Below are 122,933 nucleotides of genomic sequence, written 5' to 3'. Positions count from 1 at the left end.
AGCACACTGAAAGTGTTTGATAGTCACCACCAGTTCATCAGTTAACATCTAATTCTGAGAAATCTCCAGTGCGTTTTCTCACCTCTTTGAATTCTTTATCAGCTGATAGCATTTGGGTCAGAAAAGTTAGAGTTTGATGTCGTTAGCTGGTAAGCTGAAATGTTGTCCTTGCAAAAGGAACCTTTTTCCTTCTAGCGAGTCATCCTGAGATGTCTGTGAGATGAGTGCTGGAGTTCCACCTTTGTGAACACAGGAGTTTCAGTGAGTGGTGGCCACTCAGAATTGAGAGCAGCTCCTGCGGTTGTGTTAAAGTTAATTTGTAACGGCTAAATTGGCTCTTTTGCCCTCCAATTAGCGCTGCAGCGTACAATGCTGTGGTATCAAACTGCACCCTGTTGTAGCTGAAAAGGTTTATGCAAAAACCATCTGCTTTACTGTGTATCCCCAAAACCACTTATATTTGTGCCTTCTGCAGATTTTCATGACAGCACAGCCTTCATGCCTGTTCCATGTCAAAATTAGCTTTGCTAATCTCACAGGTTTAGCATAGTATTCTTCAGTGCATGCTTATTTTATCATTCCATTCTGATGTTGGGCTGCTGTAGGTTAAAATCAGTCCTTTTGTTTTCACAGCGGTGCTGTGTCTCTTGGAGCCAGAGTAGCGGTATAGCTGCAGCAGAAAGCTATAGCTATTGTTTCAAGGAGAATATGTTTAGGAGCTGACTCATGATCCTTGTCTGGCAGCAAGTGGACTGAAGTATTAAGGAGAGGTGGGGGTGGAAGTGCCAGCTGCAAGTTGATCTTTAGTCTCCTCACAATTGCCTCTAGAGGCAGCTGCCCATTTGTCTTCCAGTCTCCAAGTGCCGTACTGGTGGCCCGCCGTGGATGGGGGAGGGGGAAGAAATGGCAGGGGGAGAAGGAGATTTCTGTTGTGAGTGATGTACCAATCTGAAACTTCGTGAAACCTGGTACCACCTAGAGTGTGTTTATGGGGTTTTTATGTTCTTTCCGCCCCCCTGAAAAAAAGCATCCCGCAAACCTCAGTGCTGAAAGACATAAATCTTCCATCTAAATGCAGCCGTTTGAGGTGGATGCTACTTGCCTTAAAACGTAGCATTGCTTTTTGTCTCTTAGCTTGCGCCCCCTTCTTTCTTGTCGATTGTGGGGTGGACAAACAGGCTCCTCCACCTCTGTCCTCGTGTGGTGTACAGGCAGCTTTGTTCTTATGCAGAAAGTTTTGTCTGGCAGATCCGGCTGCATCGGGCTTGTCATTTTGTGCTGTTCCCATTGACATGGCATGCCTTATCTAGCTTGATCTTGCCAGCAAGTTTATGGGCAGGATGGTAATTGACACTTTCTGCACATACATGTTGCTGTGCGTTGTCATCAGACGTGTCGACGTGTATCACATTCACTCGAGAACTAGTGTCATTTAATAGCGAGGCGCTTATGTGCTCATCCAACAGAAGCAGCAGAGGACACTTGGTTCGGATTCAATTGCCTGAGTTGGAACATGGCCACAAAGCAAAGTCCAAAACTCCCACTGTGAAGCGAGCTGCAGGCCCCTGAATGACTGCTAAGAAGAGCTGGACTCTGCTTGCATTATCCAAAAGGCTGCACTCCAGTGCTCAGTGGTTCAGCACTGACTTATCGGGAGCGTTGCCACCTGCTGCAGGTGTTAGCAGTGTTGGCTTCCCACGGCACTTGAGACGTTAAGACCTTCTCAGAATATCGTTAGCTTGACGGATTCATTTTGAGATGCCAAAAATAAAGCTTATGGATAGCGTATGTAGATGCCCTCAAATGCAACGTGAGGCTAGCTGTGTACTGAAGTTAACCCTTCGTCACATTGGACTGTTGTACAGAATTTTACCTGATAATGAAATTGGCATGTAGAAGGCTTTAATAGACTCCAGGACCACTGCACTTGGGCTGAACAGTAAAAGCAGTCTTTGTAGGATGCAAGGGAGTGTTAGCTCAATGCATGTAAGATGGATCGATCGGCCTTGGCCTGACCGCTTACATCTAGGTGCACCTTTTGTGTCAGTTCTGCACCTCTGCATAATTATCTTTTAAATTTCAGAGCAGTTGAAAATACAGGATAGTTGCAAAATACACTTGACTAATTTATAAATGCATATGGCATCTAATAATTGCATAGCACCTGCTAGGAGTGTGTTCTACAAAAGAAGAGAAGTTTTTCATAATCTGGCCTCTATGCTAAAGAGCACAGCCACTAAAGGCAGCAAGCAGCCTGGTCTCCTCCTCTGGGTGAACCTGGAGCATGAAAGGAGTTGGGGAGAAACAACACATTCAAATTCAGATGGCTAAAAACAAGGTGAAGAGGAGCTGGAAGAAAATATAAAGCAAGAGCTCAGGAGGAGCTCTGAGTAGGGGAAACAGGAAGGTGAAGCAGGACTCAGAGTGTAGGCAGCTGGGATAGCTTTAGGAAGAGCAGGTGGTGGAGAAAGTGGGATACGAGCGTGAGGAGCAGGGGCATTTGGAGAGAAGAGAAAGCCTGGGATGGATTACAGGCGCACACGCTGTGCCCACTGGCTGCTTTTCTCCAAAATCTGGAACTGAGCCTCAGAGCCCCAAGTCCCTGTGTTACTATACTGTAGAGAAAATGTGTCAAACCCATTGGGCGAGTGTAAGTTGCATGCGTCGCAACAGCCTGCTATTGCTATTGATTGTTTTTGGTAGAGAGCTGGACTGCAGGCATAAGGGTTTAAATGCGGCTGCTAGTGTGGGTTTTAGCACTGATACAAGTGCAGATGTTAGAAGACCTTTTCTAAAAATTATTTTTAAATAAGGAGATACATTATAAATCCAGACTGTAGGTATAAAATCAAATCCTCAAAAACTAGCTCCACTGCTGTGATTTGGAACTGCAGCTTCAGTCCTGTCATGCATCTGCAATGTGACAGTCGTTACTTACATATCATCCTGTCTTCACCCGCTCCTTGCCTCATGCCCTGTGTAGATTTATTCTTCGAATCAGGGTAGCGCAGTGTAACACTTCTCTGCAGGGCCCCTGCTTCATGTAGCTGAGGAGAAAGGATGGCCTTATGTGGAAAGTCGGGAGCAGACACAGTGGAGTAGGATGCTTTCCTGGCTTGAAGCGGCTGGCCATGCTGGCTTTTTTGCAGGAGGTCACTTGTGCATTTCTGTCTTTTGGTGCCCAGCCTGACTGGGACGTGCAGAAATGCTAATTGCACCGGGATGTTGCTTAAGCATTTAGGAGCTTTGCTTGCTTGAAATACACTCAGGGCTCTGCGACACCAGGGGTCAGGTGCATGTGCTGAGCACCCAGAACTGGTGGAGCTCTTGTTTTCATCATGTCAGCCTGTTCTTAAACATGTAATATACGTTGTTATCCATGCGTTACAGCAAGGCTGTGGAGATCAGCTCTGTTTGAAATGCCATGCTCCTATTTGTAGTTTGTCAGCGATATCTGAGAAGGACTCAGCCATTATAGGTATCACACACATCTCAAAAGCATAGTGGAATGCTCACTGTCTTACATCTGGATTCACTACATGGTCAATGAAGAAAAGTGTGTTCCTAGTTTAGGGGCTCTGAATCTTCTTCTGCAAATTTTTGTCAGGACTGTACTCACCTAATGTTAGAGCACGTATCTGCAGAGGTGCCTAATGCTATGCTCCATAGAGGATTGTGTGCCTTAGATAAGGTGTGGGACTGCTTGTGGAATGTGGAAGGGCAAAAAAATAGATTGAACTAAAAGAGACTATGGTCCTGTGGAAAACAAAATAATGAGACTGTGAAACTAAAGACTAATTTGAAGGAGTCAGATTAAGGTGGTATAGATATTTTTGAATATTTGCCTAAGCAGACTTAATGATCTTTCTGGCATGGTTTTCCACGTGCTTAATGATCTTTTTGGCATAGTTTTGTATGTTGAGAGTATGTACCCATGTGCGCAATAAACTGAACAGAGGCATCAAAATGAAGCTGACCCTCTCAGGCTCTATGCCCTAAGGTTCTCTGCTGGGCTTCCACCTGTGTCCTCACCATTTGTGTGACCAAAATGGCGTTTGCTGCTGGCCTGCTACACCTCTGCTAATGCTGGCAGTTCAGCTGGTGTGGCTGCTCCTTGCTCATTAGGGCTGGTCTGTTGGGGGTTTTATTAGTATACATGCATGCACAGTCGTGTGCTGCAAGCATTTGCATGGTTGGTGCCAGGTCTAGCAAGCAAATCCCCTTGGAATAGAAGTAGGTTTCCCACTGGGATTGTTGTCATTGTGTGAGCCTTGCCTCCCATATTTAAAGCAATGAAGTTATTAAATGGGGATAGAGGGGCAGCAGAAGGGCAGTTTCAGCTCAGCTCAGCAGCCTTGTCGGTGTCTTTGTCTCTGCTTTTCCAATGAAATGTGTCTCGATTGTTTTTAAATCTTTAAGTGATAAAACACTTGGTGTTTGTTTCTCTCAGACAGCAAAGAACTGCAGTGAGGGCAGCTCACTGAAGCCAGGTGTGGTTTTCAAGACAGCCTTAATCTTATATATGGCAGGAAGTATTGTCTCGCCTGAGCTGGTCTTCAGAAGTCATTACACAAGGGGAGAAAAGCAAGTTCTTTGGATCAGACCTTAATCTGTTGACTGGCCTTCAGCTGCTCAGGGGGATGCCTGGTAGGAAAAGGGGTTGTCCAGCATACCTCAGGTACTTGTGGCCTTCTGCCGTAACACAGAGAGCACTGCAAACCTTGCTGTAGTACAAGCCCCAGAGACCAGTGTGGTGTTCAGTTCCATCCTAATGAGCCATGCTGTGTCAGAGCTGGCCTGGCTCTGCAGAGGTGTAAGCTTTTTGGATGTGTATGTTGGGGAGAACAAGCCCTCTCATCCCACCTCAACCACTTTTGGTGGCATTGTTACAGCACCTTGTGCCTCTTTGGGGGGAATTCATCTGTGACGGAGTCCAGCTCTAGCAGTAAAAGAAACAGACAAATTGGCTTCTCCAGTGCTAGTCCTGGTGATGTTTCTAATTGTTAACTGCAGCCTGTTCGTATAAATATGCAAAAGAACATGCTGATCAGGATCTGCCCTGTTGCTCAGGATAGCAAGAAGTCTTGGCCACAGTGGCACACAGAAAGGGAGGTCAGTCCTGCTGCTTCTGCCACGCAACTTCATCGCAGCGTGCTTTTCCTAAGTCAGTGGACTGCTCTGTGGTCAGAGGAGCAGGCTGATGTATGGTGGGAGGTGCAGAAGTCACCTGCGCGGTCATGGCAGAGCTGGCTCTGTCTAGTGTCTATTCTAGTGTCCCCTTAGGCTGTCACTCAGGTCTGCCAAGCTGTGATATTGACTGAACTGTAATTTTTGCTGTGGCTTCAGCTGGTTTTTCAGGTCTTTTTCAGTTAGGGAAAAGAAGGGTGTGAGGAGACTGCATGGAAAGAACAAATGAATGCTGGCAGCTGTGTGCGGACACTCCAGGAGCAGTTGGACTGCTGATTTTCTCACTCCTTTACGCTCACCAGTCCAAGGAGTTTACAGAAGATGAGGCAACAAGTTTTGGTGGATCTCTTCCTAAGGCACTTCAGCTCCTCGCAGCAGCCTTGGGAAAGAGTCTGGGAGCAGCTTCCACAGGAGTTCAGAGCAGAGTGGAAGGTATCTAACAGGCCCTTTCAAAAATGCAAAGGCTGCCTCAGGGTCCGTAAGGCCTTTTCTGATCACGTTTTGGCTTTTAAACTACAGGGAGCCTTAGCACAAATACAAAATCGTGGCTGTTTTGGAAACAAATAGAAAGCAGACATGAAGTGTCACACACACACACATGCACACCCCTTCAAACCCTCCCTTTCCTTTCCCTCCTCAGCCCCAAATCTCATCAAACATTTTATCCCAATCTCAGCAACTTGGACCTGAAACCTGTTTGCACAGGAATTCTACTACCAGAAAGGGCTGGTGATTTTTTTTTTTCCACAGCTGTGTTATTTTACTGAGTGCAGGGACTGTGTTTTCATTAGGAGCACTAAAGCCTTTTGTCACTTAGTTAATGCTGAAGCGAGTTAAGAATCAACATGCAGCTGGCAACGGGTGTTTTGCAGCTGTTAGGACTATTGCAGGTTACTCCACTTTCTCTTGGACTGAGCTGCCTCCTTTTGACAATGGCAAAATGAGCAGTTGTATGGCTGCTTTGTGCTCTTAAGGGTACAATTTTCCCTCCTTTTCCATTTTGAAGGGGTGTCCTCTCCCTTTCTATCTTTGTCCACCTAGATGAAGGCTGTTCTGGCAACTTTCCTCCTCCTTTGGCCGGGGAGGAGGAAGCAGGGTGGAAAGGGAGGAACAAACAGCTGTCCTTTAGGTTTCAAATCAATGCAGCTCCTTAGCAGGCTGGCAGTGTGAGCTCGGTTATTAGGAAAGCTGCTCTTTCATTCAGGAGGCGGCCTGAGCCAAATCTCCCCCAGTCCAGGACCAAAGAGGTAGGGAGTTTGGTCCTTTCCAGCTTGTAGGACCATTGCAGCTGGCACAGGCTCCTATTCCGAGCGTTTCATTCATGCGGCGCACTGGAGGCCCGTGTTGGCACTTTGGAGGTTAGCCTGTCTCAGGAAAGTACCGAAATGCTGCAGTGTGCGTGTTTGAATTCCCATCTCTTCTGAAAGCCACCTTCCCCTGGGACTGGGAGTGGATGTAGGAAGGAGATTTGGATTTTCCAGATGAGCTGTGCTGGGGTTAAACCTCTGAGTTGAGCAGGTCTTAAGAAAATGAGACGGATGGGGTCAGTCCCTCAGGTGCTGTTAGTTCTGTAGTTCCCCTTGGCCTGCATGGGCAGTGCTGTGTAGCCGCCGGGGGTCCTGCATGCAGGGATAGTGAATACCCGAAGCTCCGAGTGATTTCTGCAGGACTTGCAGACCTTACCTCAGTCCTGGCAAGAAAGATGGCGTTTGCCTTCACCTTCCAAAAAGTGTGCTGCTCCCCTTGCAGCTTTTCCCTGTAAGCTGCATGTGGATCCTGGCTCTGCTAAGCTGGTGTGTTGCATGTTGGGTTGTTTTGTGTCATTTATACATGCTGGAAAATATGCTGAACCCCCAGAAAAAAGCAGTCAGTCCAGAGCTGGGCTGATGCACGCTTAGACTAGACCCTAACCAGCACCGGTGAGGCTTAGTGCTGCGCAGGCCAGCCTAATGGCACCGCAGCGTTAGGGGAGGTGGTTCAGGACTTGCTGTCAACCTGTTTCTGAGCGTTCCAGTCTCTGAAGTGTGTTTTGATCTCAGAGGTGTGAGTGAGGAGGATCGCGGCTCAAATCTCATTAGCGGATAATAGGCCTTGTGTGCAGAAAGCTGCCTCACTGATATCTTGATCTTATTCCGCCACTTCTGATCAGCAGGGTTGAAAATTCATTCTGTTTTTCAAGTGTGAACGCAATGTCACTGCCCTGGTTTACAAGTGACGGTGGAAAGAGCCATGGTGTGCAGTGGCAAGCGGGGTTTTAGCATGTTTACAGGAGGAATTTTACAGATTTCCCAGTGTTGCTGCTAGAAAAGTTCATTTCTGAGGGATACAGAAAGTGCTGTCTACAGCTATGGGATCTGAAAGATAAATATGCCTCTAATAAGGCAGCAGATCTCCTTTAGCTGCAGAAAGGGTCGTTAGTTGAAAAAATTACTTCTTTCTCAGGTGCCCTGTTTTTTTCTTTGTGAATTTGGGTGTATAATACCTTTCTGCCACCTGGCACACTGCTAAGTGGTCCCTAAATCAGTAATGGTCCTCAAATCTGAGAGCTTGCAGGGTGATGACATCACTACTGGCAACAGATGAAGAATGAAGTAATGCAACGCTATACTGTGCTGCCTCAAATTAAATATTTCCACCTTCAAAAGAATAGCCCTACTTTCCAATTTTTAGAGAAGCCTTCAAGACGCTGTTGTGCCGCGGGCAGGGACATACTTGCGGTGTGCTCAAACAGCATGAGGCGTGCAAGGATCTCTAGACCGTACCTTAGCACACGTGTCCCCAGCTTCACGCAGGAGGGGAACCTGCACGGCCATGGGGTTGCATCACATCATGTACGTGTGCATGATTTTCTGGCCCTGCAAGCTTCCTGGTCCTCCATGTTTGAGAAAGTCACGCTGCTGGAAGATGAATATCAATAAGTGGCGTTAGGTCCAGGTGGGTTTTCCTTGAATTTGCAGGGTTGTAATGAAAGTGGACTCTGCAGACGCTGGGATCAGCAGGGTGGTTCTGATTGCAAGGAATTCCTGTCAGCAGCTCTCTGGAAGTTTTTTTTTAAAAAAAAAAAAACTTTAAAACTTCTTTGAAAACAAAAAAGGACCCCAAAAAAAGGAAAAGGGGGGAGGAGGGGAAAGCCTGATTTTTCCTTTGTAAGGGCTGAGCAGGTTCAGCAGTGGCAAGGGTGTGACAGGCAGAATACAGCAAAGATGCGCTAAGGGTTTCTCTCAGCCTGCTTCCCTGCAGCGAGCCTAGCACGGACTTCTTGGAGCAGAAGCATTAGGGTAAAGCTAAAGCACTGGGAGGCGGGGGAAGACTTTGATTTATGTGCTAGTAGGGTCTGTTCAATCTTTGGTCTGCCTTATTCTCGTATTTTCTGTCTGCATTGCTTATTTTTGTTTCCCTGGGTACTTCTCCCCAGAATTCTTAGCTCATTTGTGTTTAATCTTCCCGATTTGTCTACAGCCTGGGTTGCTCTAATCTCTGCAGGTCACTGTGCAGTTTGCATGTTTGTTACTCCTTGGCTGTTTGCTGCGATCAGCACATTTGATCGTGGTTGAATTTATATCAAAGAAACACCTGACAAAGAAGCAGGCCTGATAATAGGCTCTAGTTTCTTCTCAGCAATCCAAACAGGTAGAGGCGGACGAGGGAACGCTGGCGGGATCACAAGGGAGTTCATGCTCTACTTTCAACGTGGCATGCTTTGCTCTCCTGCCTGACAGAGCACTGCAGACCCCGCTGCTGCTGTACATTCCCCAAAAATAGAGCCACCACTGGAAAAGAGGAAAACAAGACAGAGGTAGGCCTCGCTCTTCTCCTGCAAAACAAACCAACACCTGGAGAGGTGGGAGGAAAAGGCTCTCCTGCAGTTGCCGTTGTAGCTGCAGAAATGCAGCTCGCAAATTACAGGTGCCCTTTCCCTGCAAGGAGAGTTGGCTCCAATGCCAGGGTCGAGAGAGATGCTACAGTCACTGTGTGGTTGTTTCCCGCTTCTTCAGAGTCGGTCAGAGAAGAGGCTGGTAAATTCAAGACTGCCTTCTCTAGCAAAACACTTCAACTTAAGTGTCTATATAGGGATTCTTCATTTGCTTTTGTCTGTATAATTGATGCTGCCCAGACCATTTTCCCTGTGTAGAGTTTACTATTAGGAGCGGATTTTATATCATAATGGTACATAGTTACATATGGTTATACACGCACCATGATGGACACAGAGGTGTGTGTGACATCTGGCGCAGCTGGGATCACGCCGTGCGGTACTGGATGCTGTTTGGGTCGGTGTCAGGGTCCAGTACGGAGGCGTCTCACGAGTGCACTGCTCAGGGTTTTGCAGCACACGGGAGATCTTCATCTTCAGCGCTGCAGTGGTGTTTGGGGTGCTTACAGAAGCTCAGGCCTTTGTCCCCTGCTGAAAGGAGAACCAGTGGCACCATGTCACGTCTCCTGTAGGTTTCATCTGCTGGTGTTCAGCAGCTGCTACAGTCAGGGCCTGCCGTCCTCCAGGAAAGGAGCCTCTAGGCCCTGATGGGGCCTGGGGGGTTGTGTGTGCTCGCCCTGGTCTGGGAGATCTCTGACGAGGGGAAAGCTTAGCTTCTAAAATGCTGTGGGCGGAGATTTGGAGCAGGGGGATGTCTTTATTCCTTCAGGACAGCACACAGCAGCAGCTTCAGGATAGGAGGTGTGAAACGAGGAGCAAGTGCAAGCCTGTCTGGAGGGGCTGAGATGTGCATGCTGGGAGCTCCTCGCAGCTTGTCTCTCCTCCTGGGACATGGCCAAGGACCGCAGAGGTGCTGGTGTGCAGGAACCCCAACTCTCTGTTCCCTGCTGCACGGAACCAAGCCTTTTTATTCTGTCATTTAACCCAGGCTAGCAAACCGCTGTGTGAAACCTGGGTGTTCTGCGGGGGGCTGTAAACTGGAGGAGGGAAGGGGCATGAGATGAGGTAGCTGGAGGTATCTGGTGCTTCCACTCTTGAGTGCGCAGGGATAAAGGCAACGTCCCCCATGGAGGGATTTCCAGCTCCTTTCGTTCGGAGCAGGATCGGAGACAGCTGGTTTCTCCCTGGTGTGAGCGCTGCTTCCCGGGAGGGCTGAGGACGGATGAGCAGGCCAGCCCTTTGCACCTCGTCTGATGGACCAGAGGTGCCGTGCTGCCCCGTTGCTTGCCTCCAGCCCCGCTGTGCTCCTGCTATGCTGACAGCCAGCCGTTCAGGACTGAAGGTGCTGTTTAAAAAAAACCCCAAAAAATAATAAATCAAACCTGCCTGTGGTGTTATGTAGGGACTCTGTATTCAGATGAACTCATGATAAATGGACGTACCGGCTCATTAAATACTGCTTTGGAGTTTGCCCTTGGGAAGGGTACGGTTTCACAGCGTAGTTGCGATTTGAGATGGTCCAAGTTCTGCTCTGCTTTTTTCTTTCCAAGGATTTCCCTGGGTTCAAAGCCGTGTTCGGTTGTGAGCTGTTAAAACAATTTCCTGCAAACTGTCGCTGCCTATCCTTGTGTGTTTATGAAATACGAAAACTACTTTTATTTTGTTTTCTACTGTTTTAAAACCAGGCTTGGGTGTGACATTTGGAATATCTGCTCTTTGCTTTCTACCGTTTCTGCTGAGGAGTGTGGTGGGATGTCTGGAAGCTGTGAATTACAAAGGCAGGCTGTGCTAAAGCCCAGCTTAATTTAAAAATAAAACGGCTAGAAAAACGCATCGCCTCGCTCCCACCTCTTCCCTGGCACGTGAAGCAGTCGTTTTCTGAATGAAAACGTGGCTAAATCTGGATAAATCCCATCTATTTCTCTGGGCCCCCGTGAAGGGCCAGCCTGCATCCCCAGTCGAGGCATCAGAGCCATCGAGCGGTCTGCATTAAACTCCCGGCAAAAGGCAAAAGACAGGAGGGAGGTGAGGCCATCCCGCTTTCTGGAAGCTCACGTGGATGGATGCCTTTTCTTCCTCTGTATCCCAGGGATTTAACTCCTCGCTGCCCTGGGTCTCTGCGTACGCCTGCTGCATGGGTGGGTGCAACTGCAGAGCGCGAATAAGCAGAGACTTCACGTGAAACAAATGGGGAAATGAAATGACAATCTCACTGTGGCGTGGCCCTTAAAGCCTGGAATTGCATTAGTCTGAGTGGAAAATCAGAAACCTGCATCCCGAGATTAAAATAACACCGCCTTTATGAGAGCAGCGAGAATGCCTGCTAATTGTTGGTTTACAGGAGAAAAGCAGAAACACACTGAAAAATGGGCTCACAATAGCAGTTGCTGTATCATAATCTCCTGGTTCCTTTCTTGCCCTGCTAATAAGAAGTAAGACTAATTTAATTTTTACAACGTCCCAAATCTGTGGCTATACGATTCAGAGACTTAATAAGATTCTCCTGCCGAGCCAAGAAAAGCTTAGTGGTTTTTAGCTTGCTTTCTTCTTCTGGGTTTCAGTTTCGGGACATTCGTGCAGTGGCTGAGACTTTTTTTTAAAGCCTGTATTTCATCAGGATTATTAATGTCTCTGTTTCAGCTGTTGTAAGTGTAAATTGGTTGGGTTGGAGCTGGGTAAAATCATGAGCAAAACAGGCAGATTTTGGCAAAATGAGAACATTTTATGAGTTGTTTTGATTTGCCAAACTTTTTTTCTGGAGAGAAGAGAAAAAAACTACTTTGTTTCAGCATTTTCCCAGTGAAAGGCTTTGAGATTTTTCTCTTTGAAGCAGCTTTTCATTTTGAATGATCTTCAGCTCTAGCTTTTGTAAAGGGCTGAAGAGTCAAAGCGAAACGTTTGTTTCAGTCGACCCCAAATGAATTTTTTTTGCTTTTACACTTTTTTTCAGGATTGCCAGCGAACCGAAAAATCAGTTATTCACCCAGCTTTATATACCATATACTGATAGAAACTTCAGAGCACCCCAGTGACTGTTTATGTAGTGCAGCTGCCGCTAAGCCCTCCATTTATACGTTGGTAAATTATTATGCTTCTCAGGGTTGTGTGAGATAGTAAACCGTCAGCGAGCGCCTGGTTTTTCTCCCTTGGGTTAAGAGGGAGGCAGTGTTTCACAAAATACATTTCTGACTTTATTCTTGTTGCGCGGCAGGCGTCAACTTTGCTGGCCCATGTAGAGTTGCAGGACCTGTTCTATGCAGAAGGCGCACGTTAACCTCGTCGGAGACCGGGCTGTGTTAGGAGAAGGCGTCGTGCTAGGAGCAGTTTTAAGGCAGCAGAGTTGAGCTTGGCTTCGGGGGTAGCTTACTTGAAAAGATGAGTGCAATAATCAAGAAAAGAGCAAATCCCCAGTTTCAGGGTTAACCACAGCCAAAACCCACAGTTAAAATGTGCTTTTCCTATGGTTAGTCTGGGTGATAGATGATGTATAACATGGAGCTATTTATTTATGACAGGTTCTTTGAATCCTTTTCAGCAGGGCACGTTTTCCCTGTATAAAGAGTTGCTTGCAGATGGCACAGAGCGTTCTGGGAGGGACAGATTGCCTCTTTTACTGAAGCTGGTAGAAAAAAGTTTAGATAAATTCCTGCACAACAGACACTGTAACCAGAAATTGTCGCTCCTGCTTGCCTGGTACGGAATGCAGGTCTGCTGGACAGAAAGGAGTTGGGCTGGATAAATTCGTTCCTGCCATTTGCCTTAAGTCTTAATTTAAGCTTAAATCTCGATGCCTCTCGGGTGAAGGCCTTTAGCATTCAGAACAGCACAAGAAAACAGGCTGGGTGTGTGAAGTGCTGCTGAGGCTGCGGTTTTTCCCTGGTGCCTCTGTCCCACCGAGAGCTTACTGGCCAGCCGGGGTGCATCTCAGCGCCCAGCCGTAACGCACGAAGCCGGGTTCGCTTGGGTGCGGGCGCTGGGCAGGCTGGAGCCACCATGCCTGCTCTGAACCTGGAGAGCAAGGCCGGGAGGACACCAGCTAGGCTGGGATTAACTGGAGAAGGGTATTGTTTTTTCTTTTTTTTTTTTTCATCCCCGCCTCTGGAGAGCGCTGATGCTGGCTCAGGTCAAGGCGTGAAACTCAGTTAGTGGGAGCCAAGCAGATCCGCTGCCCCCCAGGAGCAGCCCGTGGGCTGTGAAAGGTCAGTTTTTCCTCCCACACCTCCCAAGGACACTTCACTTCAGCAAGTCCCGATCCCTTGAAGGCCCCTTTCCCTTCCCAGGCCTCGTTCTCTTTGTCCCCCGCGCCTCCATTCCCCGCGGGGACCAGTTTTCTGGGCTCCGGTGTGGTCTCCGGGTGCCAGCTCCTGCCCGGAGGGAGGAAGGCCGCGGCAGGAGCACAGGGCATGGGAGCGGAGGCAGGAAGAGGAGTTTCGGGCAGGAGGAGGGAGCAAGCTGGGGCTCGCCACCTTTCCGAGCTCATCCCCAGGGCCGCGTCGGAGAGCCGTCCCTCTGGCCCGGCACGTTTCTCTCCCTGTCTCCCCCGCTCCTTTGCCTGGGATTACCCAGTCCCGGGGTGTCTTTGCTTTCGGGTGTGGGACTTCAAACTGGTTGAACCAATTCGCAGCAGGTGATTCACTGGGGGTGCACTTCGGCCCTCGCTTTGTTCCCGCAGCGTCTGTCAGCAGCTTGCGGTTTTTGCGGACGTGCTAGCTGCCGTGCTGCATCGCTGCCGTCCCAGGAGCCCCTGCCACACGCCAACCCTGTCACGCAGCGGGGATGTGCAAATGTAATCATACTCCTTTCTGCAAGTAATTCTGGGTGTCCTGGTGATCCCTGACCCATTAAGTCGAGGCTTTTCAATAACCCAATTTGAGTGGCAGAGGTGATTAGGTGATTTTTTTTTTTTTTTTTGGTTGCATTAAGGTTATTCACTTAGATTGGACGAATGTAACCATCCAGAATTAGGTTTGTAGCAACAAGCAGTGAGACTGGCGAGGCCACGCGGTGTTTGGGGAGCAGTCTGCAGCGCTGGAGGGATGGAGGTGGTGTTCTGAACTCTGCTTAGAGCTGCGTCCGCTCTGCATTTGAGGCTGTTGCCAAGTGGTGGTGGTGGGGTCATCTAAACAGGGCTGGCCTCGCTGCCAGCGTCGCTTCTGCCAGAGCTGCTGCCTGCGTCCGAGATGTCGAAAGGAGCAAACGGCAAGGTCAGGTCTTCCCTGGCTCCACTGCCCTGTTGCTTTCCTAAACCCTTTTCCTTTGCAAGGTGGGAGCAACCTGGCTCCCAGAGCAGAAAAATCCAGTTTTCCCTCCCTGGCTAAGGCAGCTGTGAGTCAGCGTGCTCGCAGGGTTCGTCAGCAGGAGGAACTGGTCTGGGGAACTGTGGTGATGCTGTTGGAGCACTGCCAGCTTGGGTCTGTGCTGATGGAGTGAGTACCCTGGGCTTTGCTTTCTCCCCGTTGGACAGCGTTGGAAGGCGGGAGACAGAGCAGCTGCTGCTTGCGGAGGCCACTAGGACCCACAGGTAACCCTCGAAGGCTTTTTGAGATCCTGGAGTTGGGCTGCTCCTGTCCTGACCTCCAAGCTCCTCAGATGAAAGCTCCACAGCTGGGATCAAGTTTTGCTGCTGAAGCTGGATTCTCTCTGGGCGGCACTGGCCAGCCCCTGTGTGGTTTTTGGGTGTCGCTGCTGCCTCCATTTGTACGTTTCCTCCTGAAGGGTATGATCTGGGCCCAGACCCCGCTCTTGCTTTCATCCAGTGAAAGCTGAGGTCGGGCAGCTCAGCTCGCCAGACCTGCACCAAAGCCTGGTGTAGCTTCAAGCTGTGTCCTCGCAGCTGGATTCACAGAGGTCCATGCCTGTAGCCTGGAAGGAAGTTATGATGTTCTGGTGGTCTGCTGCTTTAGAAATGGAGATGCATACAGGACGTGGTCCTGTTTTGAGGATAGGTGCTTGTCAGCCCTGAAATTAGAAGCATTAACTTGTCTGTCTTCGCTAGCTGGGGCAGCTGCCAGTGGCTGGAGCGACCCTTGCTCCCACTCAGGGCGGCGGCAGCAGCTTCTTCACGTTTGCCAGAGGCGAGAGGTGTGAAAGCAGAGGGCTGTGCTTAAAAGTGGCTGCCTCGAAATGCGCAGCCCCCCGCGTTCGTGTTCTGAGCCGGCTGCCCGGCCTTGCTCGAAAATACTGCTGTCTGCTGGAACTGTCGGGCTCGAAGCCCCCCTCAGCCACAGCCCCTGGGTTCCTGGCTCCAAATGCTGAAGTGCCCCTCCGGATTTTTGCCAGTGGAGTCTCCTGCTTTCCCCTCCCCTTAATTTAAGGCTGTATTAGGCAGACCTGCTTCACCAAGCTCTCCCACCACAGAGGGCAGGGGAAGAGGCGCAGACCACTCAGTGGGACAGCGCGGAAGGATTTAGGGGGAGACTTTTGATTGAAGTAAGGTGCCACCTTGGCTGCAGCGATATTCACCCCTGGCAGGCCTGAGGCAGGAAAAAGGCAGTGGTAGGCAATGACGTTGGAGTGGAGGGAAGGGAGTTCTGTCCCTCGGTGCCTCCCACCCCGGCGTAGACCCCGCCGGCAGGCAGGAGCAGGCAGCAGGAGCCAGCTGACCACATTGGCTCTGCGGAGGGGTTGCGAGCAATGCAGTAAACTCCATCTGGAGCAGCCCGAATCATCCCTTCCCCGTGCGAGCTGTAAGGCAGCGTGCAGGGAAAGCAAGACTGATGTTACCCTGCCCAAGTATTGTCTGCCAGCGAACTTCCAGAGTTCCGTGGCTTTTTTTTTTTTTTTTCTTCTCTTCCTCTCTCTAATAAATGCAGAGCTTGGCACGAGCACAAACTCCTTGTCATCCCCGCTCGCACCAGGAAGGGAGACGTGAAGGCAGCAAGCAATGAAGGCTGTAGGCCAAACTGCACCAGGGAGAGAAAGCAAGGGGAGGAACAGGGGGGAGGGGGAGGAAGCCCAATGAATAGGGGGGAAAAGGAGAGGACATGGGAGAGGAAACCGTTGGGGGAAGAGTAGCATGAGGTGGGTAAGGCAGGGCCAGAAGAATGGAAGGAAATGCTTGCAGAAACGGGCAATCTGATACCTGTTCCTTCTGTGCCCTGTGATGTGCCTTCCCCTGGCAGATGCTCTAGATCTGGAGATGTTTGGGGAGGAATCGGCTGGCTTTTGTGGGGCCGTGTCAGCTGGAAATGGGAGAGGGAAGGAGGACTAGAAAGAAACCTCCCTCCCCACACCCTCGGAGCATCGGTCCCAGAGGCTGAGGCGTGGAAGTCGGTAGGTGCGCCCAGCCCGCGGCCACACGCAGGGCTCCCGCGGCCGCAGCACACGAGGCCTTACAGCTCCTTCCCCCTCCCTGGCCATCTCATTCTTCGGAGGAGGGGGGGGGGGGGGGGGGGGGAGGAAAAACCCATGATCTTGCTGGCCTGCTGCCAGTTGCTAAGGCAGTGTCTTCAAAAGGGAGAGGAGCTGTGGAAGGAGGGAGCTGCCTGGAGAGGAGGCAGATGATGCACGCAGGGAGCGGGCGGAGAGAGGAGCCCGCAGCCACCAGTGATGGAGGCCAGAGGGGACCGCAGGCTCAGCGGGAGCGGAGGTGAAGGAGCCCAGAGGAAAGGGGTAGGGGGAGGGCAGGGAGAAACAGCTCCTTCCACAGCTCCGCCACAGAGCCAGCGTCCCTATGGACCCGTCTCAGCTCATCAGTTAGCTGTGGTTCAGAGCAGCTCTACAAAGCATTGCCTGTGGCTGGGGGGGGGGGCTGTTCCCCAATGGCTTCTCCCCTCTGTGGTTTCACTCTGGTGAGTAAGAGGTGCGTGTGGTCCAGGGAAGCTGTTCTGCTGCGTGGGTTAGAGGCAGGAGCATTATCCCTCCTGGGAGAGGGCATTGGGAGTGTAGTGGGACAAGGGTGCCTTTTCCTGACCCGTCCTTGCCTCGGCGCTGCGTTTGAGAGTGTTTCTGCATGCATGGCACGTACTGGAGCAAGGTTTGTGGAAGCTGGTGCCTGCCTGGCCGCGATACCCCGCTCTTCCAATTCTCTGGGCCCAGAGGGGAGCTGGGTGGCTGCTGTCAGCTGTGGAGTTGCTGCGTTAGCTTGTGGTGATGCCGAGCAGCAGCAGGGCTGAATGCAGAGCTGGGCCAGCTCCAGGCCACCACCGCTCATGGTCTCAACGCCTGCGAGGAGCTGCTGCTTGGCACAGTGGTGGCTCTTCTGCCAGGTAACCGAACTCCTGGGGCACGTTGGCAGATGCATCTCGGAGAGGGAGGGGCTGCCCTTCCGTCCTGAGGCCACCCCAGGCTCCCGTCACCCCCAAGAGACAAGGTAAGCGCTGTTCTCCTCCGGTGCGGTGTCACTGTGAGATGCCTCAAACCTGGACCTCGTCTGCCGCAGGTCAGTGCTGGTGCTGAGCTTTCCCCTGCTCCCCGTGCAGGCGAGCTCCGAGCAGGGGCCGGCCACGCAGGGTCGCCTGGCAGCTGCCGGGGAGCCCTCCCGCCGAGGGCAGGCGCTGGAGGGAGCTGCGGCTCCCCGCACGGGTACCCCGTTTTAGAATCCCAGAGCAATGCTTTGCTCTTGCTGAGCCGGAAAGCTGAAAGGTCTGGGTTGGGTGGCAAGCCACCGGCTTAGGGAAGGGGTGAGTCGGGCTCTGCGTGTAGCCTTGGTGTTTTGGGCTGGAGGCATCTCTTAACGAACGAGTCACGGGTGAGAAAATGAGCTCTGAAATGGAAGGCGGCAACAAAAGCAGAGCAGCTTTGGGAACGCAGCAGCGGCACCTCCACGTGTCCCGCACCAGGTCGATGCGTACTGACGGCTGGAAGCGTCTGCACGGGAGCCGGCAGCGCGTCGGTTCAGGGCGAGCACTGCTGTACCCCCGGCAGGGAGCGGAGCCGCCGCAGAAGCGTCCGCACCGTGCTCTCGGGTGCGTTTCACCCCTCCGCGCGTGGTGCTTGCTGAGCAGACAGAAACTCAATCCCCGGGCTGGCTTCAGTTCTCCCACTTCTCCTTTCTTTGTGCTTGCCGTGTCCCCGCAGCCATTTGTCCCCGAGCGGCAGCTGGTGCGCAGGGCCCGGTGCCCCGCTGCTGGCTGCCGCGCCGGTAACACGAGCCAGCTCGCTGCAGCTGGGATGCTATGTGCGGCATGTCGGGACGCGGAAAACTTGCCGCTTTTCCGTCTGGTTTTCGGTTTGCTGTTCAATCCAAAATGGAGCAGTCGTGTTTCTGCGGGCGTGGGCGGCCGGGCGAAGCGTGTGCCGGAGGGGGTTGGGGGGGGTGGGGGGTGACTCATCTGCTGCGCCCCGCAGCAGCCGGGGCCAGCCCAAACCCGCTGCTCCCCGGTTGCCACAAAAGGCTTGAGCCAGGGGCAGGGGCGAGCTCTCCCTCCCGGCTGGCCCTGAAAGCAAACACCGGTCACCTGAGGGGGGGGAGAGGGCACTGAGCAACGAAGCGGTGGATTAAGGTATGAGATGTTTCCTGCTGGGATTTAATGCCCTGAAGGACAGCGCATTATATGTATTAAAACGGGACAGATTCTGCTCTTGGCTAGCCTAGAGCACCCAGCCCAGCTCGGAGCAGAGCATCCCCTGGCTCTCGTAGTCCAACAATGGCCACAGAAGGACGCGGCCGCCAAGGGCACCTCCCTGTGCCAGGGAGAAGCCCTCACGCCAGGAACGGGCCTCGCCCAAGGCGACGTCGCTCTCGTCCCGTGAGGTGGAGCGGGGTGAGACCCAGCTGTCCCTCACTTGGCCCCCGCCACCTCCCGCGGGCGAGACCCTCGCCTGCTGCTGGCCGGTGGGGTCTCTCTCCCCCTGAACCGTCCTCTTTTGCGGAGGGAAAGAACGAAGCCAGAGCTTATTTTTAATTGTTTATTGTATAATATAAAACTACAAAAGTAAGACTGCTCATTTCCATGTACATTTGTCCAATTGGTTTTTTGATTACAGCCCATACCTACATGTGAATACAGTAATCTGGTTTCAGATGTATATGTCTGTAATATTGCATAGAAAAGGCACAGCTCTAAGGTCTGTGGGAGGGGAAGGGGAAATACAGCCTTTTTTCTTTTTTTTTAATTTTTTTTTTGACAATAACAAGCCCTGTTCAAACAACCATGCACTGAACATGTCACACTATTTACACCTTTTCCAGAATCTTGGCCTTTACAGGCGCTAGTATGGATTACGCTCAGAAATAGATGGGAGTCGAGGTTGGGATTTTATATTATTTGTGTTTTTAAAGAGGTTCCAGAACTTGCATTAGGCTTATTTTCAGAAAAAGTGCTTAAAAAAGATTTTTTTCAATTTCTTTAAAAATGTTCAGTCTCGTTAATCAATAGAAGCACTGAAAGCAACTTGCACAGAAGCAGGATCATGAAACCTGATGGGGGGAGGGGGCAAAAGAAACCCTGCAACCAGAACAAGAAGTTCGCAATAAGCCGGAGTGAATGAAACCGTTTGTCAGACAGGACCCATTACGATTTACTCGATTTAATGGTGATGAAAGTGTAAACTTTGGATTCAAAACATTGGTTTTATTGAGGAAAACCCAAATTACCTTTCCCAAGGTCCAAATTCATTCTTACAGCGATTGCTTCAGAGGGTGCCTTTACTGTCTTGCTGTGCTGGCTGGAAGGTGCCAGACTGGTGCATTTATACGCGACACTGCTCAACGACCTTCTCCTGAAGAGGGACGTTCCCCTTCCCTGGCATGGAGGGCTGTGGGGTCCCATCGGGCTCTGGAGGGGACCTGGGGTGGCCAAGGACTGGCCAGTCGGACGCACAGAGCGACGCGGGTAGCCTGGACTCCAGCAAGCAAACCCCGTGCCGCACGGGCAAAGCGCGGTTGGGACTTCTCGTCTGGCCTCACCTTCTGGCAATGAGGTGGTGTCGGCTCGGTTGTGGCTTCTGGGGCTGGAGGTAACACCCTGCAACCTTATTCAGCCGTCCAGCCCCAGGGACTTCAGCTGGGCTTCCCGTGTGTGGTTGTAGAGAGGGAAAAAAAAAAAAAAAAAAAAAATCACCTTTTTCAAACATTTCCCAGGCCAGCAGGATGGAGGTGATTGCGTTTGCTCCTGGCTCCGGCTGCAGATTCCAGCAGAGGGCTGGGGGAGGCCCGTCTCGAGAAGCTGACGAGGTAGGAGCCTGACTAGGACTGATTCTGAACATAAAACTGTCCCTCATCCACACCTTTTTTTTTTTTTTTTTTTGCATATTTCAAACAACCAGACCCATATTAGACAAAGAGGGCGGGGGGGGAGGTCATGTGAACCATGCATATCCTGACTGGAACTCAATTCATTTTGCTCTGAATCTGGCTCCCATACCCTTTTTCATACAGATTTACATTCCTACAAGAGAATACATTCCTACCATACATTCTGTACATGTTACAATCCAGATGTTGTTAGCTTCACAATAAAATAAATATATTTACAGAAAGAAAAAAAAAGAATAAATAATTTATGAAAAACAAAAACAAAAAATCACTTCAAATCCAAAGCTCTTTTATTCTGCTCCCATCTTGTCACTTCATTGCACATTAATGTCAATCTCCATCCCTGGTGCAGGTCCTGGAGACGTTCCACGCGTGGCTGCTGGTAGGACCGCAGCAAAGGCCATGCTGGAGACCGCATGGGGAGAAGGCCGCAGCGGAGCCCTTCGCTCCCCAGCCTCGACGCCCTCTCGCCTAGTCCCATACCGAGTCAGGTGTGCTTATGGCCTCTGGGTCTCTGCAGGGACTCTGCCCCAGCACCAAGGGTACACAGACATTGTCCTCCCAGAGCCAAAGGGGACTTAGAGCTCGTCTCCTGTTCTGTGGATACACAAGCTTCGGCTAACCCCACTGCCCAGCCACAGCTCTCCAAAAATGGCAGCGACGTGAACTTTTGCCTAGCATATGGTATTTGTTTAAATGCAGAATACAAAAAAAAAAAAGGGGGGGGCAGCTCCAGCATACCGTAAATCTGTTTTTGACCACGGTAAGGCAAGTGCTTACCAAGTTACTGTGCGAAACTGTCGGTGCTACGGCGTGCCTGCATGTTTGTGCAGACAGAGGCACAACCCTCGCGTGGCTTCATCTTTCCCAGTTATTCCAGTTACAAGAGGTGCAGAATCTGGCAGGGCTGTTTTGTGTTCCCTACGGGGGCCGAGGACCGTGGCTGAGCACGGTCCGGTTGCTGCCGGGTGGGCGATGGAGCCGTGCCCCCTCCTTCCCCCCCCCTTCACTCCCCATGGTCCCTAAAGCTACGCTTGGTCAACGGTTTTCTGTTTGAAGCAAGAACTTCACCTTTCTGTTGTTGTTGTTTTAGGCCGTGTAAGGAAACAACTGCAACTCCATCAGCATCCCGCTGCTTCACTGAGTTCGGCTTGGAAAAAAAGAAGGAAGCAAACCCAGGCCCTCAGCCAGCCCACCCTCTCCCCCAGCCCTGCATCTCCCCCTGGCAGATGAATGAGGAGCCAGAAGCACGTTCTGTAATTGTACGTGACGCGTTTCATTTCGATTAGGAGTTCCTTCATTGCAAAACGTATCTGCTTTTACACTGTGTCTGTGTGCATATCTATTACATCTATCTATCTATATACTAATAAATATATATGGCCTGGTTTAAAGTGCCAATTTATAAAAAGCCGCCTCCTTAAAAGGCAGACAAGACCCAATTTCATCCATGACAAGAAGGGAGCAGAACTGACTGAATATTGCCAAATGACGTAAAACATAATTTAAAATTTCTTAAATAAATAAAAAAGTTATTCCTAAAGAAGCCATAGGCATGTCAACAATATAGGTTGTAACCGGCGCTCAACAGCTAAAGTACCATTGAAAAACTAAAATGCCATAGCAACTTCAGCAATAGGCAGGATACATTGCAAACGTGTTGGGTTTTTTTTGTTTTTCTTTTTTAAATTAAATGTACACCACAATGAACTTTAAAAAATCGCTGTTGGTGCAGTAATGAGAAGACTTCTGGGGTGTCACGGGGAACGGGACCATGCATAGAAAGCTGTGTCTGTATATTCGTTGCAAAATGGGTCTATAAAGTGTAAAGCAGGTAACACAGTTGATACAAGAACCCAACCCTATACGAGATGCCGAGTGATGTAACGCGACTGGCTCCAGTTTCAACAGCAATGGATATTAAAGCAAGTCCATCCAGTGCAGGTAAGAGATGAGCTTCACTGCAGTAATACTGAAGTTGCCTTTTTCAGCACTTAGCACAGTGAGGTGGGGAGAGGGAAGGAGAAATGCTCCAAGAAAGGGCGAGTGGATGCTGCCAACGCCAGTCTTCTGCCCGCTCCGCACGTGCGCCCGTCGGCCAGGAGGGCTGCCGCCAGAGGTTGGCTCGCGGGGAGCAACGGCCCCGTTCCCCCTCAAAACCACTCCCTGGAGCTTCGGGTGAGGAAGTGCTGATCTGCCGCCGTCCCGCGGGACGGACGCCCCGGCACAGGGACGCGGGAGGGCCGGGGGGCACTAGCCCGGGGCCGGGAGGCTGCAGCCGCGGTGGTGCCCAGGACGTCTTAGGGTGAAGTTCCACAACTGTTTCCTGCCAACTGCTTCACATACGTGTTGGAAAAGGACATGGCTCTGAGTTTCAGGAATCACAGTAGTGCGCAGTGGGTACAGCAGGGAGCAAACACTTGTGAAACTCCTACAGAAGCAGCTCCCAGCCCTTTCTTAAAGCACTTTTTTGTTTGCATTCAGAGAAACCAACTGCAGGCTTATTTGATCCAATTTTCTCTTTGCACCATACACATATAAAACATTACAACTCTGTATAAAAGTACAAGTGGTTCTTGTACATCTGAATTATGCAGGAACTATGTGAGCAAATCCTATCAAAATAGCTATTTTTTTGTGTGTATAAACAGCATTTGTTTTTAGAAAAAACAATATCATAAACTGCAGAATCTGTACAAAAATATAAAATAAATTTGGGCAGCAGTTTCTAAACAGCCATGTAAATGCAACACTTAAAGAGGAGCAGGTTAATGCCTCCAAAAGGCTGAATTGCTAAGTCAACCTATACAGGGCTAAAATGGTATTGAGATTATCTAAATAATAAAATTTTTTACCTCTTGCAATAAAACTTATAGAAAAAATAGACAAATATGCACATGCAATTTACAGCTTTCCCCAACATAATCCTTGTGCTTAGCTTTTACAATTTTTTTTCTTTTTTTTTTTCCCTCTTTTTTTTGTAATAACATAACATTGTCTACAATACATATTCTTTCCTATACCAGGATATTCGGTCTTCCTTGAGGAACCACTTTAAAAAAAATACATTAGAAGTGGTCATACATGGATGAAGGCACTCCAACTCTGCTTGAAGCAAAAACTAGTGTGATCCTTTTCTTTTCAAAAAAGGCAAGCAAGGACGCATGCACAGTGCTGTGAATCGGGGGTGGGAGGGACTATGGAAATACTACCAAGTGTATATACTAGTACTTAAAATTGAAAAAAAAAAAACCCAAAAAAACAACAAAAAAAAGTTGCTGTATTTCTAGATTTTTAAGACCCAACAAGCACCTCCATGATGTGATCCAGTTCTGTGAGGTCCATTTTGAAAGGCTGATTTGGAGTTACTGGTTGACTGCTGTACGGAGCGAGAGTTTTTAGGAGCTCATCTGCCGAGACAGGGGCCATTTTTGAGGCAGCCCCCGTAGCAGACGTGCAGGGGTCAAAATCATACATGGACGTATCAATGTCAGCAAACAGAATATCATCCAGGGTCAAGTCTGTGAGGAAACCTGTGGAAGTCGTTATCTCAAAGTTGCCAGGCAGCGAGTCCATGAGTTTCGATTCGGCCGTTCTGCTCTCCGGGAGGCCCTCGGGCTTCTGAATGCTGGACTCGCTGGGGTGGTCTTTTGAGTCGTCGGCTGCTGTTTCGGCTGCTACTGCCTCTGCAGAGGTAGGTGCTGGACAAAGCTCCTCGATTTCGTCCAAGGCTGAGGAGAAGCTGTCCTTTACTGGTTGGAGAGCAGGAGGTGGTGGTTTCGTTGGACCGTCGTGCTGGACAGTCGGGGAAGTGCAAAAAGTGTCGTCCTCGAGCAAAGAGGCTGGGGTGAGGCAGGACTCCAGGGGCGTAGTGCTTACGAAGTCGGTGGGGAGCAGGGGCGGGGAGGCAAGATGGCTGAACGCCGGCTGCGCCTCGCGGAAGTTGTCGCCGAGGGGGTCGGCGGGCTGCGAAGCGGCCACGAACACGGGCCTCAAGCTGCCCTCTTGCTTGAGTTCTTCCTGGATCCGCCTCAACATGTTGTTAATTAAAACTGTCTTTTGCAAGCTCGGCTCGGTTAATGGCCTGTGGTTATAAAGTTTCATAAGGGAAATGTTGAAGATAGTCTGACGCTGTAAGGTGTAAGACACCTTAGAGGGACCGTCAGTAGGAGACACCACTTTGCCTTCCAACCCATCTTCATGCTCGTCAAACTTCCGCTTTCCTCCTTTCCCCAACATATATCTGAAAGGAAAGCGCAGAGGCCGATGAAGCCAGCACAGCTCGGAGCCCGTTCTTCCCACCCGAATCGCCACCCCCAGCCCACGCTCTCCCTCGCACGCGTGGTGTGGACGGACTGGCCGCTCCGTCCCCTCCGCGCTTACCCCAACAGTCACAAGCGGAAATCTGCCCGCACAAGTGACTGGCGCTTGGCCCACAGCAGCGTGATGAGGAGGCAGCAGCCACCTTAGCACAGTGCTCTGGTCCATCGTATCTAAGCACAGCCATGCTGGTAAATTCCAAGCAGGAATCCAAACAGCAGCTATAAAACTCAAGCCCTTGAGCGCCTGGCAGCAAATTTCCCAATTTTGCACGTTAAGCCTATGGTCCCCAAATACCTGTACCCGGGTGCACAAGCTACAGATACGACACGAACGTTCCTTAAAATTTCCTGCTTGATGCAGTACTATGCCTGGGAATACAAATGTAACACGCCGAGGTTCTAACAGTGACTTTCCCTTTTTATTCAAAAGTGCGTTCATGGGGAGAAGGGGACCCAGGCTCCAGCAATCGTACGCCGAGAGAAACCTTGCCGGTGAAGCGGGGAGATTCAGCCCTTTGGCACCGCGGGATATACACACATCTGACCCCGTGGGTTTATTTAACCGATCACGTAAGGACTGAACTACCAGGGCGGGAAATGCAGTTATTACACTCAGAACTAAAGCACACACAGATGAAGATGACGATCCATCAGGTCACTTGGTCTGATCCCCAAGACCGTTCTCTGCACTACGCTCTGCTGCTGCAGCCCAGGCCTTCAATCCTGACAGTGCCTGGGTCCCAGTCTGAGGACAGGGCCATTTGCCTGGGAAAGCCCCAAAGGAGTCTGGTGTCTCCCAGAGTGTGAGCACCCCCAGTCCAGGATCCGGGCCGCGGAGCACCCCCTGTCCCACACTCTGGGAGCACGGGCCCTGCCCGCCCCTTGCACTGGGGGGATGCGCTGTGTGCCCCCCCACGCACAAAGCAATGGCAGGTCTGACGGAGGGCTGGGGTCGGCTGCGCTCTCACCCCCTGCTCTCCTGAGTACGGGGAGCCCTTTCACACAGAGGTGTTTGAAATCCTTCCCGCAGCTCCCGCCTGGCTAAGGCGACGCTTTCAGACTTTCAGGAGCTTGCTAGCCACAGACAGAACAGCTTTTACTGCAGAGCAAGGATGCGTTGCTCCAGATGCAGCATTTATCTTCGCTTCTCCCCCATCAAAGCATGTGCCTCACTCAGGGCTGCATCCCTGTCAGGTTTCGTCTCGGAATAAAAGACTGCCGTAGGGCTTTCTGAAGAACAAAAATCGGCATATACACACGTGCTTTTCTCCTGGTCAGATGGCAGATTTTGAAGAAGGAAACAAAGGGAGTTTTACCAAACTTGCCCTGCATCATAAATCATTTCTGAGCTCAGCGTAAGTAGGGCAGTTCAGTCCCCGGTGCTGTCTCTTCCAGGATGTTTCGGAGCACCTGAAAACGCTCCTCTGCACAGCCCAGTCCCAGCCTCATTTTGTCCCCCATTATTTTTGTGACATGAAGATCCCCCCCAAATGCAAAGGAAAGAAGGAACTGCTATGCTGTGATCAAGGCAGGACCTGACGTTACGCCTCTGAACAGGGAGGGTTTTCAGGTCAGCAACCCTCTGCCCCACACCACCACCCATCTTCGGTGAGGAGCCATGGTTCGGTTTCTTGAGATACCTGCCATTACGTGGGTGAAGCAGCACGGTCCCTGTGACAGGCACTCCTTTCAGTGCTTGGGAGATGGCAGGTTCCCCGACTCTCTCCCTCACCACCTGCATGAACCAAGTGTTTTATAACGTTTAAATCTAAACTAGAAGGAGCAGAGGCTGTTTACTATTCTTCACTTGCCTGTCCCATGGGCTGCATCAAACCAGCTGAGGAGAAGTCCTGTGGAGATGGCGGTGGGATCGCAGGTGTTACAGAGCAGCACCCCGCGCCCGGCCCGCTTCCAGTCTTAGGGCAAGCGTTTGGCTTTGCTCTCTCTTTTTCCCAGGCAGAGTGGTGAGGTACTGGAGCACTAGCCCAGTTGCCCTTTCAGTAGGATCACAGACAGCCCCCTGTTCACCCTTCATCCATTTAAGAAATGCTAACAAAATAGCATAAAGATTTCTGCCTAATTTTTTTTTAAAAAAAAGCAGATGATGTTTTCCAGCCCCAGCTACCCAGAGAAAAGTTGCAACAGGCTTATAAATAGATTTTTAACCCCAAATCTGACTCCTCTCGTAAGAGCTTTATTATGCAGCTATCACCTAGCTATCGTCTAGGAGACAAAACTTGCCTTCCTTATTTGAGTACCATTCCCAGTTTCCCCAGCGGGATCCACGCCTGTGAAATCACTGCACCAGGCAGGTCTAACACCAATCTGATCGTTACGCGCTGGTCCCGCAGTAGCTAAAGACTTGCAAACTTCCCCGAGAACGGCTGACAAACATTTCAAAGCACAGAGCCCTTGCAAAGTGGGAGAGGGGGCAAAAGAAGTCGGGGTTTCAAAGCAAAAAGAAAAGAGCTTCAGAAAGCATTTGCTGGACGTTAAATCCAAAATCAGATTGGGTGAAGTGAGCCTCTTCTGGTTAAAAATAAGTCCCAAATCCAGATCATTTTCTAGCATATTATGCAATTAGAAAAGAAAGGCGGGGGGGAGGGAGCAAGCTGAGCAGAGCTGAGGAACTGGTAGGCTGCCATCCAAGCTCCTTGGCCGGCTACCAGCGATCCCCGCGCCTGGAATCTCGGGTGAAAAAAAACCTCTGAAATTCAGCACTACTGCCGAAGTCTGGTTTTTCTCTGCTCCCTAGTGTCACTTCCATGGACTACTCCAGACCTGTGCACGTGGGCTTGGGGTGTGAGGAGGGGCTTTGCTGTTACCAATGTTCACGAGCTACATGCTTCCTTCCACTTTGGACAGACAGGGCAAGAAAAGGAGGACCAGGCTAGCAAAAATCGAAAGCCCTGCCCAAGCCCAGCACGTTTTCAAAGCAGCAGTGGCTTAGGAGGAGAGAGAGCAGCTTTCTGTCCCTTCCTACTATCTCCTCCCCCCCGAAAAAAGGCAGGCTCTATCCTAAAGACATACCAAAGGAGAGTTTTGAAGTTTGTCAGGCTCTGGGAGGAATGTATAAAAATATTCACTGCACAAAGCAAACCTTTTTCTCCGCAATACAGAAAACAAGACCATTCGGGTGGCCACGCTCCGTTCCCTGCGCTTGATTATTAATTATCATTGTCAGGGGACGGCAGCAGGCATTTCGAATTAACCCAGTTGAGCCCATTTGCATCCAAGATCGAGGTGCTGGTAGGTAAAACATTTTTTAAGCTGATTGGCAAGACCTATGGGATCATCATTTAGTAAACACAACAATAACCTCACTACGTCATTTTCCAGGAAGCTTAGAAATGATTCAAGGTTTCCTGTATGTATGACTGTCAGGCTTTCACATCTCACTTGATCTTCACGCAGCTTGGTTCAGAGCTTGTCCTTTCAAAAGATGAAATAGATCAGGCAACTCCCTATTTCACCTACTAGCTTCTCCGCGCAGGTTTCAGTTTCCTTTTCCCCAGAAACGCTCTCTGAACTGGGTTTAACCATAAAGCAGCAAAGCAGGATGCCAGCCTAAGCGAGGGGGTTTTATTTCCCCAAGTAGCGGGGCTCGCATAAGCACGGCTAGACTCTCAGCTTTATAGAGTTCTATTTTATCCCCTTCTCTTCTGCCATGCAAACGGGAATTGTAAAAACATTTGCCTCCAGTTTCCATAAATCACTTCCTTCATGCTAAGCAAAGCAAGGAGACGGTATCTTTTTAGACCAACTGATAGAGCTGGTACAAACAGACATGCTTACAGGATTGCAAGCCTTTCTCTGGATCTCCATGAAGGAATTTTATGGGTTCTGACCACCACAGCTTAAGACAACGGTGCCTGTTTGTTATTTACAGTTCAAACCATCTCTTCCCTCCTTCAACCGACAGCTTCATGTCTACATTAGAGAAGGATTTTTTACGTCTTGAGATACCACACAACATTAAAAAGAAAAGAGGCAAGCTGTACAATGCCAACACTTGATCTAGTTCAGTTCTGCTCTTCTCAAAAACTTTGCTCCTAGCCTTTCCAGCCAAAGCTCCTGCTGGGAAAATGGAAACACCAAACTTACAGATTGGGCTGGCCAAAAATCAGTACAAAATGAGATACACCCGCACCCTCCCGAGCATAAGAACACAGAGTTGGCCTACCAAGTCATGACTGTAACGGGGACAGCCAGACAACATCAACCCACCAAAAAACGCATGACTGGACAGGCAGTGACAAGGGGTCACGTCCACAGAGGGTCTTTCGCGCATCTATTTTGGCTGAGCAGCAATCCCAGCCAGAAGTATGTCTGCTGTGTTTCCTCCGTCTGCCAGCAAATGTCATTTTGGGGCCAAGCATTAAGAGTTGAGATGGGATGTCGCTTTGTTGTTGTTTGTCGTTTTAATAAAGGATGTTGCAGGGTTTTGGTATGCAAGTTAATTTTCAGTGTTACTTAGGTATGTGGAACCAGAAAGCTGAAGAAAGGCAATGGAAAAACAGTATTTATCCAGGGACTGGGGCAGGGGACCTTACTTGGAGATCTTCCCCAATATCATCCACCAGTTGGCTCCAGCTCTGGAAGACCCAGACCCAAAAGCTGAACCATTGTAGCCGAGAAAGATTCAACTTGCTTTTTTGCCCATTTAGGGCGATTGCACGCGCCTCAGAGACAGAGAAGCCCTAGCATTGTTTGGGAGTTGGCTTTTCTTAATTGAAAAACAAAAGTAATATGTATTTTTTTCATTTGCATGTCATTTAGCTCCCTTTTATTGGCTCTGCATGCTCTTCAGACACAGCTGGAAGAAAATGCAGTTGGGGTTCAGCAGAAGAGATAATCAGCCTGGAGCGGGTGGTTCTCCGGAGTCAGCCTTCATCGATTAAACACAGAAAAGCTTGTGCAATGCCTGGCTATGTCTCCAAGCCCACTTAGCGACGAATCCTTCGCTCTCCAGAGGACAGAGGTACATGCATATCGTGAGAGAGTATTGTATTTATCGATCGTACTTAGGACATTATACCTTGTCACTGCTGGACTATTTCTGAAGTCTTTAATAACTGGAAGTCTGGCATAGGGAAGCACTAGATACGTAAAAACAGAGGGGAAAAGTGATTTGGTTATCTCACCAATAATAAAAATACCATTTAATGTTAATTCTCAAAGGCTTTTAACAGTTTAGTTTAAAATGTCTCTCAAGAGCGAGGGCTTTTCTTGGAAATCAGTTCTACAACCCACTAGTCCCTCCCCACTCATCAAGGCAGATGGGAAGGAAAAAAAAAAAAGAGGAACTGAACAGCACGAGGGACAGCAGAAACGGATTTTTAAGAAGTTACATTTCCACTCGCATATTTATGCCACCCTATCAGTCGGTCTAGAGGATGAACGGCTTAATACAGCGAGGTTTACTTTCAGAACAAACATCACGTTGCTCAAAAAGATAAGAGCAGCAAACCCCAGAGTCCACAGGCAACCATTCCTCTCCACACAGCTGAAAGCTGAAGGAGAGGTGTGAGCAGCAGGGGCTTGTGCAAAAAGTGGAGTTTAAAGTAGGAATGGTTACCTCCTGAAATCTTGGGTAACTAAAAAACACAGGAGGAAAAAAAAAGAGAGAAAGAAAAAGGCAACTTGGGGAAATTAAAATAGAACTCTACTTCACACACACACACGTGTGCAGAAAAATAACATAAAAGCCCCCGAAACCGCAAAGAGAGTACTGAATTCGCACATTTCCTTCCCAAATCAAAGTTTCCCAAACCTCAGGTGTAAATCAACCTCACCGGGGCTTCCCGGAGACTCTATCCAGTAAGTTACGCAAGCACTTTCTGTGTCACTTCTGGCACATAAAATATGATTTTCCTCTCCTCCATCCCTCACTCCTCATCCTTGAGGGCTGCATTGGCTGTCTCCTGGCCCAACGGTAGTCAATGAGTGTTTTGTTACTGACTTCAGCAGGATCAGGATTTGGCATAGATAGCTGCAGGACCAAAATAAAAAGGCCTTTTGTGCCAACTGGGTTCCACTGGTAAGACGAGGGCTAGATCCTGTGAGCTAGCAGAGGCAGGCTGGGCTGCCGCAGGGCATTTCAGTGCTGCTGGATCCAGCCTGAGGGACTACCTGAACTTGTAACCAGCCCCCACCACTTCAAAGCATCTGCCCCCTACAGCTAGGGAGGCAAACAGGTAAACCTCTCTCTCCCTGTCCCTGCTTCCACATCGCCAAGGCCACAGCAGAGAGAGGGAGAGCAGCCACGTCCTGGGAAGACCCCCTCAGGACAGGGCCGTGGGCTCACCCAGTACAGAACGATGCTCCTTGGACTGGAGGATCCCGGCAAAGAGAGTGAACCTGCCCCGGCAGCTGGGAGCCGACCCTCCCTCCGAGAGCACAGGCACCCTCCTCCTATTCAATGCTGGAAAGGCAGGGAAAACAGTCAAGGGGAACGCCAGTATAAATCTGGCACCCTCTCCCAGCCTCGCTAAAAACAAGGAACAAAGCTGAACAGCCCAGGTGTCAAAGTCTAACTCCAGGACTGGAGCAAATAAGCAACATTAAAGATTTCATCCGTTGACATCGAGGTCTTTAAATCCTGGCATGAAAGTATCCCTGGGAGCTAGTACAGCATGTGCCACGCAGTAACGCACGGCTACGTTCAATATGCTGCAGCTGGCTCCCAATTTGTACACTGACGGGTTCTGTGCAGTTTTTTGTTGGTTTGGTTTTGTTTAGGTTTTTTTCCAAGGCTGCTTCTCAGGATCTGATGCAGGTATTACTTGTCCCAGTGTAATGAGCCCGTGGTGCCTGGCTAGAGAGGACTCCTGACAACCACTGCCCGTTAAGAACTGGGTCTCATGTCACACGTCAGTTAGAAAACAAAACCCCCAACCCTAGACAAGAGGTACAGGGAACAGAGCTGTGCTGGGGTTTCTGTCCTTTCCAGACCCAGTGCTCAGACATTCTGTATTTACAATGTTTGTTTTCCCCGACACTTACATTTTACATTAATTCTGGCTGCCCTTTTTTTTTTTTTTTTTTTAACTGAGTGAGGTCTAATAAGCACTTACAAAACTCTCCTTTTGAGCTATATCAAAAAATTGGCCTCCTGGGTAGCTCTGTGCTTCCAGAGAGTACAGGGAATTGTTTTTATGTTTGCAAGCCTTCACTGCAAGGCTGTCTGTGCCAGCAGTAACTGCAAGGGGCAGGTATTTCTCAAAGATTTCTTACACGGACCTAACTCTTCCCGCCTCCTGTGGTGGATGGGTGACCCCTGGCTCTTCCAGAAGCAGCAGAAGCAAGCAAAGCTGCTCGGCACCCCACTCCTGCATTTAGCAAGAACGGCAGTTATCCTCTCCCTGCAGAAACACAGACTTAGCCCCCAGCTTTAGGCACCCACAAGTGACGATCGGGGAGAGCATTTAGCAAGCAGAGGGACAGGGGTCTTTCCTAGTCTCAAGTTAAAATCGAAATAAGAAGGGAAACCATAGCGGGTGACTTTCGGAGGCTAATCGAAGCAGGAATTAGCTAGGGACCGCACAAGGAAGCCTCCCCGCAAACAGGAGACAAGACATCAGAGGAAGCTCAGGCTCTCATCTGAGGAGCATCTGAAGTCATGCAGCTCTCATGGGGCTTGACTTGGGTACTCAGAGCCTGGAGTCCCCAGGTCCCCGAAGGAGCATCCATGTTAATCAGAAAGTAAGGTGAAGCCTTCCCTAGCAAATAAGCAACGCAATTATAAAGCCAGTCAATAGTGTAACGCCAGCCAACGTGTTCCAGCGATATTTTGAAACTGTAATCTGATCCTACTGTTTCCATCCTCGTGCCTTGCCTGCTCTCCCTTGTTGCATACTGTACTATTTGAGGCCCAGAGGGCAAAGCAAGCTCTTGCTGTTTGTTAATGATCAGAAACTGCATTTCAAGCGAGAGCTCTACATGTGCCGCCCACACTACTTTCTTGATAGTTTCTGAAACTTGCAACCCGCTGAAGCCCTGCTAGAAGGCTCTCTGAAAAACAAAAGCGAGCAAAACAACCAAAAACACTACTACAAACTCCACTTCTGCCTTCAGTTTCCAGCTCCTTTTTACCACACTAAAAAAAAGACAAAGCCGCAGTCTAAGGCAATCTCCGACTCTGCAGTGTGTTAAGTCTTGCAGGAAGCATATGCTTCTATTAAATTGGAAACAGTTTCTAATGCTGTCAGTTTGCTAAATGTAACCTGTTCCCTCCGAAGAAGTGGAGCAGTTTTAATGTTTTTGACTAACTGCACACCCCAAACAGAGCATGTCTGATAAAGCTGGAACGGGCTCCAATAAATATAGCTTAGAATAAATTACTGCCTCATTAAGTAATTGTTTGGAAAAAGGAGAGCAGGTTTTCTAGATTATAGCTGTGTTATTAAGGGTGTTTATAATATTAGGAATTCTATCAGGGTAGCAGAACATAGTGCAAGTTTAAATCAGACAAGCACTTGTTAGCTTGTTAAACCATTAAAGATTACCCTGGCAGAATCAGAAGGTGAACAAGACCGCACAGGTTCTGTGCGTGGAACGCTAGCTGGGCGTATTTCAAACCGGCTGCGAGGCTGAAGTCAAGAGCAAAAGCTCTGAGCAACTCTGACAACTTTTCTTCAGTACAAAGCAAGAAGATAGAGACAGCTTTGTAACACACCAAGGCTACAAAATATTTATTCAAAATAAGTGTTACTCACATACAGGAAGGCAGTTGCCTTTACTGGAAAAAAGAATAGGTTTGGATTGCCCAGCAGAAGTAATTTCTACCTCAAAGGTCTCGTACAGCCAAAATGTCAATTCTCAGACGTTCTGCTTCAGACAGGACTTCCCATCAGCACCCCTACAACAGCGCCCGGCAGATGCAAACAAGTCCCCAGCCTGCCCTTTTTTGGTCTTGTCCTTAACTGGAAGTTTCATGAAACAAGCTTTCTGCGATGGCTAATGCCACCTCAGCCCCTCACCGGCCTGCTGCAGATGCAGCCCCGCTGACCACCAACCCCAGCAGCACCTGCTTTGAGCCAGACCGGGGCAGAGGATTCCCCCCCTCTCACTACTGGGAGCTGTTTAGTTAGGGTTAGTCACTGGGGGAGGAGAGATTTTCAGCACGATGGCAAAGCTGCCCGCTCCTCGGGTCATCTCTGCGCCGAATCCTCTTTACATCCCTCCCCAGGATGGCTGCAAGTGCCATCTACTCACAACAGCGTCTGTGCCACCACGCAGGAGCCTCCACGCTGGGGATCAGCTTGGCGGAGACCCTGTGCTTCAGAGAGCCACCCGAAAGAGCCGGGCCGAAGCGATTCTGCAATTCGGGTTCTCCATGTGGCAGCGTTGAGCAAGCAGCCAGGCCTGCCAAGCATGAATCAAATTATACCGTGCTGTGTACACACGGGCTGAGCAACTCTGCTGCCGACAGCAAAAGCTCAAGGACCAGGAGCTGCATTACACACCTGGGCATCAGCAGTAGGAGACCAGAGCTGCAGTAAATAAAGCCAGGCGCAGCACTAGGCCAGATCCTCTGACTCTACTACATGATTAGCCGATTATTCAGCAGACTCTGCTTGTTGTCACCCCAAAAATATGCGAGGGCTTCTACGCAAAAGCCTCCGCTGGATCAGCCAGGAAGCTCCCCCTGCTCCGCATCACAGCTTCTCTTCACAAGTCTGGCACCGTGGGCCTCCTTCCACGGGTGCAGGAGATGCCGGTCCCACAAGCAGGACCACAGCACGATGAAATCTCCCAGCCAGCGGGCAAGGAGCCACGGCAGAGCCGGCACACGCAGCTCCGTGCCAGGAGAACCAGGGCCATAATCTCTTCAAGCAGTGGAGCAGCGGCAATTAAGACGGCTGCGTACCGCTTCAGGGCCCAGCTCAGCCAAGGGCTGACTGCCTTCCACTTCTTCCCACTGCAGAGCCGGCAGGCGTCGGCACAGCGAAAGCACCGGCTAAAAAGAGACACCTTACTTGTAAATTAAATTCAAAACAATCTGAAAGAGCTAGAGCAGCCACCAGAAAGTGACACAGGCCAGCAAACACACACTCCCTTTTCACTGCTAAAATTACACGCCTGCAATGACAAGATGCTACTGGTCAGACTCTAAGGGAGAATGATGAAATAGCAAGAGCGGCGACACATCCCTCCTCCCCTGCAACGTCGCTCTGAACAGCAGATTACGGCAACGTTGTGTTATATTGTACAAGACATCTCTGTTGACAAGCGCATGTCACGGTCTAGCTGGTATTTTTAGTGTACGTAGGGACTGAGTATTGTAGACCCATCTTCACTGGATGCATCTAATTCCTACAAAGGTTAATGAGAACTGTGCATGGATCCAAGAGAGACAAGACCCCTTTGTGTACAGTAAGAGAGAGTTTTTCTCGCATACATATAATTACTTTGATAGAGTCCTTGCTTTCAAGCATATCATAGCATCTTTTCCCCAAAGATACCTTGTTTTTCCCCCTTGTCGCAGAAATAAACACATGGGGGGAAAAATAGCCATGCTACTGTGGAAAGAACTGAACGGTTTGCCAAAAAGTAGGTTATTGCTCTGAAAACAGTGTTGAATAAATTATCACAGTCAAACTGAAAAGCAGCAAATGGCGGGAGGGAAAAAGAGGAGAGAAAAAAAAAAACCAAAAAAAACTCTCAGGAAACGTATACTGCAAAATGCACCATACATCCCAGCAATGACAAGTCATTTTAGTTTCTGGCCTGCAGGTTTTATTTGCTAACCAGTTTCTCGCTACTGAAAGTTAAAAGAGGAGAAAAGAAAGAAGGTGTTTCCCTGGCATTTTTAAAAGCAGCTATATGGCATGACTGTTTTTCAACATTTTTGCTGAAACAAAATAACACAGCCCTGCAAGCAAGTATATTCTGTGAAAAAGCACCCACCCACCCCCAAGTTTCTCCTAAAGAGGTGGAAAAGCTGTTGGACATTACCACCAGTGAAAACAAACAAACAACAAAGGTAGTTAAAGTTTGACACACAAGTTTGCTAAGACAGTGTTAAGTGGTGTTAGACAAGACGATAACTGTTGGCCTTTCAGTCCAGCGTACTAAGGCTTTTGCGTTTGTTGAAATACAGCATGCATTTTCACGTCCAAGCAAGGAGCCTTCTGAAAACTGATCAAGGGAACTTTGGCCAGCCTTGAACTATTCTCAACCTGTAAGAGCTACGAGTTACAGACGTAAGAGATCCCGTTTTTCACAGCACCTACTTGATTTCACAATAAAAACTCCTACACCAAAGTGATATCCTTTAAAATAGCCACCATGGGATCCACGTAACTTTTATGTGCAGTAGTTTAAACACTCTCAAATAAATCATTTAAACGCATATGGGGACACCCTTTTAATAGCATGTTTTAACAACTTATGTATTAAACCCATATTTCGAAGCAGGCTTACTACAGGTCAGTCAACATGGAACAAACTTAACCACAAACTAAGCCTTTGGAAATTGGAAGTGGAAAATACAGAAGGAGAAGAGATCAGGAAACCGAAACTAAATGTCCTAAACTCCAGTTCATATTCAGTCAGGCACAACCCATTCACCTCACCCAAGATACTATTACACTGATTTTCCCACAATTAAAAAAACACCCAACGCATCAGAGCACCTATGTATCACATATGTTCCACTGCCAGCCAGGAGACACACAGCAGCAACAGGAAGCTTTACATTGTACATTACACACACAGAAAATATTCTCTCTCTTCTACTCATTCCCAAGTTATTTGTGGAACACTTTACTTAGGGGAGGAGAGGGGAAGGGTTGTTTAGAAGAGCCAATTTCACCAAACAGATGGAGTAGGAGGGTAAGGGAGACCGTGAGCTAGATCACAGGAGAGTAACCTAAGCAGGTTATTGTACCCCTGGGACAACCAGCATGAAAGTAGCCCTGGCAAAATCCCTCCGACCGCAGCACAGCCTAATTAAGTGTAAGTCCCTCCTCCTACATGGAGACAGGCAAAGGCACAAGAACCCACCAGCAACAAACATGGCTACACCAAAAAAATGCTTGGAGTGGCTTCCCTCTCACATGCGCACACACACAGAGGTACAGAATGAGAAGAAAGCAAAATGTTACCACTGTTCAAAAAAAACACTGTGGTTTGTGCATGAACGCCAGTCTCCTATCTTGATGAAATGTATATTTTTTAAATATGCAAATGATATGCATGCACGTGTACATGTATCTATTGCACACTTCTTCCAAGGGTGAAAGAGTGACTGTAAAAACACATGAAAAGTAAAAGAGTTTGTGGAGGCACCGGAAGATGATGATGTATCTCTGAATTAGGTTTTAAAACTTGATTTTGCAGCTACCTGAAGTTAAGACAAAGCTGCCTTTAGGCACCTCAAACTAGTCAGACCTGCTGTAGCAGTTGCACAGTCTGCTTCAAATATGCCCTGAACACTCCTTTCAACCTCCACCCCAACATATATCCGCATAGTTTACCTCCAATCATGGGCGGTTCTTTCTATAGCACAGTTCACTCAACCTTATTGCCTGCCTGGCACGACAGGACTTTTTCTAAAGACTAATGTTATGGGCTACTGTAAGAAACTGTAAAAAAAGTAGCCGATAATTGTCACATTTCCATCAAAAGTGAGCGTGGCTCAAACAGCACTAGGGTTCCCCAGGGGGCGGAAAATCTGGGATCAAGAAAAGTTTTGTTTGTTACAGATCATCTGAGCAAGTTCTAGGGCAAGTTTAGCTCTTTCCACCAACTCATGGTTCCTTCGAAAAGGGAACTTCTTTCTTCTGCTACTTCCATATACCACCCAGTTTTAAAAATAACATTAAAAGAAAACAATCCACATTTGCACTATTCTTTTTGTATTCTACTATATTGAGAATACAAATTTTATTCTAACTTTGCTGGAAGCAGAAGCTGTCAGATGAAATCCAATACATCTTACTGATGTGAACGCAAAGTAACCAGGCTTTGGCTCCTAATAATTACACAGACTGAGACTCCTGCCATTCAGCGCCACCGAAAACTCAATTCCAGAGCGATATTAATGAGCGACAACTCTTTAAGCCCACCGCTCCTCAAAACGCTGACCACGTTACCTAGGCTGGGAACTCTGGATGTTACATGGCAACACCTACGGTTTTACGTACCAAGCAGAGCACCGAACCCCGCCCCTGATTTGGAAGAATAATGGTTTGAACTTGCCTACTGCAGGACTCAGTATGGTTTCAGTATCACTGCAGCAGCCTGAATCCAGTCACTCTGATGTGGTGGTGGCTGCTGTCTCACTCGAGCTAGCTGTGCCTCTACCCTCAAAGAAGGATCACGTGAAAACCAAAAACTCACTCTCTGGTGACTTGACAGCTTCTTCGGTCCTTTCAAGCCACCACGACTTAAAGCCATTTCTGAAGACCAATGAGGCTGTACCACCAGCTGCCCAGTGCCCCTGGAGACCGGCCCCACTCTGCCTTGGAAATGCCCCTCAAATCAGCTCTTCCCCACCCAGGAATTCCCCTTTGCACCAGAGGAATCTCCCAGCTGCAGGTCTAGCGCATCTTCACAGCTCCTTCTGGCCACTTTGCAACGACACCAAGCATCTGACACGTCCATCGAGAGCCATCAGCGAAGCCAATGTCACCGTGCAGTTTCTATTCCGCACGACGGCACACCGTTCAATACTCCATACAGCTGTTAAGATGGAGGGTAGGGACCCTGCTGAGATCAGTGCTGTACAGCCGCAGGACGTGCAGGCCTATCTCTTCCACAAAACCTCTGCTGTTTCCCAGCCACGCATTTGCTTTGGACTCTGTTTTGCTCAACTTCAGCGCACCCAACGGCAAAGGCAGCACTGCATTTACAGGGCTTTCTTTCCCCACTTGTGTTGAACAGGCAGAATTGTTATTTTTTGTTATAGTGTTTGCACTGGTAATACTAAACAAACCTGAAGCCTTCACGACAGCAAACACAAAAACTGACTTTGTTTTATAAAAGAACTAAAGAACTGACACATGTTGAGGGTCTCACCCCATTTACAGAAAACAGGCACGTCTTCGCGATGGCAGTTTCTCTGACTGATGGAAGTTTAGAAATACAACAAGTGGCAGACAACATGCACTTATATCCCCCTGAAGAAAATGAGTGCTGTTCTCGGACTGGCAAATTCCGTTTCCTACAAACTATTAATTAGCAAAAGATTCATCTACACTAAAGATCTGTGCTTACTGCCAACCTGCTCACATTTAAGCTGGACCTTGCTCTCTCGTTTGGAACACTCCTGATCTTTGGACTTGGCAAATGAAAGCTCCCATTTCTGGCACTGATCTGTGTGCGTGTTAAGGAACCGTTGCAACTGGAGCTGTCTCCTCCTGAGCCAGTTACACACACAAAGCTGAGTTAAAAGAAGGTGTCTCTCTCGATACCCAGCCCTTATAAAAAGTAGATCACCAGAAGACTACTTACACTTTCAAAGTACCGCATTCTCCTTGCTTGACAGATTACACTTTAAGATGTTACATAAAAGCAAAAATAGTCACAAGTATTTTGGATCACCTGTCTAGCGTTAGCACTGCCGGAGACGAACTGTGCCAGGAGTGTTTTACATCAGCGAAAAAAGTCAGAGTTCCAAAAAAAAAAAAAAAATTTCCCTATGAATTATTTATTGGAAAAATAAAAGCAGCTTGTGTAAATGATAGCAAAATCCTTCAAACTAGATATTGCCTAAGATCTGTTGCACTTCATGGAAGCTAAAAAAAATCTGGAATATGAAATCTGAGGATTTCCTTGATATTAGTACATTATCTCAAACTCCTTGATGCCTCTCATGCAGACGATTTGAGTGCTTGGACTACTTACGTTATTATTCCCACCAAAACACAGAGAAACTGTCATTATTTCATCTTTCCCATTAAAAATAGCAGGTGTATAAAGGAATACAATTACAATTCTTAATAAACCACCACCTACGGACATATTTAATGCTCTTTAAGACTGCTTCATCTACAGACAAAACCTGAAGTACCTATGGCTAGCAAGTTTCTTTTTGTTTGTTTTTAATCAGCTTCAGAGAGAAAGAAATCATCTTGACACAAAAATCAAAGCAGTGTTTTAATATGCACAAAGTCTAGCTTCACTCGTTAGCAGTCCAATCCAGTTCCTGTAGAAAAGGAGTGGGTGGTTTCTGCCACCAACTTAAATGGAAGTCGGATCAGTCACGAAAGGAGGAAGATCTACAGCTGTTACGTTAGATGCTGCAATACTTGCCTGGACAATGGAAGCATTCCCTAGGACAGCCTCCGAGATACCTGTCTGGCAGCAGAAACTGCCAACCCTCCACCTATCTCTACTACCACCACCAGCTCATTATGTTAAATCAGATTCCAAAGATACCATCTTATTATGTAAAAATGTATGCATTTTAACTTCAAGCAGAAAAGGCTACTCTCAATTTACCCTGCTTAATTTCTACAGCAACGTAAGTACAAGCAGCAGCAACTTCTAAGAAAATACAACTCATTTCTACATGTGAAAGCTTCCCTCGCATGTAGATGGAAACTGAGGTGCCTCTGTCAGTTTTGTACCCTGTCAGAAGCCTGTAAGACACAGGCACCTTCATTTGCGCAGGTCAATCCCTACGAAAAAATAAAAAGAAAATCAGAATAAAGAGCTAGGAAGTGTCATTTCCACTCACACAAACAGAAACGGTTCACTCCATCCGAGAGGCACAAGCACAAACCCGGTGCGAGGGGCCAGCCAAGCCCTCTCCCACCATTGTCTGAGCCACAGCACGTCCCACGGTGGCCAAACCCGGCACCCGCTGACGGCAGGTAGAGCCATCCTACCCTGCTGACTTCACCGGGCTGGAAAAGCCTGGACTTCCCTGGTCCTGAGAGCTCTGGACTTGTCTGAACACAGACTGCCACACGCAGCAGCTCAGGCGCGCTGCGCTGGAGTTTGGGTAAAGGGGCTGACAGACCCCCCCCACCTCCCCAGATGGGGACGAAATGGGCAGATTCGCTTCATTTTACGCCGGCAGCTGACCCGTAGCTGTAAATCAGCCACCGAGGGTCCCAGGGGACGGCACGCAAACCCCTCCGCAGAATTTTCAACAGAAGTGGCCCTGGGTCTTCCAGCTGTGCTTCACAAAACGCAAGAAATGACAGCAGGTAACAGCACTTCTGTTTTCACGCCTGAGGAGAACTTGTATTTCCAGACCCTGACACGCCGGCACGAACAAGGCAGCAAACGCTGTAAAGGAAGAGCGGCACCGCAGAAGGGTATTTTCTCTAAAGGAAATCCCAAACAGTTTTGTCGCCATCGCTTCCACCAAAAGCCGAACCACCCCGCTGACAAAAGCCCCCCCTCCTCCCCGGCCCGTTTCTCGGCGCCGGCGGTGCTCCCAGGCAGGGGAGAAGCCCCGCCAACCCCGCCGCCCCAGCCCCTGGGAAGGGTCCTGCCCGGCCATATGTCAGCTCTGCTCCAGCGGCGTCAACGTCGTGTGTCCCCCCCCCCGCCCCGGGCCCTTCCAGCTGGCTGGGAAAAGGGCGCAAGGCTGCGGCCCCCCCGCTCAGGGAGCTCCCTCACCACTCACCGGGGCGAAGCCGGTTTCGAACCCGGTGTCTCCCAGTCCGGTGCCGCACGGGCTCTCGACAGCGCGACCGCCCGCACTATCGACAGGGGCCGGCACGGCAGCCCCGATAAAAAGTAGATTCCAACTACGCGCACGCACCTGCTTCGGGCCGGGACCCCCGCGCGTCGGCGGGGTTGGCGGGGGGGGGTGGTATCTTAAGGGCAACTCCGCCGCTCCCCCCCTCTGCTCATCTCAGCACGATCCCCCCCGGAGCAGAGCGGGAGGACGCCCGCCCCGAGCTCCTCTGCCCCGACACAAATCTGAAGGCAGAGGTAAGACAAGCCCCGCTGACTCGCCAAGCACGCACCCCCCCCTCGGTGGGTGGGTGTCGCGGCCCCCGCTCCCTCCGAGCTGCACGCCGCTGCTCCGCACCCCCCGGCCCCACTCACCACATGCAGCTCCACCTGAGAACTAACGCATGGAGCGGGGGGGGGGGGGGGGGGAAAGGTCGCAAACTCTCGCCCTAGAGCAGCTCCATATGTCGCTCCCTCGCCGCGCCGGGGAGGGGCCGGGTGGGATGCGGAGGCGGAGGAGGAGGAGGCGGCGGCAGGCGCAGGCGGCGTGAGGATTTAAGCCTCCGCTCTGCCCCGGCGGCTGCGATCACGCAGCATTATACAATGGAGGAGGAGGAGGAGGAGGAGGAGGAGAGGGCGGGAGGGAGGAGGCAGCGGCAGCCCCGGCTCCCAGCACTTGCCGCCAGCGCTGACGACAGGGGCGGCTCCGCGGAGCTCCTCGCCCTCCGGCCCGCGTCAAGGCTCCGCCTCGGCCTTCCCCCCCCCACCCCCCCGCTCCTCCGCCTCCCCCCCCGCCCCGCGGCTCCCCGCTCTGCCCACGCGCGCCTCGGCCCCCGCAGCGCGGATCGCCGCCGCCGGGGCTTCCCCGGGGAGCGCTGGGCCCCGCGCCGGGACAAAGGCGGGTGCCAGCGCGCCCCGACCGCAAATATGACAAATATCCCTGCCATCCGGCGGCGGGGACCCGGCCGGGGGACGGGGCTCGGCTGCCCCGGCCAACCCTGCCCGGCTCCCCCCCCGGGTCAGCCCCCGGCCGCGCCAAAAGCGATGAGGGGGGGCTGGAGAACAGCGGGAGCGCCGCCGGCCGCCCCCCCGGGAGCTGACCTGGGAGCCGAGGGAGGCGTTGGCCCCCCTCCGGGGGATCCTCGCTGCTGATTCGGGCTGCGCAGGTACCACCGGAGCACAAACAACGAGGCCGAACGGAGATGCTGGAGCGCACCGAAGACTTGGGGGGAAGCGGGGGGGGCGGGGGGGGGGGGGAGCTCGGCGCCAGGCGCTATCTGGAAAGACGACGATTATTTTAAGTTACCTCAACGGTTGTGTTCCGAAAGGGGCTGCGAAAGGCGATTCCGACACCTCCCAGTTTTGGCTGCAGCCCCAGCGGCACCTCGGATCGCTCCGGCCTTTCACGTCCCGCTAAACCGGTTGTACTTGGGGACAATAAAGCTTTAAGACCTAACATAAAGGCGATTATTAGTCATTAATATCACGACTCGTTTAGGTATTATGCTCGAAATGGTCTGTAATGATTTGTGATCAATCAAGCTGATGGTCTTGTTAGAAATTAAGTTCCATTTTCAGCTAGGAAACCGAAAAGGCAAAGAAGGATACTTTTAGAGGGAAGATTTCTTTAACCTGGAAATTGTATCTGTCAAAAATCCACAAAGAAAAAAAAAAAAAGCCCAATTAAAATAGTGAATCTGCCAAAACAGAAGGAGATTAAGTGATGATTTTATGGATTCTTGCAATTATAATTGAAAAGACCCCATCTAATTGAAGTTTAAACACCAAGACCGATATTTCAGATAATACCCTGCTGAAGTCACTACAAGCAGAGGAAAGGGCATCAGATCTAAAAAACCACCGTTTGACTTCACAGAATCACAGAATGTCAGGGGTTGGGAAGGACCTCTGTGGGTCATCTGGTCCAGCCTGGAGGCCACAGCACACCTTTCCCCTTCCGCCCGCACTATCAGCCATCCCTTCGAAGAGTTCCAAACTCTCTCATCCTCCACCTGCCCTGAACCAGACCCGCGAAGCCATTCATGAACCATTTACTGAATTTTGTCCAGCGACTTGCGAATTGCTCAGGAGCTGGCAAAAATGAATACCAGGATTTCCCCTGGCTGGATACTTTCGAGCAGCAAGGCGCTGAAATTTAGCCCTTCTACTCAGGGAAACAAGTCTCTTCTTGAAATTACAAGTCATAACAAAAATCACTAAATAAAAGGAAAAGATTAATTTTCTTTAGGGCTTCAGTGGAGTGGTACCCGTTCAGTGGGCTCCAGCCTACTCAAAAGCCAGCCAGAATGTTTGCAATACTTGTACATTTTCAGCTGGGTTTTATTTTCTGCAGGCTAGATCCGCTGAACTTCAAGGCCACATTCTGCCCTCCTTTACACCGGATTTGCAGCACAGCAGGATCTGGCCTTGCGCAACTGCGCTGTGGATGCGCCCAGCAGAGCAGCGCCTGCCTTCCGGAGCTCAAAGTCCGCAGCAGGTTTACAGTCCCTGTGCCTGGGTGTGCGCACGCTATCACCGGCACCATAGGCATAACCACAAACATTTGCTAAATAAGCAGCTGGGCTCCAGTCTGATATCCACGGCCCCGCTCTTGCCATGTTATACTCGGCAGTAAAAGCCCTGAGCCTGTATCGCCCGAGTTTTAAATGCTTCTGACTTTGTAAGGTTGCTCCAATTTTACACTAGCATAAGAGAAAATACGCCGCCCCTTCTGTTTCCTACTGTAACTCCCCCAGGCCTTTCTTGGCAGGAGTTTATAGTCACGCTGTAACTCAGGTTGTTCCTCCGAACACAACTAGCACAACCTGCATCCACACTCAGCAGCATTCTCAGCTGAGCACAGGTCACGATACGAATTGAGCCCCCTCCTACGCTTCACGCACAGCAGAGGCTCTGTCGTGGCGGGACGAGGTTAGGCTACGCGAGGCGAACAATCCTACCGCCGACCGCTTCTCACATTGCCTCGCGCCCGATTTAACGAGACCTTTCTGGCCAAGAAACTCAGCTCCAGAGCAATCTGACCAGAAAGCGTCTGCAAGGCCCAAACGCAGTTTGCCCAAACACGTTCGTGAGTGCAGGGAAACAGCCTGCGACCGAGCCACGGAACGCTGTACGAGGAAGCGTGTCGGCAGCCGCTTCCAGAGCCTGCAGGAGTGGGGGGGGGAAAGGCTGCGCGTCGGCAAGGAGGAGCCACCCAAAACGCATCCCATTTTGGAACGGTGCACGCAAGGGCTGCTCGAGGAGCAGCAGCACAGATTGAGTTGTGCAGTCGTAGCTTTGACGCAGGCCCTCTAACTGCTCACACGTGAAGACGACGTGCTAAAAGCGACGGAACTGAACTGCATTTTTCTGCAGCGGTACTGATCTGACATGGGCCACAGGCGCGGTCTAAGCCCAGCCTTGTCTTTGAGCAACGATGGTCAAACCTTGCCTGATTGAGGCCAGGTCTCCTGTAGACCATTCAAAAACCATCCTGTGTTAAAGAAACGAACAAACAGAAATCAAAGACTGGAGAAACTGGGAGGGGGGAAATAGATACCGGACATCGTAGGGCTGCCAGGTAATCTCTGCCTATCAACAATGTGTGCTAATTATGAAAGAGCAGCAACGTTTGGTGTGCTGGAACATCGACATCCCTCCTGTTTTTCAAAAAAAAGAGGCAGTGAACTGCTTCCTATGTTTCTAATTGCATGCTTGGCCTTTTTCTTTCTAATTGCAGTACACATTAATACTGTGAGATTTCATCAGGTAACTGTACAACACATCTTCATCTTCTCCCTGGATGTTTTTGCTTCAGTGCGTGCAGGACCTGACAGGCAAATACCTAATAGTGCCCCCAGAACAGACCACCTTTTGCAAATAAAGATTGCATCAGCACCAGTAACTTGGGAGAAGCTAAACGAAGGGCCTGCCTCCAGCCAAGGATGCTCGTTCGACTAGAGCAGCGCTCCCCATCGAGCAACGCGTGCCTCATTGATATCAAGCAAGCCAGCTACAGGAAAAGGCATGATCAAACACCGCCAAGACCTCGTGCCGTCTCCATTCAGGCCAGTTCAGGGGTCAATACCGACCTTCCAGAGCGGGGCCCTTCTCATGTAAGGCTCAGACACAAATAAAAGCAAGCCCCTCGAAAAAAATTGGGGTGCTGCTTTACTGCAGTCTGCACCCGTACATTAGCAGGGAGGGAGCTGTGCCTGTGAGCTGGGCTGCTTTCCTTGAGATTTCAGTTGCTTCTTGTCTTTTTTTGCTGGTGCAACTCTTCCACTGTAACAAGGCTGCCCCACACATCCCAAGACACAGATGAATCGGTTAAAACTGAAGGAAGGAACGCTCCCCTCCTTCTCATTACAATTTTAGCTCTTTCTTTCCTTCCTTCACTTTCTGCTTTAGTTCATGTTTTTCTCCTTTAATGTTTTTGTGGCAGTAGCAGAAACACCGTTCCCTAGAATGCATAATATGCTTAATTATCATTCTCTGTTAGTTCTCTAGAAAAAAAAAGCTACAGGAGAAATCAGTTTAATTAATGAGTGTGACCAAACGCAGCCTTAGTTCTAATGCAGTATCATATATTATACGTCCAGTTGGGCAGTTGATCTTACTTGGGTAAAATGAACAGAGATGAAAAAAACCCGTGAAGCTCATGAATCAATATTCTGAGTGCAACTAACGCCTTTTGTATAGTTATTCTAAGCCTTCCTACAGATTTCGATGCCAACATCTATTCCCAAATACCACTTTTGGCTTCAGTAACACAGGATCGGGCCCATACAGTCTAGGAATAGAAAGCTGTTGCTTGGCAGTACCAAGGGTTGTGCCACATGGTAAATTCATTAAGTAATTAAGAAAAAAAAACCCCTTAACTCCAAGACAGCAATCAAATAGTCATACCGGTTAAAAATCCCCGGTGCGTGTCAAGGACAAGGGTAGCAAGGTTTTGCCTGAAAGTAAGACTCGGTGAGTTAGATGCTTTTCAAAAGGGCTACTCTTCACACATTAAATTATTAAGGAAATATTATAGAACAGGATTATCAGGAAAGAAAAAAAAAACGCAGCGTGCATTAGCTGGCTTAGTCAGAGGAGGTTTTGCTGCATTCCTCATGCACGGAGATGACTCCCTCCCTCTGTAATTCCCTGTGCACTCCCAGTCCTCTGGAGACTGCTGGTGTGCATCATCCTCGCTCCAGCAGAAACACTCTGTCCTCTGACAGAGGTTCAGCCTGCCGACCATCATCGCTGTGTATCTTCTCACATCTTTTTGCCTTTTCATAAACATCCGTATTCTTTCCCAAATTCCATTTGGGCTGTACCACCTCCAAGATGGGCTTCATTTCTGACCCAGGCCAGACTGTTCACACCGACACCATCTGTATGGCACACAGGCTCCCAAAACACAGTCTCCCCTTTCCATTCTTGCTTCTCGAGACACAGTGGATTGTACTTTGCATTGAGTTGAGTCTTAAACAATTTCAGTCTGCTTTTCTTTCCTTTTCAGTGCTCACTCTGCAGTCTCTATCAAAAGCACAAGTCATTCTTTGCTGGAACACTTGGTTACTTTTTTGAAGAGAGGCTATGCTGATGTCCTGATATTCATCTCATACTGGGGCCAGTGGATTAAGAGGGGGAAAAAAAAAATCTGCAGGTAAAACCAAAGCCTCTGTTTTACAGCTGAGGAGGGAATACTTTTAATAAAGAAAAAACACAGAAATGGTGGGGGAAAATACAGAGAGATGGCCAGTCTTCAGGCCTAATTAACCACTGGTGTAAACAGATGTCGCTGCAATCAAGCCAGAAGGCTTCGGCCACCCACCAGTCTTGAGCACAAACCCAACATGAGCCTGAAAATCTTAACAACGTGGGGCTGTCAAACACACGAGCCACACACACGCTTCCACACAAAGGTTGTCACCATCTCCTTTGTGCTGACGGACTACCTGCTCCTGGTTCACCAGGGGAGAGCAGCTCTACTGATCAGGCTTACCGCATGCCCTGCACATATTACAGCCCTTTTCTGAAGCAAAGCTCATCCATCAGAGCTCTACCTGAAGCCATACATTGCTGAAGCACAAATGCCCCTCACACTCTTCGTAAACACACTCGAAACCTGGAAGAGGCCTGGCTGCATAGGCAAGCTGGAATATGTTTAGCACTGCTCAACCCCGCTGAAATACCAAAGGCTTGACAGACCAAACAGGGCCACCAGTGGGGTGACTACGGGGTTCTAGAAGTAGATGCTCCTGCTCAGATTTGTTGCGTTAAAGCACTATACAACCGTAGCAATGTGTTTGAGGCTGGGAGGGCAAAACAAAAATGGTGTCGTGGCTACGGCATTGATGTAGGGCGTTACGTAGCATTGCAATATGTTATATAGCACTTAAAACCATGTAACCGGAGTTTAATGTGTTCATGCTCAGATGCATTACCAGGGGAAAAGAAAAACCAACCTACTTCAATCCTTATTTACATGAAAACATGAGTTAATACATCGACATCCAAATGGATGCACCCACCTCTAGCGCTTCTGCTAGCTGGAATACAACCTGTAGAGCATATTAAAGCTCCTATACCATTCTGGGGGCTTGCGTATTTTGTTTAAAACCAATTTCTGCAGCTTCCTAGGGCCACTAGATTCAAGCAATGGTTACCAAGTCAGATAGAGGCATTTTCAGGGTAATTCAAATTTGCAGGGATAAATCCTCCCTCTGACTGTCCCAAGTGCAAAATTCTTTACAGACAATGTTTATCTGTACTCCTTTCAGACAGACAGAGGTTTCTGAGGGTCTAATTTTAAGTAAACAGTGAGTGACCTACACTTCTTTAAAAAAAAAAAAAAAAAAAAGAAAAACACCACCACCAAACCCCAATAAAGCAGAAGTTGAATCTGCAGGGCCAAATTTAGAAGAGGAAAAAAAAAATGGAGCTGGCAAAAAACCTAGTACAAGAACATCAAATGTAGCATAAACTCCCACTGCCATACTGTTCCACTACAAATAAATGAGGATCATCTAGAACTGAACTCATTGAGTCAATGCAGTGAATGCACAAGTCTAAGTTTTAACCCTTCACAAAATGTGTGATTTCTTAGATTATGTGCAAAGAAGAGATTAAAAAAAAAAAAAAGAGTGAATGAGTACATCAGATGCTTTTACTGACTACGCCTGTGGTAATGATTCATTTTGCCTCTCTACCTTCCCTCATGCTAGCACGGCTAAGAGTCAGCAAAAGCTCCCACTGTATGTGCAGGTAAACATACTGTGGGTGAAGTATGTATTTATTAACTCTAACTAAAACCACCCCTGTAACGGTCAGAAATACATTTTAGCTTTCTGAAGAAAAAGGGAACTGCACAAATTAATTTAGGTTCTCCTCTAACCTTTTTTATGCTCTCTCGCTTTAAAGGAAGCTGTTCATTTACAGTGACCATTAGCCAAAGCCTAAAGGAGGTTTACACCTAATTAGTACTCCCAAGCAAAGATGAAACAGTAAATCACTGCAAACCCACCCAGTATTTAGGACCTACCACCAGGACAAAGAAAAAAGCTGAGAATCCACCCTTTATCAGCACGGTCCATCTTTGCCTTCTTTTCACACCTCTTAAGCTCGCTTTCTTCCTCCCACCGTGGCTTTGGGGTGCTAACAGTCCTTGAAATGTGGCAGGGGGTCTGGAAGAGGGGAGAGGGAGCTCTCCTGCCTGGTCACCCCTGTCTCTCTCGAACCACAGCGTGTGTCAGAATTTAGGGGGCGGGGGGAGGGAGATGGCACGGAGGTAGGGAAGCAGCTGCTGCAAGTGGCATACTGCTCCCTAAAGCCAGTAACGGCATTCTGAGACAGCCATAAGCAGCTCTCTCAAACAGTAATAATTCTCCCTTTTTTTAATTTTAGCCTTGGTGGGGGAGGAAAACGGAGGCATGATGGGCACGCCGAGGGGAACAGGCCACGGGAAATTAGTAGACTCCAGAAACAAGGGGGAAGAGATGCATCCCCGTCAACGGTGCTGCTACCGAGTCCAGGGTGCTCTCTGGCTTGACCTCTGGACAGCAGTAGGAGAAAAAAAGTACCACAAGGAATATCACTGAGGCTCTCCCTGCTTCTTCTCCCAACCACAGGCTTTCCCAGCACAAAGTGTCGGGCGGAAGGCTCCCAAACCCCCTCTCTCTTTCACAGAGAGGTCTGCTTTCCTGCAGAGATTCAGCTTTACAAACCAGCTTCTACCAGTTTTATTTGCAGAAGGAAAGGTGTGAATGGCTCACTTGAGCCACAACTCTTGTTCCACCAGCTGCCCACACAGAAAGGCACCAGCCTGTTGGCAGTAGCTGGGCAGACACAGACACCCTCTTGGAGAGGCTCACAGCCAAGGGCTGGCCAAGTCACAGAGGGGTGATTGTCTGCTACACCTCATGCCCCAGGGCATTTTCAAATCATCCTCATCCAGGGGACATTCCTAGTGTGCTTCCTGCTAAGCAAAAACGTCATGATAAAGCCTGGTGACTTTGCTTGCTTACTACACCTATAGTCCAGTAGTGTTAACCATCAGGTTAGATCTTCCCTTCCTCTCCCCCCCAATCTGGTCTTCTGCTAACTTTCCTTAACTCTTAACTGGATATTCAGCCCCTGCCATAAGAGCAAAAGAAGAAGTTACGCAGATGTCAAAGTGCTGGTAATTTGACTCCACACACATACACAAATACTATTCTCATGCCGGTCAGACAACAGAAACCTCTTTTTGCTGGCAGCGCTCTTCAAAGGAAACTTTCTCATCTGAGCAGCTAGGAAAGAGCAAGTGCCCACTCCTACTCTAGTTGTGGGGTTCGTAGAAAGAGTGCACACCGAGAACGTCAATGCGGTACTCGTACCAGCAAGAAGGGGAGGCCTGGCATTTGATGAGCTTGTTTTGGTTTTAAAACAAGAACAACCTGAAACAAACCACCTCTGTTAGAGAAACATCGTCTTCCGAGAGATGTTCAGGTGAAAGACCTCAGACTCCCAACATATTTTTGCTAGCTGTCGCCACTGGTGTGAGCGAAATCATCAGAAGGAAACGCGTTTGTTGTTTTGAACTTTTTTTTTTTTCTTTCATTTAGCAAAGATTCCCCTTAAATAAATGGAAGTGGGGAGATCTCGAAATAAGCCTTAGCAAGTTTTAATCACACTTTTTCTTCTTGCGAGCGCGCCGTCATTCAGTAGCTAGGTGGTTCTAAATAAAGAACTCTAGTCAACAACAGGAAATAACTCCCACAGAAAAAAAAGGGCAGAATACAAACTCTCAGCAACTCTCGTCCGTAGCACACAACGGCCTTTTGTTCCATGAACATTAAGTCTAAAATCTTTACTTTTCAGAACATGTTCTTTCTCTAAGTAATTAAAACTTTTTCCTTGTCACAAGTATGGATCCCTTCCTTGCCTTTCTCCCAGAACAGTCACATCTAAGAGTCAGAAAATCACAAGCTGTTCGCATTTCACTTAAGTAAGAACATTCTAGGAAGGCCATATGATGACCAGGATTTTCAAAAGTTACTGATGGTGGGTTTTTCTTTATTTTTAATTTTTTTTTTTTTTTTGGCAGGGGGGAGGTGCACCGTTGTATCCTCAGCTGCAAACAGTTTACATCCTTCTTCACCTTCAGAAACCATTAATGTTCAGAAAATACATAGCACCTGGTCTGTGGGGAGGGGGATAAAGGAGAAACCACACATCTCTAGCCACTTTTTAAAAACTCAGGCTAGTGTTGAGAATTATCAGCTTTTAAATTACACAAGACATCATGGGCCAGTGTCTGCAAGCATTACCCGCATTACCTGTCTTCTCCTGCAGAGTCTTCCCAAATTCAGCAGAAGAGCCTGGCACTGGGATCTGACCCAGCTGTAAGACAAGTGCCACACATGGGAAGCACTGGCTGCGGTTTGCAGAGGAAACATTTTCAACCATCACCCCAGGATTTCTGGAGTTTTGACAGTTCAGATTAACCCGCCTGGGTTGACAGGCTACTCCTGCCTTCGCTGCACAGATTAGGCAGATAGGACAACAGCATCCCCGCTGATCCCACTCCTCAATTCTCTTCCTCCTCCCAGCCTATGGTTCATCCTCTCCGCAAGAAAACAGCAATAGTCCCTGGCTATGCAAGGGAGCAGAGTTGTTCGCAAACCTGGTGGGAGCTGAATGTGTTCAGCCTCTTCAGGCAGGAGAATAGAAGAAGATGCACCTTGTTCTGCTCAAGACAAGGTGCTTTGATATGCTCTAGGAGAAAATCTTATCTAGTACGGATTCAGGCAGAAGGGTGAACAGGATAAAAGCCTTTAAGAGATATTGGAAAGCAAGCTGGGGGCAAAAGCAGCAAAGACCAACCTGGAACAGAGCATAAAACTCCAATTAACAAGAAACGTAGCCGTACCAGCACTTGATGGATGAGAAACCAAGGGAATACGAACAGGAGGAGAGGAGGAAAAAAAAAAAATTAAAACACAAGAGTTTGTTCTGGTTAAACTTTAGGCTGTGAAACAGCATCTAAATCTGCTTTCACGGGAGCCTGTCTAGCCTATAATGCCCACAATAGCTACACACACAGTTCTATATTCTTGTAACAGGGCTTTCAGGAAAACCAGCATTAACAATACATTGGGTTTGTTGGCTTTGGGGAGTTTTTGTTTGTTTGTTTAATTCCTTAAGGTTTTAACTTGTAGTCTGGTGCTGTCAACAACCAAGCTCTCCTATTGGGTGTAGTCTGAAAACATGCCTCAGTCCTACCACAGCTTCCAGTTTATGCAGAGCAAAGATGATCCCAGGTTTCAAGAAAAGGGATAAATTCCCCTTTTCACCCTCAAAGAAACTTAATCAGCAGTCCTTCTTACAGCGCTAAGATTGCCTCCTCAGTGGAGAAATAAAACTCCAAAATACGCATATTGCAGACTCGGGTGAGATTCTCTCATCTCTACTAGGATGCAGCAGACACACCTTAGTTTATAAGAAACAGGAGGAGATTATCTCCATGCAAAACTGTCAGTATCAGACCAGAAGACAGAAGTGCCTGACCATGTGATCAATAGTCCAGAAACAGGTCCCTTTGCTTTGCTGGAAAAGTAACGGGGTCAGGGCTAGTGAAAAAAAATGCACATTGCAGGACTGAGCACAACATACAAAAATGCACAACCAAAATCTCTGAAAGAATACACTGGTTGATTCCATTCAGCTTTGAAAAAACTGTGGTTTTGGTGTGCTGAGGGGTGGAGGGAATTTTAAGACATCTGCTGCTTGTTAGCTGCCATAGATAGGTCGCTGCAGGAGGTGGGAGAGTCCTAGTGAGGCCGCATTTGGAGTATTGCATCCAGTTGTGGGCTTCCCAGTTCAAGAAAGATGAGGAGCTACTGGAGACAGTCCAATGGAGGGCTACGAGGATGATGAGGAGACTGGAGCATCTCTCCTGTGAGGAAAGGCTGAGGGAGCTGGGCTTGTTTAGCCTGAAGAGAAGGCTGAGAGGGGACCTTATAAATGCCTATAAATATCTCAAGGGTGGGTGTCAGGAGGATGGGGCCAGACTCTTTTCAGTGGGGCCCAGTGACAGGACAAGGGGCAATGGGCACAAACTGAAGCACAGGAAGTTCCGTCTGAACATGAGGAAGAACTTCTTCCCTCTGAGGGTGACGGAGCCCTGGAACAGGCTGCCCAGGGAGGTTGTGGAGTCTCCTTCTCTGGAGATATTCAAAACCCGCCTGGACATGGCCCTGTTCAGCCTGCTCTAGGTGACTCTGCTTTGGCAGGGGGGGTGGACTAGATGATCCACAGAGGCCCCTTCCAACCCCAAACATTCTGTGATTCTTTAGGAACATTGCTATAATGTGTGGCAAGTATTTTCTGGAGTACAAACATGTATGCATGCATTCAGCAGATTTTAGTGGTCAGCTGATTCCAGCATCTCTCCATCAAATCACCTGATGTGGCTCTGTCACATTACAACCTAACTGTAATTCCAATTTCCATTTTAGAAGCAAGTCCTGTTTGAATTATACAGCTGCAAGAATCAAGGTTACAGATTCAGACTGGATTTTTGTAGCTGTAGTATGTGAACTAGCTCAGTGTGCACATGTGTGTACCTGTGTGTTTGTGTGCACGTGCACCACCAAAAGTTTACCGGAAGAGCAAATAAAATTTGCTTCCTAATGCAAAATGAACACGCAGGCTGAAGCAACTCCACATTCAGATCTAGCCCAGAATAAATCTTGGTGGTCATATTATAATCCTCAAAACTGGGTTCAAACCTGAACTTGCAATTATAGCCTTTTCTGGTTTAGAAAAAAGATGTCACTGCTGAGAGGTCCAGACTCCTCCTGAACTTTCAGAAAGGAAGAAAAATCGACGTAACAAAGTATCATAGAGCAGCTGTTCCACCACTTCCCAGCTCTCACCCATTAGCTTAAACACTACAACAATTTCAGTGGGACCAGCACACTTGAAAAGATGTAGTCGCTCTGTCGTTTTCTCTCTCACCGAATGATATTTCTGCCCACATGCACTGACACATACAGTGTCTAACAAGGCTGTGATTCATTTTCAGTTCTAGTCATGCTCACAAGTGATGTAGCACACTTGCTGTGCCTTCAGGATCTGCGTAATTTAGCTTCATTTTCTCTGCCCCCACCCTGCATTAAGTGAAGTTCCAACAAAGCCAAGTCATCTCCCACCAACTCACCCTCCCACCTGCTTGGGGGAAGTGTACAGCAGGAGTCTGAATAATAATAATAATAAAATTAAATTAATTTTTTAAGAAAAGAGAGAGAAGGGGATGAGAGCTTGAGAGATACTGTGAATTGTTAGAAAGCTTTCTAACATCTACAAGGAGTGAATAATAATAACGGGATGTACACTACCAGATCACTGAAGAAGCTGTATCAATCCTGAATCATCTCCCCTAACATGTTATAAAATCAGCAGTGTGTCTTGCATCATATCATGCACGTTCTGCTAAAAAAATGATTGACATTAAATCGAAATCCCTGATTTACAAAGGCAAACACCTCCTCAGCCTCTCCCACAGTAAGCTCATAGTGACCATTCACTTGTACTCTGTCCTGTTGCAGTGACTTTGAGCAAGCACAAACGTCAGAGAAAGCTGTTAGCTTGTCCCAACTGCAGACCTCTCGTATCCAGTGGCTGCCATCCATCATGAGTTACACACGGTGATTTTGTGATACACATTACAAGCTGCTTCTGAGCTAAACTCCATGTATTTGAGGCATGAGGCCAAGCTTTGAACAAAGTGAAAGACGGGCTTTTTATTTGATAAATCTCATTATCTCATTGGCATTCGAAATCCTTCTTAGACACAGAAATGCATCACAAAGTAGTTCTCTAGTTACTTGGAAGAGCCAAGATTCTTTAACATGCAAGTTAAAAGCTGTTTACACCCCCATCACACTAACATTTCTAGCTCTCCCCCACCTTCAACCTGGAGCTGTGTTTGATAGAACAGAAATCTTGATTTTCAAAAGAAAAACAAGTCAACTGCATTTCTGCAGCAAACATCCCCAGACATAAGCGAGTCACTGCAGACTCCTTCAAGCAGATCTCAGTGATCTGCATGATTTCCTTAATCCCTAACCAATGACACAGGGAAAGAAAAACTAGCATCAAAAACTAGAAGGTACTTCAAAATTACAGATATAATACTGAGAGGGTCGCTGTCACCTCAGAACTACAGCAAACTAAGAGGACACATACGGTCTTTCTTTCCTTACATGTAACACGTATGCAAGGCTCCCCACCACGTAAGACACACACACCCCCAGCTAAGCAGCCTCTCCTGTTGCTGAACCCCATTGATGACCAAGAGGAGGAAGCCAGCGCAGAGATTAAATTCCCTGCTTGCTACAGACGCTCATCTCCTCTTCCTCAGTCACTAAACGCTCACTCAGTTTGGCCACGCAGCTTATCAGCCCACTTACTTGCATGTCCCTGGCTTGGGGACACTTACCCATGCTGCAAAGGCAGAGCCCAATAGGACACCAGAGTTTCAAGTCGTCCCAGGCTTGTCCAACTCTAATGGTTGGGTGAGGCAGAGTTCTTCTCTCTGCGTTCCCACCAACCTCCTCTTTTCTGCCAGGATGAGCCTGGTCTGATCAGGAGCTGAAGAAATACATTGAAATTTACTCATGGTCGTTTGTTCCTGATCCCTTCTCCTCCTCAGAAGCTCTCAACTCTATCGAAGAAATGGAGGAGTGACTACTGCCAGGGAAGGGTTGATGGTACATTTTTGATATATACCACACATGACTGGGAAGGAACTGGATCATCCCATGAGGCTGATATTACAAAGGGTTCTAGGAGCTCTGAAACATTCAGAAGAGATAGTTCCTGGGGCTGGATCATTGGGAGTAACGGGTCAGGCAAAGAAAGCAGCGGACTGTCATTTCAGCAGACGGGCTACTGCCTCATTTAGCAAATTGAAGAAATGAAGCACAGGCAAACTATGGGATGGCTTATTGTGGAAATGAAAATCAAGCCATGTGCTTTGATTTCCAGAGCACCTAACACAAGTCTGGCCTTCCTCATCCACCAAGTCACACTGTAAACACCCTGAGGGCAGGGCCTGCACCTCTCATTTTACGTCTGTGGCTTCCAGTCTTTCCTGGTTTGCAGATCCCTTCACGCTTTCCAATAGGGCTGTGCATTTAAACCTGCTGACAACAGGCTTGCTTCTCCCTCACCTTCCTGCACACCTTGCACGCAGCCTGTGGATCCTTGCGAGACAAAAACCACGGTCTGTTCTCCCTTGCTGCAGATTCCTGTGTGTCCCTCTCTTCCTGCTGATCCCTACACACCACAAGAGCCAGCAGCAGGCATTTTCAAAGTAGTCCTAACTCAGTATAGTTGCCCTAATTCAAGCGCAGAGCTTCCCTGTCATTTCAGTATTTCCCATCTCAAGGTATGGGAGCTGTTGATCTCCCACATGAAAATGCATTATGCTGTCAGCCCAGCCTAAGGGCTGTTATTTAATTTACTTGAGGAGGTAAGTGAAAGCCCCTTCATGCAAATGCTTACAATGTGATCTGGAAAACAGCAGGCGTAATTAGATAAAATGGCAGCAAAGCCCACCAGGGAAATAATGTTAATTCATGAGGATTCTCTTCTCCACCTCCCTCTCAGCAAGATTTGAAGCCAAGGAGGGGGGAAGAAAAAAAAAAATAAAATCAGAATGCACCTCTATGACATATCTCTTGATGAAGTAGAAAAACAGGACACCAACCACTGGGGTCATCTAAAAGACGCCTCAGCATGGCACCTTTGGCAGGACTGGCAGCCCATGCTTCTAAGCGATGAAGCACTGAAAGCAAAAATTACTTGGAATAACTTATGACAGTGAGAGAGCAGAGACATAACAAGCCAACATCCCTAAACTTCACACCATCTCCTGACCAGGCCATGGAGAAGATTTGTCACATGATAACCCCATCACTGCAACATCCTACCCCCAGTAATAACAATAAAACCAGAGCTCTTTAGCAAGTCTTGACAGCAGATCTGGCATTTCCAACCCGCTTACAAATTCTGTCCCTCAAAAACATCCAGGAAAGGGTTGTGACCAAACCGTGTCACAGCATCATCCGTAAAGGAGAGCGCTAGGGCCCCGCGCTCTCAATGCACGGGGCACGAACATGAATGGCAGCGATGCTCTCACAGCGGCCTCGGGAAGCCGTAGCTCTGTGTTTCAGCTTCTGTTGGCTTCTCCCTCCCACCTAGAAGCCAGCCAGGAAAGTCACCCCCTGATTGCTGACCTGCCACTACCAAAATGGATTCCAATTAGCCAACTCACTCATGGCTATTAGGAAAGAGAGACATTTTTTGTTGTTGAGTAATTACTCCTCATGAAATGGCTTACATCCCTAGTTGATTAGGTCACAACACACTGTGAATAAACTGATGTAACAGAGATATCTTTAACCTGCTAAATTAAGGCATACTTTCTTGATATAGAAAGCTTAATTGAAGCCATGCATGGGGTACTTACCAAAGGCATCTAGACACAGAATTGTAACATTCACAAACAAACAACGTTTGAGACTGAAAGACAACCCATACACATCCAACTTGCATATTAATTGGGGGGAAAAAAAAAAGCTGGTTTGTTTGCTTACTAAATGACTCAAAGTGAACACAGTAGTTCGACATCAGCAATTAAATACATAATGGCAATATTCAGGTGGCACTTATGGAAGAAAAGGGAATTTGTTTGTTTGTTTCCCTATATATTTTCCTCCAACTAACAAAGTGAAGACCTCTTCTTCTAGCTAGGGATTCACTTGTTAAAACAATCAGAAATACACAAAGTCTAAACACAGCCCAAATAACCACACAGCAATTGTGCCACAGCAAAGGTTCCCAAAACACAGCCCATGAAGTCCACCAGAAGAATCTTTTAACCACAGTCAGCCCAGGTTGCATTGCAAATAAATTTAATTACGTTTTCCCTCCTTTCACAAAATCCCAACCTTCAGCACCCCTCCACAAACAAACCTTCAGCTGCCTGGAGAACGGCAGCTCCACTGCCATTTGTATCAAGTCATCCATCATAGTCCACCGGTTTCCTTAAAACCAAACCCAGTTCCCCAAGCCTGTAAATACCAATGGCTTCCTGATTTTGGAACTTGCCCATCCATTAAAAAGGAAGCCGTTCTCTTTACAAATCGTGGCCCTAATCTTTCGAACAGTTATGCCTGTGCTTAGCAGGAGCACGCGAGCACTTCAGTCCAATGTAAGCATTTGTCGAAGCGAGGCCAATATTTCCTGTTGCAGTTAAAAACGCATTATACAGTTAGGATGGAAAAATATGACTGCAACACAAAATCAACCCTTCCTTCCCATTTCGGGGGGGGGGGGGGCAGCCAGGGAAGCACTCGCAATGTAAATATATGTGACAAGGGCCTGGATAGAGTGAGTGCCATGAACAGCTTTATACTGCGTTGGCTTTCTAAATTGTGAAACCGACTGGGTGTCATTTAATCTCCTAGATTAAAATCACTTAGCGAATATTGTATTGTTTCACTGTTCTCGTTGTCATTTCAGCGTTTGGGGCCTCTCCGGAGCTCTGCTGCTGGCTAACTCGCCGCTAATGAAACCTCGCGCAGGAGCAGCTGCCGGAATCTGTGTCAAACTGCATCTGGCACCCATCTATCTTCCAGCCATCTAAATTCACCTCTGAAATCATACAAAAGCAGCCGCAGAGCTCCCTGCAGCCACTCCAACACACCAGTCTTTGTCTCATCAAGCCTGTTAAGCAATTTAAAGCAATTTATTTTTTTAATTCGCCTTGTATTTTACAGCAGCAGCCTTTTTTCAAAAGAAGCGAAGAAGTTAAGAAAAAAAAATTGGTGGCAGGGGAAGAGGGGAAAAAAGTCCCGTCCCCCCCCCTTTTTTTTTTAAAAGCCTGTCAAGCTCTCAGTAGACTATCATTAAACCAGTTTTGGCTGAAACGGTATGTTTAGGGGTTTTCCAATGGAGACACTCTGGTGCCTGCAACACTCAGACAGGGAGGGGAGACTGCCATACAATTGTTGAATTGTTGTCATGGCTATTAAATATGCTGTAGCACAAATACCCAACAGGGCTGAAGGTTTGCAGTGCATTGGCTCTGGAGAGGTATCAAAAATACTGGTATTAACTAGTAGATAACTGAGTTACACAAACACTGAATAAAAGATTAAGTCAAAAGTTGTAAAAGGTTTATTAACTTCACTCCAATCCCTTCCCCCCTCCCTCCCCCTCACCCCCTACTTGGGGCTTAAAGGATCCTGCAAATTCAACATATTTGACATTTACTGTGGCGTTAATTTTACCAAATCTCCTCTAACGTTTGGGGTAAAACTGCCTCTTCTCTCTTTGCATTTTCTGCAGAGGACAGGAGTTTTGCTCCACTGTCTCGTTAGGCTTATGAGCGGCAGTTTGAGAGAGTGGCACAGTAAAGCCATGACTTGCTGACTAAAACAGGTTAATGAAAAACAGGCTAGTGACCAAAATTGAAACTTCTCATTTCTCTCAAGAAAAGGGTGTATTGTCAAGATAAAGCAGAGCCTAGCGTGTCTATTCAGAGAAGTGCTGCTCAAAACAGCAGCACCGCAAGCTCCACCGCGCAAGAGGAGGGGATGTGGCCCCCGGCACAGGCACAGCCCCAGTGCCTGGCCGGGAGGGACGCTGTCCTCTCTGCTCCAAAACCCAGCCAGCTGCCGGGAAGAAGCTTTGAAGAGCGTGGTGTGCAGAGGGCATGGGATGGGATGTGCTGCACTCCCCTCCCAGGGTGAAGTTGTCCATCCGGCCAAACAGGTCACGGGCTGGGTCGTGGGCATGGAGGACTCTAGGTGAGTGTGCCAGGCCTACCTTGAGGGCACCGGTGGGCGAATTCAGGAGGCGTTTCCTAGACTGAATGCTGCTAACTGTGGAAGGAGCGGGAGAAACAGGATCTGTCAACCCATCTCATTAAGGTGCATTTTCCCGACGCAGACTCATACACATCTCTCCAGGCTATAGGGCCCTCATTTCTTGCCTCAACCCAAACCAGACTGAATGTATTTTTCATTTCTATGACAATTTGTTCTCAGCTTCTCAGGAAGGAAAAGCACAACATTCGTGTCCTAAGAAAATGTTTGCACGCTCGCAGATACCTCCTTGTCTCTGCTGCTAAATGCTTTGCATCCATCCCCTTTGCAGCTAATCTGTTGCAGCAACTGGCCCTGTTACTCCATGCTAACCCACGTGAAAAAAAATTGAAAGCGCACTCCTCTCCTGCGAGCTTCCCAAAGTAACCATGTAGACAAGAAATCACGTTCTTGCGCAAAGGCTACAAGTCTGGCCGCTGGTGTTGCTGCTCTTCTACCCACTAACTAAAACGAAGATTTGTTTATGTCCTGTATAGGGTCATGTCATAAGGATGTCTAAACTGAAATCAGCAGTGCTTATAGGCCAAGTGAGTATCGCAGGCGGCCCCCTCCAGCCCCCAGTTGAGCTCTGCAGCAGGACTGACGACAGCCCCAGTACCGTGGTCACTAGGAAAAACAACACAGATCAACAACTCATTTTTTACAGGCCAACAGGCTGACCTCTGGGCAGCATTGGAACGAGTCAGCATAAAGGTGACAAAGCTCTGTATACCATTATAAATCATCCAAACCAGCCAGCAGAAAATCCGTGCGCTGATGGAGTTAGCTTATACCTTTTCCTAGGATCTTTTTCCCCCCCTTTGTAAACAGAGTCCTCCCCCCCCCCCCGTCATCTCCGAACGCCCATATGGCAGGTACCACGAGGGGCGTTCTCACATCCCGTTCTCCGAGAAAGCCAGCCCTGCTAACCGAGCGCTGGCACAGCGTGCTCTGCATCTCGCCGGACGTCACACCAACAGATGACGCAAGCGATGCCTGTTGTCCAGGTGGTGGTGTGTGACCTATTTCTGGGCTACAGAAGTTTGGGTCGGGAGGAACATGCAAAGTCTAGTGACAGAGGGGGGAGGAAGAGCAAATCATTGTAAGGAAGTCAGGAATGAATCCTAAATCCTATATATTGGCTCTGTATTTTCAGAGGGAAGTAAGAGGCCGAAACAAATGCAGTGTCACAGCCTCAGGACCTCACCATCAATGTGGAGTGGAAGTAAGGAAGAGAAAGCATCCCCATTGTGGAAAGTAGAAACTTTTGCTGCTTACAGAACTAACGTCCCCAAAATCTGGTTTCCTTAATAGCATGTGGCATCAAGGAGGAGAAATACTTTAAAGACAGATAGGCAATTCCCTCCCCCTCTGCCTTCCAACAACCCCATTATTCAAAAACAATCTGTGTCCCTGCCTGACCAGCACCACTACCTGGTGTCTCAGGTTTTATGCCTGTATAAGCTGTCCTGTAACTGGGGCAGATGTATTCTCTGTTCATTTACCACGTGGAGTATTTCTTCAATCATCCATCTCTCTCATGATATACACAACTACAGGAGCTCCATAGCAACAGGGCAAATTTTCACCACTAACTCTCTCTCTTGCAGGATTTTCTTTGGTATGGGCTGAAGCATCATTGGTTTTCTTGTCACTTGATGATTTTGCCATATGCTAGAGCAGCTCCTCTAACCCCTAAGGAAGCCAGCCCTATCCTACACATATGAACAGTATTTCAAAATTTACACCATTGCCCAGAAGTCGCAATCCAGAGGGCATCCCACAGAGGCTGTGAAGAGAAGAAAAAGATGTGGATCTGCACAAGGCATAGCGCTTCTTTAACTAAAGGAGCTGTCGGTGGATCTGCATGTACTTTCTTGAAATCTTTGGGGCCTTCCAACCTTCCGATCTCTTCAGTCATAGGGAAGTCTCTGCAGATCCCTGTAGATAAGCTGTCCTGGTACATCAGTCTGCACACACAACCCCTACAGTACTGTGGTTGGCTTGTACTGTGTCATGTGTACACTGCCTATCCAGAAAAAAAAAATACAGCAAACAAAAACCCCTCTCCAAAATACCCCATTCCTTCTATGATAATGGAAATCTCCCCATTTCCAGCTTCCAGGAGCTCCTGAAAAAGCAGGCAAGCCTTTGTGCCTACATCCCTTACCATATCATTTGAGGGAAATTATTGTTTAAATAATAAAGGGAAACTTTTCTTGGTGGGGAAAACCAGAAAACTGAATAGAGCTCGTTTTGTATCAGGTGCTGTGTTCATTTCATGAGTTTTCCTACAGCGTAATAGTTTTCAAAACAGGGCAGCCAAGAATTCCCTTCTCCAATATCTATAAATCGGGGCTGGAGAGAAAAGAAACAGTCCCAGAGCGTGGTACAGAGTATGGTATGCATCAGGCTGACCAACTGCTCCAGCGAGTCATGCAGGTAAACAGCTACACAACCCCAATTAGCAAAGAAAAGGGCCATCTACAAACTTAGTACAGGAAAAAAAAAAAAAAAAATTACAGCTCTGCCAACCAGCCATGCTTATCTGTTTAAAGAGGGGGAAAAGGCAGCTACCCCCCAGCAGACACTGCTCAAGACAAGCAGAGAGACCAGGTTCCACTTCGCTGAGTTTCAATCGCAAGAGCAGCACCAGACATGGGGACAAAACCATTTAGCAAGACAGTCATCATGTCCTGACCGCGCTCCTCTGCGAGCTGTGCGAACAAGCTGTGCCAGCGCTCTGGTTGACAGGCAGAGGGGCAGTCGCAGGGCTTAATGGTATGCCTGAGCATACCATACGCTTAATGGTATGCTTGAGCCATACATCAGATTGAAGGGGTCACCGGCAGAAGGCACAGAGATCAGAGCATGGAGCAGTATGGACAGAGCAAGAGAGGAAAGTATCTGAAAAGAGAGGGAAATAAGAGCTAAAAATTGGGCAGGGGGCTTGCAGGCAAATATGAAATAAAACTATATATACACAGCTGTAAACTGGTACAGGAAGAGCTCCAAAGCAAGGAGTTGGGGAGGGAAAGGTAAAGGGAAGAGGGGGATCTAGACCTGCCCATGGCAGCAGGAAACAGTTTTGGCATTTCCCCCCCCCATTCGTTCAGATAAAAATAATGACTGAGGTGCGAGTCCAAGAGGCCAAGGATGGAAAAATTTGCTAAACAAGAAGCAAAAGATGACCCAGTTTGTACAAGAGGTTTACACAGAGGGAAATTAAGAGGAGAGAAGGAAGTTTGGAAACTTGTGTAGGGAAGATAACAGCAGGATTTAGCAACCGTAAGGAATGGAAAGGGGGATGGGTAAGGAGAGGGGAGTTAAAACACAACAGAGTTGCAAGCTCTGTTTCGTGGCACTAACTCAGCAAAGAAACAGCCTCAAATGGATGTAAACAATGGACTATTCATTAGGGGTTTCATTCCCTGCAACCCAGCAAACAATTGTCTACAAGTTTTAAATACTCCCTTCACACACACACACAAAATTACAGAAAATGTGAAACATCAGATAATCTCAGCAACTTGCCTCAAAATCACTGCCCTCAAGCTCGCACCGTGCTCAGCAGGCACTTCTTCCAACCATCTGCCAACACGTGTAGGAAAATTAATGATTAGGACCCCAACACAGCAGTTCTGCAGGGGCCTGAAAGTAAAAACCACTCTGCAAACATCTGAGCAATGCACATAATGTCTGTGAAGCTCAAAACGCATTTCCGCTCTTGCCTTCTCCCGTTCATCTCTCCCTCACGTTTGAAGTAGGAGGTGGCTGTTCCATGTGTCCTGTCCGATGACCACAACATCGCCAGTGGTCTTTGCAGGGCCAGAGCTGGCCGGCCTCCCGCAGCTGTGCCCTACCAGCCCTCGCGCCACCTCTAGCACAGCTCATCAGTCTCCTAAGAGCCACTGGGGCCAACCAGGAGCAAAACCTGGCCTGCAGAGCCTGCGAGCCAGGCTCAGGGCTAGGAGAAGATGCTGCTGTGCGTAGGCTTCTGACAGTTGCTTATAGCGGCTGACACTTCTGAAGTAGTTAGGATCAGGGCTTTAAGCTTGTAAGCCAAGTACTGCCGGTGCAGAAATCATCTAGAGGTAGCACAGAGGAAATCTGATGGTGCTGTTTCCATTTGGCTGTGATGAGGCAAGCCTTGCACGTCTGGGGTCAGACTGCAAGCTACAGCAGCCAGCCTGAAACTCATGCATAGCTTTGCGCGAGTAAAGGATGGGCAGTGACTAACCGCACAGGTGGAGGAGATCCGTGGAGCCTTTTTAAGCTGTCCCACCCCAAGCATCCTTTCCAACTTGCAACAGGAAGCTCCCACACTGACAGAAGCTGATGTGTGCGTGTATCTCACGCTACCCACCTGACACAGCAGCTAAACCAGCAATTCAGAGTTTGGGGCTACATTTTCACTTGCAGAAGATACAGAGGCACACTTCCTTCTGATGCTTCTGTTATGGTAAGGGGCAGCTTGGATAGCTAGACAATACATTTGACATCCGTATTTGCTCATCTGAGCATTGTCTGTTAGAGCTCTCTAATAAGAGCCCTTCCTGGGCACCAGGGTGCATGACGGGGCATGCTGGTATCCGTATGTCCTCCTCTTGTTCTCAAAGGTGACTTGGCTCTTCAGGCTGCCCTAGCGCAAGCACTCACTGCCTCTAATCCACAGCCCCTTGGAGGGAAGGGTCTTGTGCTTTCCAGTATAGGCATGGGAGGCATTTGTAGCGCAAGACAGAAGAGGCAGGTTACTTAGGCTTTCTTTTTCTTCACCTATATGAAGGCACTCGCATAAAGGACCTTTCATAGTGCGTCCTTCCTGTATTCATGGGCAGAGGCTGAAAGGACCTATCTAGTCTGCAGACCTGCAGAGCCCAGGCTGTACAGCCTCACTCAGTGTCTCTCCTGTCTGGCAGGATATGACCTGTCTTTCAGGAATACAGCCAGCCTGTCTGGAGGACTGCAGGGAAAAGCTCCTGACAAGAGGCTGTCTCATGGCATTTCTTCCTCTCACCCAGGTCCAAAGTTGTACGAGCACAGTGCCTCTGCTCAGTGTTACATCACATCACTCCCGTCATCAATTGCGCAGATGTAAGAACTTGGACTTCCTTGAGGTTTTCACTCAACTTCTTCAAATTCTGACTCCTTGTGCTGAAGGTCTATGGAGAGGAGGGAGGGGAGAGACAAGTCTTTTCTTATCCTTAGTCTTGGGCATATGGGTAACAACAAAGCACCTAATTCTGTTTTGTCTGTTATCCAGAAATGCAGCATGTTTCATTGAGCCCTGGAAGCACGCAAGCAACACAACCCAGACAGGAAAAAACTGGCCTGGAAAAGTGGCAGGAAGAGGGGAAGAGCTCAACAGTTTTAATTCGTGTCTTTAATATTGCATGGATGCTCTTTGTTCATGTTATGGAGTGCACAAGTAGCACACACAACAAATCACTGTCTGCTACACTGGGAAAAGTAAAGACAGATAAACTCAAAATTTATTTACGTTTCTCCTCTCATCTCAGAATGCTTTTACGTATTTGGTTCACATTTAGGGTTCACATAGTATCTCAATATAGCAATCACACACTGACCGCTACTACAGTTTAGGGACACCTTCACAACTGCCACATAAGCACCAGGAAGCAAAATGCTCACATACAACACTGAAATTCCCCTTTTCAGCTCTCTGAAAAGCCCCTGAGCAGGGTATAAGGCAGCCTTTGGGGCTGCAGGACATGAGTCCCAGAGCTTCTGCAGCTCTGTACATGTTTTAATTTCAACTAAAGCTTTCAGTGTGAAAGGGAACACAATTTCTGTCTCTTTTCATGGTGAAGATAGCCACCAAAATGTGAACTGAAGGTTGGGCAGAAAAACTGAGGAAGCGCAGAGAGCGGGCATTGTAAGTCACATGTGGTCTCCAGCATTTGGGTAACAGTCATATTTAAATAAGGAAATCAAATGTCAGTCCACTATTACCCTTTCCAAAATGAATCTCTCTACTGACTCCCTAGAATATCCAGCTTCAAAGGCTAAGTGCTGCGTGCCTGCTCGCAGGAACAGGCAGACAGTAGAAAATACACATGGGGAAGTAACTTGAGTTTGCTCTGCTCCTCTCTGAGCCAAAGTCGTTTTCATTAAGCGTTTCTCACCGAGCTACACCAGAAAGAGAAGCAGGAGAGGAAGGGGGTGGTGGGAGGAGGGAAGGGGGAAATACGGCATTTCCCATCAGCTCTACCAGAGGAAAGACATGGTGGGGAAACAGTAAAGGAGCTGGCTGCAGATTTCTTCCAGCCAGACAAGTGCAACTGAGGAACGAAAAGGAGTCACACATGGAGATCAGGGGAAGGAAAACCACCACGCACGGGAAAGACCAAGAGAATACATAGGAAAGGAAAAGAGGGTGAGGAGGCTCTGTTTTGGTGGGACAAACTACTGACGAAGCAGCCAAACACATCCACAAGTCTAAGAATCAAAGAGAATAAGCTGAAGGCTTGAAGAAAGCATCCAAACGTGGAAGAGAACAGGCTCTGTCTGAGGAAAAAACATGGTCTGGAAAACACCAACAAGAAAATAAATGCTAGTAAGGAGGTGGGAAAAAAGGTAACAAGAAGGGAAAAAGCAGAAAACAGAGCTTTGGCTTTCTGTTACACATTGAAATCTTCGCTCAAGTTCATGTCTAACTTCAAGAAGAGAGTCTCAAATCTCAATTTCAGCAGAAAAGATCCCAGTTTGAATTAGTCAGCCCATAAATGATATTTTGCCACCACCTCTAATCAGCCTCCTATCACAACCAAGGACATGGCAAATATCTGAAGCAGATTCGGTTTAAAAGCTAAAACAGTACTCGTAATAGTAACAATTCCTGGCTGAGTCACATTTTAATTTTAAGCTACACACGTTACCCATTCAAAGGATTTCATTTGAAAATTGTTATTGTTGAAACTTGTTGGGGTTTTTTTTAGTAGCTCAGATGAGTAGGAACAACATTTCCTGTACTATGGATGAGATGCTTTTTTGAACATTACAGGGTTTTTCCTTCCTCCTCTTCTAAGCCCTCACACACCTCTATTGGTGGGAACTTTCCTTGCAGACACTGTCCTTCCCAAGGACAGACTTAGAGAAAAGATGATTTCCCTCACATAGTTTTAATATTGACTCAGGGGCTGGTGAAAATGGTCGCTTGGGTGTACTGTGTGAGCCGATGAAGCTGCAACCAAACGTCTTCACTCTTTCTCTTGTAATTTGATACCTGGCTTTAGCGATCCCTCCAGCTCTTGAATTAGGAATGGAAAATATGAGAGCTCTGTTTCGCAGCAAAGGTTTAGAGACCGGGGCCGGGGGGGGGGATATGACATCTCGGGGCTACTTGCAAATGGTATTTGCTTTACACTGGCCTTTAACACCTGACATGAACAACACATGTAGGTTCTGTGCACCCACACACACATACCTACACTCGTGCCACAAAGCACTGCTCAGCCCTGTCAGAGCTGGTGGTTTGAAGCCTGAACCCAAACCAGGCCTGAAGCCTGATTTCTGTAGCCATTCCATTTACTTTGTACTTCTCGGTTCCAACTGCTGTGGGTGCAAATAATCACATTTAAAAGCAAACAGCTACCGCTAGCTGCTGAGGGAAGGAGACATGAAGAATGCCAATAGCTGCTTTCTGCGTAACTGCAGTTTGCTGCAAGAGTAAAACAGGATGCCGGGCTGCAGGCTTTATAAAAACGTTGTCCCTAATCATCACGCTCATCTTCCAAGTCCTTTGAAAAATATTTTTAAAGCATCTCTCTAGTTACATGTCCTGTTTCATGCCCTCAGCCGCACAAGCAGCAAATGTCAAATCCCAAAACAGAGTGCAAGAAACCCCACACAAATACAGCAGTCACGGCAGCTTGCAGCACAACCGGCGCTCCCAGACTGCCCTGCTGCACTGGGGAAGGGCATACAGTGCCTTCACAGGCTCACAAGGCGAAAGACTTCTCCCTGAGCATTGTGGCTCAGCCATTTCAGTGACACAGTTACAGCATTTGCCAAGTAGCTTGCATCATGTAACACGCTGTGAGGCTTTTCACGGCAACACGACTTGCAGGCTTCCCTTTGGGGCCCCATCCCCAAAAGCCCTGCTGCAAAGCGCTGTAACTCCCAACACCCGTGAGCTTCCCGCAGCTCTGCATGAACAGCAGCAGGCATCCCCGCACAGCTTCTGCTCCTTTTGAAGGGGGGCCAGCCCTGCTGAGCTCGGTTTAACGCTGGCTCCCAGTGTTTACAGGGAAAGCTATCTCTGTCACCTTTCAGTACATCACCTGAGTCATCTTCCCAAGAAGGTTTTGATGCAAATCAGGTGGGAAAGCGACAGGGAACTGGCAAAAATTATCAGGAATATGAATTAGTGGTACTGTTGTCTGCATAAATGGGGGGGGGTGGGGTGGGGGAGCAAGCAGCAGTACAGCAGCCCCCCAGGGGTTAAATACTTTCCCTCTGGCTTTCAGGGACCCTTTGAGGTCTGCTTGTTCAGGCATCAGTACCACCGGTTGTCTGACAGAGGTCAAATTTTAGTTAATGCAGGATTAAATCCTGTCCTGGGAGCCATATGATGATACTGGCAGGTAATGTTGAAGATCCAGATGGAAACAAAGCTTAACTTTGCCTTCTTCCACTACAGCGTAAGCGCACTCCTTTTCACAGACTGGCAACAAGATTTCTAAACGAACACACTATAGCTATGAGATGACATATACCACTGAAGCCATAGCTTTGTCAGGGTGGTGAGGAACGAGCAGTGTGCAGCGCAATCTAAATTGTACAAAAACAGAGCAAATTAAGCAGTTGGTTCCTGAGCCGAGGTTTGTAGAGATCTGGTGAGCTGCAGGATATTGGCTCTCCATCTTGCTTCCAGCTGCTTCTACAGATGTCCGGGCTCCTCATTGCCAAGAAGAGCTAGGAGGCTAGCGAAAGCAGCTGGAAGAGAAGGAGGTGGAGGAGGAGTCAGGCTTGCTGCCTCTGGGGAAGGCACGAAGAGGAGGAGAGGGAAGCAGGCACTGCCCACACGTGCTCCACAACTTTGGCTGAAGATGCTGACTGCTAGGAAAAGGCATAATGTCTAGTGCCTTATTCCCCTCTCCCTGGACACTTTGGAGTATTTTTTTCTTCTTTTTTTTTGTCTCTTTTTTCCTTTTTTTATGGGAGCTAGGGGAGAATATCAGGTCATGGGGTAGCATCTCTGCAAGAAGCTGGGAGCAAGGAGGGCACAGAATCAAGCAAGAACCAACAAGGAGAGGGACAGACAAATAAAAAAAGAGAAATAAAGTGATCAAATATTAGTGGTGTATGCAAGAGCGAGAGAATCACTGAGCAGATGGGAGGAGGGAAGAAGAAATGATTAATCGAGAGTGCGAGGCCCTTCCCCCTCCCTCAAGCAGGACTAATCACGTGGAAGACAGCTGAAATGTTACTTCCTAATACTGCTTTGCTGCGGTAGCTGCCACATGATGGAGGAAAGCGAGCCTGTCCCCAAGACAAAAGTCTCCCTAAAAGATGGGAACAAGCCCTCGCAGCAATGCGACCACCACCTTTCGACTGCTGGTGCTAAAGGGTCATCTGTCAGGACGCGTCCGTCATCTCCTCAGAGTGTATACCTGTGTGCTCTTACCACCAAGTCCTGCAGCAAGTCTAAAGCAGCATTCTTGCTTTCTCCCTGGTCACCTCTCCTGCCTTCAGACTCCTGGAGGAAAGTGACTGGTCTTCTTGTGCAAGCCAAATCCAAATGTTCAGCTTCCCTGCATCAGGAGCCAAAAAATCTCGTCGCCTGATGTCAGAGCATACCCCTGACCAAGCATTTGCAGAGCCTTACCTGGATATTAATCCGCTGCCTTCTCACTGTGAAAGCACGGGGTGAGCTTTGCCATGGCACGTATTGATCGGAGGTGCAGGTCAGCTCTGCGGCTGGCCTGTTCTCCTCGACTTGCAGGACGAGAGACAGCTCTCCCGCAACCAGCAGCACAGGCTTCCCTTGCACCACGCGTTTCCCAGGCTGGTCCCCATGAAACAGGAGAGAAGGGACACTGCCACAGAAACACAGATGCAGATAGATACATTTGGTAAAAAGAGAGAGAGGCTCCTGTGGATTTCTGGTGACAGCCTGCCACCGGGACTGCACAAAGCTCCCATGAGACACAAGTATACAGTCCTGTTCCTGAGGTGCATGCTAAACAGTTTTTTCCTTCCTACATTTTATAGGTGCTATTGTGTCCACATATCCTCTCAGTTTTTAATTCCATGGACTGAAGAACCTCAATACCTTCATTTTCTCCTCATAGGCCATGTCTGCTAAATCACCCAGTCATGCTATTTTCCTCTAGATTTTTTTTTTTTTTTTTTTTTTGGGGGGGGGGTGGAAGGCCACTTTTGAGTTGTTTTGCTGGTTTTGAAGGCTGTGAGCAGAAAACAGGCTCAAGACTCCAGCTGAGACCTTACCAAGCTGAGCTGAGTGGAAGGATTGCTGCATGCTCTTGCTTATAAACACCAGCTTGCCTTTTTCAGAACTGTACAAGCCCAGTGACTCACGGTCAGCCTGAGATCCACCGTCAGCCCCAGCCCCTTGCTGCAGAGCTACTGCTCAGCCAGCCAGTCTCCCATTTTGTATCTGGGCTATCTGTTATTTTCACCTAACTTTACAGCTTTGTGCTTGTCCTTTTCCGAATCACCTCTTGTTTTTTCCAGGTGATTTCTCCACTTGGTCAACATTTTGAATCTTAACTCTGTTGTCCAGAAAGCTCAGAGCTCCTCCCACATCAGTATCATTTTCAAGTGTAATTAGCATCCACAGCAGGAAAATCCCCACTGTGTGTCACTTCTGGCGAGGACACGTGGGAACTGACCGCTATGGACATAGACTGGTCCTAGTGTGTTCATGACATTGTTCCTCACAGTAGACAGTCGCTGGAATTTCCCCTGGAAGTAACCTGAGAGCCACGATAAAGCATGGTAGGCGAGGGTGTCAAAGGTATCGTGCAAACATGCTCTACTCACGATGGACCACTGCACTTTGCCACAGGACATAGTAAAAATAATTCAGACCAGGTGCAATGCTGCAATTCAACCCAGTGCAAGGGAGATAACCACAGCTGATGAAAAAAAAAAATGGTGCAAAAGCCTCAGCAAGACAAAAATGAAAGGGAGCATTTGCCTGATCATGATGGTGGAGCATCCAGAAGAGCTAACTGTGATGTCCCCTGCCAAGAAACAGGCAGGGTCCCCTAAAAACTTTCACCAGCAATCATCACGCCTTCTGCAGTATTCATCAAAGTCACTTAAATCCAGATAAGACATCTTTTCCATCAGGCGTTGTTTCTCTCCAGGTCTTTGACACTATCTTTAGACTGATAAAAAGTGAGCAAAAATTCAACTGTGGCTGAAGACAAGGAGGCAGAGGTGGGCAGAAGGGATGGCTGTGTTTTCATGGGACAACTGATCTGGAGGAAAGGACCCGAGGGCATTTCACACACTAGTTGCCCCACTCAGCCTTCCTCTCCTCCCTGTGAAAGAGAGCAAACATGCCTTGGGCCGCAAGAGCATCTGGTCACCATCCATAGCTCACGGGCAAGATGGCAGAAGGGCGCTTTGATCCCAAGCAGTGTTTCAGGGCAGCAAATTTCAGGTGACCTACAGGACACTACTTATTAGTCCTGTAGCACATTGTACGGGGCTATAAATTCCATCAATTGCCTACTGTTTAAATAAATTAGTTTTCTTATGAACAGGAGCATGCTGGGACCAGTTATAAACACATCTGACTCAAATCCACCTGATCCCTCTGCTGGTTATGCAGCTGGAAGGGCATGGACTGTACACTGGGAAAAACAATGCTCAAAATTTGACAAGTCCTTTTACTCCCAGTGTCCACGCTTAACAGAAAAGGAAAAAACAAAACCCAGCCTGCGTCCACTTTTATGATTTGAATCAGCAGACACACGGGACAAGCCCAAATGTCAGGTAAGTAAGGAAATCCCGGATCGTAGGGACCTCCAGCAGAAAAGTAGCTGGTCATAATGCCAGATGGGCTCCTACTTTTTCCTTATGAATAAAAAACCCCCTCATTTAGCACGGTACACGTCAGTAAGATTGTCAAAAGATTACCATAATCACCCGCACTGCAAACCTTTTCCTTGGACAGTTTCAGCCCCAGAATGACCAACTCCTACCTCTGAGGGCAGACAGTACAACCACTGGCAAACTAAACACTGCCCATGGCATTTCGTAAGATGATGATGACAGTCTAAAAAGGCACCACGAGTGGACCACTTCAAGCAATAAGAATGTATTTTATTTATTCATTTCTGCCAGATCATTTAAAAATTGCTGCAGGAGATTGCAGTAGAGACAAACTAAGATTTTTGTTTGTTTGTTTCTACCCAAGGTAGAGCAGCCTCACCAAATGAAGTTTACACAGTATGGGGGAAAAAAAAAAAAAACCCACGAAAGAAAAAAGAGAGTTCAATACTCTTAAATCATTTTATTAAGATGTCTTTCCTAAGCTCAACAGAGCTTTGTAGTTCTTCTAGCTCTGAACACTGTATGAGTCCCCCGATCAGCAAGATTTACTGCATTCGGAAGTCCTGGGTGGAGTGCTCCAGCAGAACTGGACCACTGCTACAGAAGGATTTAAAATAAAAGTGATGTCAGGAAATGGGTGGGAGCAGGGAAGGGGAGCACAGCAAACGACAAGCCCACGATCAGGAAACTCACTTGGCAATATTTGTGGAAAACCGGAGGTATACAGGAGTAAAGCCCCATAAAGCAGTGCTCTCCGGCTGCTCCCACTGCTAATCTGTTCCCGTTATCAGAGCTCAAAGAAAAAAAAGGACATTTGCCAGCTCTGGTAAACTGGGAACAGTGCCAACTGACGACACGCTGCGATAGGCAGCCACTTGGGTCTGGGTGAGGCCTGCTATCATGTGATGTGCGCTTGATAGCAAGGGAACAGGGGAAGAAAGCACCAACTACAGAAAGCACCTACTCTCTAGCTACTGTATAAAGGTAAGAAGGATGCAGCAGGAAGGAAAAAAAAAAAAAAGCAAGCATCCTGCAGCTGTAAGTCAGATACAGCGGATTACTATTACAGAGGTAGTTTTCCCAGCGATGGCAAAAGCCAGGAGGCTTCACAGCAGCACGCAGATTAGGCAACGCCAGCCTGAGCCAGATGCAGCTGCAGTGCTACATCGCTGTCAGGGGGAAATCTGTCGAGACAGAAGTCAAGCAGCAAAGCCTTTTAACACCTGCAGACAGGCCAGCAAATCCCCTAAACCTCACCAGAAAAGGGGCGACAGTGAAGTCGCCCTGCTGGGTCTGGTTAATGGAGTTTGAGGCTTCTGGATAACCAGCACCGCATCTCCTCAGACCGTGTGTGTAACATGGGCTGGGGCGATCACAGAGCCTCGGGGAAGGAGGACGCTGGATGTGGCAGGATGCTCCTGGTTATACGCGCTGCAGCAACTTGGCCGAGAAGTGTGGTTTTCTTGTTTCTACACTGAGGAGTTACCTAGAGACAAGCAACCTCAAATACAGGAGCTTCCAAGATGGGAATATAATCACGGCAGCTGCAGAACGGTAACGCTGTCACTGCTGTCCTCTTCCCTGAGCTGGGAGATTTTCTGGGGTCCTGCTCTGCACATACACCCATGCCTGGACACACAATTCTGTGCCACACATCTTAGAAGCTAAACAGGTATGTCAGAGGGATGGGAAAAGGGGATATAATAATCAGGAATTAAACAGAGCAAAGGGAACAGCAAATGCAATAAGCAAAGGGAACGTTTAAGGGCTGCGCACTCGACTCACGTCTCCTCGGTTGCCCTCCCATCCTGCACACGCCCTGCTCTCCTCTCCTGTATTCCAGTCCACTGGAAGACACCCGTTTGGGGAGGATTTTAAAAAAATTATTCTGCAAAGCACCTATGCTATTTTGCAGGTTAACCAAGAGTTTTTCCACTCTAAAGAAACCAGTAAACCCATATGAAAAAGCAACACAAGCCAGCTTTGAAAGCCAAAAAGGTTATTAGCATAGCATAATAATGACAAATTTAGGGCAGCAGAGAAAAGATGCAAGTACATATAACATAGGCAAGAGTTAACGCAAACACATCCATAAAGAGGATAATTCAAAGGGATTAAAGTCTCTGAAGTCATCGATACTCTCACAGCAGTTTGTAGTCATAAAACATTAGGTACCAAACAACAAAAATTAGGTGTTTCATTTAAGAGCGCCTCAGCCAGGACAGATACTTCTGTTGGCACCAACTGGTTTCTAAGGAATGGAGTGCAAAACACACAAAAAACTCTGCACCGCAGGCAGAGACTCAAAGGTGTGAGTTAGCAGATCTAAGAGCTCAACCAGGTCAGATGCGAGAGGATCACAGATGGAATTTTTACCTGTAGTAGGTCTGGCTTTTCACCAAGGACCATATTTAAAAAAAAAAAAAAAAAAGAAACAGAAGGCACTAAGACTATGCATTCCTTGGACCATCCTACTCAGTACGCCAAAATGTTGCATTTCACATGCACAGTACCCCCCAAAATTGAACATTTTTCATTACGTCATTTCACTACCAAGTACTTATTCACTGAAAATACTGGGCTGAGCCTGCTTATGTTATTCTGCTAACACAAAATACATTTTGCTGCTTCCTTCCTCCATTATACTTGCACCGAGAATTGGAAGCATACTTTCCATAGGTGTTTTTTCTCATACACTCACACAGCCACGCACATGTAAGAAGTGAGGGCCCAGTTAACAATTTGGTGCTGGTACTTGTTGATAAGCCCCAGAAACTTCTCCTTCCAAACCAGCCATCCTAGGCAGCCATCCAGCAGGCTCACAGGACAGCCCAGTCCTGCACACTCATGAGAGATATCCCTTACGGTTTGGCAATCCAATGTCAGGCAGGCAGATGATTTAACACCATGTATCTGACTTTCCAAGAGACAGAAAAATACTTAGATACGCTTAGTAAAAACACAGCTAATGCTGGGATTGTATTATTTTTGAGACTGTTTAATTAGGCCATGAGTCACACATGATACAACAACTTGCAATGCAGTTCGGAGAGAACCAGGCTTTACTCGCAACTGTAAGATAGTGGGGTTTGGTTCCTCGGCATAGAGGAATCTGTTTTTCCCACTGATCAAAAGGAGTCAAAATTAGAGGAGCAAAATCAATCAGTTGTGGCTGTCTGAGTGGTACTTGGAAAACTATTGCTGGCACTATAACCCAACACTCCCTATGTACAGTCTCTACCCTGCGAAACCAGTAGTCACTGCTTGAAACTAGAATCACCAGTCTGGTTTAATTTTGTATGTCTAGTTATTGGTAATTCTCTCTCTCTTTAGATGTCTGTGCTCCTGCTTAATTACCCCAAGTCTCTGCCTCTGGGCAGTGGCAACTCTTATAGACACACACCCATATCTCCAGTTATGGGAAGCAAAGTATCTTCTACCCCCTTTGCATGCTGAGTCTAAATCCTTTAAAAAATGGGTCGGGAGGTGACACAGACTCTATTAGTCAGCAGCAGCGTACTTTCCAGGGCCCAAGTCTCCTACCAAATGTTCAAGTGACTTCCAAAAACACTAACCTCCTTGGAGGAATCAGCCTGTGTTAATGGCTGGTGGCTTCAAGAGCTGCTCTAACTTCAGCAGCCCTAGAAGTACTAGACTTTCTTTTTGGTTTGCTTTGCAATTTGACATGTCTTCAGATCTGAAAACAAAGCTTCTCAGTTTTTCTTGGTTTAGTTTTGAAATAATGCACAGATAGAGAATTTTGTGACATTTATGCCTAACTTCTATCTCACGTGCATTTAAATCACTGCTGAAAATTGCCAGTTCACCCCAGGAAATGTTAAGGCAATGGAAAATTTAAAAAAAAGAAAATCTGAAGTCAAACGAGATCTTTGACCAGTCAGTTTCTGGAACAGAAAGAGGAAAACAAAGACGAAAACAGAAGAGAAAGCATTTGTTGTATATACAACGAAACAAACCCAATGCTTTAAGAAGAGCATGCATTTTGAGCAGGAACACTTGTCACTAAAAATACTTCTGTGCTCATATACACCTAAACACAAAGGACCTCATTATACCTTGAATTATACCCCAAAACCAGACCTACCAAACCCATCAGCACTGTCTGATCATAACTAAGGAAACAATTTGACCCATTAGGCAAAATCAAATTGACCGAAAAAAAGCCAAAATGTGAACTTGTTGTCACAGTGGCAGCTTCAGGGACCAGACTGGGACTACACACCAAAGCCCAAGCCGAAATAACCAAAATCCAAAAACATCCTCTTCTCCTCAGAACCTACAGACACTGCTTCTCTTTGGTAAATTCATAGGTAATTTTTGTCCCTGCAAGCTTTTTGGTACGTCACCCACCAAAAGTCTTGCTAACAGAATAAAAATCATCAACAACCATGGCAAGAAAAGATTCAGAGCCTGAGCTCCTTGCATCCCTCCAGAATGAGGTCACTTCAGAGTAAGGCTGAATGATCCTGTCAGAAAACCATAAGGGTATTCTGGCCATCTTCATGCCCATCCTGAACAAGAACGCTCGGAAAATGCTTTAATTAAGGGGGTTTGGCCTGTTTTTTTTTTTTTAATCATGTAGTGTTCAAATAATTGTTAAATATGCCTTACTAATAATAGATGAAAAAAAGAAATGCATGAATGTTTTGGCTTCGGCATTCATTAAGAACACAGAGCAGTATAAGGCTTCCTGCTCATTGATACAATCAGTGTCAGACCTTACACTTTCATGCCTACAGCCATACCACCTTTAGCTGTGATCTAGGCAGTTCCTGCAAGGCAAGCAGGGTCAGGTTGGGTCAATACGAAAAGGAGAGGCCCCCAGGGAAAAATTCAAGCGCTGCAGATACTAGAACTGGTAGTGATGTAGCAGCACTGCTCCTCTCTCTCTCACGGCTGCCTAGCCCCAGGGAAGCTGCTACACAGTCACCCAGCTGCGTATCTGCAGCACGGTGTCTTACAGCCTAACAACTCTCTCTGTAGATATGAAGGATGCATAGGATGCCCTTCTGCAACACAAATAACTCCACTTTCCAAGCAGATACCATGCTATCCATATAGGAGGGGACACAGCAGAGCACTGTGTACATCGCCTTGCAATCCCCGTCCTTGGCTCACGAACTGCCCTATAACCAAACCTGGAGTAAAGCTGAACCAAAGAATGAGCAGGTTTTCATACCTCGGGGGAAAAAACAACCCAGACCAACAGTATGCACTTTGCAGAGAAATGAAACTTCTCAATCAGCCAGCTGTTAAACCCTCATGTCCTGATCAGCTTCCACTTTGGGTTGCCTTAAATTCTTCATAGTTTCTACAGGACACAATGGAGTTCTACTTCGCGTCCTAATGCCTCAGGTACTGTCGTGGTGTCAAACAGCTGCTGCGTTCCACCCCATGCCAGGCTTCGTGTCAGAGGAGAGAGGAACAGTTCCCCTGTTCAAGTATATATCGTTTGCAGAGCGTCTTAGGATCTTCTGTGATTAAGTCTATTAGAAGCATGCACTGTTATTTTTTGTTAGGGTTATTAGGGAGAAAAGGTGTCTGAAAAGCACAAAAAAACTCTTCTTCAGCATTTATTTGGGAACAAGCTCTAAAACCCTTTGGAAAAAGTTTATGGGAACCTTTCGTGTCAGTTAGCAACATGATTGGGTGTATACACCTCACATACATGTGGCAATTCCTGCCACCCCTGTCAGGTATAAAATCTGAGGGGCGTGTTTTACAAAGACCTTTGTAATCATTGCAATGAAAAGAAGCTGTAAGAGTCAGATGAGGAAAATCCCCAGAACTCTTAAGGATCTCAGAGTCAAGGTGATTTCATAGTCATGTAGTTTCAATAATGGGACTTCCTAGGGGAGACAGTATTAAACATTTAGGGGAAGCATTTGAAGAGAAACTGTATTATCAAGTTGATTTCTAATCTTTTCACTTTCAGCTACTTAGAGGTACTTCAGGGTTACTCCTAAATGATGCAAAGTGACTACGCTTGGCATTCTGTGGGGGGCAGGGCTGGGGGGGGAGACATACTCAGCTTCTCTCTTGTTAATATTTCCTACAGCTAAAGTTCAGATTTTCATTTTCATCGATTGACATTTTTAATTTCTCAGTCCACTGGGTTGTTTTTTATGTTAAGAAAAGTGCCTTTGATAGAGCACTATATGAAAACCAAAAGAATTAACAAAACAAGCCCCAAAACACAGTTTCACTTTCCACTGATCTTGCAGTAAGTAGTCCCTCAGAAACTCAGCCTTCTAAAAAACATATATGAAAATGGAGGGAACAGGAAGAGAAAAAGCAAAAGCAAACCATGAAAAGTCCTTTTCTGTTGCAGCTGCCTGCAGACTCCAGGACCAGCGCTGCACACACTCGGTGCGTGCTTAGAAGGGAAGAAACAACTGGATTATTGTATACGGCTGATTTGAGTGAAGTATAGGATAGTGCAACTTCAGGCTGCCTCTTCAAAGTCGTTGGAAGAAAATCTCCAGATAAATCATTACGAGAGTCTTTAAAACTTCTCACATCAGGAAACTGCACATAAAATAACCTCAGGAACTCCCCACTCTCCACCCCAGAAATGGATCTGAAGCACAGCATTGCATTACTGCCTATGTTTCCTCTGTATATCACAGACACTGTACAACCTAAGAGCGAGTAGCAAGATCACTACTTGTTAGGAGCCGACAAGTCTAAGAAATTTTACTCTTAGATGCATGTAATTTTTCTTCCATTGACTTTACATGTGACATGAAATAGACCAAATATCCACATACTCATTTTTTTTTTCAATTTGATGAAAAAATTAAAAGTAAACAACTAACCAGTCTTAGGAGGCAGCAGAGAAACCTATGCCTTACTTTAAAAAAGCAAAACAAACCAAAATACTTTTTTTGTCCCTTCCATCCAAACAGAATCCTAGCCAGCTCTGGAGCAAACAACTACAAAATAAAAGAAGCAGGGTCTGCATCTGTCTTTGCAGTCTGCTCATTTTCTTGTGACTTTACAGATGCCATGTCCCTGTTAACATATACACAGATAGACTTTCCCTTCCAGTTGCTCGAAAATACTGCCACCATGAAGGAAACCTGACAGAGCAAAGGAAAAAAAACCACAAACAACTAGCCACTCACAAAACATTGTTGAAAGGCAGAAACAAATTAAAGAATGGATTGTGAAAGAAAAGTGTTCTCTGTAATATCTGTCATTTATAGTAACTTTCTAAGTTAAAGCTAATCGAAAATGTTTTCAGATCCACATGTTGATCTGTTTATCCCCCTTGGCTGTTTTTCTTAAAATAACATCCATTATTCAAAAAGGAGACAAAAAAAAAAAAAAGGCAGCCCAGCTGCTTGTGAGAGTTAGGGCCTAAGAAACTACCACGAGATAAGCAGAGCCCTACCAGTCGTGCCAAGCCTGTGCTGCTCCTATGGCAGACGCAGTTCTGCTGAAGGCTTTGGTTGGCAAAGCCACACTGGGTGCTTGGCACAGGGCGCCCATGGCTCCCAGCTCCTCCGCGCAGCCCTGCCCGAGACCAGCGCCGCAGGAGGAAGCAACCTCGGGCCAGCAGACGTTTCTAACACTTACGCCTGTCACCAACAGAAAGGACAAGAAAAATCTTGAGAGGAAGCAACTTGTTTTCTTTGTCAAGAATTGGGAGATGGGGCTGAGGGGAGGGAGCAGGATGGACTCCCTTAGGACTGCTACTCATTCAAAGCTGTCTGTCAGCACACTGTTGCTTAACCATTATTGCTACCAAAAAGATAAATAAAATCAGTATTGTAATTAAAGAAGGTCTTCAGCCATTTTAATTCAACACGTTATTGTTGTAACGATAAAATTGAGCTATTAGTGGTAGAACCAGGCATTTCAGTTGCAAGACCTATTTTGGGTTGTTTTTTTGGTTTTGTTCTTTTTGTTTTTGTTTTTTTAACCATACTGTTTTATTCAGGGTGAAAAAATCCACACGGCATTTGCACAAGTAAAACTGGGGGGCCTCAACAGGCAGAAGCAGTACCATGGAGCAGAACAGAGGGCTGTGTACTTTACCTGACTGTCCAAATAGCACACAAATCCCTGTTTTGCTCTGTGTAGATCCATAAATGTGCAATTCCTGTTGCTCATCAGTTTACCTCACCCTCCGCACTCTGGTTTTCTTGATTTCTTCCTCCCTGTTGGGCTTTTGTGGCATTGCCAAGAAGAAAAAAAATCAGTAAGTTTTCTGCGCTTGATACTACCCTTAAAAAGGCCAAACAAGCAAGTGAGCCTTTCCAGTCTGAGAAGGCGGCTGTGGGGTACTTTGGGATACCTCTGGGTAGGACTGGTCTTCTGTTCAGTGAGACACGAGCAAGGGAGGGAATGTACAGGTACCACATGCTTCATAGGACCCTGTGCCCACTGGGGGGGGGTGGGGAAATGATAATTAAAGAGGAAAAAAAAAAAACAAGGAAGGAGCAGGCCATGGCGGCTATCTCTAAGCTATGAAGCCAAATCACTGTGGCTCCCTTCCTTTTTGCTTTTGCTGGCCTCCTTCAGTTGGAAACCCAGACTTTATGCCAATAAGCTGTGAGAACCTGGCCAAGGTATGAAACCAAATCTGGGAAGTGCTCTTGGATTTCTGAGTTTAGACTGTGCCAATCTGAGTTGCAGACTATTTCTGCTCCATCATTCTGCAGGAGTGTCTTAAAACAAACAAGAAAACCCCAAATCCCCAACATCTACTGGACACTGTCCTCCACCTCATTAAACTTGCTGATGTGCGTGCTGTAGCAGACACAGAAGAGGTCAGGGAGCAGCTCTTGCCTTACAAAGCAGAAGAGGTCCAGTGGTAAAATGTCAGTAAGAATCTTCCCTCCCTCTGTCTTGCCCAGAGCTGTTTGTGCAGTCCACTCCCATCTCACGCTGCGATCAAGTATGGGGAGAGGCCATCCTTATGATGATTCTTTACTGTTCAGAGAAGTTGTAACCATTATAGAAGCACAGAAGGGCAAAGGCAGGAGCATGCAGTGTTGCCAAGTACTGAGAAGTGATTAAATAAGAACTTCAGCTTCACTCCTTCTTTTGGTTTTTAGCCCCTTATGTTACACAGAAATCTTGAAAATATCAGTCTGCAAGAATCAAAAAATATTCTGAGAACAAAAAGAAGTACTCAGCACCATTGCTTTAGAAGCCTTGCAGCATTACTTAGATGGTGCTGGGCACAAGATTTTTCTGAGTCTTTGAGGAAGGATAATTCCTTTTAAAATGCACCACAAAATCGTACTAAAATTAAACCTCGATAGCAGATCAGCCTATTTCGGAGCCTTTTTAGGACTATCTCCGTAAAACCAAACGCAAATTCAAGATTTTTTTTGCAACTGGTTAAAATTCCATATTACTGGATCCCTGGCCACATTAAAGCTAAACTTAGTGCTTCGCCCAATACAAAGTGAACTATAACCTCAACAGCCGTCCAGTAAACTTTGTTACATGAAGAAAAGAGCCAAGCAGGGCTGGCTATCCAAAAGGCCGTTATGCAGGTTTCCAGCAAGAACAAACATGCTGCAACATGTCTCCGACTTGTGGTTTAGGTCAAGGCTAGCATGAGCTGTTCTGGCTAACTCTTACCACTGGCAGCTAATGCAAATGTTACCCATTTGGATGTAGAGGCAAAGTGCACAGGCCTTTCCCACCAGTTCATCTCCCTACTTCAAGCAGGAACAGGCTGGCTGGACAAGATGAGAGACAGTAAAGGAAGACAAAAAAAACCCCCACAACATAAAGGAACTTTCCTACTGCACATCTCCTCCCACTCATGGCATAACAGATCTTCAACGAGGCTGCAGCTGAGAGATTAACCGCGTTTGCTAGTTACTGTACAGTTTTTGGAAGGGGAAGTTCTGCTGGGGGTTGTGACAAGCCCCGTGCAACGCACAGTACTGCTGAAGTAACCTAGGACGAGATCCCAGCTCAGCTGAGTCTGCTGTTAGAATTTCAGAGTCCTACAAGCCACAGTTTCACCCTCCCCCAGGCACAAGGCAGACCCCAGAAAAGGGGGTGGGAAAGGCACTGACAGTTTAGCAGCCTGCCGCCAGACCATGGAGAAGGAAGTAGACAGACCAACCTACGGCAGCCTGCTCCAAACTTTGCACGCAGGTAACACTGCCCAGCCTGTGTCCTGTCTGCCTGGGAAGGACAACTGAAGAGGCCTGACTTTCTCCTGCACGCTGGCAAGTACACATTTGCATGGGGCCAAAGCTGCGATGCTGGAGTTGCCCACGGGCCCTGAAGTGTAAGAAGTCTGCAGCTGGGGAAAGGTCACCTCGCCACAGTGATGCGGCTCCAGGGGCCTCGCCACCCACCTTGCACGTCTCCTGCGCTGCAGCGGAGCTCCAACTCTACCCACAGCCAGTCGCCAGCTCGCCTATGGCCAGCCTGCCTATTTAGCCTCCGATTTTGGAAAGGTTTGCCCCAGTCAGTTCCTCTTGAACTAATTCCTTACCTGAGCTGTCAATCCTCGTGCTACTGCAAGCTCTCAAGCACAAGGTTTCAGACGGCTTGGCCCCTTGTCTCTTCTATAACAGTCCTGGGCTTTTCTCATAAATCAAGAACGGTCAGGCCCTGCCACATGCCAGCCCCACTGGGGAGCGGGATGTCAAGCAGCCACACGAGTCTCCAAGGACAGTCAGACTCACAGCAAGTCAGGACTTTCCTGGTTTTGAAAGAGATGCTGTTCACCCTTTCCTTCCCCTCTGCAAAATCAGCAATCCCAGTTGTATGGTTCTCGTAACGAGATGCACAGATCTGTCTCACTCTTGCTTTTGATTTCTATTAGTTCACCGAGAAGTATGGGCTCAGACAGAGCCTCGCTTTCTTGCCCAATTTCACAGAAGTTGTGAATTTTTCTCTCCCTCTCGCATTCTTGTCCCTCCCTACTAAGGCAGATTTTGTGATTAACCTAGTCTGAATATACCCTAAAAGCAGATGTAAAAATTTGTACATTAGAAAATGTTAATATTGGCAGTTATTCACATTCCCTTCCAGGATTTCACAAAACTCTCTAAATCCCTCGTGATGGGAGCTAGATGGAATAAGAACTTTTTGCTATCTTTGCAACAGTGCAAGAAACAAAGCAGAAGTTGATGCACTATTCTTTATATCCTTGAAATATTTGCTTGGAAGTGTCACCGATTCAAGAATAGCCCATTAACTAGTTACTCTGGTAGGCTTATCAACCTTTTAACTTTAATATTCTGATTTTCTGTCACACAACACAATGATTTTCATGTTTGTTTTGTCCTGTTACCAGAGCAAATCATTCATTTTTAACTGTTGGTTTTGGCATAAGAGTACTGTAAGTTCATAATGGAAATGTGTTTTCAGTGGTAGTACTGAACAATAGAAAAGTCTCTTTCAACTGCCGGGTTATGAGGAGAACCATCTGTTATTAAATTTAAGTCACAGTGGCTCTGTTTCAGAAATGCAGCGGAGGCTTCGCTAACTTTGCAGTCAAGGCGTTTGTAGCATTGCAGGAAAACAGCTACTTTTCTAAAGGCCTTGTCTGAAAGCAGCACCACAAAATGATATCTTTATTCCAGCCCAGTCTGATAATGATGAATAACCAAGTATCTTTCCAGCAAACCTTTCCTGGGTGTTGTGGTCGCAGTTTGGGGCCCCAACAACTTATATCCCGGTAACAGAAATCAAATATACAGAAACTAGTAAAAATCTTAGCATCACCAGGTTCAGTTATTTGAACTATATCTACAACTGAGTAAACCAAACATCAGACATTAAAATCATAATGAAAGTGCTTAATTCAACACAATAGAAAAGTCAGATTTCATCATCTGCTTGATTGACTGTTACACGGCACTTCAGTTGTTCTCCGGCTTCCAACACAGAACAAATGTGAATTCTACAGAGCAGCCAGGATTTCAGAACCTGGAGTAACACTGGAGAGAACAACTGCAGCCACCGAGGTGGGAATCAAAATACCCTTTGGTGCAAGACTTAAAAATCACCTCTCCACCCCATACGAAGTTATCAGGAATTGCTCTATTGTTTCTGTCATTAATCAACCATTCCTCCCCCCACCTTTGCACCAATTTCTCTCAAGTGCAGCCAGAGATTATCAAACCCAGCGATAGCCTTTCAACAGCTTGGCCAGTTGAAAAACCTCTCAAGTTATACTGCTATCACCGCTGCGTGAGCTGACGTCAGGCTGTTGTTTACTGGAGATGGGACGGTGCCAATTTCCACTGAGCTGAAGACAGCAGTGTCCGGCCTCTTTTGGCTGTGCAGAAGCAAGAACGAACTCCGTGTGTGTGCTTGCATGCATGCATGCATGTGGGAGAGAAAGAGTGTGCACGTGTGGCTATTTGTGGGCACACACAAATGGGAGCGAAAAGCAACTTGCTTTTATTTTCCACTGTGATACCAGAAGGAAAAACAACAACAACAAAGAAGCGACATTCATCTCCTCTGAGAAACTGCAAAGGAGAAAAAGGGGAACACTGACAGTTTTCTTGCAAGAACTATGATAGTATGGATGAAAACAATCATGAAAATGTGGAGTAAAAGAAAGCTTGGGATACCCCTAAAATCTTTACAAAGCAGCATATGCAATAATTAAAAAAACCCCAATGCCTATCCATCAATAAAAGACTGAGGTGAAAATTTGAATACATGACAGCAAGGAAGAAATAGCTAAGTTTTACTAGGACTATTTAAGTTCTAAGAGTAACTGCATTGCTTTTCTCTTCTAAGACTAGGAAAGCCCCAGTCAGTGTTAAGTAAAATTACTTAATTAAAATTTGCTGTATGAAGATATGCTAGAACATATTAACAGTCCAGAGGAAAAAAAAAATAATCCAACCAAGTCTGACTTTTTCATAGCTTTTCTTCACTTATGTTATTCCTTATGTAAAGGGGCAGACTTTCTTTGTGAGTGAATGTGCACAGATGGGAAGAGACAAGATGATACATGACAGTGTCCAGTCCTGTTTTCAAGCACAACTCCTAAACATTACAAATATAATTGTATCAATGCCTGTAAGGTTCAATTTGAGGTTTTAAGTATTACACTATTATTTATGCCTGGAAAAACACTCCAGGGTAGCTGAATTCGAGGAATATAAAATGCAATGATTTGTTTGCACTTCAAGTGAAGTTTCCAGTATTCGCATCCAGGCATGGACCACCACCGTCATGTGAATTAATGAAGTAACTGTACTGAAGATTTTTGGCTCCACTTAATGGCTTATTCCTCTCAGCACCTAAATACACACTCCTCTGCCTTCTTACTTCCCACGAATGCATCACAAGAGGATCTTCGTATGCACACCAACTCGCTCTCCTGATGATTTTAACTCTGTCTTATCCCATGCTCTCATGGAACTTCTCTTTCAAGTTTAAATAGTTTCTCAAAAGTTTCTATTGAGTCAACTATCTGAGGAGGTTTTACAGACCATTAATACTGCTCTGTAGGTTAACCACAAACAACATAAATAATTGTTTTCCCCCTCATTTAGGGAACTACTGAGTCTGAGATCCCCCCCCACCTCAAGATCAGTGGCACAGTGCACACAGAAAATATGCAAAACTGGGAGAACTTAATTTGAACTATGGGAAACAGTGAACTTAACTCCTTAGATCCAATGTTCTATATTTATCAAGTCACCTATTAAAAAAAAGCTGGGAACCAGCACATCCATCCCAGCTCCTAAGACAGCTAAAATATGAAAGAAGCCAAAATATTTAACCTTTAACATAGAACATATGAAGGCGGCACATTTACTACAGCATGCAAGTTCGTCAAGACCTTGCAGACTGCCTTCACAAGAACATTTTCCATTGTTGCTGGCCAGTGGTATTAAGCTGATACACTATTAGACAATAAAATACACACTGCCTTTCTAGTCTGTGACAAATTTTGAAGGCTAGTGATAGTTTTCAATATGAAAGCCTGGGAACTTCTCCTCTGAAATGATACATGGCATCTCCTTATGTTATTGACTGTTTCCTTCTCTCAGTCAATTATTTCTCCTCCATACAGGCTCAAAGATACCAGACAGGATATCATCATCTAAAACAAAACTGAGAACTGGCATTTTGAAGTCTAGACATGATTTCCTCTTTTGGAACTCTTCTCATCTCTGTACCTTCCTCATGTAACCACACTGGGGTAAAGACTTCTCAAGGTGGCCTCATTTAGACCTGTATACAGACAACAGTTCAAAATAGCATTTAGTTCTTTAAACCAGAAACATACGCTAATAACTTGGTCAATAACCACATTGAATCAGCAACACTTATCTTAACACTTTCACCTTTTTGCTTCATGTCTCGGGGATAAGGGGGACACAGCACGGATCATATACACCATTGGGATGCAAGGACCTGTACCGTATCTCACCCAACTTCCTTAATCCACTCTTCCTTGAAACGCCTCTTGTATTCTTTAAAAATGCTGCTCAGCGCATACATTTGTAAAACTGCATTTGCAGAGTGTTTCCAATCAGCTCATGAGACTTTCTGTTCCACAGCAAAGCACTACTGAATAATATTGAACTTTATATAGACATGCCAATACGGGCTTTGCCACATGGGCTGATCTTGTGCCCAGCAGGTGAATCTGAAGGAGGCTTATTTTTCGCTTTTATAAGGCTGGCACCAATCCTTGCTGCATTCATGCACTTCAGATTTCACTGTACCTAGCTCCAGCACCTATTTGGAAATAAACTTTCTGTGAATTTGCTTGCCAGTGCCTTTTGAGGGTTGCTTTAAACAAAGCAACCCCCAAGAACACTGTTTCTGTGGTGATCTTGGTATTATGCTCTCCAGCTACGTCTTTTTGAACTCCTGTGTGCGTTTGGTGCTTTGCAATTTGTTCTGATGACAGGCTTTCAGAATGTATGATTGCATATATTATCTACATATATATGTATTATCTATGCATGGTAATATTTCTTGGGTTGGCCACCTTCATTTTATACTGCATTCTCTGTATGTATTGCAAATAGGTTTAGCCTCTGTTTGCATTCAGTCTACACGGTTTGACCTTTGTTTAGCTGCGCTTTTCAGCTATTTTACTGCTTTTTCATTAGGGAATCATTTTCACTCGCCTTCCACACACACACTGCTCTTTGGAAAAAAACTGTTGTGTTTCTCACGGTGACCAATTTTCAGTTTTGTCTGTCTGTTATAGATGCTGGGAAGTTTTTTTGTTCTTGAGAACTATTTCAAGGGTGTTCATATCACTGCTCTGAGTACGGGAGCTGAACAGTTGTGATTACACCCCCATGATACAAGAGATATTTTAGCTGTCAGTGTAGTGAGCAGCTGGGGGGAGCTACAGCTGCCCTTTCCTCTGCAGGTGAATCTGTCCTATGTTATGTTCAACAAAATGTGGATTCAGGAGGACTGAAATCAACCTGAATTCAGTGAACGGCCCTTAAGAATCCTGTTTCTCTAAAACTAGAAAACTGTTTTCAATCAGTTACTCTAACCTAAAGGATTTTAGAGACAATCCAAAATGCTTGGTTTTAGGATTACCCAAAACCTTAATTTTTCATGTTAGCAAAAGATATTTTTCATCTTTCAGTTCAAACCAACCCACATTTTTGGTTCAGCCACAAAATCAAAAGCAACACAGTTAATCATGGCTCTAATCACTATCACTACTCCCCAATTTGCTAACTGTTCCGAAATAAAAATCTCATGACTGAGTTTTACACTACTAAGTAATGCTAGAGCAAATGGTTTCAGCAGATCTCTAGTTCCTTCTCGAGGAGGAGGAATACCCCTTTCCCAGGTGGTACTCCTCACACAAGTACACATAGCATTCAAGTGACCTTCTGGGAGTTTGCAATCCTCTCCATTTCTCCTACTGAAGCCTACGGTAAATCTTGATTATCACATACACCAGATTCAGAACCAACACAGAGAATTTCAGCCTCTCCAATTCCCCGACACAACACCACTCAGGCCAGAAAGATGCTGGCTGTAGCACCGAGCATCTCCTCTGCCAGGCTCTGTTCTGCACACTAAACAACTCTAGCCATTTTATTTACTTGGTTTATTTTTTCCTGGTCTAAGATACAGTTTACTCCCAACACCAGTCATGGAACATCAGTCCCTTAGAGGCACATGTAGGAGATTGTTTCCTGCCTCTTGCCACCTGACATGCTATTGCCTCCCCTTTGTGCACACACAAGACTAAAAGGCAAGGCAGCAGCAAACAAAAAATCCACCCCAGTACAATGTATGAACGTTATAGTAGATCACAGCCAAATACTGTATGAGTTTCGATCATAAGCTCAAGCCAATTCAGTTACATGTTTTCAGCATATCCCTTCTTCTTTTTCCAATGAAAGCAACTTTTTTTTTTTTCTCCTCTTTCTTTTGGTCAGAGGTTGGCAACCTTAAGCATAAGAAGAGAAATCCAGCCCCTGATCTCCAGAGTCTTAAGAGACATGGATCACTGCTGGGATCTTTTGTGTCAGAGGGCCTTGGTGCTGCCAAAGACACAATTTCCCTACTTGGACGTCTTCGAGATTCCAAGTTTTTGAGATTCACGGGTTTCCTTTTACTTTGTCTGCCAGAACATACTTGAGAATGGCTTCTAACAATATCAAGGAAACAAAAGAAACACTTCTGGTAAGTGAGCATACAAGCTATATCCACTGATACACAGGCAGCATACAAAAGCACAGAGCCCTTAGTGATGGGTGAGAATACAGTACATTGAAGTCTATACTAGTGCCCCATGCAGAGCTATATAAAAAGTGATAGCGAGGTGAGCCTGAGGAAAAGGTAGGCCTCAGATTTCAGCCACAGACCTCTGAATTCAACCAGGAGATCCCACGGAAGGTTAGGGTCTACTTTGATAACAAAGAAATCTCTTTAAGAAGACCCAGGGCATGAGGGAAAGACCACTGCCTGCATTCTCCAGCCTGCGCACAGTCTCGGCATTGTTCCAGGTCAAGAAAGCTGACTTTTTTTTTGTCATAGTCAGCAACACAAGCCAGAAAATCACTCCCATTGCCAAATTCTCTTTCCACAAGCATCAAAACACCAAAGGGACTCTGTGGACTTGTTGACTGCTTAGCCAGCTTGTCAGGACTTCCTGGAACAGGGAGGACATGGAGGGGCTTTGCACCTTCAGTGGTTCTTGGTTAAGTCAGAAACACACGTCATGAGCATGCTGTGGTGGAGTTACACAATCAAATTAAACGTTGTACTGAGTACTCAGTCTCCTTCTCCCTACCATGCCCCCACTTACACACACAGAGTAGGAAAACCCACTCCAACCTGCCCCAGAGACCCCTCAGTAACCCAGGTGTTTGATTCTCCACTAAAAAAGAAAGGCTTTTATTCGTGCTACTCCCTAGTATCTTCAGGGAGAAGAGGCTGAAGGCCATCGCAGGGCTGAAGGCCTCAAGTCAGAACAGCACAACTTGCCTTTCCATGGGCCAGCCTGCTTCGTGTGCTGTGGCCGTGTTGGAAGGAAATACAGGCAGAGTGCGGCTGTCAGAAGCAGAGCACAGACATGACACACACAGAGCTTCTGCTGCCTGTGCTTGTAAAGGTGCCAGAGCTGGATACAGTTAAATACCCCAGGGTGAGGGGAAAGCCCAAGTGACTTTCAAGCCGCAGCTGCTACACCATTTGTACAGTGGAGAAAAGCCTTAGTAGGTAGAGTGGCACAGGAGGAGCTGGCAAAGGACGGCAAATTTTCCTTTACCGTCCCTTTTCTAGGCAGTGGCAGATGATTTTGCTGTGGAGTCTCAGGTGTCCTGAACAATAGCTGCAGAGCCAGTCCCTGTTTTGGTGGTAGAAAAGAAACTGCCTTTCTGGGGAGAGACAGCGACAAGTCAAGCCAGTTCCAGACTGTCATTTTCCCTGCTGGCTCATTCTGCTCCAATCACAAGGTGGAAAAACTGGAAAGGTAAGCAGTCCAAATTAATGGGAACATCAAGTGAACTGGTTTATATATTGGTTTAACTGGAACAGGGAGCACAATTCCAGCTTTGGGCACTAGCTTTGTAGACATTCCCTTAGCTTACCTTCTACCTGAGAAAGCCATGTGCAGGCCTGAATTATTCCTGGTCTGTCCTCAAAACACATCATAGTCCCTTGAAGCTTCATGCTTGCATGGCACCTGTGACCACAACTCTTATTATGGGATGGCAACATTCATATACTACCAGCTCATTCTTCCAACTCCACGTAATTAAGAAGGAAAAAAAATCCGAAACAACGCAGAGCAGGAAGCTTGTCTTTTTCCTCACACCACTCCTCATGCATTCTTGTGGCCACATCTTACCCACAGCACAGCATTTGCCCACCAAACTGACACTTTTCTTATGGAAGGAGAAAAAGCAATTTTGGGGAGTCCTACAACTGGTGGGAAATAATCAATTTAAGCCTAATGATTAAAAAATCCCCAGGTATATATTTATGGTTAATTTCTACCATAGAGCAGACTTCACCAGATGCTCAATTGCATTTCATCCTTACGAGCAAACAAGGGCTCCTGCAGATTAGACCTTTCCAGCAGAGCTGTTGCAGATGGGCAGATCGCGGTGTCCTGCTAACTATCACTGAGACCACAGCAGTATGATGATTCTACTTGCTAAAAGCAGTAAGTTAAAGTAAGCACCACAAAGGGAAGAAAAGTGGCATGGATCTTGCACATCACTCCTCTTAAAATTCTTTATAAACTGCAGAAAGGGAAATTCAAGCATAGTAGCTTTGTTACAAAACTCAGTGAAAGAGTGAGTGCCCAATACCCTGTACACCAGGGCTGGTCATCTCTACCTCCAACCCATATGATCAGCAATCCCAGAAACTAGCTGCTTCTGCGTGCACATTAAAGACCTCAATGAGAACATAAACGAGTCAAACCACCTAACACAGTTTAAAACTACAGCATGACATAACTGCAAGTCACTGCCATTAAAAGTAAAAAAAAAAAAAAAAAAAAAGTCCACACCTGCCAAATACAGCTCCATTGTCCACTGCTGAGTTTTAATGACAACTACTGCATCTTGGAAATCTGTTCAATAATAAGGTACTACATTTCCCCTCAAGGACCAGAAATCAGGTACTGTCACTTGTCTGCATAAAAGGCACACATAGGAAAATATCCCACAGCCATGTGGCTCACATAGCAATCAAAATCTTGGAAACCCTCACACCCTCAGCACACAGAAATTTGCTCTTTACAATATATTCCAGTTGGCCAGCATGTTAAAAATCTCCACTCAAGATTTCTGGCTTTTCCAATTAAGCTTATAGACAAAAAGTCTTTATTCCTTTAATGACATTGCCATTTATTGCAAAGCTATGATGAGTTCTTATCTCATTGTGGTGCCCCACGATAACTCATTATTCACTGAACTTCACTTTTTGATGTATGAGGAACAGCAACATATACTTAAACAGCTCTGTTTAAACTGGCCCTATAGTTGAAACAAATCATTCCAAGAACAGCACTGCATTACAGTCAGAACTGCTCAAAAGCTTAGGATGCGATATTCTTCAGTATTCAGAGAGCTTAATATCTTCAAACAGAAATTACTCAAGCTGATGTATCTCTCATTATTATTAAGTCAAAGTTCTTCCAAACGAGAAGAGGATGACTGATAGTCAGAGATTACCAGGGCCAACACAGTGAGAGATTACACTCTTTATGGCCACAAGCAAGCCTGGGAGGGCTCAGTTCCCCCACAGCTGAGTGCACTGGGAATGCTGCAAAGCACCCTCAGTGCCCCTTGTCTGAGAGCCCAAGAGTCTCCCTCATTCAGCACCGGGTCTGTCTGGTGTTGATGGGTAACAGAGCATTGCCTAGTACTTCTAGGCCACGGGCGCAATGCAAGCTTTCAAACTTCACAAGAGGGAAAAGCAAAAAAAAAAAAAAAACACAAAACCAACAATAAAATCCCCTACACCCAGAAAACAACGTATGCACCAGCATAGTCTCCAGGACTGTCCCTCACCCCCCAGTTACAGGGAGACAGTAAATGCTGTGAAATAGCAGGACCTTTCCACGAATAAGCAGCACTGTTTGGATCAGGTTCTTTGCTCTGCCTAACACTGATGGGATTGGCTTCAGAATTCAAACTGGACCTGGGTTAGAAGCAGGCAGACCAGTTCAATATGACCAGAAATGCTTTGGAAAATGAAAATACAGTCATTTGCCTGGCCTGTTCACTACTAGTTTCCTACATTAGATGCTTATGGCACACTGGTATCACAGGAGAGGAGGAGCCCGATTCACTTGCCCTAAATTACACCTAAGTCCCTGTGTCTTTTATTTCCTTCCAGCTGAGCCCCAGTCTTCCAGCACAGAGCCTTAGGTGGAATTTAGGCCATGAGAACCTAGTCTTCAGCCTCTCAGCAGGTGGAAATACCCACAGCTGACTCGGGCTGGAAGATATTGAGCACGTTACAGGAGAAAATACACCTGCTGAGTGTACACATACAAATGCAATTATTCCGCCTCAGACTTTGAACTCTGACCTGTCACACAAAGAAAAGCAGAGCTGAATTTATATACGTGGAGCATGTTGCAACCGGACACTACAGGTGAAGTGTGCAATGTGAACAACCTCTGCCTGCTGACCGTGCTCTGCAGGATTCAGAAGCCAGTTTTCAAAGCAAGACACTGTACATATCACCTCTTATCCCTATTATCACTGTACTGCTAACCAAAGTCAAGCTACTGAAACATTTCCAAGAGCATGGGGAGTGTTATTTTCTTTCCATAGCTGTTGTGTATCAGGAAAGACTGTACGCAGCTAATATCTCAGGCACAGGTAAGAAAGATGGCAGTTAATATATCCAAATCTTTTTCACACGCAAGCACACACCCTGAAATAAGCCAGAAATGCTAATTGTGTTTATTACACTATAGTATAAACAGCAATCATGAAGCTAAAGAAAGTAACAAAGCATCCCTGCCTGAAGGGTCTTCCCCAAGCTATTATGTATTAGAGGAAAGATAAAAGCAGAAGGTTGAGACACAGTAAAAGAAAAGCTCTCCCTACATAGAAAGTCCAGCACTGAGTCCTAATACGCAGGAGTATTTTACTCTCCAGGGCAGAGAGGCTTTCTACAAGCCGTTTCACACCCCAGCTCTAGAACGTCCTCCCAAAAGCACTTTGGGATGGAGCAAACACATAGAGTCACGCAGCGTTCAGCTTCAGCGGTGCAGGAGGGTTTCACAGTCCCTGCCTGCTGTCACCACAGCTCTGAAGGAAAGGGGCACAGCTGTTCTCACCTCAGAACAGGAACTCTGCCACAGAGAGCCTACAGACCCCATCGACCATCTCCTTCTCCCCCCAAATCCAAAGTAAGCCAGGGAACAGGCCGGTACTTTGCAGCCCTAAGATCAGCACATCACTGTCTAGAGTCAGCTAGTAAGAGACTTCAAGAACAGAGCTGCATCTTAAACCCATCCATCACAAAGCAGCAGAAAGGAGGCTCCTCCATCCATGCAGTAAGATAGGAACCTGTCTTTCAAAAAGCCAAAGTTCACTTCACATACAAGGCACTAGCAGCAGTGGCCACAAATGTGTAACCGCCATGCAGCAGAGCAGGACTTAGCTCCTTCAGGTGAGGCAGACAGATGACTTCCTCCCTGCCATTCCCACCCCAACTCAAGTTGGCTGAGGTCTTGTGGGAGCAGTGCCCTAAACCTCCAGACTATCCTGTACAAGATGGAGAGATGCCTCTCAGCTCCTGCAGCAGCAATGAGCCTGCCTTGCAGAACAGACACTGCTTAAAATGCAGAGGAGCGAAGGGGAGCAGAGAGGCTCCTCCTCTCCACACAGGCACTGCCCAGGGAGAAATAGGCACTGGTCCCAGCCCTGAGAAAAAATGGTCCAAACACCAGCTCATTACATGCACCAAAGGTACTGGAGGCAGGCAGCGTATCCTGGACTCTTCTCTACCTCATCTCAAACCATCCTCCAAAAGAAGCAAGCAATCAAGAAGACATGTCAAATCCCACTGGCACGCATTTGGTGAGTTTCAAGAGTGCCTCAAGCAGCTTCAGCAGAAGAACATCCAGCTTCTACATGCAGAAGGGTTTGAACTGCATATTGAGCTGGTTGCTGCTGCAAGATGAGGACATTTCCAGTTATGCTCAGCAACCGAAAGATAACAATAGATTTGTTAAAGCAGAGTACTGAGATTAAGGGAACCTTCTTTCTACTGCCCATTCTGACACCACATTAAACACCCCTCCACAAAAAGATGGGTGATACAATTCTTTCTTAGCATCACAGGAATACTTGAGACAAAGTTAATTGAGTCAGGGCCTTGGTCTTCTTACAAATCAAGTGAAGGACTGTGGTCAATTTACAGGTACAAAGTATGAGATTTTTTTTTATCATTATTTTTTTCCTCATGCACTGAATATTGCTAAATTTTGCCTTGTCCTATGCAAAGCATACAAGGTTAGAAGGAAAAAAAGTCTTCTCTCACACTTGATGTTACACTGGCAGTGCTAGATGCCTTGCTGCTCATCTTCCCACACCCGGGGATGTTCCACAAGTACCCCACTGCTCCCATCCACTCAATGTCACACTCTAATAGTAAAACAGTTCATTGCTGTTACTCCCACTTCCCAGTGCTTGGGCCACTGAAGAAGCACCACAAACAGATGCGAACAACACGCAACTGCTCTGTTTGCATGTCCCAAGGACTGGCTCTGCATACTGGTGCCTGAAGAACAAGCACACTGCAAAAGTGTTATGTTTCCAGTGGCAAGATGGATGGGAGAAGTGCCAGCCACTAGCTGTAACCCTTTTGTCATGCCAATTGCTGGCTGCTATAAGGATGTATGTTAGATAACTCCTTAGAAAAGAGCTCTGCATCTCATCCTTCCAGATGGAGGAGGAATGATTCATACACACACAAGCAATGCTAGAACGATGGCTGAAGAGAAAACATTTTCTTTTTGTTTTTTGTTTTGCATTACAGACATGCTCAGGTGCCTTAATCACAGCAAAGATTGAATTGAAGACGATGACACTTCATGCCCCAAGGAATGCATGTGCAAAACCCCAACGCTAGTTCTCACTGGCCTTGTCAAGCCTCATGCTGCATGCACACAACTCGCGTGCCTCATTCGCCTGCTTTCTCATTTTCACCACATTTCTCTGCACAGAACATGACAGAATAACTCCACTTACACAGCCATAACATCATGCAATGACAAATACAGGGGAGAGCATCCAAGAGACAGATCAGGTGTCGGGAGCTCTAAACTGACCAGGGACTGACTTGTAATGCAGAAGCAAAGCAAAGGATCTCTTTTCTTTCCAGACACACCAGGGACCAAAATGCACACATTTACTAAGCCTAGATGGCTGATAAACGCAGAACAGACAGCAGGCTGGGCAGTCAGAGCACTTGTCTGCATGGTGCCCGTTTCTTTCATGAGGCCACTGCACATATCCTCCTCCCCACCTCACCTGCACAACACCTTCGCCACACACTTGCACTCCTCGCAAGAGCCCCACCTCCTTTGAATCCCATTCTGTTTCTCAGTACTAACCTGTAAATTCCCACCTATTTACTATCCTCTGCCCTGTCTCAGGTTTGTGAAGTCCTCGGAGCAGAGATTATCCATAAGCATCTGGAAAGTACCTGGAATATCCTAAGCCCTACTGCAAGCAAATAAACAAACAGCAATGCATAAGCACGCAATATGTAGATATATATAAAGCCAAGCATACAGCAGTCATCTCTGACAACAAAAGCGAGGGTGGTAGTTTCTTCCCACAGATAGTGGTAGAAAATCTACACTTCGGGGTACATCCACTGACCAGGAAAACCTTCAGATTCAGCTTCCCTGCCACCCGCTTCCCTCCTTCCCCCATCACATTATCTATTTCTGAAATCCATGCCCCACTTTTTATTACAAATTATTCTAATCAGTTTTATGGCACAGCAGAAATCCAGCATAACCTTTGGAAATGCACATGCATACACTGGCTATATAGCTTCTTCATTTCATAAGGAGCCTTCCACAAGCATCCCAGAGTCTGGGAGGATTTGGCAACCTTTCTTAACAGCACTCCTGTGGTGCTGACTCTTCCCTAAAGGGTGCTAGAAACATTCACCTATGCTACTTCCTCTTTGTAAAAGAAGGATTTTTCCTTAATCTCTCATTACAGCCAGGGGAAAGTGTTCAAGTGGGATTTTTTCCTCTGCTGTTTTGCAGGTTGAAGAAATGTGACTTGGGGGTGGCAAAGGGGCTAGAGAGAACATCTGCAGTCCAATGCAGACCTTCTTTCCCACCCTACCCTGTCCTGAATGGAAAGATGCAAGATAGGCTGGGTAATTGCTCCAGCTCCTCTAGAATCAGAGTGCAGGTGGGGAAGAAAGGGAAAGGAAAAAACCAAACCAAACCCAGAAAAGCCCCAGAGATAAAAACAATTTTTAACTTTTCTTGGGTAAGTAGCACAGGCTACTTTTTTAGCACTTGAAAGAACCCGTACACAGTTTGCTCACTCATGCTGCAACAGATCCTGAAGGAATCTGGATCTGTGGCTTTCCCATAAAGACAATAAGGAGGTCTTAACCCCACATTAGGGAAGGAGAATAAAAAAACCACACCAACAAGCAATTTAAACACAGAGCACTAATAATATGTTAAGAACTTATCTGCAAGTCTCTTGGCCAGTGAGGGACACATATCAGTAAGATACAGAAATACTCACTAGCATGCAATTAATCACTGCTGTAAGCACTTTAACTCTGGATTTCTTGGATTATAACATTTCAAACACTGTTGTTTTATAGGAGTGACACGATAGCTGTCCAACCACCACAATCAAATTATGCTACCAGCACATTCAGGCAATGGATTATCACAGCTTTTACTCTGAACAAGTGAAGACTATCTCATTTTGAACACGGCAGGGGGGGAGAGGGGAAGACTATACCTGAGGATCCCCCCCCCCCCCCCCCCTTTTTGGACTTCCCAAGGTAGGAATGTCACAAAAATTTGCCAGTCTGAAATATCTGAAATCGTGAAATAAACTAAAAATATCCCAAATCAAACAGCACTTAAAACAGCCTCCTTGCATTGGCTGAATGCTGGAAGGATGCCCTGTTGCTGGGCTGTTTCCCACTGCGTTTCTGACTTCTACCTCTTTCACTGTAGCTCTTGATACCAGACAACGACCATCACCACCACCATGCCTAGAGACTTCAGCTCTGTTTAGGAATTTTGCTATTAGATAGGTTCCCTTTCACAGCAAGGAGGGCCACTTACCTTCCAACACCTTCAAATTAGCAGGTTCAGCAAAGTATTGGTGTGTTCCTTAAAAAGGTTTAATGGTTTAAAGGTTCTCTTGAAAAGGCTGCACCTTTTACCTTTACATTACCACAGAAAACCTATCTCATTTTGTAGCTTAGTTCTCACACTGCATCACAAACCAAATACTAGCTTTTTTAACTTCACAAATCTTGGTGTGTGTGTGTTTGGTTTTGGTTTGTTGGGGGTTTTTTTAGGAGTATTTTGGTACCATCAACACATACATACTTTTTGGTGCATCGTACTCAAGAGGCCCCGATTCTGACCTCAATTTCTTTGGCAACAGCCAAATATGCCAGCACAGGATGAGGGAAAACCCACTAAGTCTTAATAACACCCCTGCAACACAGTCTGAGAGGTCACTAGAAGCCATGACATATTAAAAATGAGAAAAGACTAAAACAGAGAAGACATCCAAATAAATAAAAGCAAAAGGACCGAAGGAAAAAAAAAATAGAACTGAACTCCACAAAGCATAGAAGAAGCAAAAAAACTGCTTTGCTACAGCACAGGGCACGTGTCTGAAGCTGATGACACCTGGGTATTATTCCTGGCTGTGGTCCTAACTTCTTCTGGATGAATGCACCAACTCCTGTCACACCTCCAACAGGCTCTCCCTTCACGTTTTCCTTTTGGACTATGGGTCAGCGGTGGTGAACCTTTTCCTTGCCAAGGGCAGAGGACATGAGGTATTACTGGCAGCCCATACCTCAACATGTGCCTTAGCACTGCATGACAGCAGCACAACTGCTCTCCATAGCAAAACCAAGAAGTGTGGCCCCCAAAAAACAGGAGATGGATGCCAGTCCCCCACGTGTTACATTCCCACTGTAAGCTTTTTAAGGAAGGATCAGTTGCTATTTATTTGTACCCTGCATAGAGCAGCATTATTCAGAGCTGTTAACGTGATTCTACAAGCAAGCAGCAACAGTGGTAGCTGGTTAAGACTAGAAAGAACAACAACAAATGGGAAAAAAAATTGGCTGAAAACAAGTGGAAGGAATCAAAAACAAGGACAGAAAAGGAATTCAGTAGGACAGAAAGAGAGAAAGCAGATGATGAAAAGATACTTAGAAGAAAGGAAACAAACAAACAAACAAGATAACCAAAAGTGAAAAAGGCACCCACAGGAATATCTGACTCCATTTCAACAAAAAACAGGGTGTGTATTTTTTTTAAAGAGAATGTTGAATTTGGGTAACCAAACAAGCAGTATTTTATTTTGTCGCACAGCAAATACACAAATATAGACTTTTAAACTTTAAAGAGGAAGAATCCAAGCTCTCAATGCACTTGTTCTCGGAACAAATGCCTTAACCACATTAGTAGCATATGAAAAGACAGCAAAGTGACTACAATTCCTTCTCTGTCTAGAAGCTACTTTTCCAGAGTCATCATCACTACTGTAATTTTGCAGTTATTAAAGACTTGATCCTTGTTATTTCTTGGGACCTTCCTCCCTTTTTTCACATGGTAGGAGCTAAAAAGTTCCGTTCAGGTTCAGCTGAGATCTCTTTATCCCTGCTTTTTTTCATTTCTGTGTTCTGAAACTGTCCTTAACCGGACACCCATGGCAATGCCAGAGATGAAGTACTGTGGATCACTACAACTACAGGCAAATATTTTAGAGAATCAGGAATTTACTTGCAGACTACGTTACTCCAACTCCCCCACCCTTCCTGTGACTTCACCTGCTCATAATCATTAGAAAGCTGAGTGTCATTTCTAAGCTGTAGTTGAGCACTAAAAGCACCACACTGGCCCTCGCTGGCTCTGTCTAATTAGAGATTAGCAGAAACAATAAAGCATAGGAAGAATATAAACATAATGTTGCCAGTTTCTCAGTAAAAAGGTTTGGGTTACCAAAGAGATAAGAGGAAGGCTGCCTGTTTTATCTGTGTGGCCGGACCGGCAAGTTTACATTCACTGGAACCACGCCCCCATCAGAATTCCCTCTGAAATGTCAACACGAACCATATTATTAATTTTCCAAGTTGCTGACCTTTACTGTTGCCTGCATCATAAATCCGGCATTTTGAAACGTTTCTATTCATACAAGAACATGCTCTGCACGCCTCACGATATCTGAAGTCTGTACGTACGCTGCTCACGTCACAGAACAGATGCTTGCTGCAGTGGCCTTGAAGAAGCTCCCGAGTCGGACCTTCCTAGTTCCATAAAGTCCACCGCATGACCATCAGCTATGCTACCCACCACTAAGGCAGCCGTTTCCCAGGTTCCTCCAAAGCCCTTAGTGTATCTTAGCTTGAATAAAATGTTTCAAGAGTATTTTATCAAGGGTCACAGCATACAGATACTTGAAAATAAAATAAACTGATTATGAACTTAAGTTTAATTTCAATCAGGAAGAAGAAAAAAAAAACCAAAGTCCTTAGATTAGAAGACAGCCGTTCCCATTTACTGTTCTTCCCAATTAAAATTTTTTGCACAGATCATCAGAACTTAATGCATCATACATGTTACACAGTGCTCAACATAAGGCTGTCGATCTGTCATTTCTCTGTAGGTGCTGAACGTGATGAATGATCTGGTTACTTGTCTTTCTGGTATAAAAGCGGGAGAAGCTTTGAGACAAAGAAATAAAGGCAAACGCATATTATGGATCTTACAGTGATTAATATTAGCCCTCCTGACTCATATCTCTGAAAACAGTTAAGGTCACTGTTTCTCTTTTATTTTTACTATGGATATTGGTACATCTCCTCAGAACCCTCCAAACACTTGAGATAATTCAGCTTAAAGCAGAAACAGGAATGTCAGGAACATACAGCATCTGGGCTACAACAAACAATGCCACACCAGCCTGTCATAAGAAAAATAAGTGACCTTCACTTTTGCCTCCGCTGACAAGCAGACACACTTGAAGCCACTTGCAGGCCAGGACGTTAGCATGATTTCTGGAAGACAATCTAATAAATTAAGATTTAAAAGAGTTTTAAAAAAAAATCTGACTACTTATTGCCTGAACTGAAAAACCTACCTTTCCAAATCAACTAATGAATTGGCAAGCCTACATGAAAGGCAGACAAACAAATAGCATCTTTTCCTCTGAACATGGAATCTGCAGTAAGAAAAAGAAATCAGCATTTTATTGATTTCCATAATACCATCTCTACAGCTTAACAAACTCACTCAGCTGCTAATGCTAATTCACTGATGCTATGGAGCCTTCCCATATAGTTATACTCCTTCCACTTCGCTGAGCCCCAGGGTGCTATTTCCAACTTTCCAGAGGACCACTGCACTGAAAGTAGAAACGAAAAAAACCACTCTTTCATTACCCAAAGCAAACTGCAAACCAAATTTTGCTTATTTAAATGGGAAATTAGACAGATTTAATTTTTAAGATGGGGAACAATCTGCCAGTCTGCGTACATTTCCAGCTTTGGTATTGTGACAACAAATTCTCATTTAAACTCTAGTTCCCACCCCTATTTTTTTTTTTTTTTCTTCCTGAGAGTACACAACAATATAACATATAAATATTGCAACAATTACAATTTCTAGGGAGAGATTCTAAAGTCCTTCTCAGCTCAGAAATGTTTCAAGAGGGTGATTCAGAATCAGACACAGAGACTTTTGTGAATGTCACTATAATTAACATGATAAAAAAATTGTAAAATGTTACAATTGGTATAGGGAATATTTTATAAGTGAATACATATTTCAAATATATTTTTAATATGTTTTTCCTTAAACGAACCCTGGAACACCTTCTAAACCAAACTACAGGAAGGTATCTTTTCTGAGTCTAAAATCCAACATGTCCTAAATAATTAATGAAGTAAACTCTGCCTTTTTTTCCTCCCTTTCTTGAACAAATTCAGCAGTCCACAACCAAGGAGACAGCTCCAGTATACTTCAGTGAGAGTTTCGCTCAGTTAAGGACTGCAGAATTTGGCCCAATTAATCTAATACAGTCTATCTGGAAAGAACATGGTGGAACTCTGCAGTGTAAACACCCTCCACGAATGGCTGTACGTAGTCTCCTTTCTTGCCCCCCTCCATTTACCCTGCCTTGATATTTCAGATCCAGTCGCACTGTATTCACCACCTTCATCGAGATTCAGTGTGCTGTCTGAGCTAAAATAGCTTAATCTTGCTATGGTTTCCCATGCATATATTAATTTGGAACCAGTTAATCTATTTCCTCTGAGAATGGTGAAATGTGTGTATTTTTGTTCAACAAACAAACAAGTTGACAGTACCAATACAGAGTTGGAGAGCCTCTAAAAACAATCTAGTTTGCATAATTAATGTTAATTACAATAACATCTCAATCAGTGACACAAAAGCTTAGCAATGAACACAGTCATATGAGGAAGTGAAAACATGAAACAAACATGAAAGAATTGTGTCTTGTTCTGAAAGAGTATCAAGCAAACTTTCAAGAGATTTATAAATAAAAACATGAAGGCAGAAGACAGTTCTGTTTTGTTAGACGTATTTTCTTCACAGGCTGCTTAGTATGGAGCGTTCTTCAGAGACTGTAATAAGACAGTGGATCTGAGCTGTGGACACATCAGATAATACTATCTTTCTACAACATCACATCCAAGCCATTATCAACCGCTTTAAAGAAAAAAAAACTGAGGGCCTGATCCTGCTGCCAGTGATTTCAATAGCAAACATTTAAATAAGGCAATGTGAATGTTTGGGGGGGTTCTGGAGAAGGAAGGGAAGAAAAAAACCAACCCCAACTTGAACGCTGCGTGTAGGTACGGATTCCCTCACGCATAGAGAAATATCACAACAAGATAATGAATTTTTCAACAATCTTTTTCCTACTTTCCATAGCAACAAAGGAAAGCTAAATGCACAGAAAACTTACCTGCCTGTTTCACTGGTAGCACAGAATTCTTAAACACAGGTTTTTTGGTACGGTCACTTAACAGAGCAGCTTTACATTTAATCCTCAGAAGTTTTCTTCACGACCCAAGAAAAATAGTTATCCAATATATTCTTATTTCAAGGGAAGGGAAAAAATTAGTTATGAAAAAATAAGCGCCACTCTACCTCACCCAGATTGGTAGTGTAGTACACAAGTAGTCATACAAGCATCGCAGGGAGTACTTGCGCAGTAAAGTACCACTCAGCGTGAGTAAGAGTGGCGTAATTGCATCTGATTAGAAGAGGAATCCGAGCTTGTCACGTCACTACTGTAGGGGCCCTTCTGAAAACATGGGCTTCTTTTCACATTAATGCAAATCCTCTCCGTCAAAGTTAATGAAGTTACACTGGTGCTAAACTAGTGGGAGAGGAGAAGCAGGCCCACTTCATATTTATTCAAGAGACCACAGTTCAAGGACTACCCATAAAGGCAAAATAACTGACATTTAGGAAGTTTTTGGGTTACGTTGGGCAAGTTACTTCTTGGGATAAGGGCTGATTTTCTATTCAGCATCAACCTCAGGGCTGATTTTTTGTTTCCCTCCTTCTCTTTATAGACAGAAGCAAGACAGGATTTGTTAGAGACTTCATTTCCTCTAGAAATTTACTGATCTTGAGCATACTTAAGACTACAATTAAGTAGTCACTGACAAAAGCCATACTTTTACTACTTCTTTTTTACAAGAGTGCTTGCCTTAATAAAAAGAAACTTCACGTAGAGGATGCTCAGAATGATGCTGGCCTTTCCTCTTAACAAAAGTTCAGCAGATTTATTTTTCAGATGTCTGAGAAAGATGATTTTGGAGCGCTGCGAGGTTTGGTAAGCCTTCAATTCAGCAATTAGTTTCCATAGGATATGAATTACAAAGACTGAGCAATTAATATTAATAACTAAACCCAGTCAAGTACTAAGGCTTCAGACGCCCTGCGTGTGGAAACGCTGCTGTACTTGCTGGGGGTTTCCATGCGTCTGTTTTATTTCAGCTACTCTGAATGTACGGCACACATGAACGTACGCCACATTCACATTTCTAAAAATACATGGGGGGGGGGAATAAAAATCAATAGCAATAAAATAGAGTCATAACCATTCTACATGAAGCACTCCCAACGCCAACCCAAGCCGCCGAAGCCCCCCACCGCGGAGCACGGCTTCACCCTACGACACAGGCGTTGTCCTGCCGTGCCAAGCCAAGCCATGCCAAGCCAAGCCCAGGTAGCACCCGAACACCCACGCGCGACGGGGCGGGGAGCAGGACGGTGCGCCTGGAAACCAAGAAAAGGTGGGTTCCCCCGGTTTTCTGAGAGGGACGGTGGCCGGGGCCCGGGCCCGGTCCGGAGGGCGGCTTTCGGTAGCCCCTCGCGTCAACCTCCACCACGGTCTCAACCGGGGGGGGCAAAGAATAAAAGAAAAGTCACAATCGAACGTGTCACCGGCAGCACGACACGCGTTCGTAGTTGGCAAGGACGGCGGGGTGTTACCATTTTTTACCCCCCTCCCGGCGCCCCTTCTTTTCCAGCCCGAGGGGGAAAGCGTCTCCCCGGCCGGCGCCGGGCTGCGCTGCCAGGCGAATGCCCCCAACTTTCGAACAGTTGGCAGCCAGCGGAGGCACCCGGCCCGCCGCCTCCCCGGACAACCGGGGGCTGCCCCAGCCCGCCGCCCGCCCCCTTCCCCCCCCCCCCACCCCCCACCCCCCTCTCCCCCGGCAGGCAGAAAGGAGCGAGCCCGGGAGGGCCGTGCCCGGCACTCACCCGGTCCGGGGGACTCCGCGGCGAGGGCCGTTGAGGAAGGCGCTGAGGGGAGCGGGGGGCGGCCAAACGGAGGGGCGGGGGGGGGCCGTCAACGGGAAGAAGGGACGCGGGTGGGGCGAGGAGGCACCGGGGGCGACACACGCGGGTGAGGAATTTAAACCGGAGGGGGAAAATGGATTTCAAAATGAGCGTGCGGCGAGGCGCCGGGCTGCGCGACGGAGGCGGCGGCCAGGCGCTGAGGCAGCTTGTGCTCTATCCCATGCCGCTGCGGTGGCCCCGGGCGGCGGCGGCAGCCGAGCTGAGGGGGAAGTTGGGGCCGCGGCCGGCGGGGAGGATGTGACACCGTGACAAGTACGGCCCGCCAGCCATGTACCGGGGGAGGAGGCGGGGGAGGCGGCCGCCCGCGAGCAGGGGGCCGGGGCAGCCCAGGCAGCGCCGCCCGCCCGCAACGGCATTTAACGGCGCTGACGGGCCGCGCCGTGACTCACACACGGGAGTTAGTCACAGGGCGGGACCGCGGGGGGGAGTGGGGGGGAAGCCGCCCCGCCCCGCCCCCCGGGAGCCCCACCAGCCTACGGGGCGCCGCGGTCCAGCGGATTGGCGCGGCGGCCGGCCAATGGGCGCGCGGATGTGCCGCCAGCACTGGAGCGGCCCCTTCGGCCCAATGAGTCTTCTGAGGACACTGCCGCGAAGTGTTGGGGAGGGCTGGAGGGACCCCCGCGGGGCGGGAGATGCGCTCTGGCCTGCCGCCGCGACCAACCCGCATTGAGGATGGGGTTGATGGGCGGCCCGGCCTGGCCCAATCAAAAGGGTGCGGGGGGGGCGGAGAAGCGCCTTCTCCCGCCCCCTCCCCGGGAGATGGTCACGCAGGGAGCGGAGGGCGAGGGCGGGGGCGGGAGCGTGACTGGAGCCGGCGGGCGGGCGGCCCGGTCCGGGGTGGGGCGCGGCGCGGCGCGGGCATCCAGCCGGCCCCGAGGGCGGCGGGCGGGGGCGCCGAGCCGGCTCCGGTGTGCGGGCGGGGTTATCTCACCGAGCGGCGGGGGCGGGCATCGGGCCGGCCGGGGCGGGGGTTACCTCAGCGGGGCGGGGGGAGCGGGCCCGGCGCCTCTGAGACCCCGGGGAGGGGAAGGGCTCGCCCCGGGGGCTGCCTGCGGCGCGGGGCCGGCGGTTGGGAGACGTCCGGGGCGGAGAGGGGCTCGCCCCGGGGCAGCGCGGCGCAGCCAAGGTCGTTTCCCGCGGGAGGAAGGAGGCCGGAGCTGGGGCCTGCTCCAGGGGAAGCCGGCAGCGGGCGGGGAAGGGCTGGCCGGGCGCCCGGGGGGGGGGGGGGTGTGCCTGGCTGCAGGCAGCTCGGTTGTGAAAGCCTCGGCGTCCCTCAGCCCCGAAGGACCCCGGGGTCTGGAAGTGGGGCCTTGGGGTGTGCTTGGCGCTTGACAGGTGTCACGGCTCAGGGTCTGAATGTTTCCACCTCCCTCCCCCACCTTTTCCTCTCTTTTATTTTTTTCTTTCTCTTTCATTCTGACAGATTTTTAGAGAACAAAGCACATCTCGGGTTCCAGTGCGATGTCAAAATTTGACCAGTTGAATGAAAAAATAATAGTGTTGACAGCTGGGTTACAAAGCATGATTCCTCTTGTGCTGCTTGGGGGGGGGAATTGCCAGACAGGAGCAGTATAAGTGGTGTAAAAAAGCAATGCTGCTTTCACAAACGATTAATATTGGAGGAATTTATTTTGGGTAGAGCGAGGAAGTAATGCGTGCTAGGAGTTTCCAACAAATACTGGAGCCTTACCAAAAATTAATCCCGGTGAAGGAAAGGAGAGATTCAAACTGCGTTTCACCTCTTCGTCTCTACATACAAACTCTTAAACCAAGACCTGTTTTTTGCAGTAAAAACATAAATAGCTGATAGACTTCTGTAAGGTAATGAGATCGAGCTACCAGAATAAGGGACTACATTGGTGTTTTCCCAGGCTGCAAAAACACACGATTTCGTTTGCTTTAAAAACTTGATGCTGGACAAAGTACTATAAATACAGATTTATTTTTTTCTTATTTTGGCATCCCCAGTAATTGAAGAGCTGAAAAACTATAACCTGCAATAATTTGTGCTTGTTTTTCTCTTCAGAAATAGTGGGACTAATTACAGTTACTTCCTGCTTGGTTTTATCGAGATCCAGGAAGCCGGAGTAAAGATTTCACAGTTCCTCATTTGAAGCAGGAATGTTAAATTACATACCAAAAAATGGCCTTCAGAATTGTCTCTTGGCGTCACCCTGCCAGCTGTCCTGTAGTCCATAGAGTCTTGCAAGAAATCCAGGATGAACACTACTGAAATTGCTCTAATATGAAAGGGGAAGGAAAATAAGACCAGTACAGCTACTGTGTCAGAGGAAAAAAAAAAAAAAAGTTGAAAAAAAAAAAGTGATGGCATACAGATTTAGTAAGATTTGCGTGGGATTTTTCTTTTTCTTGCATGAGAGAAAGCGCAGAAGTGGGGTCTTGTGCCTTCCTGAGCATCTAGCACTAGCACACAGTGAATTTTAAGAAAATACCTGTGATTTTTGACGTTATAATTTTACCTCCAAACATTATGAAACGTACCTGGCTTTATGCTTTTGGGGTTTCTCCCAACACTCTCTTCATCATGCTGAGGGTCCAGGGAGTTTCTTACACACAGAATTCGTTGGGCAGTGGCACTGCTCTGCTGATCAGCCCCATAAAGCCATAAATCTTCCAATTCTAAGATAGTATTGGGAAAATAATGTTGTTTAATAACTACCCTATCTTCCCTATTTATTCAGTCTGCTTTGAAAGCATCTGAAGGCTTCCCCACCCTGACTGGCACGTTCATAAAACTTTGAGGATTTGTTGACTAATGTTCCCTTTCCTATTGGAATCTGCTGAGCTCTGCTGTTGTAAATGCTCTTGCTTTAACTGCTCTTGGATTAGAATAAACGGAATCCACCCTATTGTTCTTTTATTGTATTTTATTTCACACATACTGCATTTTGCTCCCCTTCTGAGTGACTAGCTGTTTGCATTAAAGTTTACGAATATGACCATGCGTTTTGTATGGCACAGACCTGTTTCCATTGAAGCATAAGAGGGTTGTCTTAGCATGAGGGATTTGTTTCAGCTAATCACTGAAAATAACGAAAGATTTTTAGGAGTGTTCCCCATACTTGAATTGATAGCAAACACACAGAATTCAAGATTTTTTTTTTCCTGCCATAGGTTAAATACTTGTAAGGTTCTCCAGCATTCAGCAGTGCTCACACACTGATCTGTGCTTAGCGACTCCTGAACGCTGCACAAAAGAGGGCTTTGCAGCAGATTCTGTGCAGTTTGGCAAATAAAATAAGCAGGGTATTTACCATTCACCGATACAGAGATAAAGACATATATATATATATATACACACACCCTCTTCAAAGAACTGAAAGGTGTGGGAATTTCAGGGTAGATTTTCTGTAGTGGTGTCTTCTTTGACAGCAATATTCTAACGCAATTGAGACAGAAATTGAGCTCATGAATTTGGGCGCGATTGCTTCTGGAGGGTGAAAGTCTGTAAGCAATCATCCTGCTCTGCTGCTGCAACATATGATGGGGACTTCGCGCGCGTGCTCCCAGAAACAGCAGCCGAAGTAATATCTCATCTCGTTGTGGTGCTGCAGCTTTCCCAATATACAGCAGTTTTTCTTCAGGGCCAGTGTGGGCAAGGAAGCAATTATATGAAGATGTTCGCTTTTACTTTTAAAATCTCAGTTTCAGTTACAGAGAAAAGTTTGAGAACATGGCCTGCTGCCGAAGGTGATTTCTGTTTGAGGTGGTTTATTTTGGGTTTTGCAAGTCTGGTTGCTTAGGGTCGGTTGTTTAGGAGCATGCTTGCTTCAGCTGAACCAGCCCAAGTTACTCTTCAGTTAAACTGGGTGTAGGAATTGCACCATTTCTACCAAACTGCTTCAAAACAATTAAACCAGTGCTACCCTGACAAGGATCAGCTCAGCAGGGGTAGTTGTTGGCCCTGGCTTGGAAACTCAGTAGCTCGCCCTCCAGAATTTGTGTGTGGTGCAAAACTCCAGAGGAAGGTTGCGCGTCTCAGTTTTGGCTCCGCTTTACCTGAAGGTTTCCACAGCTGCTGCTACAGAAGTCATTAGAGAGAAAGAAACAAACCACAAAACCCAAAGTAAAAGGAGCTCAGGCACCCGGGTCCACTCGAGGTGCGTAGTGTGCTTGTAGGTGGGGTAGGACCCAGGAGCTTGATGCAGCTCTCCCACCCTTGTAAAGGGGGAGCAATTTGGCTGAAGCCCATGAATTTTAGGTGTTAAGGCCCAAATCAAATCAGGGTCCAGCAAGAGGGGCCTTATCCCTCCCCATTTGCATCCAGGTGTGTCTCCAGCAGTCAGAAATCTTTGGTCCCTACACAGATGCCCTGATGACATCAGCATGACTTTCAGCTACATCTTCCAGGGAGCATCAGAAGGCGTGTGTTGTGTTCAAGGGAACGCTTGCTAAAAATATTGCTTCTTATGAGCATAATTGGTTGATAGTTTCACACAACGACCTCAGAGGCTGGGGTTTTTTACTGCACCATAGTTGTTTACAAAATAAGGTTGTTTAGTTAGTTATTGACCTCGGGGAAGACCTTTAAAAACCTGCAAATACTCACTTATATGTGAATAAAAGCAGTGGATTTCCTTCAGCTGTGTTTGCTTTTTGAAAACATTCCAGTCAATTAGATTAGCGGCTTGAAATGTTTATGGAAAGAATTTTAAGCCCATTTTAGAGGGTGTTCATGGAAAGCAAAATTTTATCTCAAAAACACAGTCATCTTACCCGATGTTAATTTATGTTTATTGACTCGGGGAAAGCAAACCGGTATAATGCGTCTGATTTGTTCAGGTCGTGTATCTCTCCTGTTTATCCAGTCTTGGTCTCTTTTTCTGCCGGGCTGCTTCCTATTCCTCTGCTGTGCCAAGGATGGAAAATGTAGCATTTTATTTGTTCGCTTCGCACCTTCTGCATTTCCCTCTGAACAGAGGGCTCCTTTCTTCAGCAACAGTGAAAGTAAACCGCTATCACAAAGCAAACTTGGGGCCCTGGAATATAAAACCGCTCCCTGCAATATTTAAATTCCTTTGAAAACCGTCCTCTGCCATATGTCTATAAACACTGGCCAGCTGCAACGAGCTTGTAGATTCTTGGAGACCATATGACTTTAGCAAAGAAATAACAAAACTCTGTGCTGAGATACAGTCAATTGCCGTTTTAAACATTTCACACAGATCTGCAGATACTTTTTATTCTTTCTCTGTTGGTGATTGTTAGGTATGACTGGGAATTAAGGTATTCCCTTTTCTTAAATGAGGTTCATATTTCTAAATAGCTATATGAAAATTATCTGGTTTATTACAGGACATGCAGTATAACTGTGCAGTTTATAAGACTGAGATTTAAGTCTAATGTCATTACTACCATCACATAATCAGGCTAATGTGTGTGCTCCACGTGTTTAGCATCACGTTCCCAGTCCCTTCACTTAGCAAATGACCAAGACAGAAGATCCAGAGCTCTTGTTGCAAGAAAACAGACCCTCCTTTACCTAAAGGAAAAAAAATCTGTAATGGTTTTTATCCCTAAAGCATGCCATTTACACGTGCTGTACCTTACACCATGCTGCTTCTGTTGGTTAATGCTTTCGGCTGTCCAGTCTCACTGTGTCCCCAGGCAGCGCTGTCAAACACCAACTTTTCATGTACTTTTGAAACACAAATTACTTCACTAATATCTTCTAAGTACTTCTGCTCAAACAGCTTTATTGCCTGATTTACAAACATTTCTGATCTAATACATGAATGTATAATGCGCCGAGTTGCTTGTATTATTCCATTACCAGAAACCACGTGACGTTTATTATATTAAAATACAATACTGAACACTCTTAAGTCCAAAGTCCGAACCACAGTTTAAATGTGTCTGTTTATTATTTTTCCCTCCATTTGTCATAGAAACTAGCAGAACTTTTAGACGGGCCTCTTAAATGCCTAAGAGGTGTTTGTTTGCAAACTGGCACAGCCAAGTGTGCTAGAAGCACTAAGATTGCCTGCAGCACCTCAGTATTGCCCGTTGTCATCTGACTGCAGCCCGTTCGGGGCAGAGGCCGTATGGTTTTTCCTGCTTAGGAGTGGAGTGGCAGAACTGGACTGCTGACAAAAATACAATAAATAATATTAATGAACAAAGCACAATTCCTCTGTCAAATGACAAGCGTCAAGTACTTGTAGCAGGGGTGTTTTTGGGTGGTGCATGATAACAAGATTTAGTTGCAGGGAATACCTGGTGAGAAAATTTCAAACACAAAAGTTCAAGAAAACTAAGCTGCACGTGGACAAGCACGCTGAATTCAAGAAGAAATTCTGTCCTATAAGGTGTTTGTCCAGCTCGAGTTGCAAGTTCCTCAAAATCAGGATTTTGTCATAGGAGAGACTAGCAGACATTTATTGTGAGCCACGACTACCTTATACATTGGTGCTGGCAGAAAGTGGGGTATAAATGAAAGGAACAATTTTAGTCATATGGCATATGGCAATCTGGCAGAATGATTTTACATTTTAATTATGCTGCAGAAAGGTCAAGGCTGGGTCTGTGTCGGTGGAGGGATAATTTGCTTTTATGGCTTGTGAATGTGCCTCTCCAAAACTGAAGAACTGAGAATTGGAGAATAAATAAAAAATTTCCTGTGTAGGTTGTTAGTTCTGATCGGCTTTTAAACCAGCCTTCCAGAGGCAATCCTGAAATTTTACCAGCTTATCCCACATTTCCGGGGTGACCATGCAGTTCTCAAGGCAGGGCTGGAACACCTCCAAGTTGAGAAGGATGCAAAACCCTAGTGTCCTGGCTGTCGGTCGCAACTCAGTGTTTGGGGTGCCAAGGAGAATGCGTCCGTGCAGGAGGCAATCCAAGGGGGATCCCTATGTGCTGATCCGCCTCTGATCAGGTTTGTAGGTTTTCAGCTCTGTAGAGGAGAGGACAACGGGTTACGTGGCTTTTCAGTATCACACCGTGCACCTTCCAGCATGGTCAGATGAGAAGGGGTGCTTTCCCTATGCCAGGACACTTCCCATCCCCTTTCCATCACCTTGTTTTTAACCGGTGGCAGCCTGCTCACCTCAGCAGGGACAGCAAACGCAATTTTGTGAGACCTCTAAAGGAGCTGCATAGCGGTAATAAGAATTTTCTTTCTCTTACCCAATTTTCAGGCCCAGTCCCGCAAAGCCTGCAAGACCAGGTCGTGACACAGCTCCCAGTAATATGTCTTCAGCAAGACCCTCATGCACATCAAGGTTTAAAAACGTCATTGGAACGAGCTTGTCGAGAGAAGGTGACATGCTCTTGTTTTGAGGCCAAATGTTAAGCACCATCCCGAAGTTCAAACATAGCTCTTGAATTATCTGCATCCTTCTTCAATAAGCTGTTTTCTAAAAATAAAAAAAAACCATAATGCATTAGCTTTGGGACTAGCTGTTTGCAGTCGGATATGCGGCTCCTCTCCAAGGAGAAAGACCCAGGCCCCGTTGTTTGTTTGTCGGCACCGCTGCAAATCTCAGCTCCCCTGGGGGAATGTGGCTGGGCTTGGTGCTGTACATCCCTCCCCAGCAGACAGGCAGCCCCGGAGCCTGCAAGTCTGAATAGATAAGCATGGAGTAGGGTGTCATACAAAACCAGAGAGGTAAAGTGAATACTCCCAAGAATACACCCCCACCCCTTGATTGCTTTATCTCTGCAGTGCTGATGGGGCTGCAAGGAACGGAGTCTCCCAGGTAGGGCAATGGTTAATTCAACGAGAAAGCAAAAGGAAAACGTCTTGCTATGGTTTCAATTCCCCTAGCTGTCCTCTCTTACCTCTTGTAAACCTGAGGGCCTGCATGCAGCCAGGAATGTTTCTGTTAGAAATGCTTCTGACAATAAATATTGTGAAAATCAGCATTGTTTTGTTAAAGAAAGAATGGATGTGCACCTTCAGTGACCTCTATTTTTCACTCCACTGGAGTGATTATAAATGGCTTTACTTATCCATCAGTGCCTTTGCTGTGGATGCTATTCATTGTTTTTACCTCGCTGCCCATATCCAGGTGTATTGAATTTTCGCCTTTGCCCTGAGCTGGGGTGGACTGTGCTCCTGCAACAGCGATTCAGAACTTACTGCTGTGGTTATCAACGCTGAAGGAGTGTCCAGGATCGATGCATGGGTACTACGCTGACCGTTCCCACGCTCAGGTTGGTCCTCGCCAACGCACCCACGGGCATGGGAAAAGGGCAGGGGCCAGAGACGCGTGGGTGACAGGGGTGCTGGACCAGGGGTCTGTCCTTCAGAGAGTGAGCGTGGGAGCTGTAGGCTGGCCCTGCGGTCACGAGAGCATCAGAAGGTGTCGGGGGCCAAAATATGGGTCAGGGCTCATCCTGGGTATTGGGAGGAGACACATGGGGAAGTGCTTGGCAGGAGTCGGGGAAATTTGCCAAGCCCAGCAGGGAGGTCCCCCCACCTCTCTGGGCTCTCTCCAGCCCTGCCGAGGAATAGCCAAGCCAATGCCAGGAACTGGAGAGTGAAACTGCGCAAAGACAGAGAGGGAAGAGGGGAAAAAAAAAAGCAAAAAGAGGAAGAAATCCAAGCTGAAAAGCTGGGAGGAAAGAACGCCAGAGGGAAAGGCTGGTGTGCTGGAAGTAATTTGTTCAGACTGAATCCGCCGGGGTGATTTCGACAGCAGAGGGGCAGAAACTTTGCTGTGCTTGAGAACGTCGCGCTTGGACCCACCGGTTTATCTACGGCATTTCTTTCGCTCCCCCTCCTGTGCCAAGCTAAAGCCAGTGAGCGAGACGGAGGGAGGGAGGGAGAAAAAGAGAGGCCGAGAGCCTTCTGCGGTCGGCAGGGACCTATAAATAGCCAGTGAAGTGTTCTAATACCAATAGGGTGCGTCATTATGGCCCTCCCCGGCCCCGCTCGGCAGTGGCCGTGCCAGCGGGAGCTGCAGCAGCACCCCGAGCCGAGCAGCTGGGCTTGGCACCGACCAAGCCGGGAGAGGGAGGCCCAGGGGTGCAAGAGGGGTTGCTCGCTGGCTGCCGCAGCCCGTCTCGGGGAGAAAGGGGAGGGGGGAGATGAGCCACGCGTCCCTACAAGCTGCCTCGCCCGGGCACTGCGGAGCATATTCCAGTTCTTGCTCTCTCGGCTGTCCGGCTGGCACTGGGGAAATTCTTCTTCCTGGAATAAATGCGTGTCCGACATCTGCGTCTGCCTGGCTTGGGTGTTGGGGGCATTGCTGAAGTCCTGCCATGCCGTTCACTCCCCCACCTCGCTCCTCCTCACCCCATAGTAAGGGTCAGAGGAGGAAGAAGAGGCGATGGAGTAGGTTCAGCAAGACAGGCAGGCTGGTTCAGGGCCACCAGCCACTGACCCCTTCTCCGCAGGTTTAAATGTTACTCGTAAAGGTGACTAGAGGCAAAAGTCTGAGGGATGCTAGTGGGGATTTCTAGCCCAAGTTTTCCATCCCTGTCACCACCACCCCGCACCACTGGAGATAACCCTCGTGTAAATAAGGCCACTGCTCCTGTCTGGTCTTTTTAAACCATTGCTGTCTAATCCAGATTTCAGGGCTGGGATGTTAGGGGACCTAGTGCCTTCATTTTCTGAGCTCCCACTCTAAGCCACATAACAGCAAGCCATGGTAAAGCACTTCTTGCCAAAAACCGATGTCTAAGACTGTATAAAATGCTTACATGAATATGGTGAGGACTTCTTATTCTAATTAAAATGAGACTCAAGTAATTTTCCCTTTTTTTGCCACACTGCTATATTTTTTGAGCATCCTGACCTGTTTTATTTCAGTCGCTTCGCTGCTCCATCTGCTTGGTATTCCTTCATTGCCCCTTGGAAGGTCTGGCAAACTTGGGTGCAATTTGCTGTAGATTTCCAGGAGCGCAGTTAATGGAGATCTCCTTATCAGACACCAGTTTCGGTGACTTACAATGCCACTGATAAAAGGGTGAGGACAGACTGGCCAAGTCTCATGGGTTTCAACCGTCTTCCAAAAGAAATTTTTCATTATGGAGCATTGTGGAAATTGCTCGCACCAATTTGGTGGAAAGGAGTAACCCGCTGGCGAATTCTTCCTATCTGTGTTTACTTGCTCAAAAATCGACCTGTTAAACAAAAATATGCCAGGCTGACACAGGCAGGTGTGTCAGCAGGTTTATCAATACGAAACCCAGCAGAGAGAAAGTGGGATAAGGATGATGGTTAATCTGTTTGGATATCGACAGAGGTCAATGGCATGTAAGGAGCAGCACGCAGTGGGCTCTGCTGCGGCCGGGGAGATTGCAGTGCCTGCAGCAAGTGATAAAATGCCCCAGAGAGAGAGCGGGATCATCCCCACGTAGGAACAACTTGCTCCGAAGCTGAGTGTTTGACTCCAAGCATCACTGTTTTCTCAGTGTCCAAGAAGTTTAAGTTTCAAAACGCTTGGTTTTGTGAGCATTTTGAAAGGATGGGTGCAGAAAGGACTAATGGTCCCACCTCCCCCTCCAAAAAAACCACCCTAAAATCCAGGGAATAAAATTCCTGATGGGAAACTTCTGCCTAGGCTGACTTGTAAGAGGAGCCAGTGAATGTGGGAATAGAGAGTGTGCCCCCAGGTACAGCTCTGGCTCTGAATGCGGGAGCTGGGCTTACACTCGGATGTGGTCTTCTGCATCCCTTTGCACCCAAGACAAGGTCTGTGCAGATTGCAAGAGGCTGGGGTGGAGCTGGTTGTGCCCTGTTCTGTATTGTCTGCACCAGGCAAATCCCATTACTGAGGATGTGGTGTCCTGGGTGCCCAAGTCCTGGTGGCTGCTTGCGGTTTTCCATCGTGCTGGAAATGTCTCCATCACACTGATTTGGTCCCTGGCTCTGCTTTCAGCAAAATGCAGCTGGAGCAGGAGCAGCCTCCCCAGGCAGACCTGTCTCAGTCCCCTGGAAACCTCAAACCTCATTTCCCCATCTCACAGCAGCCTCCTCCACATCCTTCTTAATCCAAAGAAGTCTGGGTATGTACATGTTTTCACGGGGAAAAATAAAACGTGTCTTAAAAGAGGTTCAAAACATCTTTTATTCCAACAGCGAGGTCCACACTGGCAGCAGGCTTGATACGAGCTGGGATCTACCTTTCTGAACTGAAATCATGAGGATTACTCACATGTTTAAAAATAAGCCCGTGTTGAAATTCCCTTGCTGGATTAAGACCTAAGCCCTGCAATTGTCACTTTTCCCACCAGAGAAAAGTGCCAGTGGCTTAACTAAATATACTGTCCGCATCGCGGCCTGCTGTTTCCAGATTGTTTCTCTTCCCTTGTTTTACTGGAACTCCTCCACCTTTCTGTAAGTTTATTTTACTTTTTGGTTGGTTTGCGCTTTTTTTCACCAATTCGTCACCTTCTCTGCTACATCCCTTTCCCGTATGTGAGCTCTCATCCTGTCCGTTCCATTTCTTCCCCATCTTTCTCTGCCTGTTTGCCATGCTTCAAACTTGGGAGAAACTATCCAAACTATAAATGGTGGAATAAATAAAGCCAAATTTACCCCAGATTTGTGTCTCTACCATGTCTAACGATACGCAAAAGCTGATTGATAGAAGTTTTTCCCAGGGTTGGACCAATTTGCTAGTGGGGATTCTCTGATGTCTAATAAGAGTTGTGCTGACATGCAGCCGTTTCCAGGTGGTATGCCCAGTCTTTGGGATGACTCTAATGAAAAAAGTGGACTCATTGTTTTTTCACACGTGAAGAAAAAACTAAGAGCAAGAACCAGGAAAAGGCAAGCATTTCATGCGAGTCCAGTGTTTTACTCTGTGCTTATTTTGCTTTGAAACGAAAAATGTTCATCAACAGCTTTTTAAGCATTTTGGTTTCTGTTTGTTCACCTGGTTTTGCCTCTCTCTCCCTCCAGCTTTTCCTTGCTGGGAAAGACAAGAAGATGCTAAATTTAAAAAAAAAAAACCAAAACCCACAACAAAACCCACAAAAAAACTGATTGTTTTTGAGAAAAGCTTCACAGAAAATCAGAATACTTCCATTAAATCAGAAATGTAGCATGGGCCAGCACACCCCTGTGTCCAATATAGTGCTTGCACTCCTTTTAGATGTAATTTCCAGGCACAAGCTGAATACCCACGTGGTGTGCTCTGCCCGTGGGCTTGCTCAGGGACTTGGCCAGACCCGGCTACTTAGCTCTGGCCCTTGCCATCCATGGGAAGTGCTCAGTCAGGAGCAGCACTGAAGGCAGCTTTCACCCTGGTTGGTGGCTAGCCCTCGCCTTGCCAGCCCGATTTCAGGGAGCGTGGGGAGCTCACGGGCTCCCTGGATCCCAGGGATCTCTCTCAAATGCTGCTCCGCTGGTTGAGTCGTGGCTGCCCATGAACCCACAGCTGTCGCTCAGCTATTGCTTGGGTTGCGGTCGTGCTGAAAATGCAACAATAGAAGTGTGCGGTGTTTTGCTGATCACCTAAACCACCACCATGGGAAAAAGCCCAGCCATACCCAAGTCACTCCCAATGCAGGCAATGCCACAACTCCTTGGGACTCCCCCCAGGAGATAGGAAGACGTTGGCTTATTAACTTTTCCCTTAGTGGGGATCTTCTACCCAAAACCTTGGGGAAAAGCCTTTTCTGTACATTCATCCTGTATATTGCTAGATAAGAGAGCCTGAGAGTAGCCTCCAGCCCCAAAGCCAAACGCCAGGCTGGCTGCATACTCCCTGTGCAGCACCCTGTGTAGTACAAAGCCATTTTTACTATTTTTCATGTGTTTTTTTCAGTATTTAAGAGTGTGAGTTCTCTGTTGCAGCCTGCCAACAAGAGGTTTCCATGGCATGATCAGGAGGGGGGGTTTGCACGCTCTCAGGGGTGTCATGAGGGTGTTCAGGGTGTAAAACCTCACTGGGATTATGTGGGAGGATGGGGGTGAGCGGTACTGGAGGTGAGCTTGTCTCTGTTCCAGGAGAGCATCCACAGCATCTGAGCCATGGAGGCAGCTAGCAGCCAGGTAGTGCTGCCAGGCAGGTGTCCCACCACTGGTCCTGTTTCATTTTGTGGCATAGACACAGCTTTTGGGTCCCTTCTCCATCTACTGAATTTGGTTTCTGCTGGGGAGATGGGACAGAAGGGAGAAAGGGGGATATCAGGAGAGAGACTTATACTTGTGGACCTTTGCTTTTCTGTAGGAAAACTTCCTGAACAGTTCAAATGGCCAAAAAAACCCAAGAAGGTACCTTTATGGTTGACCCCAAAGGTGGCTCACAGTGTTTCAGCTGAATTTGCCACCCTACTTTACAAGGCATATCCTTGCTTAACACACTCACCCACCCCACATCTCCAAAGTAAACCCACAGCACTACTAAAAATAACCTCTGTTTACTTGCTGATACTGGCTCGTTCATCACTGGAAATTGCTTCTTCTCAACTCCCATTAACAGCCAGCAGCAGCTCTCCCAGCCTGTCCCTCTCCACCGGCAGTATTTCAGCCCAGGACAGAGCAGGGTGCAGCCCAGGGCTCGCACACCAGTCAGACATACCAGCTATACCGGAACCAGAACTGTCTTGCACCCTGAAGTGTTGATTTTACCCCCGTCAGGTCATGGTGTTAATTCCAAGATGTCTCCCCTCCACTGCTCTTTATTTTTGCTAGAACCAAGAGATTGCAGCCGTGCCTGCCAATTCCCAGAGAACCTGCATTCTCAGCCCCCGAAAATTAGCTTTCTACAAAGAAAGGAGGTCTTCGTGTTAATAAGTCTTATGTTTTGATAGCTCAGTCGATATTTTGGTAGCTTTAGGCAGTGCCTATAAATTTTGACGACTGTGCCGTCAAAAGGCCCCTCTCATTAGCTGCCAAGAGCCAGCTAATGAAATGAGGTGAGGTTTCATTCTCCTTTTCTGACCATCTCTTTCTGCAGCCAGCTTGCAAGGGCTTCGTTTTTCTGTCATCACAGGCCACTGAGACACTATAGTGATGACCGGGATTTAGTTGCTTCTCCAGCTCTGTGATATCAGCTCCGTTAGATGCCCGGAGTTTAATGGCACGTGAGCTATTTACCCCCATGCAAGGAGGACGTTAAATGTTCTTGAAGCAGGATGGCCTCTACGGGCAGCTTGCCTGGGTGCAAATCCACCAGCTATGGTCTTGCAGAGGAAGAGTTAAGACACAAACATAATTTCTCATAATGCAGCGTAAGCTACCCCCACCCATGTTTACAATAAATAGCCCTCTCTTGCTGGGAGGATATCATTTTCCCTCTCTGAGCAGCTTTTTTTCTCCTGGCCTTCCTAGCCGCGGCATTGAGCAGCGTCTCAAAGAGGTCTTAATTTGAGTAGTTTCCTAACGCACAATGTGTGTAAGATTAAGCTTTTTCAAGAATTTGTTGGTACAAAAGAAATGTATTTCGCAGTGAGGAGAATGATCACCATTATAAATATCAAAGCATGATGATACCCACTTTGTTGTTACATTCCAAAGGACACTTTTTATTCAAATTCCCTCTTCTCAGGGGCTTTCCCTTCTGAACATTCTCACTGTTGTTAAGTAGCCCAAAGGGGGGTTTTTTTGTGTGTGTGCATGCATGAGAATTTTGTCATAATTCATTCAGGATATTGTGCTAATGGGGTTATTCTAAGCCTGAAACAAGATAATTTTCACGCCTTGTGGAAGCCGCTCTCCTGTTTGCCTAATTTCAACTCGTTTCCCTTTTGATGGGTTACTCCTGTAGGTTGGAGGTGTAGGTTGCCTGGACACCAGGGCAGCACATCTGACCACCTGGGACTGATCCTGACACAGGCACCGGGCTCTTCTCCATCACCTGAGATAAGTCACATAGGTGTGAGCAGGAGCTGTGGATAGTGCCGAGGGGAAATGGCTGCCTCCGGTCTCCTCACTCCCTCATCCCAGCGAGCCCACTCCATCGCCTGGAGGTCTGACGGTACCCCCAGAATAAATAGGGGAATCCTGCAAATCTGAGAGAGGCTGGCGCTCCCTGGGTGAGTTGTAATTTTAGGGAGCACATTCAGATCCTCATCTCCTCACCAAAAAGACTTTAAGGGTAGTTTGGCTGCTCTTACACATCCTCCACTCCTCCCATCCCGCTCACGTTAGCCCCAGTTAACCACAGGTTAGATGCTTCGCGTGTATTTAGGGGCCTGGAAGTGCAAATAGATGCCTAAAATTCCACTGCCAGCACAGGGAGTTAGGTGCTGAACAGGCTTGGATGGTTTTGGACCTTCCCATCCCACAGCAAACTTCTGTCAAGCTCCTTGCTGTCTTTAGGGATGTTCTGGGAGTTTGACCCGTGAGTGTGCACACCATGCATAGGTGCTTTGCTGAATTAGAGCCTGAGGTTGTAAGCCTTTGAAATGCTTTCCCTCAGTTTGAGAAGACTGTGATTAATGACTGATTTTTGTCGTATCCCAGTCCTTCTCACTATTATCCTCAAAGTATAATAGCAGTATGCATGATTATGATGATGATGATGATATATAATACCTATAAACACCGCTACTGTTGCAGTTAAGCCCTGCATTCCCTCCTGGTACATGTGATGCCGTTATTACGGATATATAGATTGTACATGGCAAGCGAGACTCTGCGATTTCGGGAGTCCAGACCCCCCACACTCCAGAGTGACTGCGCTGCCCATTGTGCCAGGCGGAGGAGGGACGAAGGCTCGCCAATGGAAGCTTTATATCATCTCGGGGCTGCCCCTGTGCTGCAGCTGGCAGGGGACCAGCGCGGCTCCTGGCACGCTTTCTCGCCGTCTCAGGCCAGCTCTGATTTATGCCTGGCCCCGGTGGCCCTCCAAGGGCTGCCACAGCCACGGCACCCGGAGCTTCCCTGATCTCCTGGCCATCTCCCATGATTTCCACCCCAAGCTTGGTTTTGGGCAGAGAAGCAAGCATTGCTATGCTTGTGCTTGATGTATCTTGAGGTCCCAGTTACACAGGAGGCTGTAATCTTTCTGGCAGACAAAATACTTGTTTGAAACACAAATTAATCAATAAAACTGCTTTTTGGTGGTGGAATTGAGCACGTATTTCCCTGGCACGTGAGAAGCGGGCATTCCCAGCCACCAAAGCTCACAAAATAAAACAAAATGCCACTGAAATTTTAATGCTGAACTGTGAAATGACAACCAGAAGAAAGGCTTTTGTTTTCCCTCTCCTTTTTTCTTGAACTGAACAGTACCTAACTGTTCAACTTGTGGCTAAGAATTATTTATGTAGGGTTCTTGTGTAGGTAAAGCACCACGTCCTTGGCCCTCTGCCCACGTAGCACAGCGCGGGATCTCTCGTTACAAATTGCAGCTGTATAACATAACAGGAAACGTGGGACTTTAAGTTATTCCACTGGAAAGATTAATTATTTGGAAAATAGTTATGCAGCAGCTTTGTGTATTTTTGGAGCAAAGGTGACCGGCACCATCTTAAATTTAAAGAAAATAAGCCTCTGCAAAGGAAGAAAAAGAAGCACTTTAGAGACTGGAAGTGTTTTGGGACCTTTTTTTTTTTTTTTAATAATGTTTGAATCATTTTCTGTCGTGGAAGGTACAAAGCCAAGCTCCGTGAAGGGCAGTCCCTGGCAGGGTGATGGTGATGGAGGAACGGGAGCTGCTGGATTCAACTGGACCTTGACCCTTCCCATCCAAAATCCCATCCACCTGCTTGAGAGGAAGATGCAGGAAGCCCTGCTGATGGGGGAAGCAGGTCAGTAGTGAGTTTAGAGGCACAACCTCAGTGCGATGGGTCATGGTCTCCTCAAAGTATGCTGCAGACAGCCCATGGGGAGATACCAGATCCCAGGAATCCTGGTTCCTTGAGATAAATGCTCTTGAAAAGGCAAACTGGGTGTCAAGAAGGGATCTTCTCCCATGGGGCAGAGGATGGAGTGACAAGTGATACCTCCCGCTCATGTCAGTGCGTCCAGCCTTATCTGCCTGGCCATAAGCTTCTTTACATAGCAGAGTTCGTGGGATTTTAATTTGCTCCTCTGCATGCGAGCGATCACCCCAATTAAAGGAAACCACTAAAACAGCAAACTCGCTGCTGCAGTGCGTAGGCATGGGTGACAGCCAGGTTCTCCCATGGCCTCTGCGGATGCTTCCCAGTGACTTTAGAGAGGTCTGTGGCCAAAGCAAAATGTCTCACTGATTAGGATTCTTCTTAGCATCCAAATGTGCTTAAATACTGGATCTCTCCAGAGGGATGTGGTTTGGATAAAGGAGCGGTAGTTATTTTTAGGCAGCACAGTGCACCTTTTAGTAAAGTTTTTCCATTCAGACACTTAACCTGCGGCCATTTCGCAAGAGCAGCTATCCCACACCTAGCTTTGCACTAACCCGGTCTCCTGGGTTTTTTCCTACGGCTGTGGTAAGGACCTGGTGGTCCCTCTCTGCTCAGCTAGAGCTGCCAGAATGAAAGTCCTAAGGGAGAAACCCTCCTGTGTGATCATCCTGGTGGGTTTTGGGAGGAACCTAGTGAAGACCATTGCTTCTGGCCTGGCAGCCGTACTCCTGGACTCCTCTCCTGCAGCCAGGAGGAACAGGCAAGAGGTGCCCCAGGAGCAACCAGATGTGGATCCCAAACCAAGTCCGGTATCCCTCCTTCCATGAACACACACAAGAAACCTGTTTTTAAAGCAGCCCAGTTTTCCCAATCTGTACTGGGAAAAGGATGATCAAGAATAGATTAATAATATCAACAGGCTACATTAAAGGTGTAAATGTCTCATAATCGATGCAAGGCAGTCCATTGTTTTTAATTTTTACATTCCAGGTCCTGGCAAACGTCAGATTAAGGAGGGGTGTAAAGAAAGTTTGTTATAACATCAGAAATGCCTCCTGCATAAGTAGCAAACCGAACAGAGAGAGCAGTCCCTTAACTTTCCAAGTTTTTTTATTTCTGCCTCATTTGCTGCTACCTCAGACTAACCAAAACTCCATGTTTGTCTAATATAAAACAAGTATTTTTGCAAAACTCTTCAAGCCGCAGTAGTTTAGCTCTACCACAATAATTCACCACTCAACTATAGCAAAAGTTAATATATAAAAAAACCTGCTGGATATATTGTGAAAAAAAAAAAGAGGAGGAAATTATTTAATTTAATGCCTCTACATTTCATTGCATTTGATAGAAGACAGAAGGCATACTTCTCATCAGCCAAAAAATAACATTAGTGGAAGGCTACTTTCTTTGCTGTGTCACACCTCATGTGGCTGTTGGCTCTCGAGTCGAGCCCCACACATGCCACCCAGCTGAGTTGAATTTTGTACCCATAGTGCTTCCCCAAAGCAGATATCCACAGAGTCTACACGTTTGGGACCTGGGTAATCCCACCCTGCCCCATAGCCCAGCTCTTAGTGACTGTCATTTTGCATACCTGTGTGATGCCTGGCCAAGGTCCGGACAAAGCATCCCTGGTGTCACCACATCACTAGGCTGTCCAAGGTAGGTCCATGGTCATTCAAGGCCTCATCTAGACTCAGTGGAAAGAAAGGCCCTATAGAGGACAATCTTGCCTAGCTATAAGTCCTGTTGGGAGAAATGTGTCTTGCATCTTCTGGGCCATTGACTGTAGGGGCAGCCCAAGATGACAAAAGTCCTTATTTAGGTTTTAGAGAGAACTGTGTGAAAATGGGTGACACAAACACAAGGGAAATGTGAGGTATATGGGGAAGAGGTTGGTAAATCTTGATGTCATACATAATATAAACCTTTTTCAAGGAAAGAAGAGGCTGCTGTAAGTAGCAGAAGGGTAGTTAGATCTGAGGCTAGCAAAAAAGTTCAGCTGAGAAACAAGGACAGCATAGATAAGGTGAGAAGCATTCAAGAAGCCAGTTCTTTTGGGCAAAGCAATAGATCTACATGCAAAAGTCGCCTGAAGACAAGGAGGTAGGCACAAGGAAGAGCAAGATTTTACTGCCAGCTTACATACAACTTCATTGTGCAACCGAAAGCAGCACCAGAGAGGTTGGTCGGCACAGTGGTCTTTTGAGTTTGCCAAAGAGCCAGATGTTCCTTGCCATGGGGAAATTATCTTTTGCACCTTGGCATCTGGTTTCTGTAACTGCCAGTAGAAGAACGGGACAAGCACACTGTGTGGAGGGGCAGGTGGCACTTTGCAACGGCTTTTTCAAATGATTACCAGGAAGAAGTATTACAGCAATTTCTGGCTGAAGTGATACAG

General features: G+C 47.1%; 1 protein-coding gene and 1 long non-coding RNA gene across 6 annotated transcripts; one reads left to right on the top strand and one right to left on the bottom strand.

Annotated features, from left to right (window-relative positions):
* Positions 1-17,287: 17,287 nt before the first annotated feature.
* On the top strand, positions 17,288-21,440 carry LOC142360500 (uncharacterized). Its single transcript, XR_012763103.1, has 4 exons — positions 17,288-17,372; positions 20,085-20,177; positions 20,611-20,749; positions 21,352-21,440. It is a non-coding gene; the product is annotated as an uncharacterized LOC142360500 (long non-coding RNA).
* On the bottom strand, positions 18,897-104,152 carry SERTAD2 (SERTA domain containing 2). 5 transcript variants are annotated; one of them, XM_075413325.1, is made up of 2 exons: positions 103,679-104,135; positions 18,897-24,501 (listed from the first exon to the last, which is right to left on the bottom strand). In XM_075413325.1, exon 2 carries the CDS (start codon positions 24,495-24,497, stop codon positions 23,553-23,555), a length of 945 nt encoding a protein of 314 aa, XP_075269440.1. In that variant the 5' UTR covers positions 24,498-24,501; positions 103,679-104,135; the 3' UTR covers positions 18,897-23,552. The 5 variants fall into 5 exon arrangements, 4 of the variants coding, with proteins under 4 accessions (XP_075269440.1, XP_075269442.1, XP_075269439.1 ...); XM_075413327.1 differs by lacking the exon at positions 103,679-104,135 and adding an exon at positions 42,323-42,404; XM_075413324.1 differs by lacking the exon at positions 103,679-104,135 and adding an exon at positions 41,597-41,795.
* Positions 104,153-122,933: the final 18,781 nt, after the last annotated feature.

This window comes from Opisthocomus hoazin, chromosome 2 (genome assembly GCF_030867145.1).
Source record: "Opisthocomus hoazin isolate bOpiHoa1 chromosome 2, bOpiHoa1.hap1, whole genome shotgun sequence".
In the NCBI taxonomy this organism is placed as follows: domain Eukaryota; kingdom Metazoa; phylum Chordata; class Aves; order Opisthocomiformes; family Opisthocomidae; genus Opisthocomus; species Opisthocomus hoazin.
The sequence above is the reverse complement of the archived record's forward strand: the minus strand, read 5'-3'. Positions and strand labels throughout refer to the sequence as shown.

Excerpts from the sequence above, each read along its gene's own strand:
- SERTAD2 (XM_075413325.1), bottom strand. The coding sequence starts at position 24,497 with ATGTTGGGGAAAGGAGGAAAGCGGAAGTTTGACGAGCATGAAGATGGG.